The following is a 120,246-nucleotide window of genomic DNA, read 5'->3' as shown; positions in this document are numbered from 1 at the left end:
TCTGTCTTCCTGTGTTTTCTGTCTGCTCTGCCTGCCTCCTCCCTCAATCTCTGATTTTGCCTGTTTCTCCATCTCTTGTGTGCGTGTCTCTTGGTGGCTGTGGGGTCTCTGTCTCCATCTTCCTGGGTTTCTTTCCATCTTCCTCTCTCTGTCCAACTTTCTCGTTCCTCTTATGTCTCCCACCTTCCTTCATCTATCTCTGCATCTCTCCTGCCTCTCATTCCCTCCCTATATCTGTCACTCCGCCTTATCTCTCTCTGCCTCTGTTACTCTGAGCCTCTCTATCCCTGTCTGTTTCTCCTTCCATCTCCCTCCTTCTCCCCATCACTCTCTCTCCCTGACCATCTCTCTGTGACTGTTTTCATCTCTTCCTATCTTCCTGGGTCTCTCTCTGCTCCTGTTCTGATCCCATCTCTGTGGGTCTGTTTCCCATCTGTCCTGTCTCATTGTCCTCCCCCTTCCTACCTTGTCTATCTCTTCTCCCTACCACTGTATCTTCTCTGTCCCCATTACCCACCTCAACTCTCCCTGTCTGTCTCTCCCTTTGCCTCTGTATCTCTCCCTCGGTCTCTGTCTCTCCTTTGCTTCTGTATCTCTCCCTTTGCCTCTGTATCTCTCTATCACCCCAACCTTTCTCACGTCTATCTCTGAGTCCCTCTCTCCTTGTATCTCCCCTTCTCCTTGTATCTCTTCCTATACCTTGTCTCCCTGTCTCTGTCTTTCCATCTCTGTGTCTCTCATTCGTGTCTCTCTCTGCTCCCCGTGTCTCCCCGTCTCTGCGTCCCACCCTCCTCCGTGTCCCTCCCCGCGTGCTTGCGCGCTTAGAGGCCGCCCGGCAGGGCCCGCAGGCGATGCGCGGCGCCGGTGGCCCCCGCGGCCCTCGGGGCCCCGCTAAGATGCTGCTGCTGCTGGCGCTGGCCTGCGCCAGCCCGTTCCCGGAGGAGGTGCCGGGGCCGGGCGGGGCCGGCGGGCCTGGCGGGGGCCCCGGCGGGGCGCGACCTCTCAACGTGGCGCTCGTGTTCTCGGGGCCCGCGTACGCGACCGAGGCAGCGCGACTGGGCCCGGCCGTGGCGGCGGCCGTGCGCAGCCCGGGCCTGGACGTGCGGCCGGTGGCGCTGGTGCTCAACGGCTCGGACCCACGCAGCCTCGTGCTGCAGCTCTGCGACCTGCTGTCGGGGCTGAGGGTGCACGGCGTCGTCTTCGAGGACGACTCGCGCGCGCCCGCCGTCGCGCCCATCCTTGACTTCCTGTCGGCGCAGACCTCGCTGCCCATCGTGGCCGTGCACGGCGGCGCCGCGCTCGTGCTCACGCCCAAGGTGCGCGCAACCCGCGGGCGGGGCGGGGGCCAGAGGCTGAGGGGCGGAGCCGGGGCCCGTCGTGGGTGGGCGGGGTTGTAAGGGGGCGGGGCCAGCCCTGAGGGCCAGCATCGGGGATGCGGTGGGGACACTTGTAAGGGTCAGGTCTAAGTAAGAGGCGGAGCTGACTTGGAGGGGCGTGGTCTATAGGAGGAACGGAGTGTGCCGGGGAATCATCTAGAAGCAGGGTCTGGGGTGATCAGGCTATGGAAAGAGTTGAGAGGCTGCGAGAGAGGTGAATCAGGGGAGGGGGTGGGATCTGGGGAAGAGGCGGGGCTGGCCAGTGAGGGGCGGGGACTGGGAACGAGAAGGGACACGCCTGAGATGGCAAGGTCGGAGTGAGGGGTGGGCTCTGGGATCAGCGAGGGGGAGTCAGTTAAAAAGGAATGGAGTTCAGAAAGGGGTGAGGGCTGGAGAGGAGGCGGGAGCCAGGAAGGCAGGAACAGGGACCAGGAAAGAGGGGTATCAGGTACTGAGGGAAAGGGAGGTCCCCGGCCAGCTGAGCATTGGGTCTAAAGGTCAACGAAGGAGGACAGAACCATCTGGTGAAAAGACGAGTATGAGAAAGAGAGGTGTCCTAAGTGAGAGGGCGAGGGAGGGGTAGAACCATGCAGCTAGGAAGTGGGGAGAGGCCAGTCAAGGAAGGGGTGAGTCAGGGAAGGGGCGGGGCTAGGCAGTGACGGGGGAGGCCAGGGAGGACAGGACCCCTGCTCTGTACTAAAGGGGCGGAGTCTAGAGAGGAAGACGGTCTGGGAGTGGGCGTACCCAACTGTAAGGCTTGGAAAGCAAGAATCCAGGGGGTGGTCCTGGAAAGATGAAGGCCCCCCAAAGAGGTAGGCTCAGCCAATGAGAGGTCAAAGCCAGGAGCCTACAGGGAAGGCGGGGGCAGAGGCTGGAGCTGGCTGTGGCCTGGAGAGAGGCCTGCTTCCCGAGGGCACAGGAGGGGCCAGCTGGAGTGGACTTCTGGTAGGGAAGGGCAGAATTTGAACAAGCCTTGTGTGCGGACTAAGAAGTGGTCAGCTAAGAGGAGGTGCCTGAGAAGGGGCGGGGCCTATTCAGAGGTGGAGCCAGTGTAACTGAGAAGTGGGACTCGCCTGAGGATGGGGCCACCTGAGTGGGTGGAGCCTAAGTTTCCACCAATTCCCTGCTGTGGGGGCCGGCGGCTTTGTGACTAGATCACTATTGGAGGCTGGGACTCGTAGTTCTCTCGTGTCCAGAGCAGTCTGGGAAAGATCTCTGTCCAACTTTCTTCTCTTTGGCATGGGGTTGTCCAAAGATTTGAAGGCAGATCATCTGCGAGATGAACTTATTACTTCCTGGCTGCCACCTCCTTGGCATACGGAGAGACGTGGTCCCTCGTACCTCCATTGCTGCTTAGAAATGTATGCCCCTCTGTTTCACTGCCTGCTGGGTGCACACCCGTTGCCTTCTGGGAAATGTAGTCCCTTTAGTGTTTCTGAATGGAAGAAAGAGTAGTCCTCACAGCTGCATCTGTGCCCCCATTGAATACTGGGAATGTGGTCTCCTGAGCACACCTCCACCTGCCAAGGGTGAGGGCCTCTCAGTGCTCTCACGGCATTCTGGGAGGCCTCATCCCCTCAGGACAACAGCCCTAACCGGTGCACATTTAACCGCAGGCACATGCCTAGGGAGAAAGTACACTTGCTTGTCTCATCGCATTACTGGAAGATTTATTGGCTGATTCTGTGCCAGGGCTGTTTTAGGTTCTGGGGAATACAGCTATGAAAGGTTAAAAAAAAAAAAAAAAAGACAAGGTCCCTGCTTTTACAGAGCTTGCATTTCTAATGGGGAGACAGAAGAAACAAATAACAGAGAGTAAAATCTGTCCTGAAGGAGAGGTAATGACCGAGGACATGGCTTCAATAGATGGTGGTCAGGGGAGGCCTCCCCAAGGAGGTAAAACTGAGCTGGACCTGAGGACTGAGGAGGGGAGGAGCTGGGGGGAAAAGTGTCCCCGAGAAAGGTGACAGTGAAGGGCAAAGCCCCTGAGGCCAGAAGGAACTTGAGGTGTCTGAGGAAGAGCAAAGAGGTTGGGGTGACGGGAGATGAGGTCAGAGAGGCGACGGGGACCAGGTCATGCAGGGCCTTGTGGGCCACAGCGAGGACTTCGGCTTTGATTCTGATGTAGAATTATTGGAAGGTTTTCAACCAAGAAGGGAGGCAATCCAATTACTATTTTGAAAAGATCACTCTGGCTGCTGTCTGGAGAATGGAAGGTGCGAGAAAGGAAGTCGAGATGGGTTAGGAAGATGTTGTCGTCGAGGCAAGAGAGTGGTAACAATGAGGGCCATGACAGGGCCCATAGTGAGGATTGAACAGCTGAGGTCATGTTTTGAACAGAGAGCCGAGAAGACTTGGAGATGGTCTGGATATGGGCCCGAGGGCTGTCCAATAGAATTCTCTGCAATGATGAAGGTGGTCTTCATCTGCTCTGTCACATATGATAGCCACAGCCATGTGTAGCTGTTGAGCACTTGACGTGTGGTTAGTGCAACCAGGGAACTAAGTTTTATTTAACTTTAATTGATTTTAATGTGAATAGTCATGGGTGGCTAGTAGCTACCATATTGGAGAGCACAGGAAACAGTGTTTAAACCCATGGATTTGGATGAGATCACCAGGGAGAGAGGACAGAAGAAAAGAGGAAACAAGGGCACTCCTATGTTTAGAATTCTGACTGAGGAAGAGAGTCCAGAAAAGGAAACAGAAAAGGAGGGGACAGGAAGGTAGGAAGAAAAGCAGAGAAGGGCAAATCTACTCAGCAAAGCTTCTTCCAGTTGGGAGAGACTACCTTCAGCACCCTCATGGCCTGCTGGGAGATGTAGTCCCTCTCAGTGGATGCTGGGAACTGTAGTTCCCTCCCAGGATGCTGAATGTGTTCACTACAGTAATGTTAGCTGCTGTAACAGATAAACCCCCACTTCTCAATGGCTTAACCCAATAGGAGGTTGTTTCTCACTCATCTAAAATCCAAACAGGTGTTCTTGATTGGAGTTGGCTCGCCTCCAAGCCGTGACTCAGGGACTCAGGTTCCTCCGTGTTTTGGCTCTGTAATCCCCTAGGTCTCTTCTCTGGGGCCTCTGCATCTGCCCTCAGACAGGGGAGAGTAAGGTGCATGGGGGGAGAGGTTTTTATGGATGAGCCTAGAACTCAGTCCTGCGGCTAAACATAACCCAGGTCTAGCTCTGTGCCCCAGCAAGGAAAGGAGCTGGGTTTGCCGAACAGCTAGTCAGCCTGCCACGTTGAGAGCTGTGAGCTGCCTTTGGCCGTTGGGAGCTGTGATGCCCTTATCAGTTGCTGGGAGATGAGGTCCCCTTTGGACCCCTGGGAGCTGTGAACCCTTCACTGGCCGCTGAAGGTCCCTTATTGACTGCTGGGCGCTGAGGTCTCCATGTGGGGTGGCCTGACACCCCCCTCCTCCTCCCCCGCAGGAGAAGGGTTCCACCTTCCTGCAGCTGGGCTCGTCCACAGAGCAGCAGCTTCAGGTCATCTTCGAGGTGCTGGAGGAATACGACTGGACGTCTTTTGTAGCTGTGACCACACGTGCCCCCGGCCACCGGGCCTTCCTGTCCTATATTGAGGTGCTGACTGATGGCAGCCTGGTGGGCTGGGAGCACCGCGGGGCATTGACGCTGGACCCCGGGGCTGGCGAGGCCGTGCTGGGCGCCCAGCTCCGTAGTGTCAGTGCGCAGATCCGCCTGCTCTTCTGTGCCCGTGAGGAGGCCGAGCCTGTGTTCCGGGCAGCCGAGGAGGCTGGCCTCACTGGGCCCGGCTACGTCTGGTTCATGGTGGGGCCCCAGCTGGCTGGAGGCGGGGGCTCGGGCACCCCTGGGGAGCCCCTTCTTCTGCCAGGAGGCGCCCCACTGCCTGCCGGGCTGTTTGCAGTGCGCTCGGCAGGCTGGAGGGATGATCTGGCCCGGCGTGTGGCAGCTGGCGTGGCCGTAGTGGCCAGAGGTGCCCAGGCCCTGCTGCGTGACTATGGCTTCCTGCCTGAACTTGGCCATGACTGTCGCGCCCAAAACCGCACCCACCGAGGGGAGAGTCTACACAGGTGAGTGGGGCTGGGCTGGGAGGGCTGTGGGAAGATTCCTGAGCCTGAGTACCTGGGGTACTTGTGCCTGAGTGGCCTCAAATGGGTCACATCCCCTCTCAGAACTTCAGTCTCCTTTTCTGTAAAACGAGTGTAATTGGGTCTCCTTTCTGGGGTTAAATCAGGTGATTTGGAAAAAAGCACCTGAGATACAGTGAGTGTATTACTATATTTCATGATTCTAGGATGTGCGTTTTTGCATAGTTTAATGTCTTTGAAACCAAGACATGTCTTAACAATTGATAGCCTACCAAGGTTTCACGGGCAGTGCATTTTTTTCCTTTGTGGTAGGTGAAAATCGTGACACATTTTCTAGTTGATAGCATCTTAGATTTGGTGAAATACCCTAGTTAGAGTAGGAGTTGAACTTCAGTGACAAAAAGACCCAACAATCCAATGTCCCAAACAAGGTAGAAGTTTGTTCCTCTCTCACTTAACAGTCCAGAGATGCACGATTCAGGTTATCAGGAGACTCCATCGCTCCATGTGATCATTCAGGGACTCAGGACCCTCCCACCTTGTTGCTCTGCCATCTCCTTTCCGCACAGTCGAAGCTGGGTTGTAGGGCATGTCTGAATTCTAGCGCATGAAAAGGGGGAAAGCGAGGAGGTGAACAAGCCATTTCCTTTATGGCCAGTGAGGTGGAAGGGACGAGTCTTACATCACATCGGTGAGAACGTAGTCACTGGGCCAGGACTGACTTATTGGTTGTGTACTGCCGCATCCATGCAGATTGGCTAGACATCGATTCTGATTGGGTAGTGCCTGTGCTGCACTGATTGTTAGAGTTTGAATATCACCTGCCCGTGCCCTGGGCTAGCTGCAAGGAATTTCGGGGAATGTCAATTCTAGCTGGGCAGGTGTGTGCCCAGCTGACACATGATTATTTTATAAGAGGAGACCAGGATTTGGTGGGAAACAGCCTCTCCACCCCAGGAAGCTTTGGGAGTGAGAACTTGATGAGTTTGGTGACAGACAGTGGAAGGAGAGAACTTTAATGCTGAAATGAGGATGAGCTGAGCTTGGGAAGGGGCAATAGGTGGGGAAGAAAGCCTAAGGGAGGAGAATTGAGAAGTAGGGAGCTGGGAATCAGGATCCAAGGGCAAGAGGATGAGAAAAGCATCCCTCGTTCATAAATACTTACTGAGCGCCCGCTAGGAACTAGGGCTCATGCTGGGCACTGGGAACGCAGAGATGAATAAGACCATGGACTTCTCTTGAAAGAACACAGGGTCCTGTAGGGGTAGCAGACAGGGATGGGATAATGACAACACAGCATGTTATTTGCAATAATGGAGGTTGCACGGACTTTGTGGGAGCACTGGGGAGAGTACTGCAAAGCCAGGACATTTTTGGTTGCAGGAAGCAGAGTGTCATTCAAGTTTCCTCGGGGAAAAAGGGGTTTATTGGAAAGATAAACATGCACAGAAAGCCAGACATCAGGAATTGAGGCCAATTCCTCAATTCCAGCTACTCTTTCCATTCATTCTGATTCTCTCTTTCTGATCCTCTCTGCTTCTCTCTCTCTCTCTATGTGTGTGTGTGTGTGTGTGTGTGTGTCTGTCTGTCTATCTTTCTCCCTTCCCCTCTCCATCACCATCACCATCTCCATCTTCATCACCATCTTCATCTCCGTCTCTATCTCTATCTCTGTCTCAGGCTTGCCACTCCCAGGGGCTGTCCAGTTCTTCTGCTTACCCAGAATTTCTGTTCCTTCATCGTACTCACCATTTCAGCCCATCCTTTCCATCACCCATGCCTCCAAATCTCACAGCTAACTTCCTCCCAGGAGAGGAATTGTGTTGGCCCCAGTCAACCTTCCAAACTAGGCTATACAAGTCATGGGTCAGCCTACGGAGTCAGGGAGGTTTCCAAGAGGAGGTGGTATCTAAGCTGAGACCTGAAGAATAAACTGCTCATTCATTCATCCATTTCATTCATTGAAAAGCCCTTTGTCAAGAGTCTGTGGTGTGCCAAGCCCTGCTTTATGAACAGGGTATAATGTTGAACACGGCCTCTGCTCTCAGAGCTTACAGTCTCATAGGTGAGACAATCAGTGCACAGACAAGAAAAGAAAGGAAAAAAACATCAGCAGGTAATAACTTCTGAGATGAAAATAAAGCAGGTAGAATGTATAACAAATGTCTATGGTGCTAGGTTAGGTGAGGTCGTCAGGAAAGGCCTTTCCAAGTAGGTGAAATTTGGAGGTTAAAAAAAAAAAAAAAAAAGGATAAAGAGAAAGATCCAAGGGAATTCCCTGGCGGTCCAGGGGTTAGGACTCGATGCTCTCACTGCCGAGGACCCAGGTTCCAATCCCTGGTTGGGGAACTAAAATCCCACAAGCCGCGCAGCACAGCCAGAAAAAAAGAGAGAGAGAGAGAGAGAGAAAGAGCCAACTATCTTAAGATCTGAGTGAAGAGAGGGAGGGGGAACAGCAGGTACAAAGGCCCTGGGGCTGGAATTGCCTGAAATAAAGCCAGTGTGCCTGGAGCACAGTGGGCAAGTGGGCAGCGTATGGTGGAGTAACATGGGGCCCAGCTCAGGTAGGGCATTTAGGCCAGGTTAGGGGTTTAGATTTGATTGCAAGGGCAGTTGGGAGTCCCCCAGAAATAGAAAATCCAGGCAGGGGGAAGAGCATTGTGCAAAGGACCAGAGGGGAGAAAAACCTGGGCAGGTTGATGAGACCACAATAGCTCAGGGTGGAGAATTAGGGGTTGGGAACGATGAGGCTGGTTAGGTGGAGGGGCCCAGGCCACAAGGGCCTTGAATGCCAGGTTGAGAGGCTTGGACTTTGTTCTGGGGCACTGGGGAGCCATGGGTGGGCTATGAGCAGGGGAGAGGTGGAGTCAGTTTGGGGTATAGAAAGACCTCTCCGGGGTGGGGTGGGGACAGACTGGAGGAGAAAGACTGGAGGCTGGAGGCCAAGTAGGAGGCTGGGGTAGGGGTCCAGGAGGGCTGTGGGGACAGAGAGGAGGGGATGGGGCAGAGATATCCCAGGGGCAGGAAGGACGGGGCTTGGGGACTGATGGCCTGGCTGGAGGGGAGCGAGGAGGCAAGGATGGCAGCTGAGGGTCTGGTCCAGTGACCTCGGTGATGTGACAGGCATTCAGAGCACAGGGTGCCATTGTATAATAGAGATAGCTGGAAGTCCAGAGACCCTCCCAGGGCTTCTGTCCAGAAGAAGGGACATGTGAGCTGAGTCTTGAACACCTAAGAACTGGTCAGGATGAGGAGGGAGAGAATAAGGGTTTTTTTCTTTTTTCTCTTTTTTGGGCCACGCTGCGCGGCATGTGGAACTTCCCTGACCAGGGATCGAACCCGTGCCCACTGCAGTGCAAGTGCAGAGTCTTAACCACTGGACCGCCAGGGAAGTCCAAGGGTTTTTTTCTAGGCAGAGAGAAAAGCACCTACAAAGGCCTAGAGATAGAAAACCACTTGATATGTTTGGGGGACACCCTGCATTCAGTATTCGTGGGGCAGAAAAAGGATTTGGGCGGAGAGAGTTTGACGGTGGGCAGTGATCAGAGATCGGGCTGCAGAGGCAGGTGGGTCCCCTAGAGCCTCAAACCCAGGCTGAGGGTCTGGGATCTGGTCCTGGAGGCACCGAGCTGCCAAGGGAGAGTGCCTACCAGAGAAAAGGCGTATTTGCGTTTTCAGGAACTTAGAGGAGAGATTCAAACTGGGCGCTGGGGTTGGTCAGTAGAAGGGGGACTTTCTCGGCCTTCAGCTGCCAAGGTCCAGTTCAGGTCCCCACGTGTCCCCTCCCTTCCTGCTGGGCAGGTACTTCATGAACATTACCTGGGATAACCGGGATTACTCCTTCAATGAGGATGGCTTCCTGGTGAACCCCTCCCTGGTGGTCATCTCCCTCACCCGAGACAGGACGTGGGAGGTGGTGAGTCCCGGCGCTGACCTCAGGCGTGGGAGAGGGTCTGGATTCCTGGGTCCTGGGGAAGAAGCAATGAGGACCTAGACTCCTGGCAGAGGTGGGGGCTGAGGCCCTGGATTCTGGCCTCTGACGGAGGAAGGGGCTGGGAGCCTGGACTTCTAGGTCCTAAGGGGAAGGACTGGGAATCCAGACCCCTGGGTTCGGGTAGAAGAAAGCCCAGACTCGTGGGTCTGAAGGAGGAAAGGGTTTCTGGGTCCAAGGGAGAGGCGGGGGAGGAGGCCCAGACTCCTGGATCTGAGGGAGAAGGAGCTGGGAGCTCGCGGCTACGAGGAAGGCAGGCCATGAAGGCCAGAACATTCTAGAAAGTCCCCCTCAGGAAGCCTGAATCCCCTGCTCTTGGCCAAGGTGGGCAGCTGGGAGCAGCAGACTCTCCGCCTCAAGTACCCGCTGTGGTCCCGCTACGGCCGCTTCCTGCAGCCAGTGGATGACACGCAGCACCTCACCGTGGCCACGCTGGAAGAGAGGCCTTTCGTCATTGTGGAGCCCGCCGACCCCATCAGTGGCACTTGCATCCGAGACTCCGTCCCCTGCCGGAGCCAGCTCAACCGCACCCACAGGTGACAGCCCGGGATCCAGAAGCTCCAGCTTCAGAATCCTCTCTCGAAGCCTAGTAGTCCTAGCCCCAGCCCCCTCCTCCCTTGGGACCCAGAAAGCCATCCAGCTTGGTGACCTTGGACAAGTCACGTAATTCCTTTGAGCCTCAGTTCCCCAGAAAGCGATGCCCACCATAGTTTTAGCTGCTGCTCGTCCCTCCCTCCATAAGGCGGTGGGGGGGGGGGCGCGGTGGGGAGGGATCCCCAACATCCCCAAGCCTGCTCGCTCCCCGCAGCCCTCCGCCGGACGCCCCCCGCCCAGAAAAGCGGTGCTGCAAGGGCTTCTGCATCGACATTCTGAAGCGGCTGGCGCAGACCATCGGCTTCAGCTATGACCTCTACCTGGTCACCAACGGCAAGCACGGCAAAAAGATTGATGGTGTCTGGAACGGCATGATCGGGGAGGTGAGGTGGGCGGGGACAGGGTGGGGGCGGGGACAAGACAGGTAGGGGGCGGAATCGGGACCAGGTCAGGGCCGAGAAGCGGCTGGGTCAGGGGGCGGAGCCAAGAGGCAGGAATCATGGCTCTGAGGGGGCGGGACTATGAGGGGAGAACTCTGGGGCTGAAGGGGCGTGGCCAAAGGTGAGAACGCCTGGATTTGAAGGGGCGGGGCCACGAGAAGGACCCACCTTGGCTGAGGGGCGGGGCCAGGAAGAAGGACACTTGGGGCGGAGGAGGCGGGGCTCGGAGGGTGGAACTATTAGGGAAAGGGGGCGGGGCCTGGAGGATGGAGCTCAAAACTTTCAGAGGCTTGTTGGGGGAGGAGGATGCGGCTAGAGGCCACTTCTTCCCACTCTTATTCTCGACTCTCACCTCCACCTGTCCTGCCCCACTCTGCCTGCGTCCCCCTCATCCACCCCGCCACCCTCCTAGCCCTTTCTATCATCCTGTCACTGGTCTCCTCCTGGGACCTGTCTTTGTCCTGAGCCAGCCGGGTTCCCTCACTCCCTCCCTGTCCTCACTCCCAGGTGTTCTACCAGCGCGCGGACATGGCCATTGGCTCCCTCACCATCAACGAGGAGCGGTCCGAGATAGTGGATTTCTCCGTCCCCTTCGTGGAGACAGGCATCAGCGTTATGGTGGCGCGTAGCAATGGCACTGTGTCCCCCTCGGCCTTTCTCGGTGAGCCCAGGCCCTGGAATGGCAAGGGGTGGGGTTTGGGGGCAGCTGTGTGTCCATTTCCCATCCTGCTGTTGCTTGTACCAGCAGGGTGACTCCGGTGAACTGAGGGCCTCAGTTCCCTAACCTGTAAAATGGGAGAATTTCCCCCACCAGAAGCAATTTTACCATGAAGCTGAGAAAGTCTGAGCTTCAGGAGCCTTCTCCTGCACAGCCCCTTCAAGGCCTTGTACCTGGTCTTCATAATGTATTCATAATTTTATCTTCTTGTTTCTTAAAGAGAACCCTCCAAATTGTATAAGCGGCAGGCCCCACAAAAACCATCTTCTCCTGTATATAAGTATGAGATGAGGGAAAGAGATGAGCATGGGCCCCATCAAACAATGTTTATTGAGCACCTACTATGTGCCAGGCTCTGGGCTGCACAGGAAACCTTGCCCTTTAAGAGCTCTCCCAGGGCCTCATGGGGGAGACAGAAAACAATCTCTTAAAGGGATACATGGGCAAGATCATTTCATATGGTGGTGAATACTACGAGAAATTAAGCCGGGGGAAGAGACAGAGAAGAATAGGATCGGTGTTGCTGTGGGTGGACAGGCAGGTCCCTCTGAGCAGGTGACCCGGTCCTGCATAGATCTGGCTGGAAAAGTGTCCCAAGCAGATGGAACATTAAGGGCAAAGGCCCCAAGGTGGGAATGTTCGTGGGGTATTTGTGAACTATCGGGAGGCCTGTGTGACCTGGGGAGGGGGCAGTGAGTGATCGTGGGAGAGGTGGGAGGTGAGGGCTGAGAGGGAATCAGGTGGTGGATCGAGCAGGGCCTTGGTTGCTATGGTAGGAAGGTTGGGTTTTACTTTTATTGCAATGGCAAGGCTTTTAACTGCAGGCGGTGGTGTGGGGATATACGATCAGATTTAGGCTTTTAAGATATCCCACTAGTGGGTCTGCGGATGCAGGAGGCCCATGAGGAGGCTACTGCAGAGGTCCGTGCAGAGTGACGTTGGAGTGCAGGATAGGAAGATGGCCAAGAGGGTGAGACAAGTAAACAGGCTTAGGATGCGGTTAGAAAGCTGGCACACAATGGGTTGCTGGCTTTGAGGTAGATTGGGTAGAGATCTCATTTACTGAGCTTGGAGAAGACAAAAGGGAAAGCGTACATCAGGCCAAGGGCAGCAGTTCACGTCCGTTCCCTCCTGCTCTCTGAAGTCTGAGCAAAGCTCCTGGGAGGCGGAAGGGCTGAGAGGAGAAGGGACAACCCTTCTTTGGTGTTTTGTTTTCTGTCTGTTTCCCCAACGGTGTCTCTTGTGGCCTCCTCTTTGCACCAAGGTCTCTGCAGGGCACCCTGACAGGCACCACGTGGGGCCCCTGCTTTCAGCAAGGGAGTGACAAGGTCATGTTTATGCCCCATCACGTGGCCCAGTGGAGGCGACAGGCGTGTCCCCAGATACTGCAGTGACAGTCCAGGCTGGTGACCCTACTGTGACAGGGGCAGTCCTGGCCGCTTACACTTGGCCCAGGGAGGTCAAATCCCGAGTACTGATCTCAAGAAAGAGTGATTTGGGATTGTTGTCAGTGAACTCCCGGAAGCAGTGTGAGAAGGGGACGCAGGAACTCAGGTTTGGCTGATGGACAGGTCAGGGTGGTGCCTCTGGTAGGGGAGCTGTTGAGAAAGAGGCAGAGAGGATGTAGCTCGTTTGGGGAACTGTGAGTTCTGGGTGGTTAAAGCAATGGGTTCTTGAAAAAATGATCAGTCCAGAGATGAGAGTGGAAACAAGGCTGAGAGGCAGGGACTTTGTCCTGGGGGCACTGGGGAACCACAGAGGGCTGTGAGCTGGGGAGAGGCCAGGTCATCTCTGGGTGTAGAAAGAGCTTCTAGGGCCGTGGTGGGGGGAAGGGCTGGAGAGGAGAGGATGGGGAGATGGTCCAGGGGACAGGATGTGGCCTGAGCCTTGTTGGCAGAGAGAATGGAGAGGAAAGGCCGAGGTGGGGGGGTGGGGGGAGGACAGGAGCATAGGGCTGGGGACTGACAGGATGCTGGTGAGGGGGAGGGAAGGAGGGAGTGAGGGTGGCAAATGCGGGAGGGAGGGTCTGGGCGGTGACTGGATGGACGGTGAACTCCCAGGATGGGGAGGCTGGGAGTCGGTGCTGGGCTCCGTGTGGGACATGAATGGCCTGGAGGGATTGCCAGGGGGAGGTGAAGAATCAGGTCTGGGGCTCAGGAAACATATTTAGGAGATAGTTTCTATATGGTGGTTGAAATCACAGAAATGATTGAGATGATTTTCTTTGGAAGAGACTGCCCCGCCACCCCTGCCAGGGGTCTGGGCGGGCAATGAGTCTGTCCCCAAGAAGAGGGCAGAGTAGGACGGGGTCAGATCTGGGCTGTACCTTGTTCACATGTCTGTGGGCACCCAAGCCTTGGCTTGGCTGAGTCATGGCCACACACCCTCTTGCCCTCAGAGCCATACAGCCCTGCCGTGTGGGTGATGATGTTCGTCATGTGCCTCACTGTGGTCGCCGTCACTGTTTTCATCTTTGAGTACCTCAGTCCCGTCGGCTACAACCGCAGCCTGGCCACGGGCAAACGTGAGTCCCCTTCCTCCATCACCCTACCTCAGAGTGCCTGGACCACAGATAGAACTACGTTTCCCCACAGCCCCTGGGATAGAGCTATGGTCTCCTGAGGCAACAGGGGCCTCAGGGGCCACTGGGAATTGTAGTTCTTTCTGCTCCCTCATTAAGCATAAGGGATTTGGGGTCCATGTCCCCCTCCTGGCCCCCTGCAGGCCCTGGCGGCTCAACTTTCACCATTGGGAAATCCATCTGGCTGCTCTGGGCCCTGGTGTTCAATAACTCGGTGCCCGTGGAGAACCCCCGGGGGACCACCAGCAAAATCATGGTGCTGGTGTGGGCTTTCTTCGCCGTCATCTTCCTCGCCAGCTACACAGCCAACCTGGCCGCCTTCATGATCCAGGAGGAGTATGTGGATACCGTGTCTGGGCTCAGTGACCGAAAGGTATGAGTGTTTGGGGAGGGAGGGAATTGGCTGAGGTTGGAGGTGGCAGATGCGGGGAGGGGGGGATTCGTGGTGGGGGGTCTCTTCCCCGAAAGAGTCCCAGAATGGTAGAATGGAATATTCTGGAGGAAAATGGTTATGTTTCACAATGGACTATTTAAATATTCCAAGGAGAAGAGAGTATCCCCAAATATTCTAGGGGCAGTAGTGCCAAATGGAATATTCTAGACCAGTGCTTCTCTCAAACTGTGATGAAGGGCTAATTTTTGACATTTCTAATCCAGTGGAGACCAATGCTTTTATAAAATATAATAGAAAGGCATTACTGGAAAAGTAAAATAAAATTTAAAACCAAGACGTGCAAAATTCCAACCCACACCTTTATTTATTAGGTTCAACAGACATAAAATTATTCTGTCAAATAGCTTGAAATGCTCACTCTCTCGGTTTCTGTACTTACCTCATCACGGATCACAGTTCGTTCAGGGACTGGTGGTCTGCACGGCACACTTTGAGACTAACGTGGTTAACTGGGTGTCATGACCTATTAGAAGGTTGAGGAACCAATTCAATGGATTACAACAGACATTTTTTTTTTAATGGAATGGATTAGAATAGAATACAAAATATGTTTGACTGCATTCTAGGTAATTAGGCCAGCACACACCTATCTGGCTGGGTCTGTTGTTAAAATAGTGAACTATTTCTGAACAGATTGGGAACTGTTAGCAACTGCTCCCCAGCCGGTGCCATGCCAGCCCCTGCCCCTGGGACCTCTCATGATCCAGCAAGTTAAGGGTTAATGCCTGGCCCATCAAGGGCCTCTGGGACCGGTCTGGAGCTTTGTTGCCCGTGTCTCTTCTGATTGGACCATGATCAGCCCATACTGGGGATTAAATATTTCAATATGACTCCTGACTGTGTGTGCGCATGTGTATGTATACATATCTGCATACATACATACAGATAACTGCGGATGTATGTGATGGGTGAAGAGTAGTGTTTCCATGGGTCATGGCGAGCAAGTGTGAGAAACACTTCTGGACTGGGGTGTCTGCCAGTGTCCCCCAGAATGGAGCAGCTGGTTGAGGACATCCTTGACCCAGATGCCCCCTGGGGGGTGCCCTAATGACTCCCCATTCTGCCCCAGTTCCAGCGGCCCCAGGAGCAGTACCCGCCCCTGAAGTTTGGGACGGTGCCCAACGGGTCCACAGAGAAGAACATCCGCAGCAACTACCCCGACATGCACAGTTACATGGTGCGCTACAACCAGCCCCGCGTAGAGGAAGCGCTCACTCAGCTCAAGGCAGGGTCAGCGCAGACTGGGGGCCGGGAGGTGGGGGGTGGGGAGTGGGGCTGCTGGGGCCCCTGAGGAGGCTCGGAGATGGCAAGGAGTCAGGGGTCATTCATCAGCCTCAGAGGCCAGCCCAGGGTGGGTCAGCTTGGAGGGCAGAGATCATTGAGGGTGGGAATGAACTCCCCCTTCTGGGAGTAGGAGCCTTAGGATATTTTCAGAGAGCCAGTGTTATGAATTCTGGAGCCAGACTGCCAGGGTTCAGATCCTGGCTTCGTCCCTTCTTGGCTGTGTGACCTTGGGCAAGTTACTCAACCTCTCTGAGCCTCAGTTTCCTCCTTTGTAAAATGGGGATGACAAGAGAACCCACCTCATAAGTTTTTTATAAGAATTGTTATAGTTATTATTATTAGTTAATATATTATTATAGTCATTATTATTAAATAATATAATATATTATTATAGTTATTATTATTAGTTAATCCATGCAAAACACTTAGAACAGTGCCTGGCACACTGTAGGTATTTGCTGTTATTATTACTATTACTACCATCATCATCATCATTAGATCTGAACTCACTGGAATCAATACTTGGAGATATATATATATATATATCTTTGTTTTTGTTTTTTTTCTGGCTCCAAAGTGCACTCCAAGGTTACAACAAAGCTAAGCACAATGACTCTCTCTCCCTGTCCCTCATTGGTTTAGTCATTCAGCATGCATTTATTTTCTTAGCCTCGACTCCATGCCAGGCAGTGAACAAACAGATCACAATTCCTGCCCACAGCAAGCTTACCACCTAGAGGTAGGAAATTAACAAGAAATATGCAAACAAAAATCAGCATGATCATTTCAGAAAGTGATTGTGAGCTAGAGTGTGACTGAGCTGGGGTGTACTCACCAGGGTGTGGAGAGCAGGCCTCTGGGGGCGGTAACTGGAACAGAGCCCAGAAGGAGGTGAGGGACTCCTCCTTAGCTAGGTGGACTTGCCTAGCCTTGCAGGCAAAGGGTCTGAGCCCCGAGCGGTCTTGGCTTCTTAGAGGAACAGCAAGAAGCCATCATGGCTGAAGGGTGGCGAGCTCAGTTAGAGCTCAGTTTAGAGGGTAGATGAGAGTAGAACACAGGGTGTGACCCCTGAGGCTGAGGTCAGGGCTGGGTTTTATTTGAAGGGCAGTGAGAAGCCATGGGAAAGGGGGACTTTAAGTAGGGAAGCAATGTGATCAGATTTCTGTTTGTAAATGCCCCCTCTGGCCTCCATGTGGAGAATGAATGGAGGGGGACATCAGAGGGACCAGTTAGTCAGAAGCTGTATTGCCCTCCTGACACCTTTCCCCCAGGCCCACTCTCTGCTGACCCCTGCAGGTGCCAGTTGTAACTGGATCTTTTTTACCCCTCAGTCTTGATTAGAATTGTTGGGACATGTCACGTGGTTCCCTGCTCCACGCAGGTTCTCAAAGATGCCCGGGAACCTGTGGGGAACAAAGCCTCAAGCTTGTTTCCAGAACACCCTTCCTCCTGTCTTTCCTTTAGCTGCGAAGCCCGATGGACCCCCTCAGCCCCCTTCCCAGGGCTCCCCTGCCTGGAGGACACCCCCTTTCTCTGTGCCTGGCACCCTTTGCCTTCACATTCCCAATCTTCATGAACGAGGTTTCCCCTTCCCAAATCTCTTTCCCCCTTTTCTTCAAAGGTTTTATTTGCCTAACACCTACACTTGTTAAAAATAATAAGGTAAAAAGTGAAGATCTCTCCTCTCCGCCTCCTTATTCATATTTCCAGGCGTTTCCTCCGCCTTTTTTCTAGAGCAGAGCTGGGGAGCCACATATGTAATATTTTTCTTTTTTTTTATGGTGGATGAGTGATTTTATTTTTTTCATTCATGAAACATTTTAAAATTTTATTTATTTTTAAAATCAGGCACATATAGGGAATGGGTTTTTGTTGTTATTTTGGCCACAACAGGTGGCATGCGGGATCCTAGTTCCCCAACCGGGGACCGAACCAGTGCGCCCTCAGAGTGGAAGCACGGAGTCCCAATCACTGGACCACCAGGGAAATCCCATGAAACATTTTTTTTTAATTGAAGTATAGTTGATTTACAATGTTTCAGACGTACAGCAAAGCCATTCAGTTGTATACACATAACTGAAATATATATATATACTTTTTCAGATTCTTTTCAATTATAGGTTACGATATTGAATATAGTTCCCTGGGCTATACAGTAGGTCCACATATGTAATGTAAATGTATCCAGGAGCCATACTAAAAGAAACAGGTGATATTAATTCGAATGGTACATTGTATTTAACCCAATAGCTCCAATATATTATCATTTCAATATGTAATATCAAAATTAATGATGGGGAATTCCCTGGCAGTCCAGTGGTTAGGACTCGGCACTTTCACTGCTGAGGGCCCAGGTTCAATGCCTGGTCGGGAACTAAAATCCCACAAGTCGTGTGCCACGGCCAAAAACAACAAAAAAAAATTAATGAGATGTTTCACTGTTTTGGCAGGGGGCAGGGTGGGTACTTCGAATGTTATAATCACAGCTCATGTCAATTCAGACTTGGTCGCGTCTGGCTAGTGGCTGTCACATGGAGTTCTAGAACTCTGTCTTTTTACCTCTTTCGTTGTTGTTTCCTTCCTTTCCTCTCTTTTTCTTTTTTCTTCTTTTCCTCCTCCTCTTCTTTCCTTGTCCTTCTTCCACTTCTTAATCCCTTCCTGTACTTGCCCCGACCCCCAGTTGTCATCTGGAGTTTCCCACCCCTTAGCATCTAGATACCTTTAGCCCCGTAACCCCTTTCCCAAAAACTGTGCAAATTCCTGGGCTTCTCAGGGTCACCCTGGCTTCAAGCTCCCCTTTGCCAGATTGAATTCACTTTCTGGACCATCTCACAGGCCCATGTCTTCCAGCTCTGGAGCATATTACCCAAAAAATTGGAGCCCATCTCTCCCTTAATCCCCACAGAAGCCCAGACCTCAAGCCTATGTGTGCTGGATTGAAGATTGGAAACGTGAAGGGCGTCAGTTTGCCTGCACTGTCCAGCAGAAAGGAAATGGAAGCTACTGTGTAATTCTAAATTGTTAGTAGCCACTTTAAAAGACCCAAAAAGAAACAGGTGAAATTCGTTTTAATGATGTATTTTACTTAGCCTAGTATATTCAAAATATTATTGCAACACATAATCAGTATAAAAATGGTTGCGACCTTTCACATAATTCCCGCCCTCCACCGTCCCACCCCCACCCCCCCGCCAACACACACACCTTTTGAAATCCAGTGTGCATTTTACACTCACCACACATCTCAGTTCAAACTTGCCACCTTTCAAGCGCTTAAACCAGCCACAGGGACGTGTGTAGATACCAAATTGGGCGGCCCGGGTCTACATCATCTAAATGCCAAAAGTTTCATAGTGAAGGTTATGAATGTGAAACATAAAAGGGCTCTGGCCACCTCCCCACCCCCCTGGGAATTTTCACTTCCTTACTCACCCCCAGAGTATCCTCCCCAGCCAGCCAGCTGACTCATCCCCGCCCCCCCTTACTTCACAAGTACCAAACGCCTTCCTCGGGAGGCAGGGGAATTGCCTTCCTCTTTTTTTTTTTTTTACTTCTACAGGGAACCCTCACATTCCCAGTCTATCTCATCCTTACGTTTGGAGAGCAAGAATTCCAAGACTTGGGTAAGGGTAGGACCCTCATGTCCCACATCTACTTGGTTCCTGAGTTTTGGAGAGCAGTGAGAGTGTGACCAGCACGGGAGGCCAGCCCCGTCTCAAAAAAATGAATCCAAATCTATCCCACCCCTGGGTTCAAAGAAGGAGGGATACCTGTAGTTTTCTTTTCATCCAAATGTCAGCCACAGTCCCAGCCCTTAATAAGAAGAGCTTGAGGCTTCATCCCGTGTCTTTTTATATTGCATCTTTTTTTTAAAATTGAGCTGTAACATACACAGATCTTTTTCTTTTTTTATTGGAGTATGATCGATTTATTTAAAAAAAATTTTTTTTTGTCAGTGAATAAAATTTTATTGGAACACAGCAGAGGCCGTTTCAAGGGGTCCCCAACACACATTCTGAGCACAGAGGAGCCATAGATACAGGAATTGTAAAAAAAAAAAAAAAAAAAGTCTCTCTGCTAAGCCACCTATTTCCTTGTAACATGGGGGTGGGTCTCACGTTAAAGTGGCCACCATTTCCTCCAAGGGAACTTTGATGTGGTCTCTCTATCTATGTATTCCATATGTATATAAATATGTATATATACTAGTATAGTTGATTTATAATGTGTTAGTTTCAGGGGTACGGCAAAGAGATTCATATATATATATATATATATATATATATATATATGATTTTTTCAGATTCTTTTCCATTATAGGTTATTACAAGATATGAAGATATGAATATAATTCCTGTGCTATACAGTAGGCCCTTGTCAGTCTCTTTTATATATAGTAGTGTGTATCTGCTAATCCCAAACTCCTAATTTATCCCTCACCTGCTTTCCCCTTTGGTAACCATAAGTTTATTTTCTATGTCTGTGAGTCTATTTCTATTTTGTAAATAAGTTCATTTGTATTTTTTTTTAAGTTTTTTTGATGTGGACCATTTTTAAAGTCTTTATTGAATTTGTTACAGTATTGCTTCTGTTTTATGTTTTGGTTTTTTGGCCTCAAGGCATGTGGGATCTTAGCTTCCCAACCAGGGATTGAACCCGCACCCCCTGCATTGGAAGGCGAAGTCTTAACTACTGGACCGTCAGGGAAGTCCCCTGTATTTTTTTAGTTTCCACATATAAGTGATATCATAGGATATTTACCTTTCTCTGTCTGACTTACTTCACTTATTATGATAATCTCTAGGTCCATCCAAGTTGCTGCAAATGGCATCATTTCATTCTTTTTTATAGCCGAATAATATTCCATTATGTGTGTGTGTGTATACACACATACATACCACATCTTCTTTATCCATTCATCTGTCGATGAGCATTTAGGTTGCTTCCATGTCTTGGCTATTGTTTATAGTGCTGTTGTGAACACTGGAATGCATGTGTCTTTTCAAATTCGAATTTTTGTCTTTTCCGGATATGTGCCCAGGAGTGGGATTGCTGGATCATATGGTAGCTCTATTTTTAGCTTTTCAAGGAAACTCCATACTGTTCTCTATAGTGGCTGCACCAGTTTACATCCCACCATATACAGATCTTAAGTGTGCGGTTCATTGATCAGCTATACGTTCATGTGACCATACCCAGGTTAAGGTATGGAAAACTTCTAGTTCCCCTCTGCCCTTCTAGTCACCATAGATTATCACTGTAAATTAGTTTTGCCTGGTTCATTGAATATTACATAAACAGAATCAAACTGTATATATAACAGTGTATATAATAGTTTTTGTGTCCAGCTTGCTTCATCCAACGCTACTACCAAGTTTGCTCACTGCAGTATTCCATTGAGTATACCAATAGAGTAATATATCAGAATTCTTCCACTCTCCTGATTGGTGAACATTTGGGTTGTTTCCAGTGTTTGGCCATTGTGAATATTCTACTATGAAGATTCTTGTACAAGTGTTTGGAGGACATATACATTCATTTTTCTTGGGTAAATTCCCACGGGTGGACCTGCTAGGTCACAGGGAGGTGTCTGCTTAGCTTCAAAAGATACTGCCAGACTTTTTCCAAAGTGGTTGTACCAGTTTACACTCTCATAGGCAGTGCAGGAAAGTTCCATTTGTTCCACATGCTTGCCAAGGCTTGGTATCATTCCCATACCTTTTTAATTTACTATAGTGTTTATTATACATCAAGTTCTGTTCTCATTTAAGTTCATTATCGGTTTGCTAGGGCTACCATAACAAAAATTTATTGTCTCACAGCTCTGGAGGCTAGAAGTCCTCCTTGGTTCCCTCTGAGGGCTGTGAAGGAAGGATCTGTCCCAGGACTCTCTCCTTGGCTTTATAGATGGCCATCTTCTTCCTGTGTCTTTTCACATCATCTTCCCTTTGTGCATGTCTCTGTATCTAAATTCCCCCTTTTTATAAGAACACCATTCATACTGGATCAGGGTCCACTTTGATGACCTCATTTTAACTTGATCACCACTGTAAAGATCCTTTCTCTGACTAAGAGCACATTCAGAGGCACTGGGATAGGACTTCAATGTATAAATGCTGGGGAACACAATTCAACCCACAACTCTTTATAGGTGAATATTATTATTCCTATTTTATAGATGAGAAGACAAACTCAGAGCAAGACCCTACAGCTGGTGAGGGGCAGAGCTGGGATTTGAACCCTGGCAGCCTGATTCTCAGTCCAACCTCTCAACCGCTGTACTACATAACCTCACTCGCCCAGCGAGAAACCCAGAATCACCTTCCTTGTGCCCCTCACCCAGAAGCTTTGTAGGTTCACAAAGGATACCCCTGTTTCTCACTGTCACCTCTTGCTCTGATTTCCTGCTTCTGCTGAATTCTTTTTCTCCCTGGTATTCCTTTTTACATTTTTTTCTAATTTTTCATCCAATTTTTATCAGAGTTATACATCCACATAGTTTGAAGAATCAAATACAAGATTTTTTTAGAAAATGAAAACGACCAATGGTCCCCATCTCTTTACCCTCCATTTCTCCCACCTCAGAGGAATCTGCTTTCACCTCATTTATTGAATCATTTTGCTCTTTACCTCCCTGTCTCAAAATACCATGTCTCTATGACTACCTCTTGATTTTTCAATTTTAGGCATTTTCCATTCACTTCTCACTATGGAAGACACATACTCATACTGTTATTTAAATTATTCCAAGCTCCCACATTGTGATTCTGGCTAGATGAATATTCAGTGTTTACTTGTTGACTGTGTAAATGCTCCCATAGATGCCACACATAGTAAACCATGATTCCTTGATTCCTTTCCTCTCCTACACAATTGTTTGTTTTTCCTGGCCGTCAATATTGTCTTTTTTTTTTTCAATTGCCTAGTGTCTGAGTTTTCCTTGTGCTTAACTAATTCAAATCCAAATTCTCCACTAACTATATGAACCTCTTCTTTATGTGTTCAGAGGCATCAGGTACTCCATTAATTTCATCTTATTAAAGAAGTTTCTCACATAGCCTCTGACCTGCTCCAGTCTGGAACATAGCCGCCATCTTGATCCCATCACCTCCTTCCTGGTTCGGATCCTGTTGTATCCCATTTCTTACTCTTCCTGTGTTTTGCTCCCTTGTTCTTTTGAGCTTCCTGACAAAAGGCACATGGGAGATACATTTTGGAGACATTGCATACATGAAAACATCTTTACTTTTGATGGGCCATCTGGCTGGGTATAAAATTCTGGGTTGGAGATCATTTTCCTCCAGAAGTTTGAAGGCATCACTCCACTGTCTTCTAATTTCCAGTGTTATTGTTGAAAAATCCAGTCATTTGGATTCCTAAGCCCTGTGTGTGACCCGTTTTTCTTTTCCCTGTCCTCAGTGTGCTGACAATTCTCAGCAATGTGTCTTCATCTGTTTTCTCAGTGTGCTGACAGTTCTCAGCAATGTGTCTTCATCTATTTTCATGTGTCTTCTTTTTCTATTTTCTATGACTGGACCTTTCAGTCGTATCCTGAGGTCATTCATTCTGGGAAATTTTCTTGAATTCTTTCAATGACAGTTCGCCTCTTCCTTCCATTTCTGTTTTTTCTTTCTAGAACTCTTATTAACTTGATATTGGGCTTCCTGGACTATCCATTTCTTTTATTCTCTCTCTTATTTTTCTAACTCTTTCTCTTTCTGCCCTACTCCCTGGGAGATTTTCTTAATATTATCTCCCACTCTTGTATTAAGCTTTATCACTTCTGCTAGTATATTTTTGATTTCTAAGAACTCTTTTTTGATCTCTGAATTTTTATGGTATTTTGTAAATTTTATAGTATTATTCTGTAGTATCCTACTTTATAATATCCTATTCATGGTTCAAAGCTGCAGTATCTTGTCTTGTTTCTCTGATGATATTAATGATAGTTGTTGGGTTTTTCTTTTTTTTTTTTTTTTTACATCTTCTACTCTCTGCATGTCTGCATGTTTCCTCCAAGTTCCCCCCCCCCACTTCCTATTTGTTTTGTTTCTATCTTTCTTTCTTTCTTTCTTTCTTTCTTTTTTTGCCGTGCCACACGGCTTGCAGGATCTTAGTTCCCCAACCAGGGATTGAACCTGGGCCATTCCTTGTTTCTATCTTTCTTGTTAGAGGCTTTATCTGATGTCTAGTAATCCTTAATAGTCAGTTAATATTTGGGAGTGGGCATCCAAAATTCTGGAAGTGGCGGGTCTGTGAGCACATAAGCAGAGTTGTTGACTGTGAACTTCACTGTAGGGTGAGCTGTCTGGACCATTTTTGTTGGGGAATCCCCAATATCAGTATTCTTTGGTCTCTTTTCCTGGGTTAGTCATATATATATATATATATATATATATATATATATATATATATATATATATATATATATATACACACATATATATGTATATATTTGTATATGTAGACATACTATATATATGTTTTTAAAATAGAGAGGACCAAAGAAGAAAACAAATAATGAATCATGATCTCCCTGGCAAGATACCCCTAACCTAACCATATGCAAGTTAAAAGGCACTCATTCATTCATTCATTCATGCATCCAATAAATATTTATTAAGGTCTTCTTGCACCAGACACTGGGCTAGGCACTGAGGGTATAGCAGTGAACAAATCAAAGTCTCTGTTCTCCTAGCGCTTCCATTCTAGTCTGGAAGACAGACACATGTGTGTCTAGAGCAGCGCTCTCCTACAGCCCCTTCTGCAATGATGGAAATGTTCAAGATGTCAGCAGTCCAATATGGTAGCCAACAGCTCTCAAACACTGGAGATGAGGTTGGTGTAACTACAGAACTGAATTTTAAATTTTAATTAAAATTGGAATTCAAATAGCCACCTGTGGCTAGTGGCTACCACCTTGGACAACACTAGAAAATTCCATCCTTACAGAGAGGTACAAGGGATTGGCAGCCTCATGGCTTTGGCTAGCTCACATTCCAAATGTGGGCTTACCCTACCACTGAGGGCAAGCAACCTCACAGGAAGAGAAAGGAAATGCATCTCTTAAAAAGAAAGAAAGAAACACAGCTTCTCCCAGCCAGTTCTGGAAGCCCATTCCATGAGAGAGGTTCAATTTCTCACTCACTTATGAGGGCCGAAAAGGAAACATCAAGTCCCCTTTCCCTAAAGGAAGCATTATTTTTCATTTTTTTCAGATCAATTCAACCATGTATACACACACATCTTTATACATTCCTCACTGAAAGTACACACTGTTCTCTTGCATTTTCCGTGGAGGAAAGCCTCTTGGCATCTTTTCCCTATTAATGAAATCTTACCTCTCAGCTCCAGTGATTGGCACACAGAATGCTGGTCTCAAACCAGCCTGAATTCATTCATTCAACCCCTCTTTATTGAGCATGTGTTGTATGCCAGGTGCTGTTTTAGACCCTGTGGATACAGCAGTGAGCCCGGCAAGCAACGTCTGCTCCTTCACGGAACTTAAATTCCAGTGTGTGTGGGGGGTGGGGCCGCGGGGAGATGAATGATAAAGCTAATAACTAAAAACATTTTATAGTTACAAGGAGGTAAGTGCTATGGACAAAAATAGGGCAGGGTGAGAGAGTTTGGGAGACCCAGGAAGGAGGCTACAGGTTGCAGTATTAAACAGTGTACCAGGGAAGATGCCTTTGGAGCAAACACTTGAAGGAGGTGAGGGGGCCAGCCAGGCGGCTATCTGGGAGAAGGATATTATTGCAGCAGAGAGAATGGCCAGTGCAAAGGCCCTGAGGCAGGAGCAGACTGGAGCAATCCAGGAACTGCACAAAGCCCAGCGTGGCTGGAGCAGACATAGTGAGGGAGGCGTGCATGGGAGACAAGGCAGAGGGGTAACAAGGCAGAGGGGTAAGCCAGCGAAGTGCAGTGAGCTGAGGGCGGACGGGAGCCGAGGAGTGACGGGAGCTGACTCAAATGTCAAGATCCCTCTAGCAACAGGGTGGGAATTTTTATTTTTCCCAAAAAAAGGCTGGCGGACATGGCTGAGTTTTACTAGAGGTTTAGGATCAATGTAGGGGGTGGGTAGGGAGTAAGGAGGTGGGGAAAGAGGCAGGCATTATATCCCAGAATAACTGAGCAAACAATTAAATTCAAAGCAGATTCTCAGCTTCTCTCTTCCTGAAAGCCCTGCTCACCTTCCCACCACTGGAAGTCTTGATTGTTGGCTCTAAAATACTTCTCCGTTCTTTCCTCCCACACCTCTCCCTTGTACACGCCCCCCTCCCAGGACCCCTGAAGACCCTCCTTCCATCTAGTCCCCAGCGCCTCCATCCCTACTCTTTGGCCTGACTCAGGAAACTCCGAGTTCTTCCCACTTAAACAATTCACCTTTCGCCCCCAAGGGCATTTTCCTAAACAAAGAGACACCTCGAGAGAAATTACAGTTTGCCTACAAGGCAGCAGTGCCCGCAAGTAGTGCGGTATTTTTCTCGCCTATGTACTGTGTATGTTTCCAGATGTCAGCTGGGCTCTCCCTGCCTGTTAGGATCTGTATAAGATGAACTCAAACCCCATTCTCCAACTACGGGGTGGCGAATGCCCTCCCCACGTTCCAGAGCTTTGAATTCTTTGCCCCACCCCAAGTTGTTGCTTCAGCTGGATCCATTCTATCTGGGGAATCCTCTCTCTGTCTCCCCTTTTGGGGTGCAAGGACTAAGTCTGTCCTTTTCCTTAATTTCTATGCAACCAACCATGGACACAAGGCATTTATATGCGCTTATGTGAGTGTGTGGACAGGGCTTCACTGAAAGTTTGGGGACACAGAGGTTTTCACATCAACAGACAGGCAAACAACTCAAGACTCCAGGTGATGTATTCATGTCAGGAAGACCCTTTGCCTTCTCCTCACCAAGCATCCAGCCACATGCCTTGATGTCTCTCGTCTTCCCCAGACCTGAGCTGTCCAAGACTATTTAAATTTAAATTAGGGACTTCCCTGGAGGTCCAGTGGTTGAGACTCCGTGCTTCCAATGCAGGGGGCAGGGGTTCAATCTCTGGTCGGAGAACTAAGATCCCACATGCCTTGGCGTGGCAAAAAAAAAAAATTAATTAAAATTAAATACAATTTAAAGTTACATCCCTTTGTCGTACTGATCACATTTCAAGTGCTCCAGAGCCATGGTGGCTGCCACGTTGGGCTGCACAGATGGGACATTTCCATCATCCCAGAATGTTCCTTTGGACAATGTTGGACTAGAAAAGACAGATACCTCCCTCTAAGAACTAGTCTGGTGTCTACAATTAAGATGACCAAAATTTCACTCCACAAAATAACTATGGAGCTATATTCTATCTAGGATTCCGGGACTAGTGGTTTTTTTTCCCTCATTTATACACCCTGGACATCTTCACAGGTCAGATCATGAGTACTTACCTTATGTCATAGGCTAGTTACACAGTGTGTAATCCACAGAAGTGTGGATTCCTTTATCCATTCATTCATTTACTCCGCAAATATTTACGACCACCTTGTATGTGTCAGGAACTGCTGGGTCACAGCCAAGAACGTGATGGTCTTGGATCCTGCCCTAGAGGGGCTTGCATTGTGGTAGGAGAGGCTGAGATTAATCAAATCATCACAGAGATAAATGTAAAATGGCAGCAGTTGGGAAGGAAGTGACATGTGGCGAGTGCCACAATGTATTCATCAGTGAGAACTACTAATTCTGTATCCGTGCTTATCTTCCCACCAAACTGTAGATATTAGGGCCTAGAGGGAGAACCCAAGCAAATTAAGATACATGTCTGGGCCTGCGTTTCCCCGGTCTGAATAATGGAGATAATAGTTTCTACCTCATAGGAGTGTTGAGAGAATGGAGTTACTACAGTAGATAGAACAGTGTCTGGAACAACAGAAGTCATCATTAACACTATTATTATTTGTATGATTCTCCTTTCTTTTTTTTTTTTTTTTTTTAAAGTATTTATTTATTTATTTATGGCTGTGTTGGGTCTTCGTTTCTGTGCGAGGGCTTTCTCCAGTTGCGGCAAGCGGGGGCCACTCTTCATCGCGGTGCGCGGGCCTCTCACTATCGCGGCCTCTCTTGTTGCGGAGCACAGGCTCCAGACGCGCAGGCTCAGTAATTGTGGCTCACGGGCCCAGCCGCTCCGCGGCACGTGGGATCCTCCCAGACCAGGGCTCGAACCCGTGTCCCCTGCATTGGCAGGCAGATTCTCAACCACTGCGCCACCAGGGAAGCCCTGATTCTCCTTTCTGAGCTTCAGTCCTCCTCTTTAAAATGGAGGAGTATACGGGACCTTCTCTGCAAGGTTCCAGTAAGGATTGAACCAGTAGTTATTTCATTAACAGTCACAGCTAACACTTCTCTGGCACTTCCTTTGCTCCGAGGGCTATCCGTGCAACAACCTTGGAAGGGAGGTATTGCCGCTGTCCCCATTTGACAGATGTTTAAACAGAGGCACAAAAAGGTGCAGTGACTTACTGAGAAGTTCACCACTAGTTAGAATCTGGAGCAGTTGGAGGTTAGGAGGTAGAGGGATTCTGGGTTGCCCATTCGGGCATCTGGGTGGAACTGACCCTGCCCTTCATGCCCCTGCCGGCAGGAAGCTGGACGCCTTCATCTACGACGCGGCTGTGCTCAACTACATGGCCCGCAAAGATGAGGGCTGCAAGCTCGTCACCATCGGCTCGGGCAAGGTCTTTGCCACCACAGGCTACGGCATCGCTCTGCACAAGGGTTCCCGCTGGAAGCGGCCCATCGACCTGGCACTTCTGCAGTTCCTGGGGGATGGTGCGGCTGCACGCAGAGATGCCTACAGGGGGTGGGGAAGGGAGGGGAGGCAAAGACCCCTGGGTACTGGGGAAGGAGGGGGTGAGGACCAGGACACCAGGGTCTGAGGACCTAGACTCCTATATCAGAGAGGAGGGTCCTCAGAGGGTGCCCACGGAAGGTGACCTCCCACCTTCCTGTCCCCAGATGAGATCGAGATGCTGGAGCGGCTGTGGCTCTCGGGGATCTGCCACAATGACAAAATCGAGGTGATGAGCAGCAAGCTGGACATCGACAACATGGCGGGCGTCTTCTACATGCTCCTGGTGGCCATGGGCCTCTCCCTGCTGGTCTTCGCCTGGGAGCACCTGGTGTACTGGCGCCTGCGGCACTGCCTGGGGCCCACCCATCGCATGGATTTCCTGCTGGCCTTCTCCAGGGTATGGGGGAGAGAGGGAGGTGGAGGGGGAGAGATGGGAGGAAACAGGCAGGGACGCCTAGAAATGGAAGGGAGCTGGCTCGAGGTGCTGGAGAGGAGGGAGGGACGGAGGGAAGGCAGGTGGTCCGCAGCACCCCGCGCTGACCGGGCTTCTGCCGCGACCCCCGCAGGGCATGTACAGCTGCTGCAGCGCGGAGGCTGCCCCGCCGCCCGCCAAGCCCCCGCCGCCGCCGCAGCCGCTGCCCAGCCCGGTATACCCGGCGGCGAGGCCCGCTCCCGGCCCCGCGCCCTTCATGCCCCGCGACCGCGCCACTGTGGACCGCTGGCGCCGCGCCAAAGGTGCAGGGCCGCCGGGCGGCGCGAGCTTGGCCGACGGCTTCCACCGCTACTACGGCCCCATCGAGCCGCAGGGCCTGGGCGTGGGCGAGGCGCGCGTCGCGCCCCGGGGCGCAACTGGGCGCCCGCTATCGCCGCCGGCTACGCAGCCCCCGCAGAAGCCGCCGCCCTCCTACTTTGCCATCGTGCGCGACAAAGAGCCGGCCGAGCCCCCCGCCGGCGCCTTCCCTGGCTTCCCGTCGCCGCCCGCGCCCCCGGCCGCCGCGGCCACAGCCGTCGGGCCGCCGCTCTGCCGCCTGGCCTTCGAGGACGAGAGCCCGCCGGCGCCCACGCGCTGGCCGCGCTCGGACCCCGAGAGCCAGCCCCTGTTGGGCCCCGGCGCGGGGGGCGCGGGCGGTGCGGGGGGCGCGGGCGGCGGAGTCCAGGCCGCGCCACCCCCGTGCCGCGCCGCGCCGCCCCCCTGTCCTTACCTTGACCTAGAGCCGTCGCCGTCGGACTCGGAGGACTCGGAGAGCCTGGGCGGCGCGTCGCTGGGCGGCCTGGAGCCCTGGTGGTTCGCCGACTTCCCCTACCCGTACGCCGAGCGTCTCGGGCCGCCGCCTGGCCGCTACTGGTCGGTCGACAAGCTCGGGGGCTGGCGCGCCGGCAGCTGGGACTACCTGCCCCCGCGCAGCGGCCCCGCCGCCTGGCACTGTCGCCACTGCGCCAGCCTGGAGCTGCTGCCGCCTCCGCGCCATCTCAGCTGCTCACACGACGGCCTGGACGGCGGCTGGTGGGCGCCGCCGCCCCCGCCCTGGGCCGCGGGGCCCCCGCCCCGGCGCCGGGCCCGCTGCGGATGCCCGCGGTCACATCCTCACCGCCCACGGGCCTCGCACCGCGCGCCCGCAGCTGCCGCGCCGCACCACCACCGGCACCGGCGCGCCGCGGGGGGCTGGGACCTCCCGCCGCCCGCGCCCACCTCGCGATCGCTCGAGGACCTCAGCTCGTGTCCCCGCGCCGCCCCCGCGCGCAGGCTCACCGGGCCCTCCCGCCACGCGCGCCGGTGCCCGCACGCCGCGCACTGGGGGCCGCCGCTGCCCGCTGCGCCCCACCGGAGACACCGGGGCGGGGACCTGGGTACCCGCCGGGGCTCGGCGCACTTTTCCAGCCTCGAGTCCGAGGTATGACGCGGCCTGGGGGGCCCCGCCGCCCCCTCGGTCAGCGCAGGCCACAGCCCGAGGGGGCACGCGCAGTGGACAGGACCCGCACGGGTTGGGAAGGAAGGAAAGGGAACTGGCCGGACCCCGCCTGGAGCAGCGTCCTGCGCCCCTCGCTATGGGGGCACCTCGAGCCGGGGGGGATTTGGTCCCTCAAATCTCACCCAGCCTGGGAGCAAGGAGATGGGGTCTCGGAGCCCACTGGACTTTTTTTTAAACCCGACAAGGGCTTTTTAACGTCACCAGATGGGGCAGGAGGTGGTGGGGTCACGCCACGCCCGCGTCCCTCCCCCACGCCTGGGGCCGTGGCCCCCACATCACTGTGCAGCTCCCCGGCCCCAGCCACGCCTCCGGGGAAGCCCGTTTTTAACCTTCCATCCATCGGGACTCAAAACTGTGAGACGCGTTCGCCAAACTGTGACCCCAGACCTTGGCCCCCGCCACACAGAAACCCCTGACCCCAGACTGTGACTTCCGACCCCTAAAAATGGTCATCCGACCCCAGACTGTGACCCCTGACCCCAAACTGTGACCCGAGCCCCAGACCGTGCCCCGACCAGACTCTGCCCCTCGACCTCAAACCGTGACACCCCCTTCTCCTTTTCCACCCGCGGTAGCTTTCCCCTCTTTCGACCTAGCACACGCCCCCAACGGAAGCCCCGCCTCCACTGCCCCAGCGTTGATCCCAACCTCCATCAGGCCAAAACTTCCCACCCTGTCGCACCTCACTCCCAGCCCCAGGTGCCACTAATCACATGCTCTCCAAATCCAACCCTTATTTGTGACCTTTCAGTGAAGACCCAGCAGACCCTCAAAAGCCTCCTCTTCCCAGATCTCCAGCCGGGTCTGGAGCTGGGTTGTGGAAGAGAGGGGTCTGGGAGTCCACACTCATCACCAAGCTCCCTTCCCACTCTCCTGTCCCATATTGCAGTGTTTGGAATAAACCATGTTTTTATGCCTCCTCAAGCCCAGTGTGAGCTCCGTGTCTGTCTCTTAGTCCCCCTCAAGCTTCTCTGGAGGAAATAAAAACAGAAAAGTCCCAAAGAGGAAGAGGGGGCAGAAAGAGAATTCCGGCAAGAACAGAGACCCTGGAGGGATGTGGGAGGTAAAGACTCAAAGAGGCGGTGAGAAAAGACCCTAAGAAGAGAAGGGCTGAGAAGGGGTTGGGGTGGAAGGAGAAGGGGGACAGAGAACTCAAGAAAGATCTGGGATCAAAACTTTTCTAGGATCAAGTCTAGTGTCTCATTCCTATGGCAACAGGTAATGAGGCTTGCTAGGTTCTGAATATCCTGTTCATGCAAGCGAGGAGAGTGTCTGTTATACCCCAGTCAATCCACGTATCTTGAATTCCGTTAATCTCACCAATGAGAACCTATTTCTAACATTTCATTATGCCAATTAGCCAAACCTCTGGTGCTGATGGGCAATAAAAAGAGCGGAAGCACTTGTAATAGCTGCCTCCAGAGGGTGGACTTTCTGATTAAGTGCTTGCTGACCAGAGCTGCAAGGTGAACGCCTGGTTAGGCAACTGACTGCCCCTAGAGGGTAGATTCAACCAGCTAATTTACACATATCATCCTGTCTACACTTAACCATTTTGAAGTAAATTAAAGCCTTCATAACAAGGAGGGGAGAAGAAACCGGCTTTATGGGTCCTCAGGGAGCAGAAACCTAGTCTCCTTGCCAGGAAGGGCTCTTATTTGCATACACGAATAATTAATTAAGTGCAAAGAAGGGACTGGGAGTCAAAGGTGGAAGGGAGAGTCGGGGCTTGGAGCTCCTCTAGTTGATGGGGAAAACAGGCCTCCTGCAGAACTACAACTCCCAGGAGGACTTGCCGCTGCTCTGCGGCAGAGCGCCCCAAAGTCATGGGGAGGGTATGGTTTCCCCGGATCTGCAGGCCTCGCTAGCCAGGCCAGGACGCAGTTACCTTAGCTCTCCTTCACCCCTCTCCCCATTGCCCTCTCTAATTGGTGAACGAGGAGGTTTCCAAGGTAACCGCGCAGTAGGGAGGATCCTCACAAGAAGGGAAGCGAGACCCGGAAGTGACGCTCTTACCTCGCGCCGGCGGCGGGAGGCTCCAAAGATGGCTGCGCGCAAGGGTCGGCGGCGCACGTGTGAAACCGGGGAGCCTATGGACGCCGAGTCCCACGACGCAGGGTCCAAGGGCCCGGCCCAGGTCTACCTACCCGGCCGGGGACCCCCGCTGCGCGAAGGAGAGGAGCTGGTCATGGACGAGGAGGCCTACGTGCTGTACCACCGAGCACAGACTGGTAGGCCTGGGCACCCGGACTCCTGCGTCCTGAGGAAGGAGGGGACTGGAATCCTGGGTCCTGAGGGGGGAGTTGGTCCTGAGCTTTTAACTTAAGAGGCACTCTGAAGGAGAAGATTGGGGTGTAAGAGGGTTGACATCACGCTCAAGAGGACTGAGATCCCTCTGCCCCATCCTAATTTTCCAACTCCTCCGTCCATCCCCAGGCGCCCCCTGTCTCAGCTTCGACATAGTCCGGGATCAGCTGGGAGACAACCGGACCGAGCTTCCTCTTACACTTTATCTGTGTGCTGGGACCCAGGCCGAGAGCGCCCAAAGCAACAGGTGAGTAAGAACTGACGTTTTCCCAGGACCAGGGACCTGAGCCACCAGCTCCCTCTTCCTCGGGACCTAGAAGTCGGGGTTTCCAGCCTCCTCCCACCCTCCTTACTAAGGATCCTGGCACCCGGTGCCTCATTCATGCCACACCTCCCCCAGATTGATGATACTTCGGATGCACAATCTGCATGGGACAAAGCCCCCGCCATCTGAGAGCAGTGACGAGGAGGAGGAGGAGGAGGATGAAGAGGATGAAGAAGAGCGGAAGCCTCAGCTGGAGCTGGCGATGGTGCCCCATTATGGCGGCATCAACAGAGTTCGGGTAAATACAGCACCAGCAGCCTGCCCTACGTTCTCTGGAGCACACCCCCCCGCACCCATGCCCTTCAGCTTCTAGAAAAGCACCTGGCACGTAGTTTTATATATTATGGTAATTGTCAGTATGTGCTAGATGCTATAGGGTTGGGTTTTTTTTTCAGCAAGCATCATTTGTACCAAATTGATTATTTATTTATTTACTTATTTATTTGGCTGTGTTGGGTCTTAGTTGTGGCACACGGGATCCTTCATTGTGGTGCGAGGGCCTCTCTAGTTGTGGCGCGGGCTGTAGAGCACACGGGCTCAGTAGTTGCGGCAGGCGGGCTCTCTAGTTGAGGTGCGTGGGCTCTATAGAGCAAGCGCGGGGGCTTAGTTGCCCCACGGCACGGGGATCTTAGTTCCCCGACCAGGGATCGAACCTGCGTCCCCTGCATTGGAAGGCGGATTCTTAATAGAGGGATATTTTTTAATGTTCTTTCCTCTCCTGTAAAACGGTGAGAGTCACAAAGCTTACCTGATGGGGCCGGTGTGAGGATAAACTGAAATGACATAAAGCGTTATTTCAATAACTGGAAGTTTTTCAGGTGTCTAGAAACAGCGCTTGGCTGTAACTTGAGATATGTGTTTTCTCTTACTGCTCAGGGACTCTTGTGGGCTGGGGGGTTACTTTTGTGCTTCAGAGTTACAACCCCTTCTAATCAGGTTAATGTGAGAATTAAATGAGTTGCTGTGTGTATAGTACTTGGAGCAGTGCTTGCCTCATAGTTCTTGAGAAGTATTTCCATTAAAGTATTACCATGTCTCGGGTACTGTTTTAGACTGTGGGGAGTTAACGGGGTGTGAAAGGTCTCTGGCTCCTTGAAACTTACATACCAGTGGGAAAGGGAACAAGAGGAAACTAAGCATATGTGTATATGTCCAAAGATGCTAAGTGTTGTGGAGAAAAATGAAACAAGGTGAGGGAGTTAGGGTCTTTTGGAGTGGGGTTGCCTCTTTAAATATTGTGGTCAAGGAAGCATTCACTGATAAGGTGCCATTTGAACAGAGACCCGCAGGAAATGAGGGAGTGAGGCAAGGGTATCTGTGGGAAGAGGTTTGCGGGCAAGGAAATAACAAGTGCAAAGGCCCTGGGGCAAACTGAGGAGTTCTGAGGGAAGCTGGGGAGAACAGTGCTGAATGGATGAGGGGGAGAGTGACACAGTGTGGCAGATGGGCACGGAGGAGACATTGTTTAGGGCCTTGTAGGCCAGTGTAAGGACTTGGCTTTTACTTGGGGAGAAATTGGGAGCTGTTGGTGGGTTTAGAACGAAAGATGGCTGGGATCTGACTTGTGTTTTAAAGGGATCCCTCTTACTGCTGTATTGAGAATAGACTGCAGGGAGGCAAGGGCAGAAGGACAGTCCTGTGAGGAGGCCAGTACAGGAATGCAGAGAAGGGTGACTTCGGTAGTAACACGAGTGACGGCAGCAGAGGTACTGAGAGAGGATTGGAAGTGTGGCATTTTGGGTGGAGCCAGCATAGGTGGTGGGTGTGAGGAAGGAGAGACAAGTGGGGAATGAGTCCTGCGGTTTGGGGCCCAAGGCGGGACCTCCAGGGAAGAGTAGGTGGCAGTGGGCAATTAGGAACTTGGCTTTGGCCTTGTGATGTCTAAACAGTCAGTTCGATGTGAGCCTGGAGTTGAGGAGAGAGGTCAGGGCTAGGGGCTACTGGAAACCTTGAGGCTGAACAGGATCTCCTAGTGAGCAAAGGTACACAGGCAGAGAGATCCGGAGACAGGCCTGTGAGCAGCCTACATTTAGACAGTTACAGGGAACAGGAGCCTGAACACACTTCTGGGGGCTGGTGGAATAAAAGCGTCGATTCCTGGGAGTCCGGAAGGAGTTTTGTCCTCCCCCTACCATCATCTCTACCACAGGATGGGGAGTTGTCCGGGGTACCAAGCTGCTCTTGCAGGCCGTGATTCCATTCCCGCAAAGGTTTCTGGGAGTTGTAGTCCCAGCCATGGGTCGGGGGCGGGTCTGAGGAGCTGCAGTTCTGGTTCTGGGGGATGCTGGGGGCTGTGGTCGCCACCTGGAGCCTCCTGTCCCTCTCACCTCCGCTCCCCTTCTCCCTCCCCTGCAGGTGTCCTGGCTGGGTGAGGAGCCAGTGGCTGGGGTGTGGTCAGAGAAGGGCCAGGTGGAGGTGTTTGCGCTGCGGCGGCTTCTGCAGGTGGTGGATGACCCCCAGGCCCTAGCGACCTTCCTCCGGGATGAGCAGGCCCGCGTGAAGCCCATCTTCGCCTTCTCTGGCCACATGGGCGAGGGCTTTGCACTCGACTGGTCCCCTCGTGTGCCCGGTGAGTCCCTGGGGTGTGCAGTTAGCCCTGAGGGCTGGGCAGGAGCAGGGTCTACAGCAGGGGTGGGTGCTAAGGTGGGAGTGAGCCGCGGCCGGGTGGGACAGGGTTGTGTCCTGACTCCCCTTCGCAGGGCGCCTGCTGACCGGTGACTGTCAGAAGAACATCCACCTCTGGACGCCTACGGACGGCGGTTCCTGGCACGTGGACCAGCGGCCATTCGTGGGCCACACACGCTCCGTGGAGGACCTGCAGTGGTCTCCAACCGAGGACACGGTGAGGGAGGACTGGGGGTCTGGACTCCTGGGGTGGGGAGGGGGGCAGGTCCTAATGAGGGGGTCACTAAAAGAGAGGGTAGCCCACCACTGGACCCCGGTCTCCAGAGTGGGGCGGGGGTACACCAGGGTGCCTCAGACTCTGCCTTGTCCAGGTATTTGCCTCTTGCTCAGCTGATGCCTCCATCCGCATCTGGGACATCCGGGCAGCCCCCAGCAAGGCCTGCATGCTCACCACCGCCACCGCCCACGATGGGGATGTCAACGTCATCAGCTGGAGCCGCCGGGAGCCCTTCCTGCTCAGCGGCGGGGATGACGGAGCCCTCAAGGTCTGGGACCTGCGGCAGTTCAAGGTACTGTCCCAGCTGGACGCCTGGGGCGGGAGAAGCTCCTGCTACCGGAGGCCACTAGGATTTGTGGGTTTCCCCTCCCGAGATGGTTTATACACCAGCACTGGGAAGGCCCTGTGAATTGGGGTCCAGATGAGGAAACAGGCTCCGCGAGAGGAAGGCTTGGGGCTGCTGTGGGGTCGCTCCCTCTGCCATCTGGAGATCTGACACGAGGGAAGGGGCTGGGTGGCGGAGACTACGGCTCTCATCTGCCCGCGGGGAGCCATGCGCCGGCCGTGCTGCCCAGGGGCTCAAGGGCTTCAGAAGACGGTCGTTTTTCTTTCCGTGGATTTTGTAGAATCAGCTGAGAACAGAGCCCAGCTCACTCATTTTGGGAGGGGGAACTGAGGGCCAGAAGGGACAGGAGCAGATAGGATGTGACCACCTAGCTAAGCGTTGACTCTGCAGAGCTGAGAGGGTCTCCAGGCAGGAGAAGTTGCAGCTCTTGGCCTCCCTCTGGACAAAGCCGTGACTTCATACACCTCTGGGCCTTCCCGGGATCATCTTTTTATTCCCCCCAATGTAATGAGTTCTACAGAATCAGCCCTGGGGAAGCTTCTAGAAATGGATTCCAGCCCCCCAGTTAGGTGCATGGCCAGGTCACAGGGCCAAAGTGGATTGGCCACTGGAACGTTGGAACCACTTCTCCAAATGAGAGAGACCCCAACCCCCACCAGCACCTTTGCTTTAGTAAAAGTGTCGTTCTTTGCCTCGGCCTCTCTGGAGCCTGGGAGTCATGCCACTGCCCCCTTTAAGGCCTTCTAGAATCAGCGGGCAGAGCACTTGCGGAACCACGCCTTCCTTTTATAGGGAAGGAAACTGAGGCAGGCCCAGGGAGGAGCAAGTGTTGTGGTTTTGTGGCCTGGAGCTGGGAGGGGCTTCTTTGCAGGTGAAACCACAACTCCCAGCAGCCCCTGGGACATCACACCTTTATTACCAGCTGTACTTTGCGCTCTGTCCCTTTCAGAGAACCTGGGTTTGTGGGGGGGCACAAGGGGTGGAGCCCTGGTTGAACCCTAAGGCTGGAGAGGGGTGGGGGGTCTCTGCCTGGGTCACCCCAGGCGTCAGGCTGAGGGCCTCAGAGGCCCTGACTCCCATCTTCCCGTAGTCTGGCTCCCCGGTGGCCACCTTCAAGCAGCACGTGGCCCCCGTGACCTCCGTCGAGTGGCACCCCCAGGACAGTGGGGTCTTCGCGGCCTCGGGTGCAGACAACCAGATCACACAGTGGGACCTGGCGGTGGAGCGGGACCCCGAGGCCGGCGACGCGGAGACTGACCCTGCGCTGGCAGACCTCCCCCAGCAGCTGTTGTTCGTGCACCAGGGCGAGACAGCCCTGAAGGAGCTGCACTGGCACCCGCAGTGCCCCGGGCTCCTGGTCAGCACCGCCCAGTCAGGCTTCACCGTCTTCCGCACCATCAGCGTCTGAGGCCGGCTGGGCCGCATCTATCTGGCCCTCCACTTGGGGACTGAAGTTGAAGTTCATTCCCCTGGAAGGGACTCGTTCAGATCTGTTGGCCAGCGCTTCTCCAGAAGGACTTAGTTTGGCCCATTGGCTGCCGTGACGGATTCTGTTTGACTTATTGTTCTTTGAAAGGACTCGGTTTGGTCCGATGCCCCCCTTGCCAAAGGATATGGTTTGATCCGTGGCTCTAAAACTAGGGCTTGGTTTGCTCCCACGACTCCTCCAACCAAAGGACTGGGTTTGACCCATGGCCCTGTAAGACCAGTGGGTTTGACTCTGGTGACCCCTGTTGCCCAAAACCTTGGTTTAGCCCAGTGACCCCCCTCCCACCCCCACCTGTCAGAAGACTCCATTGGCTTTTTCCCAGATGGGCCTGGCGTGGCCTGTGTTGCTGTGGACACTTTGTCAGCTGCAGCACTTGGCGTGACCCTTTGACCTCTCTGCCCCTGGCCTCCCCCAGGGAACCCAAGTGCTTTACAGTGGCTGGACCAAATTCGAGGAGTGGGTTCCTGCAGCAGAATTTGGCCCTTGTCTTCCTGCCAACTGTGTTTGGCCACGACTTCCCAGGGAGAGGCCGCGTGGGGCCTTCTCCCCTCCTCCCAAAGGCAGGCACCGTGCAGGGGGGGAGAGTCGGGGGCTCCTGAGGGGCAATAAAGGACCAGAATGAGGCCTGGAGTGTGTGAGACTCGTCCTTCTGGCCTGCCTCATGAGGAGGAGGGAGGACCTGGCACCCGGCTGTCCCTAGGCCACTGGGTCCGACCCCCAGCCAGTTGGGTGCTATCCGGTCCTGCCTTCCCGATGTCTTGTTCCGTCTGGAACTCACTCTAGGTCTCTGGGGGGGATCTCAGGTGTGCCTCCCAACCTTTTAAGGCTTCACCTCAGGCTTAACCGGGGAGCCCCCCGTGTCTCTTGTCTTTCCACCACTGCCCGCATGATCGCTTTCTCACCATCGCTTTGCTCCCTCATCTGTGTCCGCATCTCCCGGCCCCCAAGCTCTGTCTCCGTGCCCCCTCCCGCTGTGTCTTTCCTGTGCCACCGCCTCCTCTCCAGCCTGCTTGGGCCGAGGCCCAGCCGCCCTGCCTGGCCGTCCTCCCTGGCCCCCCCTCTGCGGCTCGGAGCTGGCCCCACCCCCTGCCCCCCCTCGGGCCAGGCCTCTGATCCTCCTGTGGACACAGAGGTCGGGCGCCCGGCACAAGGCCCCTGGGGCCGAGGACAGGCCGCAGCACCTCAGCACCCGCAGAGGCCTCGCATCAGCCCGAACAGAGGAGCCCCCGGCAGAGGGCATGGGGGTGGGCTGCCCCACCAGGTACGTGTCTCCGCGCGGAGCCCCAGGGCGGGGGTCCTGGCTCGGAGAGCCTTCCCCCCTCCTCCCCCCAACCTTCCTTGCTCGGGGGTCTGCCCCGGCACCTGCACCCCCTCCTCGCCATTCCCCGCTCAGTGACACATTCCAGCCCCAGAGCGATCTCCCCCGCCCAGCTTCACTCCCCCCAGCTCAGAGCCCACCTCCGTTTTCTGCCTGTTGTCTTGTCCCATCTCTGTCCCCCATCTGGCTCTGTCACCACAGCTCCCGTCTTTCCGTTGACTAAGATGTGATCTCCACTTCTCTTTGCTTGGTTGCTGCTAGTCTGCTTCTTTTCTGTCCCCCTCTCTCTCCGGGCCTCTGTCCCCTCTGGATTCTTGTGACCCCTGGGGGGGGTCTCTGTCCTTCCCTCCATCTCAGGCCTGCCACTCCACACTCCCCCTCCCTGCCCGTCTCTGAGCTTCTGTACCCTCGTCTTTCTTCAGTCTCCACACCACATCCCCTCCTGTCGATCTCTGCCCTCCAACCTGCTGCCCAGACCCCCCTAGTGAGCGGGGGGGGCTTGTGAGGGGACAGCCCAGGGTCTCAGGGAGCGTGTGAAAGCGCTTCTGGGCGGAGGGGGCGCGGCACCTGGGGCGGGGCTTCTCAGCCCTAGATTAGACAGTGACTTTGACGTGAAGTTGATGCACCTTAAGCCCCGTGTCGCCTTTATATGGAAACATTAAGCTGCTCTCCCAGGTCAGGGGGAGGTGGGGGGGAGGGCTTCAGGCTCTGGATCCTCTCTGCTGGGGTCCTGCCGTTGCTGGTGGGAGGTGTGTGTGCCCTGAGGCCGAGTCCCATGTGCTGCCTCTGAACTGGACTGTGTTGGATGCAGACGGGACCCCTGGAGGTGAAGGCCCCTCCTGTCTGCTTTATGAAATGGACAAGATCACATCTGCCTCACGGGGCTGAGGGTGGCACAGGAGGATTTAGTAAAGCAGAGTCCTGGGCTGGAAAGGCTCAGGACCCAAACCAGCAGCCCACCCCTGGCACTCCGTGGGTCTGGCCAGGTCTCAGCCCACTCCCCAACCTGTGAACCGGAGTGATGACCTTGACCTCCCAGCATCCTGAGCAGCCAAGGTGAGCGGCGGGGTCTGGTGGAGAGCAGTGGGCGGGCTGTAGACATCTGGTGAGCTTGGCAAGGCCCGGGACATCGGTGCTCAGGAAATAGGAGCGTGCGATTAGGTTGTCTGTGGTCCAGTCTGTCACTCAGGCTTTGGCACCAAGAAGGCTGGATGGGAGTTCAGGGTTTGCTGTTCCTTGGCTGAGGGACCTGGGACAAGGGATGGACCTCAGCGCCTCAGTTTGCTTTACTGTGAGAAGTAAAGTCCCCACATCCAAGGGTTGTGGTCAAAGATGGGTGACTGGGTGTGAGGAGGCCCCGCCGGTCCCCCGCGGCCCCTCCCCCATCATGTCATCAGGTGGCCCCTGAGAGGAGACTAGTGCATAGTGGGGACTTCCAGGCAGGAGAGAGCTGCAAATGTTGAGGTCAGAGCCTGGATCCTGACCTCAGACCTGCCCCCTTCAGCGACGAGTCTCGGTTTCCCCTTTTTGGAAGAACAATCTCTAATGCCCAGAATAGTTGAGGCTGAAAAAAAGAGAGTTGGGGCACATCGTGGGCGCTGAACACAGCCAGGCGCGGTCCACTCTGACGTGAGCCTCAGCTTTGCCTCTGCAGAATGGGCTTAAGAAAATCCCACGTGGCGGAGCTGTCTGGGTGGTCACGGACAGCAGGTGCAGAGTTCTGGGGGCGGGGGGCGGGGCAGGGGAGTGGGTACCTGTTGATGTTGAACTTGACATCAACTAACAACTCACTCTCCTTGGAGTGAGTGCCCCCAGCCCTGCTAAGAAGCCCATGAGGATCCCCAGAGCCTGGCACAGGGGGCTCATAGTACCTAGGTGCTTGGTAGGTATTGATGGAACTGATGTGCAAAAACATTTAACCCCTAGCCCAGACAGGTCCCGGAAGTCCCTCCACCACAGGGCCAGATGTTAACCCTGCAGCTGCTGGAGGGCAATGAGGTCTGCAGGTCCATGCCTGGCCCCTCCGCTCTTCCTCTCCCTCCCCATAGTTCAGCTGCTAAGATTCCCTCCATTTCTCAGATGAGGGAACTGAGGCTCAGAAAGGGATGTGACTTGCCACCAGCCATATAGCTAGTAAGTGCCCGAGCTGGGATTCAACGTACAACTGCCTGATTCAAAAGCCCGAGTTCTTTCTTCTGGATTCCTCTTCCTTTCAAGGTGTGTGTTGTTGTTTTTTTAAATCCCCATTCCACAGATGAGCAAACTGAGGCTCCAGAAAATGAAGCCAGTGGTCCCAAGGCACACAGTGGGTCAGCAACTGAGCCAAGATTGGGCCCTGGGTCTATATGACTGAAAGACCCTTCCTGACCTTGATGAAATCTAATTTCCCCATTTTACAGCTGAGGAAACTGAGGTTTAGAAAGGTTTCCCCATGATCTGAGAGTCAGGGCCAAGCCTGGGTTTTATGGTATGTTTTTGTTTTTTGTAACAGCTTCATTGAAATATAACCCACATCCCATACAATTCACACATTAAAGTGTACACTTCAGTGTTTTTTTGGTATATTCAGAGTTGTGCAACCATCACCACAATCAATTTTAGAACATTTTCATCACCCCACTAAGAAACCCCATTCCTCTGGCTATCGCTCCCCCATCTCCCCATCTCCCCAGTCCTGGGCACCACTAGTCTTATTTCTCAGTTTACAGATTTGTCCATTTTGGATATTTCATATAAATGGAATTACACAATATATGGTCTTTAGTGATTGGCTTCTTTCACTTCGCATGTGTTTTCAAGTTTCATCCATGTTGTAGCATGTATCATGTCATTTTTTAAAAAATTACTGGGTAGTATTCCACTGTGTGGATAGACCACATTTTATTTATTCATTCATCAGTTGATGGATGTTTGGGTGTTTCCATCTTTTGGCTATTGTGAATAATAATACTGCTATGAGTATCTGTGAACAGTTTGTGTGGACACTTTGTTGTTTTGTTTTTTATTCTTAATTTTTGGCTGCACTGCACGACATGCGGGATCCTAGTTCCCCGACCAGGGATCGAACTTGAGCCCCCTGCAGTGGAAGCACAGATTCCCAACCACTGGACCTCCAGGGAAGTCCCCTGGACACTTAGTTTTAATTCTCTTGGGTAGATACTTAGGCGTGGAATTGGTAACTCTATGTTTAACCATTTAAGGAACTGCCAGACTGTTTTCCACACCAGCTGTGTAATTTTACATTCCACCAGTAGCATAGGAAGGTGCCAATTTCTCCACATCTTTGTTAATGCTTTTCTGGTTTTGTTTTTTCTAATTTTTATAGCCATCCTAAGTGGGTATGAAGTGGTATCTCACTGTGGTTTTGATTTGCATTTCCCTGATGACATAATGTTGTCAGTTATCTTTTCCTATACTTATTGACTATTTGTACAGTTGACCCTTGAAAAACATGGAGGTTAGGGGTGCCAACCCTTTGCACAGTAGAAAATATGAGTATAACTTTAGAGTTGGTCCTCTGTATACATGGTTCTGAATCCAAGGATTCAACAAACTGCAGACCATGTAGTACTACTGTAGTACTTATTGAGAAAAATCTGCGTATAAGTGGACCCTTGCAGTTCAAACCCATGTTGTTCAAGGGTCAACTGTGTATCTTTTTGGAGAAATGCCTATTCAGATCCTTTGCCCATTTTAAAATTGGGCTGTCTTTTTCTTATTGAGTTATAAGGGCTCTTTATATGTTTTAGATGCAAATTTCTTAGATACGATTTGCAACTATTTTTTCCCATTAGTGGGTTGTCTTTTCACTTTCATCTTAGTGTCCTTGGAAGCACAAGAGTTTTTAATTTTGATGAAGTTCAAGTTATCTTTTTTTTTTTCCCTTCTGTTGCTTGTGCCTTCTGAGCTTTTGAACTATAGGTGACCTCAGAGCCCAGGCTCATCTCTCCCAGCTGGAGTCACAGCAGCAGTTACCACTTAGTCTTTTTTTTTTTTTTTTAATTTTTAAAATTTTTATTGCAGTATAGTTGATTTACAATATTGTGTTAGTTTCAGGTGTACAGCTGTGATTCAGTTATATATGTATACTTTTTCAGGTTCTTTTCCATTGTAGGTTATTACAAGATATTGAATATAGTTCCCTGTGCTATATAGTAGGTCCTTGTTGTTTATCTCTTTTATATTTAGTAGTGTGTATCTGTTAATCCCAAACTCCTATCTTATCCACTACCCCCCCACCCGCCCCTTTCCCCTTTGGTAGCCATAAGTTTGTTTTCTTTGTGACCGCTTAGTCTTTATTTTATGAGCATGGACTCCGGAGCTGGACTGCTAGCACTCAAATCCCAGCTTAGTTCTGTACCTCTGTTTCCTCATCTGTAAAATGGGGGTGATAACGTCTACATTGTTGAGGTTCGAAAATCTAAATTTATGTAAAGTGCTCACAACAGTGTCTGGCGCTGTATAAATGTCCGCTCTAGTTACTGTAGTGCTTGCTGTAACACAGTACTGATGCTATGGCTATAGTTGTGTTCCTGTTGTTGCTACACAACCATCTCCTATAGTATTACCATCAGTGTTTTTGTCTGTTTTTTTGGCCGTGCCGTGCGGCCTGTGGGATCTTAGTTCCTCGACCAGGGATGGAACCTGCGCCCTTGGCAGTGAAGGCGCATGGTCCTAACCACTGGACCGCCAGGGAATTCCCCCACCAGTGTTGTTGATGCTGTACTGTTCTGATTTTCCACCCATTTGCCAGATGAGGCCACTAAGGCCCAGGGAGCATGCTGGCCAATGAGCCCCCCCATTTCCGGCAGCCCTGACGTGGCTGCCCGTTTCTTGTCCCCGCAGGTTTGGGGCGCCCGCCCCCCGCTAGGCCAAGTGGAGGGGGTGTCCCCGCCCAATGGGCCTGGCCAGGGCCCTGCGCCGCCTGAGCGGCGCCCTGGAGTCGGCAAACAATCGGGCGGGAGATGAGGAGCAGGCCGGGCCAGAGCTGTGCCGCAACGGGTGGGCGCCAGCGCAGTCGCCAGTGGGGAGGCGCCGCGGGCGCTTCGTCAAGAAGGACGGGCACTGCAACGTGCGCTTCGTGAACCTGGGCGGCCACGGCGCGCGCTACCTGAGCGACCTGTTCACCACGTGCGTGGACGTGCGCTGGCGCTGGATGTGCCTGCTCTTCTCCTGCTCCTTCCTCGCCTCCTGGCTGCTCTTTGGCCTGGCCTTCTGGCTCATCGCCTCCCTGCACGGTGACCTGGCTGCCCCGCCGCCAACCGCCCCCTGCTTCTCGCAGGTGGCTAGCTTCCTGGCCGCCTTCCTCTTCGCGCTGGAGACGCAGACGTCCATTGGCTACGGCGTGCGCAGCGTCACCGAGGAGTGTCCGGCCGCCGTGGCCGCTGTGGTGCTGCAGTGCATCGCCGGCTGCGTGCTGGACGCCTTTGTCGTGGGCGCCGTCATGGCCAAGATGGCCAAGCCCAAGAAGCGCAACGAGACGCTGATCTTCAGCGAGAACGCCGTCGTGGCGCTGCGTGACCGCCGCCTCTGCCTCATGTGGCGCGTCGGCAACCTGCGCCGCAGCCACCTCGTCGAGGCCCACGTGCGGGCCCAGCTGCTGCAGGTGCGAGACTGTCCCGGCGGACGACCACGCCCCCTGGTGGGCGGGCCCTTTCACGAGTTCGGGGAGTAGGTGTCCTGGGGGATGGTGGGAGTTGTAGGTCTAAGGGACAGGTGTGCGTGGAGCCTGGAGCCTGGATGGGATCTGGACTACAATTCCCAGCAGTCTCCCCGGGCAGGGCCCCTTCCGCCCCACTTTGTGCGCTGAGGATGGCTCCCCGAGCTGCTGTAGATGTAAACCCAAGAGAAAGGTCTCTGATCATGTCTTCCTGGAGGCCTAGACTTCAGACAGATTTTGAGACTTATAGAGCTCCCTGTGGCTTGAGGATGGACCCTCTATCGAATTGTGGGAAATCCAGACCTGCGAGGTCCATGCCTGGCCGGTAAAGTCTCTGAACTACATTTCCCAGAAGCCTCTGGGGGCAGGGAAATTGCCCACCTGGGGTGATCTGAGGAGGTGTTGTAGTTTTGCGGGTGGTGTAAACCACGGCTCAGGTTTACGATTCTCAGCAGATATTGTGGTACAGAGAGAGACCTGTGACTGAGGCCAGACCCCTATGGGCTTGTGGGAGATGTAGGCCCCGAGGATGGGGTGCAACTCAACTCACACCTGCAGAGTCAGGGAACACAATTCTCCATGGCCTCTGGGCAGCATTTGTGAGAGACTTCATTCTCCACCTCAGGGGCCCAGACTCTCCCACCAGCCTCCTGCTCAGAGAAGTACAGGGCAGTGGTTGGGAAACTCTTGAATTTTAGCGTCTCACCAAATAAACAAATAAACAAACAAAAAACCAAAACAAACAAAAACCAACTACAATTCCCATTGGCCCCTGGGGCAGCGGCTCCTTCCAGCGCCCTGACGAAGGCGCCTTAGAATTGTGTTTCTAGAATTGTGGTCAAACTGCCCAAGCAATTTCTGGGGCAGCAGCTGCCCTTGCCTTGCAAGTAAAGACACTTAAGAACTCTGGTCTGGGGCTGGACTGGGGTGAGAGGGAGGACAGGGTCGTGGTGGGAACTACAACTCCCAGCAGCCTCTGGGGGCTCTGGGGAGACAGTGGCAAGAGAATGGGTCCCCACCCCACCCCCACCTCTGTCTCCTGCTTGACTGAAACACCAGTATTCACGACCAGGAGGGACACTGTCTCTCGCAGAAGTCTTTGGGGTGCTGACATGGCCTGGGAGGTGGGTATGGAACCAATGGGTAGATGGGGTGAAACTGCCAATACCTGGCCTGGGGTTAGGCCCCCACCCCACACAGATACAGAGACACACAAGGGGATGGAGGTAGTTGGTTTGGGGGTGTGGGTAGATAGCCCAGAGGCCAGCCTGAGGCAGTGGTGAAACATAGGCTGTTGGACCTAGATTGCCATCCTGGTTTATCTTTCTCTGGCCATATATTGAAAGCCATTTTTCTATCCCTCTCCTCCTTCTCCAGTTGCTGGTTGGATGTCATTCTTATCTTCTGTTGTCTCTTTAACTCCATTTCTGTATTGCTGATTTCTGTGGCTCTATGTGAATGTCACTCTGTCCCTCTCTTTTTCTCTCCCCTGTCTTTCTCGGATTTCTTTCCTCAGTCTTCCTCTGAGTCTCTGGGCCTCCGTCCTCTCCTCCCTGGACCTCCATCTCCCTCTCTCTGGGTCTCTGTCCTTCTCTCTTTCTGGCTTACCATCCCCCTCTCTCTGGGTCCCTGTTCTCCCCACACCCCAACACCTACTGGTCTCTGCCCTCCTCTTTCTCTGCATCTCTCTCCCCTCCTCTCGCTGTCTCTGTCTCCATTTATCTCTCTGCTCCCTAATGTCTGTCTTTGGCCACTCGCCTTTTGCTACAGCCTCGCGTGACCCCAGAGGGTGAGTACATACCGCTGGACCACCAGGATGTGGACGTGGGCTTTGATGGTGGCACCGATCGCATCTTCCTTGTGTCTCCCATCACCATCGTGCATGAGATCGACTCCGCCAGTCCTCTGTATGAACTAGGACGCGCCGAGCTGGCCCGGGCTGACTTTGAGCTGGTGGTCATTCTCGAGGGCATGGTCGAGGCCACAGCTATGACCACACAGTGTCGCTCTTCCTACCTCCCTGGTGAGCTGCTCTGGGGACATCGTTTTGAGCCGGTCCTCTTCCAGCGTGGCTCCCAGTACGAGGTTGACTATCGCCACTTCCATCGCACTTATGAGGTCCCAGGGACACCCGTCTGCAGCGCCAAGGAGCTGGACGAACAGGCAGAGCGTGCTTCCCACAGCCCCAAGTCTGGCTTCCCCGGCTCTCTGACAGCATTTTGCTATGAGAATGAACTTGCTCTCAGTTGCTGCCAGGAGGAAGAGGAGGAAGAGGAGGAAGAGGAGGGGGATGCGGCAGAGGCAGAAGACAGGGCTGCCAGCCCCCGAGTACTCACACCAACCCTGGCGCTGACCTTGCCCCCATGATACAAGCTGGTACCCCCCTATTTGTACCCCTTTCCCAGAGGTAGCAAGATGGAGAGATTGGGCCCTCTCCTGGGATGAGGGCAGGTGTTTCCTAAGACCAACAGGCTTGCTGGGTAAATTATTAGCTGGTGATGTTCTGCCACGTCTAGCGGACCTACCAATGAACATACTGGACCTTAATTCCTCTGAATTCTGTGCTCCGTCCTGAGACCCCTTTGTCAGCCCAATTCCTGAGTCTCCCCAGAGATAAGGGATCCAGAATTCTGGACCACCCAAGAGGCAAGGACTGGTATTTCTAGATTCCTCTAGGTGGCTGGTTTGGTTTGTTAAGCAGGATCATGAAATGATGGTATAGCCAACCTCCAGGGGAAGAAGTCATCTGTTCTCAAGCAGCAGCAGAGATGAAGAATTTGTTGGTCTGAACTGACCTAAGATTCAAGGGACTGTTTCTTCTTGACTCAGCCAACCACATAGCAAATCATTTTTTCTAGACGACCTAAGGAGGGAAAGTTATGGAATGCCCCAAGAATTCAAGACTATATTGATTGACCAATGACAAGGAATGTTGACTGCAAATCAGGAAAAGACTTTGCGGTTCCAGAAAACCCCAGTGTTGAGATTCTGTGAATCCAGATTGACCACAGAGGCAAGCACTGGGGATTCTGGAACAGCTTTGACCAGAGAATTGGACTACTCCAGAAACTAAAGAGTTATGTTTCTAGAATGCACAAAACAAATGGAGAGTCTGTGGGTCTAGAAGGACTAAAGTGACAGATTGGGAGTTCTTGATGGGCGATAACTCCAGACCACTGGCTCTAGAACATCGAACCAAGGGGGAGAATCAACGCTCTACATGATCCACAGGCTTTGTGTCTTTTTTAAGTGCCATTCTAGAATGTCCAAAGGAATCAAGATTCTGTGGCTCTAGATCGATCACAGAGTCAGGGAAGGATCGGCAATTCTGATGTCTGAGGTGTGCTGGTTGCAGTTTGCCCAGTGGAGTGGAGACTGTCAATGAGGATAGATGACTTCTTTATGGTTCTGTAATGCCAAAAGGAATCAAGGCTCCAGGGATCCAGAGTTGTCCGTTATCAAAACCCGGAAGTTCTAATCAGCTCCTAGAACTTGGCAGTTTGAGGAGGTGGACTCGGGACTTGACGGGCAGCATTGCTGGGCTGACCTAGAAGGTGAGGCCTCGGGTGAGACCCTGTGGGTAACAGGGCTAGTTATTGGGCAAGGGAAGGGAGAGGCCCAAGGCTGGTGAGTCTACAGTGCTCTGGAATCTCTCACCTAGAGATGTGTGTCTATTTCTTAAAGATGTTATACATATGTATATTATATATATATATAATATAAATAAAGATATCTATCTATTTTTTCCTGTGTTCCTACAGTGGGGTTAGAAATTGAGCTTGAGTTAGTGGAATGGAGTGCTTTACAAGGATCCAGGAAGCTTTACTCTAGACCCCAACTCTGCCTCAACTGACTGTGTGACTTTGAGCAAATCACGCCCTTCTCCTCATCTCAGTTTCCCCATCTGTAAAAACGGGGTATTGGAACTTGAAGTTCTCCAAGGGCCTTTCCACAAGGATGATTCCTCACTTCACTGAGGGTTGGATGGGGGTGAGGGTCCTGGAGATACCCCAGCTCTCCCTGGTTCTGGAATGCCTGGCCTTCTGGGGGCAACAGGGATGGGAGATGCTCTCAGAGGCCAGGTCTGAACCTGGATGTCTGAATGACAGGGCAGGCAAGGGGGAGTGAGGGTTGTGGCTCAGGGCCAGAATCACCTCCTCTCTGGTGCAGCTTGGGGGCAGGGGAAGGAGGAGGTACCTCTGAATGTCAGGGGAATGTATGTGTTTAGGGGGAGACTTGTCCCCCAGATTAGATCATTGGGAGCCCTGTGATGGAATGGTGTGTCTGGGAGTGTGCTTCTGGGGTACATAGAGGTCCTTGGATCTGGCCCCTGCCCATGCTGCTATCTACCTAAGTGCCCAGCAGGCTAGAAGCCAGCCGCAGAAGGAGCCAGTGCCAGAGAGGACACGTTCCCACCGCTGTGTCCCAGGATTGAGGGCAGGCACTCTCATTGCCCATCAGCCTGCCCCAGTGCTGCATCAACCCAGGTCCCCCCTTCTGGTTTCCCCACCTCCCTTTATCCTGCAGAATCCCCACATAATAACGGGATGGAATTAATTAGCTGGCTGCTACCCCAGCTCAGGGTGGCTGGGGTAGGTATCCGGGGCAAAGGAAACCCAGGCATGAAGAAGGGTGTTAAGTTGGGGGTGAAGGGACAGGAAAAGGGTTCTGTTTGGAAGGAGAGAGAGTGGGGTCAGGGCTGGTGCAACCTGGGTTTCTGCTAGGGAGGGCAGAGCTTGAGCCACTCATAAAGGTCACTGAGGGGATTAGGAGGCTCCGTGGCTAATCTGTCAGCTTAACCAGGTCCTGGCCTGGAATCTGTCCCCACCTGCCTAGCTGAGGGAAGGCGAGTGAGGACCAGGCCCAGACACCACCTCAGACCCGATAAGGGACCTGCCCGTTTCGGGGGTGCCCAGTATCTCCATCCGAGCCAGGCCCCTGCACCCGCTTTGCCTGCAAGGAATGGGAATGAAAGGTGCGGGAGGGGAAATGTCCTCAGATGCGAGAGGACTTGGAGAGGAGGGAGGATTTTAAGAAGAGCAAGAGTATGAGAGGAGGGGGAAGTGAAATGAGGCGAGTCACAGAGGACAGAAAGGACTCTGAGAAGGGGGAAGGAATCAGAGGTGGGAGGATGCTGAGGAAAGGGGAATTGTCTTAGAGCAGAAGAATGCTAAAATAAGGGGAGGAGTTTTGGGGAGAGAGGGAGGAGACTGAGAGGCAGCCTGAGGCAGGAAGGCGGAGCCTGTGCTTTCACTGTATTTGGCCTTCCTCTATTGTCCCATTCTCCACGACAGAGACTAAAAACCGCAGCATTTGGAAGAAAAAAATAAGTCTTTTGTTTCACCACTCCTTGACTCGGAAGAGGCTGAGGTGTATGGGGAGGTCAAGGGAGAGGGTAAGGAATGGGTCTGGAGATCGGAGGGGCCAGTACCCGGAGGAAGGAAGCCAAAAGAAAGCTGAGCCAAAGCTACTCCCGGTTGCCTGGCAACCGCTGCAGTCAAAAGCCAGCTGGGCCGGCTAGGAGGTGTGGCTCACGGAAATAACCGAGTTGTGGCCCCGCCCCCTGGCAACAAGCCCAACAAAGTACCGCCCCCTAGCAACGTATTGCTAGAGGCGGGGCTCGGTTAACCTCGTATCTTAGCGCCCAGAGCCCTTGCGCAGGCTTTTGCTTAGTCCCACCTCCATGCAACTCCTTTCCGAGGCTTCTCATTGGTGAGCAAGCCAGCCAAGGGCCTTCTTTAGTTTCGGAGGCGGGGCCCGGCCCCTGCTCGCACTTCGATTGGCCTCACAGACCGTCTACCTCCGGCCGGACATTGCTACGTCTACTCCTTGCGCGTCTATTCGCCCTGGTGGGCGAGTCTTCGGTATCGGAGGCGGAGCAGACGAGAGGGCCCGCCGTGGATTTGGCGGTGTCAAAACGAGGGGCGGTCCCTACTGGCGGGGCGGTTGGGAGGCGTAGGGAGAGTCTTTTCAGCGCTGAGGACTGGCGCTGAGGAGGCGGCGGTGGCTCCCGGGGCGTTTGAGCGGGCTCACCCGAGCCCGCGGGCCAACGCGGATCCAGGCCCGACCGGCGGGACCGCCCCGGACTCCCCGCGGGCCTTCCTAGCCGCCATGGAGGACGGTGTCTATGGTAAGTCGGGGAGGGGCGGGGCCGTCTGGGAGCGGATGGAGCGTTTCGGCCCCAGCATTCCGCCGCGAGCGTTCTTCCCGGCGTGCGCCCTGCGAAGCTGTTCGGTTCCGCCGTCGCTTCGCTTTTGTGGGGCACGGGACAGGCTTCCGGCGGGGCAGGAGAGTGGGGCGTTCCAGGCCATTGTTTGGGCTGAGCCTGTTTCCGGTGGCAGCGGGAAGGGGTGGGAGCGGCGGAGGCGAGGCCGGGGAGGAACCATTCCCTCTGGAGGTGCCGGGCGAGCCCAGTGCCTGCTGGGAGAGGGGAGGGGGCTTTTGGGGACGGTGGGGTGAGGAGAGATCTTAGGGGCTACAGATTCCGCTAAGGCGGGGACGGGGGCCTTCGATGCCCCGCCCCCTTCCTCAACTCTTGCAAGCTGTCATCAGCTTCGCCTGCCATAGTTACTTTCCATGGACCCAGGAGTCCGGACATCCAGACCCACAGCTACCTCGCCAAGAATGGAGGCAGAAAACCAAGGCCTCAGCTTCCTTTCAAGTAATGGACCGAAGTTCAAGCTTCCAGCCCTTTTTTCCCCACAGACCTAAGAGTTCAGGCTCCCAGTCCCCTTCTCCCCCAGGACTAAAGAGTCTAGATTCCTAGCCCTTCCTCCCTTGGACTGAGGAATCTAGGCCCTAGCCCCTTTTTCCAGTAGACAGGAGGCTGGACTCGCCTCCTCCTCCTCCTCCTCCCCCCGAACCTAGGAGCCCTGTCTTCCCCCAGATTTCAGAAATCCACGCTCCCAGTCCCCAGAACTGACCTCCCACCCCTGATCCCCTTTCCCAGAACCCCCGGACCTGACTCCAGAGGAGCGGATGGAGCTGGAGAACATCCGGCGGCGGAAGCAGGAGCTGCTGGTGGAGATCCAGCGCTTGCGCGAGGAGCTCAGCGAAGCCATGAGCGAAGTCGAGGGTCTGGAGGCCAATGAGGGCAGGTGAGGGCTGGGGCAGGGAACCTGGGGGTCATGGGGCCAGGCCAGGGCCGGGGATGCCCAGGCATTGACCCTCCACCCTCCGTTCTCTGTCCCTGTAGCAAGACCTTGCAACGGAATCGGAAGATGGCAATGGGCAGGAAGAAGTTCAATATGGACCCCAAAAAGGTGCTTGGGGCCACAGGGCTGGGATCAGCCAGGCAGACATCCAGACGGGGGATTCTGGCATCTCTCTGTTCCAGAAGTGTGGTGGTTAAAGGTCTACCTTAGGTGGACAGACTTGTTCCTGATCCCTGGATTCAGATATTGGCTGCATTTGTTCCTGGGCTGGAACTTCTGCCTGGGAGGTCTTCTTCCCCTTTTTGCTCATATTTTAGGGCCCAATTCTGTTGTCATCTAGAGTCCCCAGGAGGAGCTCGATTGAGTCTGGTAGGGAATATGGATAGTGACATGTACAGAAGAGGGTTGACAAGTGCCATGACAGAGAGAGAGAGAGAGGTACCAGGGCTGTGGACACTCAGAGGAGCAAGCCTGGTGGCATCAAGGAGGGCTTCCCTGAGGAGGGTATATTCGGGTCAGGTTTGAAGGATGAGTTAGTGTTCACCAGGTGGAAGAAAGATGTTTGTTCGTTCATTCAGTCATTCATTTTACACCCATCTCCTGAGGCCTCCCTCGGGCCTGCCCCTCTGCTAGGCAAAGCTGAGGACCCAGAGAAGAGTTTGACCCTGCCTTGCCCTCAGGAAGCCCCTAGGCATGGATACCATGATCCAGAGTGAGATATAGCCACCGTGGTGGTCCTCGTGGCATCAGGAGAGCCTGAGAAAGCCTTAGTCCAGCCTGAGGCTTGGCCCTCACAGCCCTTGATGGACTGCTGTCTACTAACAGTTTCCCACTTTATTCTTCTTGTCCAAAGCAATGGTAGTTTGTTCAGTCATTCAGCAAACATTCACGGACCTCCTGTTCTTGCCAGACCCTGCTTCCAGGGGGCTGGAATTAACCAGACAAAGGCAGAGGGAACAGTAGATGCAAAGGCTAGGACGTGGGACGGATGGTATTTGAGGACCTGGGAAAAGCCTGAAAGTAAAACTCAGCCCTACTCCGTTGAGGGTGGGGGTGGGTTTGGAGGCTCTGATTTCTGAGGATGTGGGGGGAGGGGCGTGGCTTTCTGAGTACCCAGCCCTGAGACCCAGCTCCCGCCCCCCAGGGGATCCAGTTCCTGGTGGAGAATGAACTTCTGCAGAACACACCCGAGGAGATCGCCCGCTTCCTGTACAAGGGCGAAGGCCTGAACAAGACGGCCATCGGGGACTACCTGGGGGAGAGGTGAGACCCGCCCCCTGCCCCCCGCCACCTCCTGCTTGGCCTCTCACCTCGGCCCCTTGCACCCAAATCCTCCCGAGAAGAGACTGATAGATCAACCTTATGACTGGATTTTGACAAAATGGGCTGACAGGAGTCTGGGGGAGCCTGGGACCTTCTGGGGAACCTGGGGACCATCTCTGAGCATCTGGGGGGTGTGGGACCTTTGTGGACATCTGGGCAATGTGGGGACCATCCATTTATGGCTGGGGACAGTGGAGAACATCTGTGGGTGGCATGGGAGCGTGAGAATGGTGTGAGACAACTGATGTGCATGGGAATGATGTGGACCGCTAGGAAGTGGGGGGGTCATCAATGGATATCTGGGGAGCACAGGGGGCCCATGGACATCTGAGAGCATGAGGGCCATCTGTGGACGTCCAGGGTGTGTGGGGACCACCTAGAAGTGTAGGGTGCCTGAGATTGGATGTTGGGAGTGTATGGGGACCAACTGTGGATATCCGGGGGTACCTAGGGATTTATGGACATCTGGGGTACATGGAGATCATCTGTGGATGTTGGGAATGTGCGGGGACCGTCTATAGACATCCAGGGTGCATGGGGACCTCCTGTGAAGTCTGGGAAACTTGGGGGCCATCTGTGAGCGTCTGGGGTGCGAACGTCTGAGGTGCACAGGACCATCTGTGGACGTTTGGGATGCTTAGGGATTGTGTGGACATCTAGGGTGTGTGGAACTTTCTGGATATCTGCGGTACAGAGACCGTCTGTGGGCATCTGGGGTGCGTAGGGACTGTCTTGGGAGTCTGGGGGTGTGGTGGGTCATCTGTAGATGTCTGGGGATTGTCTGGACATCTGGAGTGCATGGAGATGGTCCGGATATCTGGCATTGTGGGGATCGTTTTGTGGACATCTGGGGTGCAGTGGGATTGTCCATGGACCTATGGGGGGTGGGGGACCATCTCCACAGGGCACTGGGGGCTGGGAGACCATCTCCACAGGGCATCTGTGGAACCTGGGGCTCATCAGAGAGAGGTGATGGCCAGCAGAGCACGTGTTTGCTGCATTTCTCCCCACTGAATAGAGGTCCAGCCACACCAGGGTTCTCGAGGCAGACAGTCCTCCCAAGAGCCTTCTGAGTACCCCTGCCCTGGTGCCAGGCCTGTGATGGGGGCTTGGCCAAAACTTTCACCGGCTATAGGGGTAGCCTCTGTGCAGAAGAGGGGGCACAGCCTCCCCACTGCTTCGTCTCCTGTCCACTCCTGCGCCCACCTCCCCGAGCCCCGTTCTGCGCGTGACTTTGTCCCTGTCCTCCTAGGGAAGAGCTGAACCTGGCAGTGCTCCACGCCTTCGTGGATCTGCATGAGTTCACCGACCTCAATCTGGTGCAGGCCCTCAGGTGAGAGGGAGAGGTTGGAAGGGCAGGAGGGTACCTGTCAGGGCTTTCTTTACAAGTGATGATCCCTACTCAAAACAAAAACAGCAACAAAAATTAGGGAATGGATCGCCTTCGCATGACACCGAAGTCCACGGTGGGGCTTCCTCCCGGCGTACCTGTATCCAGGTGCTCAAACGGTGTCAGAAGGACAACTTTCTCTTCCTCTTGATTGTGCTCACCATGGTGTGGGCATTGCTCGCTGCAGACCCTCCTCCCACATGGTAGCAGAAGCCCCTAGCAACCATCAGACCCGCTTAGCAACCTTAGTAGAAAGAAGGAGGGTGTTTCCATATAAATCCACCAAAAGTCTCATGGCCGATGCTCAGTGGTCAGATTGGCCACAAGCGTGGAGCTCTCATTGGCCAGTTCCTATCACGGGGGCTGAGAGTGGGGAGGGGGTCCTGCCAGTTCTGGCATCGACACCCGGCCCCTCTCTGACGCAGGCAGTTCCTCTGGAGCTTCCGCCTCCCTGGAGAAGCCCAGAAGATTGACCGGATGATGGAAGCCTTTGCCCAGCGCTACTGCCTATGCAACCCCGGGGTTTTCCAGTCCACAGGTGGGGGCCCAGGCTCCTGGGTCCTGGGGAAGGAGGGAGCTGGGGGCTTGACCTCTCGGGTCCTGGGGGCCCATATGCCCCAGTCATCACCCCGACTGTCCAATGCAGACACGTGCTACGTGCTGTCCTTCGCGGTGATCATGCTGAACACCAGCCTTCACAACCCCAACGTCCGGGACAAGCCGGGCCTGGAGCGCTTCGTGGCCATGAACCGGGGCATCAATGAGGGCGGGGACCTGCCTGAGGAGCTGCTCAGGGTCAGGCCCCCCCCCTCCCCCAGCCCCCTCAGCCCTGTCCCTCTTCCTGCCACAGACCCTCCTCCTTGGGGGTCTCCCAGTGCCTGAGCTCCCCACCGGGATCATCGCCTCGCCCGTGGACGGCGTGGTCACGCCAGCATGTCCCTTTCTTTCCTCTTTCTCTCTCTCTGGCTGCCTGTCTTGTCTCTCTCTTTCTCTTTTCTGTCTCTCTCTGGCTCTGTGACTCTTTCAGGGTCTTGGTCTGTCCCATTTTCCACCTGCCTGTCGGTCTCTCTCAGAACCTAGCAGCTCTTCCTATGTCTGTGTTTCCACATAGTTTTTCTATCTTTCCTCCTCTCTCTCCTCCCTGGGGCTCCCTCCACTCTTCTGCCTTCTTCCCTTTTCTCCCGGCCTCCTCCCTCCCTCCCTCCCTGCACCATCCCATCTGCCGTCCCACCCATGGTCTCATTGGCTCCCTGGTTGGTGGAGCCCCCTCCCCACTGCCGAGTAGCCCTGGGAGGGTCCCAGGAGCCTGGAATTGCTGACCACGCCTTCGCCCCTCAGAACCTCTACGACAGCATCCGAAATGAGCCCTTCAAGATTCCTGAGGATGACGGGAATGATCTGACCCACACCTTCTTCAACCCGGACCGGGAGGGCTGGCTTCTTAAGCTGGGTACGTCCCTTGCTGACTCTGCTGGCTGCCTCTGCAGGGGGGAGGTTAGTGGGCCCCAGGCTCTGGACTCAGCTTTCTCACGTACCCGCTATGTGACCTTAGGCCAGCGATTCCACCTCTCTGAACCTCAGTTTCCACATCTGAAAAATGGGCCGAAAACTAGTTCAGCACTGTGTGCCGGGCCCAAGCCCAGGGCCGGGCTTGTATTCAGTGCTCCCTAACCCCTTCTGTTCACCCATACATATTTACGGAACCCCTTCTTTGTGCCAGGCCCTGGTTTAGGCACTGAGGACACAGCCAAGAACCAGCTCGCCCAGTCGCCATCTGGGGGGAGAGTGTTCACTCAGGATGCTCTCAGCTGTAGTGAACAGAAAATAGCCCAAGGGATTGGGATGCCTGGGAGCCTGTTACCTCACTTGGAGGGAACTCTTGGGGGTCCGAGGCAGACCGACTATGAGACTCTTGGATTTATCCCCATGGTGTGTTACCTCCTCATCAGCCCAGTAGTGTGGTGGCTGTTCTAGGGGCGTCGTACCTCCCCAGAACATCTCCCTTAGGCAGAAAAGAGCCTGCAGAAATGAGGAAACGGGTCCCAGAATACCCCGGTGGACTTCTCAGCTGGGTGGATTGGTTCCTGGTGGGGAGGGGAAGCACCCTGGCTGGCTTAGGTGAATCGGGAGCCCCTGGCCACGATGGGATGGATGGGGCAGGGGCCAGTGACCCTTGGAACACATGGCACCAGCAAATTCAGGGTTAGTTAGCAGAGGTCCGACAGGTACAGCTGGCTGAGGATTGGAGTGGTTCTCAACCCTGGCTGCCCAGAGATTCACCCAAAAACCGCAATGGCCAGTCCACAGACTTGTGAAGTCGGGTCGCTGGGGGCGGGATAGGCCATCAGTCATGTTGAAAGCTCTCCAGGTGGTCCCAGTGCATGGTCCAGGTTGAGAGCCGTTGGCTCGGAGCTGGGCCTGGTAGTAGGTGCCCTGGGAGGGTCAGCGGTGGCTTTTTTTTTTTTTTTTTTTTTTTTGGCTGCGCCGGGGCTTAGTTGCGGCAGGCGAGCTCCTTAGCTGCGGCATGCACGTGGGATCTAGTTCCCTGACCAGCGATGGAACCCGGGCCCCCTGCATTGGGAGCGCGGAGTCTTATCCACTGCACCACCAGGGAAGCCCCAGCGGTGGCTTTTTAATGGAGGAGCAGTGAGTGGCTGCCCCAGGGAGACAGAGAATCTGGTGAGGAATTATAGTCCGGCTTGGACAGTGAAGGCAGCCCGGACAGTGGGAGGGCGCAGAGGAAGCTTCCAGCCTGGCACAGGGTCAAGGCGGGACTTAGCTCCGTTCACATCTCATCATCCACACTGCCCCCCCCACATGGAATTCTGCTCCTAAATGGAGGAATCGCTTCTCCAGCCACAGTAGCAGGTCCCTGGTGCATAAAAAATGCGAATCACTCTTTCCAGATAACTTGCTGGGGTGGATGGATTCCTGCATCAGCTCCGGGGGAGGCCGACAGGTCTTCGGGGTCTGGGAGGAATTTAGATGATTCAAGGAGGGCCAAATGGTGCCCCTGGCAGTGAGTGGGTGGGAAAGAAAAGCAGGAGGGGCAGCTTCCTGAGGAACTGGTTCTCTTCCAAACCGCGCCCAGCAGTAGGAACCCTTCCCATTTCTCGGATGAGGAGATTGAGGCTCGGTCACTGTTCAGCCGCCACTGGGCAGAGGTGGCCTTGGACCCAGATCTCTGACCAGAGCACATCACAAGGTCATTAGAAAAAGCCACCTCTTAAACACTGAAATACAGGAAAGGGAATCTGTGGTGGTGGTTATATTCACAGAGATGGTTAATAAAAGTCATTATTACTGCAATTTACTCCTTGCGGGACCACCAGGAGCCCAGAAGCAGGTCACTTTGAAGCAGGAAGGTGTGGGCTGGAGTGGGTCTCCAGACTGGCGTCCACAGAGGGCAAGTGGTTGTCCTGAGGTCACAGCCAGTGTGTACTGGTACTGACATGAGTCCCGTGCCACCTTGGCCCAACGCCGGGGGGTTTTGTCTTCTGCCTTGTGGGGATGACTCCCGTATAGAGACATCTTCACCGTGGCAGTGGAAGGCCCCCCTGGCCTGGGATACGTCCTAGGGGTTGGGCCGGAGCCGGGCAGTGGCGCGGGGAGGGGCTCTTGGCCGCCTCAGTGCGGCTCAGGGTCCTCAGCCCCGGGTGGGAGAGGGTCAGGCCATTCCTCCCTCATGTGGATGTAACTGGTTTTCTTCCCTCTCTCTCCCTCCCTCCCTCCTTCTCTGCGTGTCTCTCTCTGCTGTTTCTGTCAATCTCTGTGCCACCTCCTGCGCATCCCTCCCCTCCCCAACCCTGCGGCTCTCGGGGGCACTCCATTCTTCCGCCTTCCCTTCTCGCCTGGTCCTGCCTGCTTTCTCGCTGTCTGCCCCAGGAGGTAGGTACAAGGCCGGCCCCGTCCTTGCTCCCCGACATGACACAAGGGGAGGGGGCTGCCCTGGCCTCGGGCCCATAGCAGGGGGGCTGAGGGCCCTGACCCGACTCGACAGACAGGCTTAGAGAGTGTAGAGCCGCACGCTGGGGGTGGACCGGTCCCCGGGGCCCAGACACCACGCCTGGTCCTGCTCGTCCGTCTTCCCACGCATCGCTCTTTCCGAGGCTCTGACAGCCCCACCTTCCCTGCGCTCGCTCTGTCTCTCACCCACCCCACCCCCCCGTCCCCGCCCTCCCAGAGGCCCCGTCCCCCTGTTGAGCCCAGGCCCCCTGCCCCCCTTCCCTTCCAGGGGGCCGGGTGAAGACGTGGAAGCGGCGCTGGTTTATCCTCACGGACAACTGCCTCTACTATTTTGAGTACACGACGGTGAGGGCGGGGCCGAGGGGCAGGGGGCAGGACTCCTGAGTCTGTGGGAGGCAGGGGCTGGGGGCGGTGGGGCGGAGACTGGAAGTCTGAATCCGGTCAAACTCGTTCTCTCAGGACAAGGAGCCCCGAGGAATCATCCCCCTGGAGAATCTGAGCATCCGCGAGGTGGACGACCCCCGGAAACCAGTAAGACCCTCCCTGTACCCCGTCCTGCCGTGTCGGGGGGTCTCCCCTGGCCCCAGGGCTGGCTCTTCCCAGCTGTCCGTCGTCTCGTGTCTACCCAGAACTGCTTCGAGCTCTACATCCGCAACAACAAGGGGCAGCTCATCAAAGCCTGCAAGACAGAGGCAGATGGCCGGGTGGTTGAGGGGAACCACATGGTGTACCGGATCTCGGCCCCCACGCAGGAGGAGAAGGACGAGTGGATCAAGTCCATCCAGTGAGCCTGCGCCCCAGAGTCCTTGGGGAGGGGGTGGCCGGGGGCCCAGGCCCTTCGGCCCTCACCCTGGGATCCTGCCCCTTCTGCAGGGCCGCTGTGAGCGTGGACCCGTTCTATGAGATGTTGGCTGCGAGGAAGAAGCGGATTTCTGTCAAGAAGAAGCAGGAGCAGCCCTGACCCCCTGCCCCCAACTCCATTATTTATTACGGAGCTGCCCTGCCCGGGTGGCCGGACCCCCGGGCCCTGGGGCTGCGGATCCTGGTTCCCCGTTTGGAAAACTCATCTCCTCTAGCTCCTCCCTCATTATTTGTAATTAATACGCTGTTGGTAATCTTATGAATTATTTAACCATTCGCGGCCTGCAGACCCCCTCATCTCTTGGGGCTGGTGGAGCTGAGGTGCTTGGTGGAGCTGGCCTGGTAACGCGTGAAGAAAGGGTGTTGTCCGTGCAGCTGAATGAACAGGGCATATCCTGGATGGCTCAGTTCTGGTTTCACCCGTAGCTCGCGGGGGTGGAGTAAAGGAAGGAGTTTAACTGGGTTGGAGTTGGCGTTGCATTAGAACTGAAGGGTGCTGAGAACGCAGGTGCGCAGAGCTTCCGGGACGAGGTCTGCCGTTCATTCTAGACATTACTTGACAGCCAGGCGCCAGGCAGACACTCATCCCACCTTTGCTCTCCTGGGCTTGTGGTCTTTGAGGGGCAACAGACAATATCTGATCGGCTGGGCTAGAGGTCAGTGGTGTCGGGAATAGGTTGGGACCAGTGTAGGTGGGGCGGGGCTTTGGGGCCAAGAGGGTGGGACTCTGGGCCAATTGAACCGGGTTTCCCAGCCACTAGAGGATCATCCTTTGGAAGACATTTTACACCAGGCAGGGGTAGTGCTGAGAACTGGCATTTTTATAACATCTCCTTTCCCGGGAATCTGACAGCTTACAGAAATGTAAGGACTGCGTTCTTTGAGGGTGAAACTTTGGGGGGTGGGGTACCCCTGAGCCCCAGGTCCAGGCTTGTCCCCCTTTGCCTTCCAGCTTGGGGTGTGCGTGGTGTCCCCAAGGAACAAAAGCACATGGATCCCGAGAGGGGTGTCGGGAGACCCCGTCTCTCTCCTACGTCCAGATCTGCAGCTGAGGAGGATTTAGTACGAGAAACCACAACTCCAGACAGGCCCAGGACCAAGCCCCTGCTGGAGGGGAAGCCTGTCGTCCAGGGCGTGCCTGAACTGCAGTTAGCCTCCGTGACCCCGAGGGATCTAACTCCTAATTGTTGAGTGCTGCCAGTGGGGTGTGGAAGATCCCGGGTCTCTGGGCCTTGACCCGGCCCCGCCCTTGGCCACAGACATCCGCGGGTGTGAAGGCTCCTAATCTGTAACAAATCCAAGGTGGTGCACCCATCCCTCCTGGGAGACTGCCGGACTACAATTCCCAGCAAGCTATGCGGCACTGGCCGCCCCACTGTCGGGAGAGCCATTCTGGAGGTCTCCTGGGAAATGTAGTTTCTTAAGACCCTGCTGTTGGGTTTCCCTTAGGCTGATCCTCTGTCCCCCACTTCCTCAGGTTGGGAAACAAGGCCCTGCCTGACTGCTTCCACCCCAGGGGCTGATGGGGAATGGAATTCCCAACTCCTCTCAAAAATCCCACGGAGATGGAGTTATTGACCCAAGAAAGTCATGGGAAATGAGGTCCCTGGGTCGGTGGAGGGTCCCACCACTGTCTTCCCCCTGTGTTGCTCTCCTCCATGGAATGAACCCGTAGGTACCGAGTGCCTATTGTGGGTAAGTAGCTGGCTCAGTGGAGATGCCCCAGAAGAGCATTCCAGGGAAAGGGAACAGCATGTGCCAAGGCAGGAAAAGGCACATTGTGTTGGAGTAACTGACAGCATGTTGGTGTGCCTGTACGGTGGTGATGGAGTGAGGATGGGGTGATGGGAAATGGAGGAAATGCCTGGGCCCAATCATTTGGGGCCCGGACAGCCGTGTTAGGACTTTGTACTCTTAGCTGATGGGAAGCCCTCCAAGGTCATGACAAAAGAGAGTGATGTATTTGGGTTGACGTTGCAGGAGGGGGCCTTTGGCTGCTGCAGGAGAGTAATTTGGAGGTGAGCAGGGGCAGGAGCAGGGAGGTACGTTAGGAGGCTGTGCTGTCATTCTGGTGTAAGAGGGTGTGGCCGTAGACTTGGAGAGACCCGGACCCCTGTGAGTCCTTTAGGAAGAGGAGCCAGCAAGACTTGCTGAGGGCTGGGTCAACTCTGGGATTCTAGCTTGAGCAGCTGGTGAATGGCAATGTCATTTACTGAGATGGCTAAAGAGGGGATTTATGGGGGTAGAAATCAGTGGTTCTGTTTTAGCCAAATTAAGCTGGAGATGCCTGTGGAACATTAAAATTAGACTCCAGTCACCTCAGAATTGTCCTTCAGTTTTGCCCCCAATCCGTCTTCTCCCCAAGGATGGAGAATTCTGACTTTCAGCTCCCTCCTCTCCCAGGACCCCATACTCCCAAACCCCTTGTTACGGGTTGAACCGTGTCCCCCACAAATCCATATATTGAAGTCCTAACTCCCAATACCTCAAAATGTGATCTTATTCCAAAATAGGATCATTGCAGATACAATTAGTTAAGATGAGGTCATTAGTGTGGGCCCTAATCCAATTTGACTGGTGTCCTTATACAAAGGGACATTTTGGACACAGAGACACACATGCAAGGAGAGAAGGCCATGTGATGATGAAGGCAGAGATCGGGGTGATGCTTCTGCAAGCCAAGGAACACCAAAGATTGCCAGACAACCACTGGAAGCTAGGAGACAGGCCTGGAATAGATTCTCCCTTAGAAGGAACCAACTCTGCCGACACCTTGATGTTGGACATCTAGCCTCCAGAACTGAGACAAATGTCTGGTTTAAGCCACTCAATTTGTGGAACTTTGTTACAGCAGCCCTAGCGAGCTAATACACCCCTTCACCCTCAGACCCAGGAGTCCAGGCCCCCAGCCCCCTCTTCCCTCAGACCCAGGAGCCTAGGCTCTCACTGCCTAACCTGGCTGGGTTCCATGCAGCACCCACCCTGGGCAGACATGTTACAAGATCAGTTCAAGAACCACCAGATCTATCAGAAGTGGCAGTAGGGGAAAGAGGCAAAACCTAATCCTCTCATTCACTCTTTCTCCATCGCCCACAACTTACATGTGACCCTAATGTTCTCATAATCTTAATTCCTAAGCCGGGAGTCCACACAGCGTCCCGGCTGGGTCCCCACTCCTGACCCCTTCCCTCCTCCCTCATCCAAACTGCTTCCCTCATATACACAAATGAATCTGGTACCAAGGTGACGGCGGGTGGGGGTGGGGGGGAAGAAGGTTGAAGCCAGGAGATCAGAGATGCCAAGACAGACCCAGTCAGAAGAAAAAAAGACAAAGATGGAGACAGAATCAGTCAAGAGACCAGGACAAATTGAGAAAAAGAAATCGAGACAAAAACCCGTGGCAGAAAGACATAATAGAGACAGGAGGGTGACGGGGACACACAGACAAGGAGAAAGAAGTAGAGATGGGGTGAAACTCAGACGAAGAAATAGATGAGAAGAAAGAGGCTGAAGACACGGGATGGGAAAACAAAGACAGAACTGGGACCGGGTGAAATAAGGAGCTAAAGGGACAAAAGACAAATAGAGAAATTTGAATGGGGAGGTTCGATTAGGGGGAAGGCAAGAGAATGTCAGAGAGGTGGGTGGTCACATGGAGAAACAGGTAAACTGAGGCACAGTTACCATGGGCAGGGAGATAGATTCTGACCCTCGAGGCACAGGCGGTGCCATTCTGAGGTGTGTGGGATGTGGCCATGATCCAGTGTGGGTGCTGGCAGGTCATTTCTGAGCATTTTCCTCACCAGCCCTGGCCCCGGGACAGCTTCTGGCCACCTTGCAGAAACCCAGCTCTGACGATAACCTGCCACCTTCCCAAACCCTCGCCGGCTCCTCGTCACCTCCTGAACTGTAAGTTGAGGCTGCAGCAGAAGTCGGTGATGCCGACACCAGACTGAGATCCAGAGAAGTGGAGAAGCCGGGGGTCTCGCTGCCACACAGGCATTTCTGCCTTTCTGAGCCTCGATGTTCCTATCTGTCAGATGGGGCTGTGAGGATGGCCATATCTCCTGGACAGCACCCGCTCCCTGCAGCCTCCCCTCTTCATCTCCCGAAACACTCACACGCCCCACGTTCCTCCAAAAAGTTGTTTTTTGTCTTTTTTAAATAATGTGAAAATGCCACGCGAAGGTTTGAACCAGAGGCCCCTCCAGGGGCCAGGCTGGGGTGGGAAAGGGGAGACGCGAGATGGGGGGGTCCAGGTCCCTGAAGCCTTCGGCCCCTGTCTGGGGCTGGGAGTGGGTGAGGAGGGGCCTCCGCTGTGCAGAGGGGCTCCAGGCCCTAAAGAGTTCAGTTCAGTTCCGAGAAAGGCGGCTCTCCAGGGAGGGGTGAGGGGCTTCCTGCCTCATTTGGCACCGAGGGGGTCAGGTGGCTCAGGGGAGCCGTCTGGGGGGCTGGGGGGCGGAGGGCCAGGGCCTCCCGTTTGGCACATGGTGGGGGAGGGGGAGGGCCCGGTCTCGGGGGCCTCCCCGGAGGCGGCGTCTGTGGTGGTGGCAGTGGCTCCATCGTCCACAGAGGATTCTACTCTCAACCCCTCTTCTGGGGGTGCAGGGGGGTCAGGTCTTCGGGGAGTCAGTTCTCCACGGGGCCTGAGGATGGAGGGAGAGGAGAGAGAAATGGAATTACTGGGCAGAAAGGCTCATGGCTTCTGGCTTGCCGATCGGAGTGAAAACCAAGCCCTCACCATGGGGAGGGCCCCACCTGATCTGCTCTGTCCTTTTTCTGTCCTCATGTACTCCCGTCTCCGACTCACTCTGCTCCAGCCACAGTGGTCTGCTTCCCTGCTGTTCCTCCAAGCACAGTCCTACCCCAGGGCCTTTGCACTGGCTGCTCCAACTGCCTGGCATGCCCTTAGCCCTTCCCATAGAACTCAGGTCTCCGTCGCCATGCCCCCTCTTCAGGGGTCTTCTCCAGGCCATTCTCAGTCAAGCAGTCATTCCCCTAACCCCCCAAGGTCATTCTATCTCACTGCACTATAGTGGGGGTTTTTTTTTGGTTTGTTTTTTTGTTTTTCGTTGTTTTTGGTGGCGCCGCATGGCTTGTGGGATCTTAGTTCCCCGACCAGGGATTTCACCTCGGCCGTGAAAGCACTGAGTCCTAACCACTGGACCGCCAGGGAATTCCCTTCCACTATAGTTATTTTTTTTTTTTTTTTTTAATTAATTTATTTATTTATTTTTGGCTGTGTTGGGTCTTCGTTTCTGTGCGAGGGCTTTCTCCAGCTGTGGCAAGCGGGGGCCACTCTTCATCGCGGTGCGCGGGCCTCTCGCTATCGCGGCCTCTCTTGTTGCGGAGCACAGGCTCCAGACGCGCAGGCTCAGTAGTCGTGGCTCACGGGCTTAGTTGCTCCGCGGCATATGGGATCTTCCCAGACCAGGGCTCGAACCCGTGTCCCCTGCATTGGCAGGCAGATTCTTAACCACGCGCCACCAGGGAAGCCCTATAGTTATTTTCTTTCACATTTCTCCTCTGGGATAATCTCAGTCATTGTCAAAGAGCTAGCTTCCTGTCTGCTTGCCCCTCTAGACTGGAAGATCAGAGAGGATGGGACTGCATTTGGTCACTGCTGCATCCCCAGCATCCAGTAGAGGCCCTGCACAAAGTGCCGTCCCACCAGACGTTCCCACCATGATCCCTTCTCTCCCAGCGGAAGGAGAGCGTCCCACCCATACAACAGATCTAGAAAACCAAGGTCTGTGGGGTGGAGACTCTCAACCAGGGCTACCCAGCGGGCACCCTCCCGCTCACATTTCTCACCTGAGTGGCCTGGGTCAAGTCATTGCCCTCACTTCCAGTCCCTGAGCCTCGGTTTCCCTCTCTTTAAATGCGGAGCATGACCCTCGTGTCCTTTTCAAAGGAGTAGGGAAACTCTGAGATTCCTGGCATCACTCAGCACCCAGGGAACGTGTGTGAAGTGGGCAGAGCCACGCCGAGCACAGGGGTCTGAGGAAGAAGGGGGCTCCGCCTGCCCCACACCCCCACCCCCCAGCCACGGTCTCGAAACTGGCTCAGCAGCTTCCCAGCCCAGCTGCGGAATATCTAAGGACTGAGTAAAGGGATTTGGGGTTTTGTGTGATCGGGCCCTCCCTCTCCTCTCCAGGTGAATAAAGGTGAAGTCATCCTGGATTGCTGGCCCTATGGGCCTCAGCCCTGACTCAACACTTGGCTGGTGTCCCCACGCCCTGGAACCCACCTCACCCTGTCCTCTTGGGGGCCTCTGAGAAGACCTCTGGGAGGAAGTGCCATTTGGGGGTGGAAATCTGAGGATGTTGCCAAGTGAAGGGTCAACCCTCAGCCCATCCCTCCTGCCCTTGACTCTGTATGTCCTCTCCTCCCCCCGCTGGAGCCTTGCCTGGCCTCCTCCCCAGCCTCCCTGCCTCCACTGGCCCCCACAAGGCCCGGGAGAAGTCTCCCTACACCCGGGGCTGATGCTGCCCCTCCCCTGCTCACAGTCCTCCCGTGGCTCCCTAGTGCCCCCAGGACAAGTCCCCGCCCCTCAGCTTACCCTCAAGCCCTGCGGGGTCTGTCCTGCTCTCTCTCACTTCCCACACCCACCCCCATCCAACCAACTCTGCAGGTAACCTCCAGACACACCCGCTTCCCTTCTGTTCCATGAATCAGCCAAGCTCTCTCCTGCCTCAGGCCCTCTGCAAGCTGTCCCGTCTGCTAGCACGCTGTCCCCTTCCCCTTCACCTAGTTAACGACAACCAACCCTTCTCAAGTCCCTGGTTAAAGGACCCTTCCATCACCGAGGACACAAAGCCCTCTCCTCTTGTCATCTGCTTTCTCAGCAACCCTGAGTTGGCACTTATTCACTTACTGTGGGACTGTGGGGCAGTGCTGCGGGTAGGGCGGAGGGGGGCCACTGATCTTGCCCAGCACGGAATCCCCCGAGCCCAGTACAGCCGATGCTCAATAAGCATCTACTTCATTAAACGCAGTAACAGCTACCAGTTAAAGACCCCTGCTGCGTGCAAGGGGAGGATTAAGCCATTTAATCCCCTTAACAAACTTAGGAGTTAGATCCTGTTATCCTCCTCATTCTACAGAAACTGAGGAACAGAGAGGGAAAGCAACTTGCCCTAGGTCACCCAGCCAAGAAGTGGCAGGGCCAACACCTGAACTCAGGCACAGTGTAGGGGAGCAGGTATGGAGTCCCCCATGAAAAGAGCCAGTTGCACCTTCTCCCTACTTAGTTCTGTCCTCTGGGAACACCTCCACCTGCCTGGCCCAGTGCAAGCCCTGTGTGCAGGGATGTTCTCTCAAGGTGGTGGTGAGGATTAGCATTATGGCGTAAGTAAAATGCAAGAAAGGTACCTGACAAATGCTGACTACTGTAGTGGACACAGACTCAGAGGCCCGGCAGCCAGGGTTTGTGCCCCGGCTCCTCACGCCTCTCTGTGCCTCAGTTTTCTCTTCTGTAAAATGGGGATGAGACTAGAATACACCCCATGGGATCATAGGGAGGATTAAATGGGGTAAGATGTTGCAAGCACATTCTAGAGTCTATGGGAGTGCCTGCTGTTATTGCTATGGGGCTCCCTGGCCGTGTCCTCTCTGCTCTGGTTCATACTAACCAGCTTTGAGCCCCCTGGTTTCCTCTGGCTTCTTGTCTGCCTCTGATCAACCTATGCCCCCCGAAGGAGATGGGATCAAGATCCACCAAGTATCAGACAGGAATCTTAGCACAAAGATGGGGCAAAGATGGGAAAGAAAAAGAAAAATAAAAAGAAAGAAAGAAAGAAGGAGAGGGAGGGAGGGAGAGAGAGGGAAAGAAAGAAAGAAAGAGAGAGAGAGAGGGAGGGAGGGAGAGAGAGAGAGAGGAAAGAAAGAAAGAAAGACAGAAAGAAAGAAGTGATTTGGGGCTTCCCTGGCGGTCCAGTGGTTGAGGGGGCACGGGTTCCATCCCTGGTCGGCGAACTAAGATCCCACATGCCAAGGGGCGCGGCCAAAAAAAAAAAAAAAAGATGGGCAAGACTCAGAGGGGATCCTTACAGAAGGGAAACTGAGGCTCGGGGAAGGGCGTGATTGCCCAAGCCCATCTGATGGACACCTCTTGGTCTGATCGGGTTCCAGAGGTGGGTGGGGTTTCACTGGTGAGCAGCCAGACAGAGAGGGGAAGGAAGAAACTGGGAGAGAGGCAAAGAAATTCAGAGAGATGGGGACAAGAAAGTGGGAGACAGATGGGGACAGAGATTGGCAGACGTGGGGCAGGGCCAAGGGTCTGAAGCACGGTACCTGCGGGCCGGGCGTCGGGGGCCCGGGCGGGGGGCCCCGGGGTCTCCAGCGCAGGCGAGACGGAGAAGCGGGAGAAGCACAGGGGGGGGCCTGGAGGGGGGAGGAGGGGGAAATCCTCCGCCCACTCGAAACTGCCTCCTAGCGTTGGGGGCGGTGGGGGGGGTGAGGAGGGAGAGGAGAGGAGGCGGTCAGACCCTCAGTCACTTCTTCAGCCCTCCAACCCCGCCCCTCAGCAGGCCCCGCCCCGCCGCTGCCCTTCCCATAGACCCCGCCCCCAACTCTGCCCCGCCCCGCCCCTCACCAAAGCCGCTGTCGTTGCTGGGAAACCCATCTCCGGGGGTGGCGGGGTGGGGAAGCGTCGGGGGCGCTGGGGGCGTTGACGGGTCCGTGTCCCCCTCGGGGGGGCCCTGGACACTCAGCTCGTTGGTTGGCGTCTCCTGTGAAGGCATATTAGGGGAGGCAAGAGGGGGCGAACCGTCACATCCCACTCACTACATCCCGACAAGCAACAAACCCCGCTAACATTTCTGGGGCTTCAGGCATCCCAATTTACAATCGCTCTCTCTGGAGATACCCTAATCTGCCTTCGAAGCCTCAGGCCAGCTTTAACCTCCCCCGGCCTGAAGCTCCTCCCCCGACCACGGAGTCCCTCCCACAGCTAAGCAGTCCACTGCAGGAATTCTCTCCCGGCTCCTTAACGCGCTGCCTCCACGGAAGCCCCTAACCCAGGACCCAGCCCTTAAGTCCCGTCCCGTCTCCATGACCCTTACTCACGTCCTAGATCTCGGCCGCAGGCGTCCAAGTGCGAGCCCCACAACTACCTGTTCCTATGGTCCTCTAAACCCCTAACCCATTTTGAGCATCTCCGGACCCTCCCGCGAGCCCCTAAGCCCCGCCCCCTGAAGAGGCCCCGCTCCAGTTTGTTTCAGTGCCCTAGGCCTCAGCTCTTGACCCTGTTCTCACTCATCTCAGGACCTTAGTATGCCCCGCCCCAGGTTCATCTAGACACGGCCCCAGTCCACAAGCACCACACCGCCCTGTTCTTTAAGCCCTACCTGCAGCTTCTCCATGGCCCACCCCTAGTGGATAAGATCCCCTCCATCCTGAGCCGGCCCCTCGGCCTCCACAACATTAGAGCGCTGGTGCAGAAACCCCATCCCGAACTTCACTAGGCTCCGCCCCCACCTTACAGACCACGCCCTAATCCTCTCACTTTCTCCTTAGCCTCTGACTACCAGGTACCGCGGTTTCCTTCCGGATCCTTTCTCATCTCCAGGCCTCTCCCTAGCCCTCCAGCATCCTCCCCCACCCCAGGCCCCACCTCTGCTCTAGACTCGGCCTTTCCCCTGGCCCCGCCCCATCCCCAGGCCCCGCCCTCACACTCAAGGACTCATCCTGCCCTATTTCCCTAGCCAGTCTCTCCCCAGACTCCGCCCTCACCCTGCAGGCCCCGCCCCCACTTGAGGCGTGGCCTTCCTCCAGGCCCAGCCCCATTCCCAGGCCCCGCCCTCACACTCAAGGCCTCATCTGGTCCTTCAAGTCCCGCCCCATTCCCTGGCCCGCTCTCCCACGCCCCGCCCGCACCCTGCAGACCCCGCCCCCAATCTAGGCGCGGTCTTCATCCAGGCCCCGCCCCTCCCTAGACAACAGCCCCGGGGTCCTGCGCGGGGGCAGCCCACCTGGTCGAAGAGGTAGACGGTCACGTCCCCGTGGAAGGAGACCATCTTGCGCTTCCTCTCCAGCTCGCTGTCCTCGGGTTCGTCGGCCCCGCGTGGAGACTTGAGCAGCCCCCGCAACGGGCGGGCCGCGTCCGCGTCGGCGCTGCTCACCACGACGGGCACCGGGGCTGCCCGCGCTCTCCCGGGGCCCCGCGGCCCCGCCACCGCGCCCGCCGCCGCCGCCTCCTCGTCCTCCTCCTCGTCCTCGTCCTCGTCCTCCCCGTCCTCCTCCGACGGCCCCGACGCTCCCGCCCCGCCGGCCTCCCCGCCAGCCGCCCCGGCGTCCACGCCCTCCCACGGGGGTCGCCGCGGGCCCGGCCCCGGGAACGGCGTGAGCGTGAGCGGCGGCAGCGCCAGCGAGAGCCGCGAGAGCTTGGCTGCGAGGGGAGACACCCGGTGAGCTCCTGTTCCTGGGGAAACTGAGGCATGCCCTCCCGCCTAACTCTGTGTCCTCAGGTAATCTCAACCACAGTCTGGGCCTGTTTCTACCCTTGTGAACCAAAAGGCTGCACTGGGGGTCTCCAGGCAGAAGGGTAGCGGTCTTCCCCCTACTCCAGTGCTTAACCCTCCCCGTGGCTCCCCAGTGCCCACAGCACAAAGCCCCAGTTTCTCCCGGGGCCAGGCCCGAGTGCCCTGGCTGTGCTGACCTTTCCTGGTTCTGTCCCCACCTCATTCTGGCTTGACCTCCATCCAACCACATGGGCCACATCCCCATTCCTCCCACCTCTGAGCCTTTGCATAGGCTGTTCCCTCTGCCTGGAACTTCCTTATCTAACTCAAGTCCTATTCATCGTCCAGCTCTGTCTGGACTTTCAAAGCCTTTGGAGATCTCCCAAGAGGTCAGGCCAGGCAACCCGCTCTGCACCCCATAGTACCAAGCACCTCGCCTTCCGAGCGGTTGATCTCAGTATAGAACTGTAATTCTGTGGCAGTGTGATTAACGCTTGCCTTGCCACAGAACAGAGGCTGAGTCGGGCTCATTCTGGCTGTGTCCCCAAACCCCAAGCACATAGAAGTACTCAGTCAATATTTGTGGGATTAGTGAATAAATGTTCCCTGCTACACAACATTGACCAAGGTACTTTCTTTCCCTTTTTGGCCCTCAATTGCCAGAAAATTGGGGTGTCTAGGCATCTCCAGGTCCTTTCCCTGCCCTAAGACTCCTTGATCTCAGCCTGCTGGGAGGGAAGGACTTCAGGTCCCTGGAGGAGGAAACCTCACTTCAAATACCAAGCCTACCCTGCTCTCTTGCTGTGTGTCCCTGGGCAAGCAGATCCACCTCTCTGAGCCTCTGTTTCCTCACTGGTAAATGGAGGGGGGGCCACTCATTCCTCCATTACTGCATAAGTGAGCTGTGTGCCAGGCCCTGTGGGGGGCGATGGTGGGGATGAGAAGAGGGTCAGGGCAGGGCAAGGAGAAAGATGGATGTGGACCGAGTCACTCTCCACCCCTCATTCACTCAACTCCAGCTTCACCAGCCTTTTGCTATTCCCTGAACATGCCAAGTTAATGCCCATCTCAGTGTCCTCTACCTGAAACATCCTTCTCCCAGATGTCCACCTGGCTCACTTCCTTCATGTCTGCTCAGAAGTCACCTCCTCATTGAGGCCTTCCCTGATCACCCATCTCAAGGTGATGGGGTGGAGTGGGGCTTTATAGAGGAAGCTATCAAGGGCTGTGGATACCCAGAGGAAGGACAGGGTGACAGTCTTTCGAAATCAGGAAGGCTTCCCAGGGAAGGGGAAATTTGAGTGGGGTCATGAAGGATGAGTAGGAGTTCACTGGATTTAAAAAAAAAAAAAAAGAAAAGCATGCTATTCCCAGTCTCTTCGCACCCAACAACACCGACCCCCCCCCCACCCTCGCCTCAGATCCTCTGAGACATCTTAGTTGCTCATCCCCTGTCATTTTCATGCTGCCCAGGGTCTTTCCTGACACAGCTGGTTGCAAACTCCCCACAACAACCTTGAGGAAGTGGTAGTGTTCTAATGCCGTGGGTTTGAGGAAGGAAGGTTCTGTGCTCAGTCCCCTTCCTGACCTTTCCCTCTTGAGCCTCAGGCTCCTCTGGCAAACAGAGATAATAACTCTTCCCTCAAGTGTGGCTGTGAGGTTGCCAGTATAATACAGGCCCAGTCATTTATAACTTTCATACCAGGATTTAAGGAAATCAGGCCTCTGGATGATTCCAGTGGAACCACAGTCCCTATGCCCACATCTAAACAGGGGCTGTTTATTTTACTCTCCATTTATCTTCTCTTAAATTGTCCCCTCTCTATGACAAACTATTTCCTGTGTTCCTATCAAAACTCAGTTTCCAGAAAAGGCCTTTCTACTAGGCTTTCAAGCCACCAGTACTGCGGTGGGCAGGGCAGGGTCTGAGGCTCTCTGGGTCTCAGCCCTGGACAGCTCAGGGCCTGGTGCACAGGAGGCCTGGCACAATGAATAGATGCCTCAGCTTGTTGGAAAGTTTAAACCAGAGATCACGCACTGGCAGCCCAGCCCACAGAAAGCCTTCTTTTGAATTGGTTTCAACCATTAAAACACCCAGAACTCTGGCTTAAAGGGGGAAAGCAGCAGATTTGGCAACACCAGGTGGGCATTCCTGAATGGAGCTGAGAAGTGGCTGCATTTCCTCCCCAACTCCTACCCCATGTCTTCCAGCTCTCATTCATTCATTCATTCCCACCTGTCATTCATTCCCTTATATTGTCTGACCCCCTATGGGCATCTGAGTTTGCAACCCCTAGTTGACGTGAATTGTGATATAACAGCAGGTGCTTAGAAGTGCCAGGCATTGGGCCAAAGGCTTTGGAAGTCCTAACTCATTTAACCCTCACAATCCTATTAGGTAGGCGCTATCCTTTTTTGGCAGATGGGGAAACTGAGGCACAGAGAAGGTCATCTGTCCAAGATCACAGAGCTAGGAAGGGGCAAAGCCAGGATTTGAGCCCAGGGAGTGTGGCTCTAGGGTCTGCACTTGTCACCACCAGGCTGACCTGTCTAGTACCCGGGAGCCTGAGCTTCTCAACTGCACCCTACATCTTGGAAGGAGCTGGGCCTCGGCCCCCAACCGCGCTCCCGTGCCCCCAGCAGCCTGCTCACCTTTGATCTGCTCGCTGTTCCCCTGAGGGGGTCCCAAGTCCAAGAACAGTCGTGGCATCTCGGGGCCCTTCCTCTCGGGCTTGGGGGGGTCCCCGTCTTCGTTGGGTGCTGTGTCTCCGCCGGCTCTGCTGTCTGGGACCCCGGGCTCTCCCTCTGAGGCTGCCTCCGGCCTGGCTCTCTGGGGCACTGGCTCCGGCCTCGTCGGCTGTGCTTCCAGCGGCGGTGGAGGCGGCTGTGGCCTCGTGCTGTCGACCCATCCGGCCTTTGCGTCCACGCCGCTTCCGAGGCCGCCGCCGGGGACCATCCCCATGCCCACTGGGGCTCGGACCCCACTCCCGAGGTCCAGCCTCCCAGCCCCGGGGGCTCTCGGTGCCCCCCCAGTCTCGGGGGCTCTCCTCTCGGTCCCGGGTTCCGGCACCCCGCTCCTGGGGGCTGGGCCAATGGGGCCAGGGGCTGTCTCCCCGCCGTTCAGGGCCAAGGCCACTGCGCCAGGTGCCAGGGCTCTCTCCAGCGAGGTCTCTGGGGCTGGCTCCCCGTTCATGGGGGCTGGAGCCCCACTCTCGGGCATCTTCTCCCAGGGCCCTGGGGCTCTCCAAGGCCCAGTCTCTGGCAGCCTCTCCGGGTTCCTGTGGAGTCTCAGGCCCCCATTCTCTGACACCTCCTCGATCTTTGGGGGTGTCAGTCCCCCATTCACCAGCACTTGCTCTTCTCTCTCCGGGGACCCCAGGCCCCCATTCTCCAGCACTTTCTCCTCCCTCCTTGGGGGTGGCAGCTCCCCATTCGCCAGCACTTGCTCTTCTCTCTCTGGGGACCCCGGGCTCCCGTTCTCCGCCGCCTTCTCCTCGACGCCCAGGGCTCTCTGTTCCCCGTTCTCCAGCACTGTCACCCCGTTCACGCGGAGGCTCAGGCCCCCGTTCGGGCTTGGGGCTTGCTTCCCGCTGTCCAGGACTGTGGGGCCCCTGCTTGGGCCCGGGGCTCTCTCCCGGTTCCCGGGGCCTCTCCCCGCCCTCCTGGGCCCTGTGTCGCGGGCGGCTGCCCCCTTCTCCCCCAGGAGCTTCCTTGTCACGTCCTCCCGCAGGGACATCAGCAACTGCTCGGTGCTCACTTGAACTACGAAGGTCGGCTTCTCCCGGGCCCCCGGGAACGGGAGGGGACCCGGGTCTGGGGGTGGCCGGGGCGCTCCCGGGTCGGGGGGCTCGGGGGGAGCCCGTGGTCGAGGGACCCCTTCCTCCTCTGCTGCCCCCCCACCGGGGAAGGCTCCCTCGGGGGAAAAAGGGGTCTCGGTCTCGTAGCCGCTGTCGCCCGGTTTGGGGCCCGGAGACGACAGGCCTGAGCCGGGACTGGCCACGGCCGAGGGGGGGTCGGGGGACACGGCCGGGTCCGCGGGGGCCCGAGGAGGTGGCGGCGGGGGGGGAGCGGGAGGTGGCCCCCGCCCGGGGTACTGGGGCGCCGCCGCCCCCATGAGGGGGTCCAGAAACTCGGGGGGGGCCGAGGCGGGGGGGTTCAGGGGCAGGTCGGCCAGGGAGCCCCGCTCCGCCCGCAGGGACGAGTCGTCCTCGGGGGGATGGGGGCAGCCAAGAGCAGGGTGGCCGCCCCAGCCGGCGACGGCGTCCCCCCGCTCCAGGGGCAGGCAGGAGCAGGCCCCCTCGCGGCTGCACAGGGGACAGGGTAGGGGGCCCCGGCGGCTGGGGCCCCCCCCAAGGCTGCTGCTGTCTTCCCCCGGGGAGCTGCCCTCCTCCTCCTCCTCTTCCTCTTCGGCCCACGGGGTGGTGCCCCGCTCCCCCAGCACCTCGGCGGGGTCTCCTGCCAGGGTCTCCCCGGCGCCCCGGCCCTCGGGGTCCCAGCCGCTCAGAAGGAAGCTGCCGGAGGCCGAGGACTGGGCCGGGAAGGGCCGGGCCGCCGGGAAGAGGGGGGAGGCCCAGGTCTCGGACACCAGCTGGGGGACCTCGGGGGGGGCCTGGGGGGCCTGGGGGGCAGGCACTCCTGGGTCCAGGGGGTCCCAGTCATTGGGGAACAGGGGCTCTGGCGGGGAGCCATGCTCCTCGAGGCGGATGTAGTATTCGCTGCTCACGGAGGGGCTGCGGGCGCTGATGACCGGCAGCACGCTGGGCGTGGACAGCGCCTCGTAGAAGGGGTTGGAGGGGTTGGCGTGGGGGGCCGGGGGCGCGGACGCCGGCTGCCAGGTGGGTGCCCCCCCGCCCCGACCGGCCCCCCGCCGCGCCTTCTCCCACAGGCACTCAAGGTTGAGGCCACGGCTACTCTCGGTGACCGTGAGCACGTCGTCCGGGTCAGCCCCAGGGAAGCCATCCAGAAGGGGGAACGGAGAGGACAGGGTCCCCGGGCGGGGCACGCTGTGCTGCGGGGGCCAGGGCCAGGGGAAGGGACCATCTCGGGGGGGCGGCGGCGGTGGCGGGGGCCTTGGGGGCCGCTCAGAGAGCAGGTAGGTGAGCTGCAGTTGCAGATCAGAGGCCGAGGGGCGCTGGGCAGGCGGCCGCCAGCAGGACTGCAGGATGTCGTACCTGGGGAGGGGGAGGAGGCAAGAGTGAGTAGGGCAGAGTCCTGGGGGGCGGGGGGCGTCACTGGGGGTGGGCAGAGACCAGGAGAAAGTGGGGGGCAGAGACCCAGGGAGAAGAGGACCAAGACCCAGGGAGAGGGGGGAACAGAAACCAGAGAGAGGGAGACAGAGACCTAGAAGAAGAGAGGGCAGCAAGGCGCATGTGCGGAAATGACGGTTAAGGCGGCCTTCCCGTTTGGGTTACAAGTTTTGGAATCACAGACAAGCAAGCAGCAGGGGTCTTCTAGGGCTGGAGAAACTACGTTCAAACACCAGCTGTCACTCCATGCCTCAGTTTCCCCGCTCCAAGTAGCAGATGCTGGCGGAAGGGGAGGGGGACGTCCCCACTCCATTCTAGGGCTGGCAGCAAGTGGTGCAATTGTGGAGGGGGGAGAGTGTGAAATGAGGCGGGGGATTCTGGGATCATCCTGGGATGGGAGGTGGAAGGTCAGGGGTCCGGGGTCAGGCCCCGCCCTCACCAGTAGTCCCCGTAGGGCAGCTTGAGCCTCGGCCTGGCCAGCTTGACGTGCTGCTGACGGACGACGAAGGCGAGGACCTCCTCGTCTGATAGGTGGCGGTAGGGCTGTGCCCCAAACTCAAACAGCTCCCACAGGGTCACCCCTAGGGACCTGCGGGGAGCAGAGGGCAGAGGAAGGTCAGAGCCCTGCCCTGACCGGCCAGGGGGCCGCCCCTCCAGGCCTCAGTTTCCCCAGCCGTAGAACCTGTGACCCTTCCGCCTTCCTTGCCCTCCTCGGTCGCCCCCCCCCGCCCGGGCCCCTCACCAGATGTTGCTCTCGCGGCTCTGGTCCACCACCATGAAGGTCCCGTGCAGCTCCCCGAGGAGCTCGGGCGCTGCCCAGCGCAGCGGGATCCACAGGCGCTCGGGGGTCAGGTAGTAGTCCTCCTGGGTGTGGGCGGCACGGGCGCGGTCAGGCAGGCCGGGGCGCCCCCCGCCCCCTCCCGCTCTGATGGAGGCCAGCCCTCACCTTGTAGTTGCTGTGCGCCAGCCCGTAGTCTCCAATGCGCACGGTGAGGTCGGAGGTCAGCAGGCAGTTGCGCAGGGCCAGGTCGCTGGGGGCGGGCGAGGGGGGCGAGGTAAGAAGGGGGTAGCTTGGGGAAGCCCGCCCCTCCTTCCTAGGCCCCGCCCCCTCCTAGGCCCCGCCCACTTTCCCACGCTGCTCCCCTTCCCTCTTCCTCCCTCCTCCTCTCCTACCTTAACTCCTCCCCCTCTCCTGACTCCTCCCTCTCTTCTGTGACCCCTCCTCCCTTCCTGACTCCTCCCCTCCTCTCCTGACTCCGCCTCTTCCCCCTGACCCTCCTGGGCTTTCCCCCCCTTTTGTGTCTCCCACTCAGGCCTCCTTCCCTCCTTAAACCCCTCCCCTGTGGCCTCACCTCCCACCCCCGTAGCCTGGCCTCTTTCCCCTAAGTTGTCCCCTCCCCCCCCAATTCCTCCCGGTGGCCCCCGGGCTGCCACCTGTGCACATAGTTGTGGGAGTGGAGATGTGCCAGCCCACGGGCGATCTCCAGACCCATCCTCTGCAGTGTCCGCAGGTCTCGAGGGGGCAGCTCAGGGGACAGGCCCTCGGGGGGCCGCTGGGCCCGGAGGTAACGCTTCAGGTCCCCCTGGGAGAGAGGGCAGGGAGGGGTCAGCACCACCACCCCCTCCCAGGCACCCACGCCAGGCAATCCGAGGCGAGGATGGGGCGACCTCCGCCCTCAGTGGGCAGCCCCCTCTGGACCTCAGTTTCCCCTGCTGCTTAGAAGCGCGCAGGAACAGCACCCACCAGCCTCACGCGCTAGTTCAGGGCACACCACCTGGAGAGTGAGTGCTCATCTACAGAGATGGCAGTGCTTGTCACAGGTGTTGGTGTGATGATGATGATGATGATGTCATTGCTGAAGATCCCTAGGAACTGCCCTGAGCCCTCACCCCGCCCAGCTCCCGCCTCTGCCTCCCCCACCCCAGACCCTCACCAGTTGACAGAACTCCATAATCAGCAGAAAGGGCAGTGTCTCCACGCAGACGCCCAGGCACTGGAGGACGTTGGGGTGCTGCAGGCTCCTGTGAGGGCAAGGGGGTTGCCTGGGTCAGAAAACAGCCCCTTCCATCCCATCCCAGCCCTCTGTCCCACCCCAGCCTCCCAGCAAAACCAAACTGTTGCTTCAGCCTCTTTGGTCTCAGTTTCCTTACTCCTTCCCCACATCCCCACCTCAGGACCACCCCACTGTCTCCCAGTCCCTAAGCCAGACCCCCAGGCACCTCCTTGCCCCTCCTTCTGGCTCACCACCCCCTCAGCCTTTCTTCCTGCCCCCTGACTCTTCCCCCTCCCCTGCCCTCCCCACAGCCCCAGCTCAAGCCTCCTCCTCACCTCCTGGACTCTCTTCTCAGCCTCTTGCCGGCCTCCCTGCCTCCAGTCTCTCCCTTCCAGTCTGTCCCTTACCTGATGCCCACCTGCTCACGACCCTCCATGGCTCCCCGGTACCCTGGGACAGAGCCTGGCTCACTCCTCGGTCTTTCCTGCCCCTCTGCCTTTCCCAGCATCATTCTTCACGCCCGTGTACCTCTCTCCAAACTCCCAGGTGCCTGCTTAGGCTCCAAGCCTTTTGCATGTACTTCTCTCTGTGGAGAGTACTCTCCTCTGGTCAAAGTCCTCCTCATCCCTTAGTTTCAGCATCATTTCCTCAAGAAATGTCACTGTCCCCTCCAACACTGGGGGATGCCCCTCTTTTATCCTCACATTGCGGGTAAGAGTCAGGCTTGCGGGTCTGAATCCTGTCTCCACCTTTCCCAAGTGTGTAACCTCACAGAAGTCATTTCACCTCTAGATCTGCTCTAACACGGGAGCCACCGGCCATATGTGACAACTGAGCTCTCGAAATGTGGCAGAGGTAGCTGAGGAAAGACATTTTGAACTTGATTGCATTTTATTTAAGATGAATTTAAATAGCCATATGTGGCTAGTGCTTGCCAGCACGGGCCTAGAGAGAGACAGGCAAGGAAGCAAGTAAATGGATGAAATAATGACAAACTAGGATACGTATTATGCAGAAAATACACAAGTTGATGTGATGGAGCATCCCAGGGTCCTCCTTAGGTGGCGGGGGGGGGGGGGGGGAGGGAGAGAGAGAGAGAGAGTGTGTGTGTGTGTGTGTGAGTGTGTATGTGTAAGGGAAGGCCTTTCTGATCTGAGACCCAGGAAGGGCAAGGGTTCCCACCATCTGAAACTGCGGCTGGGTGAGGCAGGAGTGATATTCTAGACAGAGGGAACAGCAAGGACGGCGGTCCTGCGGCAGGAAAGAAGCTGGCATGTGGGAGGGTCAGTGGGGAGACCAGGTGGCAGGGGGCGAGAGGGCTGGTGGCAGGAAGGGAACAGGGCTTGTGGGCTGTAGGGACCAGTGGGGCTTTGTCCTGCGGGCCACAGAAAACCATGGGAGGTTTCAGAGGAAGGGGCTAATAAAATCTCTGGGCAAAGCTCACGTTTATAACCCTCTGATAAGAGGTCCCCGTGTATGCACCCTTTTCATGACAGGGCACTGACTACCCCACAGGGCATTCATGTAACAAATGTTTATTTAATTCTTGTCTAGAAGGCCTTAGAGTGGAGGGGAGACCAGGCAGGGGAGGGACAGGGTCCTGCCTTCCCAGACCTCCCAGTCCAATGGGGGCAGGGGTGGGAGGACCCTGGTCTGTGATTCTGATTCTGTCCTTCCTCACGCACAAGCAGGGGCCCGAGGAAGGGAACCACCATGGGGTACCAGTGCCTAACACAGGGTCATCTCGCATCCTCTCAACTGCCCTCTACATGAGGCTGCTCAGACTTCCCGGACTCCCTTTCCAGATGAAAATACTGAGGTTCAGAGTGGAGAGGGGCAGGTCTCCAGCTCAGCTTCTGCGCTGTCCCCTCGCCTTCATCACACTGCCTTCCTTTCCCTGGCTCTGTCCCAAGGAAGGACCTGAGGCTCAGGGAGGGGGATTCTCTGGATTGAGTGGCACAGCCAGGAAAAGGTAGATGGAGGATTCGAATCCAGATCTGACCCCATACTGCACTCCTCCCACTTCCAAATGTTACCCCCCTGAGGCACAAACTCAGATATTTGGGCCTTCAGAGCCCCGCATCCACCGAGAAGTCCCCATACCTGTACGGCTGTGCTTCTGAGATGAACTTGCGCTGCTCCAGGGGCCCTGCGCTGGCTCGGAGCTCCTTTACCACCACCTGGGCTGGGGTGTAGTCCGAGAAAATCTCTCCCAGGATCACCTGATCAAGGGGGACCCAAGAATCAGCACCTGTGGTTTCCCCAGCCCCATCCCAGGGACCACCTCCACCCCACCGTATGGCTCCCATCTTCCCCCTCTTTCCAGCCTCTTCCTTCAAATCCCACCACCCTCGTACTCCCACCAGACGCGGGGTTAGAGACTCACAGGCCCAGAGTCCGATGGACGCAGGGACGGGTGGAAGGATGGACAGACGGACGCGTGGAGAGCCGGATGGCGAGGCGGAGTGGTCAATGGAGTGAGGAGGGAGGCGCTGACCGACAGGTGGCGGGGGGATGGAGTGGATGGGAGTGGGTGAGAGGTGAACAGAGGGGAGGGCAATGGGTGGGCTGAGGGGGGCAGGGGGACGAGGCAGGGGGCAGATGAGAAGTGGTGGGAGCAGGGGGGATGGACACAGAACAGGAGCATCGCCCTGGGTTGTATGCGCCCTCCACCGCCCACCCCCAGCCCCACTTACTTACCTTCCCAAACCAGCCACTCCCAATCTCCTGCAGGTAGCTGAGGTGCTGGCGGCTAAGGCCCAGGGGGGTGGTCATGTCTGGTGGGGGGCAAAAGGGAGAGGCACCTGAGCCTCTCTCCCCTCCCAAGTGCCATCAACACCCCTCAATCCAGTGGGGGCTGGGGTCAAAGCAGACACAGCACATCTGTTTTCACTGGCTGCCCCAACATTCCACGATGGGATCTCCGCCTCCTCATTGGCTGCCCACAAGGTTCCAAAGTCCAATGTGTCCTTCCCTTTGGTGTCCCAAGATCCTATGACACGACTTCAGCCTGCCATCGGCTACCTCTGACCTTAAGATCTAGGCTGACCTTACCATTGATTGCCCCACAAGAATCCCCAAATCTGGTTGTGGATGAAGCAATGGCTTCTACCAAGATGTTCTCTGACTTCCTTCAGGCTGCTTCCAAGATTCCGGGGCTCCCACCTCTGCCTTTCCCCTTGGCTGCCTTGGGCCTCTGCTCCCTGTTCCCCGAGGGAAAACTCTCAGGGCCTTCCACCCTGTCCCGTGGGGCCACGGGGCCCTAGTCAGGGTGCGGGGCAGTACCTGAGTGGGATGGCTGCGGAGCAGGCATCGGCAGGGAGACCTCGGCCAGAGGGAGAATGTAGACATCGGGCAGTGACTGTGAGGAGGAGGTCTCTTCGGCGGGGGGAGTGTACTCCCCGGAGCAATCCTCCCCTTCCGGGTTCTCAAACTCCTGGGGCCGGGAGGGGTGAGGGGTGGGAGAACACAGGGCTGAGACACGCCATGGTCCTTCTCATCAATAGTATCCCCATCTTTCTCATAACTGTCTCCCAGTCCCAGTCCCATTCCCATCCCAAGGCTCTGGACCTTGCCGTAACTTCAGGCCTGAAGGGCTCTCAGACTCACTACGCCGCTCCCCCTCCTACCACCTGGATTGAGGGGAAAAGGACTTGCTGGCGTCTTCCTCCCGACCTTGAATCCCCTCATGCACCTCACCTTGAAGCCGACATCGCCCCGTTTGCAGCACAGACAGGTGAGGAGGAGGAAGATGAAGGCCAGCAGCCCAGAGCAGGAAATGAGGACCACGGCATAGGGAGGAGCCAGCGGGGCCCGGCCCAGGGCGAATCCATCTGTGGGCACAGGACTGGGCTGGGGTCCCGGCTTGCAAGGCCCTGGCTCCCGGATTCCTTGCCCCTCCCCGTCCAGCTAGTCTTCACTACAACTCCCATGATGCTCTGCAACCAGGGCCCCTTGGCAGAGGAGCCGGATGGCCCAGGGCATTGTGGGAGTTGTAGTTTGGGGACTTCTCAAGTGTTTGGGGTGGGGGTGGGGTCCCTCCTCTCGCCCCAAGCTGGGACCCCCCCCCCCCAATCACCTCACCCCCAGGCTTGGATGAATTTCAGTGAGGACTGAGGGAAAGAGGAGTAATAGTGGAGCCTGGAGCTCTCAGAATTTAAAATACGCTTCCCACGACAGCCTTCTTACCCCCTGTTTGGGGAAGAGGATGAGCCCCCAACTGCAGGCTGGGAGAAGATTCTTGCCCCATGCTGGAACCTCCTAGTTACGGGGGTTGAGGCCTGTTTCTTTTAGGGACGCTTGGAGCACACACATGTCCTCTGTTCCCAGCCCAAGCCCCTGTGAAGGGAGCTCCGCAAGCCTTGGGTCTCCCCCAAAGCCAGAGACAGCCTCCAATGCTGTGTCCCCCTTAGAAACAGTATTCCTCCCCTGTGTCCCCAATTCTCCCAGAGGCCCTGTCCTTCTCCGGCTCCCTGCACACACCTGCACACACACATGCGTGTGCACACACACATGTTGCCCGAACGGACCCCCTCCCCACCCAGCCCCCAGTCTTCCTCCCACAGGCCCTGCTAACAGAGGCACCGTCCCCGCGGCTCCCCAGGCCCTGGCTCGCTGCGGGAAGACGCCACACAGGTGATGGAGCCGGAGCCCCGCAGACAGACCTCCAGGGCAGGCCAGGGTGGGGGTGGGGGCCGCTGGACAGCCGGATGGCCGGACAGACTTACCTGGGTGGGCCGGGGACGCCAGGCAGCCGGAGGTGGAGACGGCCGCGAGGAGGATGAGGGCGCCGGGAGCAGGCATCTTGTCGAGGATGGAAGGGAGGTGGAGGTGGTGGCGGCTGGGGAGGAGGGGGGGGCGGGCCCTCAGCCCCCAGCCATGGGGACCCGCGCGACCCTGGCCTCCCCCCAGCCCAGGAGAGGGGCAGGAGACTCAGGACAGGGGGAGGGAGGGGCTGCTTACTGGCTCAGGTACCCCCCTCCCCCTCTTTGAAGGGGCAGACAGATGAAGGGATGGAGAGGCGGACAGAGGAGAGGAGCTGGGGAGCCGGGGTTGCTGGGGGGGAGAGGGTAGGATGGGGGGGGAGAATGAGGGCCCCGCCCCCGAAGGCAGCCGGGATTGGGGGAGCAGAGAGCCTGTCAGAGGAAGGGTGGGAGGAGGGAGGATGGAGGGAGGATGGAGCGTCGTCATGGCAACTGGCTCCCCAGTAGCATTGGCTGCCAGGAGGGAGGGGAGGGGGAGGGACAGACAGGGACCAGCAGATCCTTGTGTGGGGGGGACACAGGGCCCACAGTGCCTGGCCCGGACACTGCTGTGACATGCCACCAGCAGGGACACGTGTGCTCCGCGCCACGATGCAGATGTCAGGCAGGCACACGCAGCCCACGCATGGCTGACACACGTCGCAGAGACCCTCATAGACAAGCACATCACATACAAAGGTGGAAAGCTATCGGCAGACGGGGACACGTACACGTCACACACAAAGACGCAGGGATGATAGGCTGCACTAAGAACGCACAGGCAGGCCGGCCCCCTGCACAGATGCACCCGGCCACGCAGGAACGCCAAGTGCATCACAAAGACCCACACATGCCACAGACAAAGTACAGCCCCAAATCCACAGACACACACGCCACAGACAAAGATCCACGCAGACACCACGGTGACGTGTCAGGCACAAAGTCACGAACACAGACATTCCACAGACAAATGGGCAACAAAGAAGACCCATAGACACACGCATCACATACACAGATAAACACAGAGATGCACATCATACGAATATGCAGACATCACTTGCACGGAGACATACACATGACACACACTAACACAGACACAAGTATACCATGCACGAATATACACAGACACACAGCAGATACATGGAGAGACCCACACATCACATATGCAACTACACACACACCACACACACACATATACAGATACAGATACATCAAAGATACACACATGTCTCACACAGACCCATTTCACTCACTTGAATACACAGAGACACATGTCACACAACCAGATACACATGTACAAGCACAACTCACACATGGATATAGAGCACGACACATTCAAAGACTATACAAAGCTACAAAAGTCACCTACAAAAATACACATAAATATATTACACTGATACATACATATTACATACACATATACACAGTCACGCACATTTTACATACAAGAAACACGCAGACACACACAACACAAGTACACACATTGAACACACAGATACACACATTGCATACCTAAACATACCTGGGCACACACGTCACAGATGTACACACATTTCACACAAGGTTACAAAGACACAGTACCCCACCGTAGTCACATATCACATACACAAATACACACAGGCATACAGAACACATACAAAGATACACACAGGCACACGCATCACAAATACCCACATTTCCTATGAGGTTACATAGCCATTACACAACATAGGCACTTGCCTCATACAAAAGATACATGATCATAGTTTATTTATTTATTTTATGAGCATTTACTGCGCGCCAGGCATTGTTCTCAGCGCTTTACACATATTACTTTGAAATCCTGACGTCTGCCTCCGAGACAGGTTCTTTTATCATTCCCATCGTACAGATGAGGAAACAGGCACAGCGAGGAGCAGACATCTGCCCCAAGGCACACAGCCGGGAAGTGGCAGACTGGGGACTGGAACTCGGTCCATCAGGGACACAGACAAAACAGACAAGGACGCACACATCACGTGCCAGGCCGCCGCCGTCTCGGGGTCACCCTCCCCCAACCCCGCCCCCGCACAGCACCCCGAGCTGCAGACACACCGGAAGCACGGACGCCCACCCTGCGCGCGGACGTCTCTGTAGTCCGTGAGCCCCTGCGATGCGTCCCTCCCGGCTGAGGCTGGGCGGGAGCTGCGCATCTCAGGCGCAGTCTCACTACCCTCCCCAGCAGGCCCACCCCCGCCCCCCGCCCCCCAGTAGGGGTCGAGGACCCATCGGGTCCAAAACGCGCAGCCGGCGCACTCAGAACAGGCGACCCGAGGGGAGAGGGAGGGAGAGAGGTTCAGTGAGGCTCATTGGAGAAACTGAGGCAGGTTCATCAAGCCAGGAGGGGTGGTAGGGACGGGGTGCCGGGACCAGGGCTGCAGGGTGGACTGACCATATGCAGGTAGAGAGTACGGAATTGGGGGCTGGGGGATGAGGAAAGATGCAATTATCTGCCAGGGTGGCTGAAGGGCACAGACCCTGGAGAAAGCAGAGGCTCATGGGAAATGTAGTCCCAGCCCTGAGACTTGTGGGAAATGGAGTTCTGGTTCATCCAGAAGGGAGGCTCGGGTTAATCGTCGCCTTCCCCCGCCCGTACCCACCCCACCCCGAGGAAGCGGCGGGTGGGTGAAGGTAGCAGGAGGCGGGGCACAGCTGCCCGAGTCTTTGGAGATGACGTGGGCAGAACTCTGGAGTCCTAGGGAGCGGCACAGGCGGGGTTGCAGTCCTAACTCTGTCCCTGGTTTGCTGTTAGTTCATTTATTCACTCAACAGACGTTCATTAAACCCACTGTGCTCAGCCAGACCCTACGCCAGAATTTGGGGGTGCAGCACGGAACAGGTGAACCCCTTCCCTGCGTTGACTTTGGGCGTGGGTAGGTGCATGTCACAGAGACTTGTAGAAAGTCCTCTAGAGTTTTTCAAACTGAGAACAGTGAGCCATTACCGAGGGCTGACATCAAGCTTTCGGGCTGTGACCAGAGTTTTTTGAAAAATAGAATAATCTAGAACATTCGGAGGAAATATATATATATTCCTCCCACCCCCCCTCCCCCCGCCCCTCCATGGGTCACAGTAAAAGCAACAAGAGAGTACACGGTAATAGCTGAAATTCAGTCTGAGACAAAGTGACATGAAACTGAGGCCCTGTGGGAATGAGCCAGCGAAAAGGAGAGGGAACAGTGTGTATGGGCAGAGGGAACTGCACGTGCAAAGAGGAAGGTAGGAGGTGGCTGTTGGGGAGGGGGAGGAATGAGCACAAATATTTAGTTTGTTCTCATCGCAGGCCAGGCACTGATGCACTGACCCTCACCGGCCCCTTCCTAAGATGGAGGCAGCCATTGGGCAAACTGGCACACAGACATGCAACTTCTAACAGTGTTGAATGCAATAAGAAAGAGGATGGGAGGGGTGTAATTTAGGTTGGGGGAGGAGTCAGGGGAGGCTTTCCTTGAAAGGTGACAGTAAAGCCCAGATCTGTGAGGGGAAGGAAAGAGGTAGGAGGAGAGCAAGGCAAAGAGTACTAGGGCAGAGGGAATAGCACTGGGGGTGGCTCTGAGGCTGGACAGCCCTTGGGGCTTCAAGAAGTGAATAGGAGGCTGGTGTGATTGGGTCTGAATGGGCAGGAAGTGGGGGCATGAGTAATGTCACTGGAGAGAGAGATGGGCCAAGCCTGATGAGGAATTTGAATTTATTCTCAGCCAGGGAGGAGCTATCCAAGAGTTCTAAGCTGGGGAGGGATGGGATCTGCCCTTGGTGCTAACAGGCTCTCTTTGCCTGTGGTGTGGGCAGAGACTGAGGGCGGAGGCTGGGAGTCCAGGGAGGAGGTGACTTCCATGGTCCAGGTAAGAGATGGAGGTGGAGGCAGAGAGGAGCAAATCGCTTCAGGACAATAACAAGTGTTGACAAGGATGTGGAGAACTCGGAACCGTTATACACTGCTGGTGGGGAAAGTGCGGGCACCTTAGAAAACAGTCTGACGCTTCCTTAAACAGGTAAACACAGAATTACCATGTGGCTCAGGAATTCTGCTCCTAGGTATCTCCTCAAAGAAATGAAAACACACGCTCACACAAACATTTGTACGTGAATGTGCATAACAGCCTTGTTCATAATAACCAGAACGTGGGAGCAACCCAAATGTCCGTCAACTGATGAATGGATAAACAAAACAGGCTACATTCATACGGTGGAATATTATTCAGCCACCAAAAGGAATGAATTAGTGATAGATGCCACAACATGGATGAACTCAGCTTGTGGGATCTTAGTTCCCCGAACCTTAACCCTAACCCTAACCCTTACCCTAACCTGACCAGGGATTGAACCCTGGCCCTTGGCAGTGACAGTGCAGAGTCCTAACCACTGGACCACCAGGGAATTCCCTGAACTGTACAATTTATTTACTTATTTTTTTAATTTTTAAAATTTTTATAAATTTATTTATTTATTTTTGGCTGCATTGGGTCTTTGTTGCTGTGCGCGGGCTTTCTCTAGTTGCGGCGAGCGGGGGCTACTCTTCGTTGTGGTGCACGGGCTTCTCATTGTGGTGGCTTCTCTTGTTGCGGAGCACAGGCTCTAGGCACGCAGGCTTCAGTAGTTGTGGCATGCAGGCTTAGTTGCTCCGTGGCATGTGGGATCTTCCCGGACCAAGGCTCGAACCCGTGTCCCCTACATGCAGGCGGATTCTTAATCACTGTGCCACCAGGGAAGTCCATGAACCATACAATTTAAATGGGTGAATTGCATGGTATGTGAATTTTGTCTCAATAAAGCTGTTGAAAATTGCTTCAGAAAAAGAAAAAAAAAATAAACTGCTTCAGGATATGTTTTAGTGTGAGACTGTACCAATCTTGGTATTGGTCTGGGCTGAGAGAAAGGGAAGGGTCTAGAATGCCCATGAGGGTGGCTTAGACATCTGGACTATGGGCCTTCTGTCAACATCAATTACACAAACTTTTCACGTTTCCTGGTCAGTAGGAAGTGGTGAACCAACGTCAATTATTATTGTTATTATTATGGTGATCCTGTTGAAAGTTGAATCAGATCCATTCACTCTGCTGCTCAGAACCTTTCCGTGGCTCCCATTTCACTTGGAGTAAAAGTGAAGTCCTCTCCATGGCCCCCAAGGTCCTGCCAGAATGTCCCCTCCCCCTCCATTCTCTCTCTGGATCTCAGCTTCAACCCTCTCTACCCTCTATTCGTCAGCTCTGGCCATATTGGCCTCCAAGTTCCTACCATATTCTAAGCACAGTCCTACCTCAGGGCCTTTGCACTTGCTGTTTGCTCTTCCTCAATAGCCACATGGCTCCTCCCTCACCTCCTTTAGGTCGATGCTCAAATGTCACCTCCTCAGTGAATCCGTGAAACTTCCCTGATCACCTTATGAATAACTGCACCCTCCACCCCATCTCACAAATGGAATCCCACTTTTTTCTCCATCACCATCACCATGTGACACGCTAGATCTTTCACTGCTTTGCTTGGGTTATTGTCATCTCTTGTTGCAGAGACCCATGAGGGCAGAGATCTTCCTCTCCTGTTCCCTGCTTGCTTTTCAGCGCCTATTGGAGTCCCTGGCACAAGATGCTGAATGAAGGAAAGAATTCAAGATCATTTCCTTTTGATGCATTTGCTGCAGGGTTAAAGCCATGGCCCCTCCCCAGTCACTCAAGTGTCGCCTATTTGGTGTGCAAGTTGCTGGCAAATAAACTCTGATCATCCGTTTGGGAAAAGAAGAGTAGGTTGCCGTGGGTTGCAGGAGAGCACACCGTGCTGAGCCAAGGTCACTTCGAGAGACGCTTCCAGAGAGGGTGACATTTGGGCTTAGCTGTGATGACAGCGGGGGCAAGGCTGAGGCTGGGGGTGGGAAGTGGAGAAGGGACAGTGTTCCAGGCTCCGAGGATAGAGTGCACAAAGACCTGGAGGTGTGAAATGGGTTGGGACATTCAGGAAACTTCCACCTGCCTCCCCAGCTCAGTGGCTCAGGCCCAAAACCTCACAGTCATCACTGACTCCTGTCTTTTTCTAACACCCCCATGTCCGATCCATCAGCTGGCTCTGCTTTCAAAATCTTCCCAGGGCCTTGCCACCTCTCGCCACCTCTGCAACTACCATCACAGTTTGCTTGGACTATTGCAGTAGTCTCCTCAATGAGCTTCTCACTTTGGTCCTCCCCCCTCCTCCACAGGTTCTTCTTGCCTAGGAAACCTGTTAACGCCTAACCCAGCTCACATCCCTCCTCTGCTCCCAGCCCTCCCATGGCTCCCATCTCACTTGCAGTAAAAGCCAAAATCCTTCCCTTGGCCCACAAGGCCCTGAATGGTCTGCCCCTCAATATTTCTCTGTTCTCACCTCTGGCCCTCTTTCCCTCCCCCTCCAGCCACACTGGCCTCATTCCTGTTCCTTGAACACACTGTGTAAGTAGAAACCTGCTCCAGGAGTTTTGCACCGGCTGTTTTTCTCTAGGGAACGCCCTTTCCCCAGTTCTCCACGTGGTTGGTGTCCTTGCTTCAACCCAGCCTCTGCCCACACGTGGCTTCCCAGAGCACCCTCCCTGGCCACCAAAGCTGCAGCCCCAACTCTCGCTTCCTCCAGGTCCTTAGCCTGATTCCTTTTTCTTCAGTGCAGTTAGCTCCACCTGACATCAGGCTACATGTTTGTTTATGGAGCTCCCAAGGGCAGAACCTTTGCCTATCTGGTTGCCAGCTCTCTCCCCAGTACCTGCACACAGAAGGCGCTGGAGGATTCTGTGTCAAGTGGTTACAGGAGAGAGGCTGGGGTGATGGGGGAGCGGTGCACAGGCGTGAGGTTGCCAGAAGGCTCTGTCTGTTGAGCCAAGATGCTGAGTGTCTGCTGCGGGGGAGGGGCCTTGGACCAGCGTGATCAGAGTGGGGGGCACACAGCTTCCTCCTCCTTTATGAAACTGAAGGGCTTGGGGAGGGATATTCCATGAGCCCAGGATGCTGCCTCAGACCTCATTCCCTCCCCTCCCCCCCTCATTCATTCATTTGGCAAATACACAGGTCTCTGTTCCAGTTGACCCGTTGGTGTGGGCATAGAAAAGGAGGCAGCAAGGACAGCGATGTTAATAACAAAACTTCACTTCACTTTTTAAAATACATGTATTTATGTATCTATTTTTGTCTGCGTTGGGTCTTCGTTGCTGCACGCGGGCTTTCTCTAGTTGCGGTGAGCTGGGGCTACTCTTCGTTTCGGTGCGCGGACTTCATCATTGTGGTGGCTTCTCTTGTTGGGGAGCACAGGCTCCAGGCGCGCGGGCTTCAGTAGTTGTGGCTTGTGGGCTCTGGAGTGCGGGCTCAGTAGTTGTGGCGCACGGGCTTAGTCGTTCCGCGGCATCTTCCCGGACCAGGGATCGAAACCATGTCCCCACCACTGGCGGGTGGATTCTTAACCACTGTGCCACCAGGGAAGCACCTTTTCTTCACTTTTAATTGTGATATATATATATATATTTGGCCACTCTGCATGCAGGATCTTAGCTCCCCAACCAGGGATCTAACCCACGCCTGTTGCAGTGGTAGCACGGAGTCTGTTTTTTTTTTTTTTAATTTATTACTTATTTGGTTATGCCACGTATTAGTTGCGGCATGTGGGCTCCTTAGTTGTGTCATGTGAACTCTTAGTTGCGGCATGCGTGTGGGATCTAGTTCCCTGACCAGGGATCGAACCCCGGGCCCCTTGCATAGGGAGTGTGGAGTCTTAACCACTGGACCGTCAGGGAAGTCCAATCGTGGTATAATTTACATACAGTCACATGCACAGATCTTATGAGTACAATTTGATGGGCTTTGACAAATGAATACACCCGTGCAAGCTTAATATCCTAGTTAAGATATAGAACATTTTCTTTCTCCAGAAAATTCCCTTGCACCCCTTCTTGGTCAACCCCCCACCCCCAGGCAACCATCAATATGTTTTCCTTCACTATTTATTAATGTAGCCTGTTCTAGAACATTGTATGAATGGAATCATACAGTTTGTATCTTTAGAGTTTGTCATTTGCACAGAATAATGATTTTGAGGTGCAGCCATATTATTGAACATATCAATAGTTTGTTGCTTTTTATTGTTCATCCACCTCCTGATGGGTCTTCTTCAATTTGGGGCGATTATGAATAAAGCTGCTGTGAATACCTGTTTTCAGGTCTTGGTGTGGATCTAAGCGTTCCTGACTCTTGTGTAAATACCTAGAGTGGGATTGTTGGATCAGAGGTTGGGGGTATGTTTAACTTGATAAGAAAAGCAGCAGCATTTTTTTGAGTGTTTATAACACTCTGAACACTCACCAGGCATCATATGTTGTCAACCAACACTCAGAGACAGATATTATTATCAGCCCATTTTGTAGAAGAGAAAACATGGGCTCAGAGAGGAAACAGTCTTTGGCCAAGGCCCCAAACACAGGAAGTGACAGGGCTGAGACCTGACCTCAGGCCTGAAGATAGTGCACCCGAGGGCTGTGCCACAAAACCCAGTTCTGTCCACTAGATTTTATCTAGCAAGAGAGAGAGAGATTTGTGCAGATCTGCTTACAGAATCTGAAGCCACATCTCCACCACTGAGGTACTCTCTGTCTGCTGTTTATTTATTTGTCTTTGATCATTATTTATGTAAAAGCCACAGAATTGGAAGCTAACTTAATGATCACCAGTAGGCAGTAGGTTAATAAATGGGGGTGCATCTATCTTATGAAATATTATACAACTGTTTAAAAAAATGAGACAGAGCCATGGACTGACAGAGGAAGAGCTCTAAGATGTATAGTTGACTGAAAAAAGTAAGTTACAGAACAATAAGTACAGTGTGATACTATTTATAAAAAAAAAAAGAAAAGAAAGCAATAACAATCCAAAGCTGCTTTTTGAGGCACATACATATACATGCTCAGAAAAAAAGTATGCAAGGATATAAAGCAAACTAATGACAGCAAAACTGGGGGTAGGCATAAAATATGAAGTCTGTGTCATTTGAATTAAAAAATATTCTGGTTATAAGAAACTCAGTTAATTTTCCCCCAGCTTTATTGAGGTATAATTGGTATACAAAAAACCGCACATGATGTATACAATTTGGTGAGTTTATTTATTTAGTTAGTTAGTTACATTGGGTCTTAGTTGCAGCAGGCAGCTCCTTAGTTGGAGCAGGTGGGCTCCTTAGTTGCAGCATGCATGTGGGATCTAGTTCCCAGAGCAGGGATCAAACCCGGGCCCCCTGCATTGGAAGCACAGAGTCTTAACCACTGCGCCGTCTGGGAAGTCCCACAATTTGGTGAGTTTGGACATGTGTATACACTTCTGTTAGTCCCTTTGCGTGTGTGTGGTTTTGTTTTGTTTTGTGTGTGGGTTTGTGTGTGTGTGTGTGCGTGTGGTTTTGTTTGTTTGTTTGTTTTTGGTGGTAAGAACACTTAGCATGAGATCTACATTCTTAGATCTCTTAGATCTTAGTTCTCTACACTCTTAGATTAAAACACTTAAAGTACACAATAGCACTTGTTAACTATAGGCACTGTATTGTATAGCAGATATCTGGAACTTTTTAAAGAAGAAAGTATTCACACGTACTGTGTCTCGCTATATTTTTAATTGTTGATTTAAAAACGTAGGTAATACTAAGGATGCAAACAAAGGTTCGAACCAATGTTGTTGTGTACAGAGGTGGAAACAAATGTTTCTACTGGGGCAGGGGATGTGCATCGTTCAGAGAAGCAAAGGAGTTGATATTTGACCTGGGCTTTGAGGAGCCAAGAGTTTGCCAGGTAGATGGGAGGGCAGATGGGGAGAGCTTTCCAGGAGGAGGGCTCAACAGGTGCAAAGGTAAGGAGGTGTGAGAGGGCAGGGAGCAGTTTGGAGCACCTTGGAGTACAAGATGCAAGTGTGAGTGTGCGCATTGTGGAGAGTGAGGGAGAAAATGAAACAGTAAGAGAGGTGCATCAGTTAGGAATTGTGTAGCTACTGGTAGCCCAGAAATAACAGTGGCTTAAATAAGATAGATATTTATTTCTTACTCACATTAAAAAAGTCTGGAAGGTAGCGGTCTAGGGATGATCTGGGGAGTCCACAATGCCATCAGGACCAGCTTCTTCTAACTTTCTTCTTTACCATCTTATGCATGTGACTGCCATCCTCAAGATTGCCTCATGGTCCAAGGTGGCTGCTGCAGCTCCAACCTTCATGCTTATATTCCAGGCGAGAAGAAGGAGGTGGTGGTGTTGGCAGAGGGCAGGGAAAAGGGAACATGCCAGATGTCTGTGCCCTTTCTAAGGAGCTTTCCTAGAAGTCCCACCCTACAACTTCCACTTATATCTCATTGACCACCAGTTGCAAGGGAGGTTGGGTAATGAAGTCTTTTAAGTGGGCATATTTCTGCCTCAAATAAAATTGGGGTTCTATGACTAAGGAAGGAGAGAATTGATGTTGGGCAACAAGTCTCTGCATTTTAACTTAAGCCCAGTCAGGAAAGATGTTGAATGCTGGGCTCAGTTCATTGGCCTCTATCCTTTGGGCAGTAGGGAACCATGGGAGAGTTTGGAGCAAGGCAGGATATGTAGAATCCCTCCCCCCAGCAGTCACTTTTTAGAAATGCCTGGGGTCCGGGGACCCTCAAAATATTTGTAGATAGAATTCATGGGATCTGTAAACTTGGGTAAGAAAAAGAAATTGCATCTTTATTTTCACTAACTTCCAACTAAAATCTAGCATTTTGTTCCATTTTTGTGACAGGCTGAATTCAAAGATGACCTCAACATTATCTCCCATTCCACATGCTCTTCCAGATCTTGCCACTTCCCCATTAAAAGATGAAGTCTGTGTCTCTACCCCTTGAACCTGGTTGACTACCTTGCCCAATAAGCTTCAATAGAAGTGATGCTGTGTGAGTTCTGAGGTCATAAAAATGCCATGCACTTCTGCCTTGTTCTCTTGGGACAAACTCGTAGAACTCAGCCTCCATGCTGTGAGGAAGCCCAAGAGTCCATGAGGAGGCTCACATGGAGAGGACTTGAGGTCCCCAAATCCTCAGCCCCAGCTGAGCTACTGGCCAACAGCCAGCACGAACTTGCCAGCCAGGTGAGTGAGCCATCTTGAAAGTGGGTTCCCCAACTCCCAGAGGAGCTGTCTCAGTTGTTGCCTCATGGATCAAAGATGAGATACCTCCACTCAGCGCCACCCCAATTGCAGATTCAAGAGCAAAATAAAAGATTGCTATTGTTTTAAGCCACTAAGTTTTGCAGAGGTTTGCTCCACATCAGTGGATACCTCATACAGTTACGAATGTAGATAACAAACCACAGTAGTATTGGCAATACCTGTGACTTTGTTTATTCTGGAATCTCTTATTCTGGTGATAGAGATCACAGCTATTTCCAAACCACATCACAGCTGTTGCAGATATTTAAAACACTGTTTCATTTCCACTTTGAAATTACAGCAGTTACTAAACCAGCTGCTAGTTCTTGTCATTTAATATATTAATAAAGAAGCATGTATATTATATCAAAAATGAATCTTTTAAACATTTTGATAACTGTGTTTTAGTTGGTTCCTCTTGTAATCCTTTGGATTTCCTTTATGCATTTAATCATTATTTAGAAGGTATTGTCAAAGGATAATTTTCAAAAAACAGTTAAAAACACGATCCCTACAAATGTATTGTAAGCACATGTCAAAAATTTATGTAACCCATTAATGAGAAAACCAGAAGAATGACAGATTGTTTAAGAGAGGCTGTGAGAGACTGATGGGTAGATAGTCAATGAAAGAGAGAATTCCAGGGAGTTCCCTGGAGGTCCATTGTTTAGGACTCCACACTTTCACTGCTGAGAGCTACACAGGGAGGCCAAAAAAAAAAAAAAAAAAAACAAGAGAGAGAGAGAGAGAGAGAGAGAGAAAATCCAGAATGAGATAATGGAGTTAGAGACAAAAATAGTTAATGACCTAAAGGGCAATAACTTTGGGGATTGTCTTTCTACTTGAAAAACCATCATTTCAATCTATTGATTTCAAACCAGTTAACATCTAACTTTACAGATGGGGACCCAAAATCAGTAATAAATAGTAAGTCAAGGGATTAACAGATACACACCACTATATATAAAATAAACAACAAGGACCTACTGTATAGCACAGGGAACTATATTCAATACCTTGTAATAACCTATAATGAGGAAGAATCTGAAAAATAATATATATATAATATATGTAAACTGAAACTTTGCTGTACACCTGAAACTAACACAACATTGTAAATCAACTATACTTCAATAAAAAATAAAAAATAGGGACTTCCCTGGTGGCACAGTGGTTAAGAATCTGCCTGCCAATGCAGGGGACACGGGTTCGATACCTGGTCTGGGAAGATCCCTCATGCCGTGGAGCAACTAAGCCCGTGAGCCACAACTGCTGAGCCCGTGTGCCACAGCTATTGAAGCCCATGTGCCTAGAGCCCATGCTCCACAACAAGAGAAGCCACCGCAATGAGAAGCCCTCACACTGCAAGGAAGAGTAGCCCCTGCTCACAGCAACTAGAGAAAGCCCGCACGCGGCAACGGAGACTCAACACAGCCAAAAATAAATAAATAAATAAGTAAATAAATTTAAAAAAATAAAAATAAAAAATAAAATTAGAAGCCCCAAAAAATAATACAAATAATAAAATATAACTATAGAAATTTTAAATCTTAAGAATCATAGAGTAATTATAAAAAACCCATCAATAATACTCACCAAAAGAAAAAAAAGTCAAAGATACATTCCCCTAGAAGAGAGGTTGGCAAATAGCAACCCACTGGCCAAATCCGGCCCACTGACCTATTTTTATCTTTTATTATTTTTTATGTATTTATTTATTATTTAAAAAATCTATTTGGCTGCATGGGATCTTAGTTGCGACACGCAGGACCTTTGCTGAGGCATGGGGGATCTTTCATTGTGGCGGGCATGCGGGTTCTTCCTTGCAGCGGGTAGGCTTCTCTCTAGTTGTGGTGCACGGGCTCTAGAGCATGGGCTCAGTAGTTGTGGCATGCGAGCTTAGTTGCCCCCCACAGCCCAACCCCAGCATGTGGGATCCTAGTTTCCTGACCAGGGATGGAACCAGCGTCTGCTGTATTGGAAGGCAGATTCTTAACCACTGGACCACCAGGGAAGTCCTTTTTTATAAATAAAGTTTTATTGAAACACAGCCACGTCCATTCCTTTATGTATCGACTATGGCTCTTTTTTTTCTTTCTTTTTTAATAAAAGTATAGTTAATTTGCAATGTTGTGTAACTATATGCATATATATATATTTTTTGTACGTATGTACGTATATATATTCTTTTTCAGATTCTTTTCCATTACAGGTTACAAGATATTGAGTATAGTTCCCTGTGCTATACAGTAGTTCCTTGTTATTTATCTATTTTACATACAGTAGTGTGTATATGTTAATCCCAAACTCCTAATTTATCTCCCCCCCTCACCCCCCGCCGCATGGCTCTTCTTGCACTGCAAGAGCAGAGTTGAGTGATAGTAATACAGACCATATAAGGCCTAAAATATTTATCTGACCTTTTACAGAAAAAAATTTGCCTCCCTACCCCTAGAATGTCAGGAGACCCTTAGGTGGGCTTCTTAGTGCCCTAGGGCTGCGCTGTCCACTATGGTTGCCTCCAGTCACTTAGTCATTTAAATGAAATGTAGTTGTGTAGGAACACTAGGGACGGGGATTCTTGGGGGCCGCCTTGGAGGCTGCCTGCTGCAATCTGGGACCAATATCACATGGGGTGCAAATGACTGAATATTATCCAGCCCTGTTTGTCTGTGACGCTCAGCTTTCAGACCTATAGCTGAAATGTTCCCAGTGGCCAGTGACACTCCTGACAACCCCCAGGGGACCTGCTCTTTTCCCCGTGACCTTGATGCCCTTTCTACATCCATCTGGCTGTCCCCATGTCACCTGGCTTTGAGCTTGTGTGTTTTCACGTCTGCTATTAATTTAAATGAGGCGGAGTCTACCCTCTGAATGCAGAGAATGAAAAGTTGTGGGGTTTATCGTACCTTTAGTATAAAGGGAAAAGAGTGCCTGCCTACAATGCTCTATTGGTTTGACAAAGGCATCTCATCAAGTATGCCTTTCAGGAATTCAGAGCTGGCAGTTAAAACATGATTAGCAGCAGATAGGAGAATTTATGGGCATGATTACATTACTGGCTGGGGCTGCAGGGCACAAGGGCCCCGGTTTTTTTTATTCTGTTTAAATCTGGTGCTGGATAATTGGTGTGTGTACTTAGAATTAATTCATGAAACTGTTCACTTCTGAAATGTGTCCTCTTACATATGTACTTGGTAGTCCAAACTTTATAAAAAAATTTTATTGCCAGGGAAGCAAATTATCAAATAAGATAACTCATTAGTGTCTCAAGCTTTTTAGAAACAGAAGTGCCTGGTGGTTATGTGAAGCAATTATACTCCAATAAAGATGTTTGAAAAAAAAAAAGAAGAAGTGCCTGGTGGTTAAGAGCCTGGGCTGTCTGCCCTTGAATCCCTGCTGTGCCACCAAGGCTGTGTGGCTTTGGGCAAGTTACTTAACCTCTCTGACCCTTAATTTTTACATCTATAAAATGAAGATAATGCCTTTCAGGCAAAATTGCCTGAGATAAAGAGAGGAAAGCATTTAGTAGCATAGCTGTCACAGAGCAGATGTTGAATACACGATACCACTGTTGTGTTGGTCATAGTTGTGATAAACGGGTAAAGAGATGGAAAATGCAGAACCGCTATGCCAGTAAAAAATGGTCAAAGGACATGAACGGAAAAGTCACAAGGCAGAAATACAGTGGATTACAAGCCTGTGGAAAAGCATTTACACTCAGTATTAATTGTCTTAATGGTACGTATTGCTTTCTGAAATGCCCTATCCACTTAGTTATTTACTTATTTACTGTTCATTCATCTCCCCTCCCTTCATCCACTAGAACGAGTCTGTTTTGTTCATTGCTGCCTCTCCAATGCCCAGAACTGTGCCAGCCTTGTAGCAAGTGGTCAATAAATATTTACTGACTCAATGAATGAATATAGAAATGAAAGCAAGATTTAACTTTCTCTGACCAATAGTCAAGCTCTAATAAAATTATAACATTCAATAGGGAGGATGTGGTGACACAAACTCTGCCTTACTGTGCTTATTGTAAACAAGTGGAAATTATTTTAATCTTTCTAGAAACTGAGTTGGCACTCGTACCCAGTAATTCCATTTCTGGGACTCTGTGGGAAGGAAATAATGTAAGATCTGCACAAGAGTTTGTGCACAAAGATTTTCTCTGTTGCATTATTTGTATCAGTAAAAAAAATTAGATACAAAAGATATTTATAATAAGTTTATATATTTATAATAATAAGCTTTAGAGGAAAGGCTTTGTAAATCATGGAATAGCAATGTTATGGAATATTATGCAATCATTTTAAATGAAAGGGAAACATTTTTGTGATATATTAAGTAAAAATAAGCAGAAAGTGGAAGTGCTGTGTAATGTATTCTCAACAAGAAATGGAAGAAAACGTTTCAATTTTAAATTATTGGAAGTCTCCATAGTCAGTAATGGGGTCAGAATCACCAGTGGTTTTGCTTTTCCATCTTTTGCTTATCTGTAGTTTCCACATTTTCTACACAAACATGGATGCGATTTTTTTTGGTAACCACAAAGAAAGAAAATCATTTTCAGAGAGAAGTCTTTACTTCCTCTGACCAGTCAGGGATTCAGTTCTGGTGATGGTGGAAGGAATCCAAAATGCAGAAACAGCGCTGGGTACAAACATAATTATCCCAGAGAAAACTTGGCAAGGAACCAAATGTCCAACAAGAGGGAATTGAGGAAGTAAATCATAATCCACCCAGAGAAACCTAGGTAGGCATTAAAAGTTATGTTTATGAAGAGCCTGAAGCACCATGGCAAATATTTGTGTTGAAAATTGTGTGTAAAATGGCAAGATATAAAATGACACGTGCAAAAAAGAAAAAAGAAAAAAATGACATATGTAATATCATCCCCTCTGTGTATGTTTGTATGTACACTTATGTGTGTATATATATACATACCCATACCCACACACATGTATACATACATAGAGAGTATTTTTTATATATATACACACATACATAACATAGAGGCACAGAGGGGGTTTTATATACACACATACAGAGGGGAATGAACATATATATATAATGTATATATATATAATGTAAACATAAATGTATATACATTTATATTATAAATTTATATTTTATATTTATATTTTATATTATATAATTAAATATATATATTTAATTTATATTTTATATTTATAATATATTATATTATTATCATAAAAATTTATATTATAAATTTATATTAAATGTTTGTAAATTTATATTAAAAATTATATTATAACTTTTATATTTATATAAAACATTCATATGTATATATGAAATTAGGAGACAAAAACATGATGTTAACAATATAATTTTACAAAGATAAAAGCTTTAAAAATAAATATGTCAGAAAATGACTCCTGGTTATTTCTTGGTGGAGGACCCCTGGGGGTTAATCTTGCCTCTTCAACTTTATAGAGAAAGTCCCTTGGCCACTCCACGTCTTTCCTGTCTGTCCTAGGGGACCAACTCTTTTTTAAAAAAAATAAATTTATTTATTTATTTTTGGCTGCGTTGGGTCTTTGTTGTTGCCCCCGGGCTTTCTTTAGTTGCGGCGAGCGGGGGCTACTCTCCGTTTCGGTGCGCGGGCTTCTCATTGTTGTGGCTTCTCTTGTTGCAGAGCATGGGTTCTAGGCACACAAGCTTCAGTAGTTGTGGCTCATGAGCTCAGGAGTTGTGGCTCACGGGTTCTAGAGTACAGGCTCAGTAGTTGTGGCACACGGGCTTAGTTGCTCCACGGCATGTGGGATCTTCCCGGACCAGGGCTTGAACCCATGACCCCTGCATTGGTAGACGGATTCTTAACCCCTGCGCCACCAGGGAAGTCTCTCCAGGGGGACCAATTCTTGTCTGTAGGATCAACTGTCTCCTCAGGGTTTTTTTTCCCCTAGGTATTTCCCACATATTTAAATCTTCATAAATACACATTTTTGTAGGTTTTTTTTCACCTAAACATTGTACAGCGTCCTGGATGAATTGTCCTGCAACTTGCTTTTATCACTTAATAGTCCTCAGAGAACTTAATCTATCACCAGCACCATCTTGTGATTTTAACCTGCTGCATCGCATTTCATAGAAGGGCGAGTCTCAGTTTATTTGATTATCCCCTTATTGGCAGCACCTACGTGGTTTCAAATGCTTTTGCTGTCACCAACAACAGCGCGGTGAACATACTTGCACATCCTGCCGTGGGTTAATGTTCAAGTACGTCTCTAGGGAGGTTCCAAGAAATGAAAATGCAGGTTGGAGAGGACACATGAAAAGGTTCAGAGGCCATACCAGCGGCCCTCCAGGAAGACTGCCCTTTCCTCTTCCTCCTTTTTTGTAATTGTCCGATTTTCCATTTCGAGCCTGTGTTTTCATGAAAACAAAAATAAGGTGTGATTTGGAAGAATGCAATTTGCACTCCATTTTCTGGGAACCAGTCTAGGACACCCCTAGATTGATACACAAAGTTCCTCTATCCCCCTCTGGTGAGTCCCCAGTGTGTTGAGTGTGATCTGGTCCTGTCTCAGGTCTGAGGAGGGGGATCCAGGTCCCAGACACGCTGCCCCTACTCTACCCACAGAGAGGCTCAGAGAAGAGTCTCAGGAAACTTAGATGAGGCTGGGGCTGTGTCTCTCCTTAGGTTCTAGGACTGGAGTCCCTCAACCACATTGCAGAGGGGCAGTAGGTGAGGGGGCAGGACCCTTGATTCCAGAGTCTGGGAACATCATAATTAAGCTTGGTCTCCCCAACCCATCGCTGGTTCCGTTTCTCACTCAATCCTGAAAAAGACCAGCTGTATTAGTTTCCTATTCCTGCTGTAACAAATCATCACACACTAAGTGACTTAAAACAACACACATCTATTCTCTTAAGAGTTCTGGAGGCCAGAACCTGAGGAGAGGGTCATGGGAACCCCTGATTTATAGCTGGTTCGTTGGAAGTACAGGTGACAACCTGGGACTTGTGATTGGTGTCTGAAGTCAGGCCAGTCTTGTAGGACTGAGCCCTTAACCTGTGGGGTCTGTGCTGACTCTGGGTAGTTGGTGTCAGAATTTAATTGAATTGTTGAACACCCAGTTGGTGTCCGTAGAATTGGTTGGTGTGGGGGTGGGGGGAGGAATATATATTTGGTGTCGGAAGTGTGAGTAGAGAACGTTTTCCTTTACCCCTTTTTTACTCACATTAAGATAAAATGTTTCAAACTCAGAGAAATCAAAAGGATTATACACTGAATATTCCATACCCACCCTTTATATTCATTGTAGAATTTTCACTCCATTTGCTTTATGGCTTATCTTTCCACCCACCTTTTTTTTTTAAATTTATTTTTGGCTGCATTGGGTTCTTCATTGCTGTGCGCGGGCTTTCTCTAGTTGCAGCAAGCGGGGGCTACTCTTTGTTGCAGTGCATGGGCTTCTCATTGCGGTGGCTTCTCTTGTTGTGGAGCATGGGCTCTAGGCATGTGGGCTTTAGTAGTTGTGGCACACGGGCTCAGTAGTTGTGGCTCTTAGGCTCTAGAGCTCAGGCTCAGTAGTTGTGGAGCATGGGCTTTGTTGCTCCATAGCATGTGGGACCTTCCCAGACCAGGGATCGAACCTGTGTCCCCTGCATTGGCAGGCAGATTCTCAACCACTGCGCCACCAGGAAAGTCCCTCCATCCACTTTTTAAAAAATTAATTTGTTTATTTATTTATTTATTTTTGGCTGCGTTGGGTCTTCATTGCTGCACGCGGGCTTTCTCTAGTTGCGGCGAGCAGGCGCTACTCTTGGTTGCGGTGCACGGGCTTCTCATTGTCGTGGCTTCTCTTGTTGCGGAACACGGGCTCTAGGCATGCAGGCCTCAGTAGTTGTGGCACATGGGCTCACTAGTTGTGGCTTGCGGGCTCTAGAGCTCAGGCTCAGTAGCTGTGGTGCACAAGCTTAGTTGCTCCGTGGCATGTGGGATCTTCCCAGACCAGGGCCCAAACCTGTGTCCCCTGCATTGGCAAGCGGATTCTTAACCACTGCGCCACCAGGGAAGCCCCCTCCATCCACTTTTTAAACTGAGATATAATTGACATATAACATTGTGTAAGTTAAGGTGTACAATATGATTATTTGGTACATTTATATGTTGCAATATGATTACCACTGTAGCACTAGCTAACATCTCTATCATGTCACTTGATTATCATTTCTTTTTTGTGGTGGGAACAATTAAAATCCAGTCTCTTAGCAGCTTTGAAGTTGATAATCCAGTATCGTTGTCTGTAATCACTATGCTCTACATTAGAGCTCCAGGACTTATTTATCTACTAGTTGCAATCATTTGTTTCAAGTCAGATTTATTGAGGTATAATTTATGTAATAATCATACAATTCCATACAATAAAACACACCTTCTTAAATTACATGGTTAAACTTTTAAAGTATATAGTTGAATGAGTTTGTTTCCATTTATTTACTTACAGCTTAATTGATGTATAATTAACATACAATAAACTGCACATATTTGAAAGTGCACAATTTGGTAAGTTTTGACATATGTGTACCCCTGTGAAGCCATCACCACAAGCGAGATAGTGAACACATCATCACCCCAAAAGTTTCCTGTGCCCCTTTGTAATTCCTCCTTCCTACCCCACCCCCCCATCCCCAGGCACCCATTGACCCGCTTCCTATCACTGTAGATTAGTCTGCATTTTCTAGACTTCTATATAAATGGAATCATACAGAATGTTCTATTTTTTGTCTGGCTCTTTTCACTCAGCAGACTTATTTTGAGGTTTGTCCACATTTTTGTGTGCTTCAGAAGTTCATTCCTTTTTATTGTTGAGCAGTGTTCCATGGTCTGGCTGTGCTATACTTTGCTTGTTCATTTGCCTGTTGATGAACATTTGGATTGCTTCTCGTATTTGCTTATAATAAATAAAGCTGCTATGGCCATTCACGTCTGGGTCTTCCTATGGACATGTGCTTTTATTTCTCTTGGGTAAAGACCTAGGAGTGTAATTGCTGGGTCATATGATAAATGTAAATTTAACTTAATAAGAGTAGGGAGGAAAAAAATTTCCTCTATCCTAGGTTCTTTTGGCTGGTCCAATAATTAAATTCAATTAAGACAAATCAACAGGAGAAAAACAAATTTAATTCTGTGTGTACGGGAGCCTCACATAGACATGACAGGCTCAAAGGCAGTCAGACAATTGAGGCTTATATGCCATCCTGAGCTAAGGAGAAGGGGGTAGGGGCCTGAGGCTTCAAAGGGCAGGAAGACAATTCACAGGAAGATAGGAGATGTTTGGTTAACATGTTTGGAAAGACAATGGGCTACAGAGAGGAATTTGAACAAACAGGCCCTGGCCAGCTCCCCCCAGCTTCCACACTTACTCTTTTTGTAGTTATCTCTGGTGATAGTTCTCTTCCTGGACCAGGGTCCCTATCTGAATTCTTTTAGACAGTTAAGGAAGAGGTAAAAAACATTTCTTGGGTCTGTTGGGCCTTGATTTTCTTCAACTTAAAATAATCTACATACCAAAGTGGCACATTCTGGGGCAGCCTGCCCTGAAACCCATCAGTCCCCTCCTCTGAAACTTCCTTGAAAATTTCACATACAAAAAGCTGAACTGGTAGATCATTCCATTATTTCATTGAATTAATCTTTTAGTCTTGAAAATAGGTCAGTTCAGTTAAACAGTTGTATCTCGTTTTTAGGAGGTGGTGGTACAGCTGGGCTCCCAAAGTTAGGCCTCTACTGCGTGAGAAATTGGGTATTTAATAAGGCGTTTCTATGGAAACAAAAGAAAAACCATGGTTAATGATTGGAGAAGATTATAATCCCTGTTTCTGAGTTCTGAAGTCAGACAGTTGAGAAGATTTCTACATGTTGGGCTCAAAGCATCTTCAGATGGAGTGGGGACAGGCCATGGCAATCTGACAGGTTTTCCTGGTTTGTAGTTTGAATGTCTCTGGTGATCTTTCTGTGTGGTCACATTGCAACAGGCCTGAAGAGTGTCCATACATGAGTTGTTGTGGTTTTTATATCAAGTTGCCCAACTTTAGTTTGCATGGCTTTGGGAAAAGGACAGTTTTAGTCTTCAGTGATTCCAAGTCAGAAGGGTGGGAAGAAAATTGGAAATGTTAGTGTGGAGAGTAGTCAAATATTGGAGGAAACTAGATGAGCTCAGGCTCTAGTTCAGTGTACAGGTAGAAAACAAAATATCAAAGACAATTAACAGAGCTAGAATCTAATATCCACACTTGTGTATTATAGTGTCTACTGAAATATAATTTTTCTCTCTACGATCACTCTCATTTCTATCAAAGATAACCATAGTGAGGGCTTCCCTGGTGGTCCAATGGCTGAGACCCCATGCTCCCAATGCAGGGGACCCAGGTTCAATCCCTGGTCAGGGAATTAGATCCCACATGCCACAACTAAGAGTTTGCATGCCACAACTAAATGATCTCTCATGCAGCAACTAAAGATCCTGCATGCTGCAACAAAGATCCCACGTGCCACAACTAAGACCCAGTGCAGCCAAATAAATAAATAAACAAATAAATAAATAAATATTTACAAAAGAAGATAACCATAGTGAGACAAATTAAGTCTAGTTTAAAAAAGCTTGGATTATTTACGTAACTGCAGCAAGAACAGCGATTGGCCATATAGAATCTTTTAATCTGCTTTGCTTGAACTTTTTAAAAGGAATCTCATATTGGACTTTTAAAAGCCTCTCAAGGCTAGGAAGTCAAGCCAAAGACTTAACCATCAGACTTTGCCTGCCAAACTTATAGATTTGGGTCAATTCCTCTCTTCTCAGGGTCCCCAGAATATCCTGAGGTTCCTGCCCTTGCCAGGAAGTGGCCTTCCTTACTCAAGGCAATACCAACTAGAGGTAGAAAATACCACACTTCTACAACACATATATATAGACACACATGACCATGCAGACAGATGCAGAGACCTCATAGTTTCTATTTTAAAGTTTTAATCATGAGATGGGTATTTGTGGAGAAGATATTTAAGGTTTTGTTACCAAACCAGGTTTGTTTGCCTGACGCAGAGCAAGACAAGATGCTGAGATGCTGAGATTTCCATCAGAGAAAGAATTTATTCACGAGGCAGCCAAGCGAGGAGACAGGAGAACAAGTCTCAGACCCACCTCCGCGAAGGTGAGGGGCTTGAGATATTTATGGAATAAAGGAGCAGGGTGGTCTTGGGAGTGGGGAAGTTTACTGGAGATGGAGAAAAGGTGAGATAACTGGTGTTCTGTGCAGGCATATCTGAGTCACATGCTTCTTCATGGGATGTATGTTAAAAAATGGAAGTGCTTAGCATGATCTGAGGGTGAAGTTTTTGGCTCTCTGATGTCAAAAAGTCATTCATCAGACACCTGCACAGGCCCAGTTTTAGGGTCAATGGTCCCAACCAGCTGGCTCCAGGTCGAACTAGACACAGCTGACTCCAAGTTCCTGGAAAACAACTCCAACAAACATCTTACTGTTTAAGCTATGTGAAGCTTAGAGGGTATGTAATTTGTAACAAAAGAATTAAGGCAAGCTTGCTCAGTGAAGGTGGGCTACGAGCAAAGGGGTTTTTAGCAAGCTGTAAGAAAATCTCAAGAATGTCTGCTAACACCTAACTGTGTTAGCACACATGTTCAGGATGGATTATTTAACTCTATGGGGCATGGGTTTAGTTTGGTTTCTTGTTTGCTAGTTTTTGTTTTGTTGCCTATGTTCCAAATAACCTTTCCCCCTTTTGTTTTTCTTCTGATTAAAATTACCTCCCTGAAGTTGGTATTTTAAAGAAATGACCTAGATAACAATTCCTGGAGAAGACTAGGTAAAACATTTACATCTCATAGGCACAGAGGAAGAATGCAAGCACTTCCTAGAAGGGCTCTTGTTCCCTTAAGGCCAGAATTTTTACAATATTTATAAGCCTATTGAGATAAATGGGGAGACTTGGGAAGTGATAAAATGGGTAAGTGGTCTTTGAGTTGTGTCTGGAGCCTTACCTCTGATACCGTAAAGACTAGATTTGTAAAACATGGACAGTTTTTTAAAATCCCTTGAAGAATTCTGTTGCTGCCAAAATGACATCAAAGAACTGATAAACCCATTCACCTATGTTGGAATGTTTTTCTTTCTCTCTGGAAACATTTAGCTTAGGGGAAATGGCCTAAAAAAATTCCATCAGGTTCTGAAGGTCAGCTTCCAATTTGGCCAAATTTTTGATCATAGAGTTATTAAATCCTTGTCAGGTTTCATCTGGGACAAACAGTAAATATTTGTGGCAGTATTTTAAAAATTTATTTATTTAATTTATTTATTTTTGTCTGCACTGGGTGTTTGTTGCTGTGTGCGTGGGCTTTCTCTGGTTGCGGTGAGGGGGGGCTACTCTTCGCTGCGGTGCGCGGGCTTCTCATTGCAGTGGCTTCTCTTGTTGCAGAGCATGGGCTCTAGAGCGCAGGCTCAGGAGTTGTGGCTCACGGGCTTAGTTGCTCCGCGGCATGTGGGATCTTCCCGGACCAGGGCTCGAACCCGTGTCCCCTGCATTGGCAGGCGGATTCTTAACCACTGTGCCACCAAGGAAGCCCCTTTGTGGCAGTATTGAAACTGTGCAACTCAGGTGGGACTTGAACCCACGGGCCAGGACTTGAACCCAGCCAAAACCCAGATTGGGACTTGAGCCCATGGTTTTCTTAATTGAAATCACACACCTGGTCTCAAAACTTAAAATGAAGCTCAGGTTCTTGATGTCTCCTTGCAGAAAGAATTCAGTGAGAGACAAAGTGATAGGTAAGAAGTGGATTTATTTAGAGAGATACACATTTCATAGACAGAATGTGGTCCATCTCAAAAGGCGAGAATGGCATTGGGCGAAACACTCCACAGACAGAATGTGAGCCATCTCAGAAGACGAGAGGCCCCGAAATATGGGGTGGTTAGTTTTTATGCGCTGGGTAATTTCATAGGCTAATGAGTGGGAGGATTATTTCAGCTATTTCAGGGAAGGGGTGGGTCACCACCCAGTTTTTGGCCTTTTATGATTAACCTCTGAACTGTCATGGTGCTGGTGGGTGTGTCATTTAGCATATGCTAATGTATTACAATGAGCACATAATGAGGCTCAAGGTCTACTGGAAGTTGAATCTTCCTCCATCTTGGACCTAGTTGGTTCTAACCAGTTTACGTCATGTCCTATGGCTATGTCATTCATTTAAAGGTTGTGCCCTGCCCCCTTCCCTCCTGTTTCAGTCTTAAACAACCCATGGACTCAAGAGGCATCCTCAAAGAGTATGTAAAAGACAATACCTTCACGAGTTCTAGAGTCAATCCCGAAGATAGCCAAAAGGAAGAACTGACAATGTGTATGTTCCAGGCAGGCAGAAAGCCAAGCTAATTTCCTAGGACACAAAACAAGACAAACAAGAAGGCAGTAAATATCCCTGGGAGAGAAAAGAACGATAACCAATGGGTCTGGATTTGGAAAGAAAGTGGCAATGTGAAATTTTATTTTCCTCTCTTGACTGGGCACTACAAGCAGAGATTCAGGACGATCTTGGGTGGTCTCCCCCTGCAGCGCTTGGAAGCAGGATTTCGGTTCCCTGGCCAGAGACTGAAGTCAGGCCCTGGCAGTGAGAGTGCTGAATCCTAGCCACTAGACCACAAGGGCCAATAGCCAGTGACAAGGCTCTGGCCCATCAGCTTTGTAGAAACGAATTTCCGCAAAGAGAGGGAAATTAGTGAAACAAGTAAAGTGTTTATGAGGAGGAAAAAGAGTACAGTACATGTGAATAGGCACACACCAGCGGGCTCAGAGAGAGAGTCGAGCCCTCGTGGTAGTTTGAATCACTTATATGGGGCATTTCTTCTGGGTTTCCTTTGGTCAATCATCTTGTTTTGTCTGGCTCTGAGTCTGCACTTGGTGTACCTCAGGGTCCTCCCATGTGTGCGTGTACATCTCAGCCAAGATGGATTCTATCAAAGAGGCCTATGGGTAGGTTGACATCACTTACTATGGGGTGGCGCCCCCTCCCTTTTTGGCCCTCAAGGAGCCTTTCTGTGCATGTGTAGTTGGGAAGGTCTCCTCAACCTCGAGAATGAGAAATATGTGGTCTCTTTATCTCTTATCTGGGCAGGGCTCAGCTCCTCCTCCTCCTGTTATTATCTTCATCTTGGATTATCTGTCCACAGGGGACAGACTCTGAGCTGCTCAGCCTGGGGCCCATCTAGCTCCTGCCTCAAGGAGAACTAACTCTGGGAATTCCCTGGTGGTCCAGTGGTTAAGACTCAGGCTTTCACTGCCGTGGACCCGGTTTCTATCCCTGGTCGGGAAACTAAGATCCCACAAGCCATGTGGTGCAGCCAAAAATAATAATAATAATAAAATAAAATAAAAAAATAAAAAACAAGTAAGGAGAGCTAACTCTGGTAAGAATTCTAAACCTTAGTTGTCTTCTGCTAGTTTTCCCAGAATCCCAGCTGCAGGCCCCAGTAAGCTACCAGAAATTGGCAAGGTTTTGTTAGGGGAACGACTGACAGAAACTGCCTGCCCTGGCCAGCCATGATAATAATCACTTGCATGCGTTATCTTAAAACAGGAGGTCCTGGTAAGGAACGCGGAACTAACAAGCTACCACCAACTGGAAGAATTCAGGAAAGGTCAGAATCAGAGAAGAGACGCCAGTCCATATGTCCTACCAGCCTCCCAGAATCCTTTTCGCTGGACTGCATCTTGGCTGAGCGCGATGCACGCGGCACCAGGAAGGACCCTGAGTCGGAATGATTGGCCAGAGACAACCGGGAAACTAACCCCATTGCTGAAGCTGTGCACCTCAGATGGAGACTTGAACCCATGTGTCTGGGACTCGAACCCGGCCAAAACTCAGATTGGGACTCGAAGCCACGTGGCCAGGACCTGGCCCAAACCCACGGTCTTCCAACTGAGATCACACACCTGGTTTCAGGACTTAATGAAGCTCAGGTTCTCAACCTCTCATGGCAGAAAGAATTCAGTGAGAGACAAAGTGATAGGCAAGAAGTGGATTTATTTAGAGAGAAACACTCTACGGACAGAGCGTGGGCCATCTCGGAAGGGGAGAGCAGCCTTGGGAGAAACACTCCACAGACAGAGTGTGGGCCATCTCAGAAGGTGAGAAAGGCACCAGGGTATGGGGGTTGTCAGTTTTTATAGGCTAATGAGTGGGCGGAGTATTCCAGCTATTTCAGGAAGGGGTGGGGATTTCCAGTAATTGGGCCACCACCCACTCTTTGATGCTTATGGTTGGTCTTGGAACTGTCATGGCACCTGAGGGTGTGTCATTTAGCTTGCTGATGTGTTACAGTGAGCGTACACTGAGGCTCAAGGTCTAGTGGGTACACTGAGGCTCAAGGTCTAGTGGAAGTCGACTCGTCCGCCAGGTTGGACCCATTTGGTTCTAATCAGTTTATGTCATGTCCTCGGGCTATGTCATTCTTTCAAATGTTGTGCCCTGCCCCCTTCCCTCCCGTTTCATTACCATAAAACCTGAGACTGCGAGCCACGTGGCAGAGCAGTTCTCCTGGGTTCCCTTACCCTGCTGCTCTCTGCCCAGGCACCCCTTTCCAATAAAGTCTCTTGCTTTGTCAGCACGTGTGTGTCCTTGGACAATTCATTACTGAGTGTTAGACAAGAGCCCACTCTCGGGCCCTGGAAGGGGGTCCCCCTTCCTGCAACAGTTTTCCATTAATTTTAATGTTAGTCTCCCCTTGGCCGTTTAAGGGAATAGCAGAGTAGTTTACCAGAAAATCCCTCAGGGTCCCATCAACTCTGGGAGGCGCCCATAGGCGGACCCTCTTTAGAGGGTAGATATGGGAGCATCTGTAAGGCAACGAGCTTGACAGACTTTTGTTTAGGGTCTTGTAGTCTCTTTAGAGTGGACAGACAATTCAGACAGAGAATTAGTAGAACTGAAACCGAGCAGAGTTCTGAGGGGCCCTCCTGGGTACAAAAGCCCCTCTGTGTCCCCCAGTTCTTGTTTGTAAAAAAAAAAAAAAAAAAAAAGGCTTTAGACTCCTAGACCTTCCCTTTGTTCCAATGAGCAGACCAGCAGTTACTAATTAGGGAAGTGACGGAATGCAGAAACAAAGGAAAAGCAGTCAGGAAACAATAGTTCCGTGATAAAACAGAGCCCCAGTTCCTCCTCAAGGGATATACATAACAATCTGATACATATCTTTGGGTCCTGCAGGGACTAAGGTCCCCACCCAGGTAGAGGATGGTAAGTATTGAGACCCCAGACTGGTTGGAACCAGAAGGTTGACGATGTTAATGAAATGAGACTTCTCCCGCACTGACCGAGCAACGAAGGTCGAGATGACAAAAACCCCTTATGCACTGGAACCCCTTATGATAAATCCCCCTAAGAGCTGGCATAACCAAACAAAGAGTGTGCTGCTTGTGACTTTGCGTCTCAGAACCCCAGTATATTTGACTGGCCCCCAAGATGTATGCCATACATGCACTTTCCGGGTGGCGGACACCAGAGAGAATATTCTCACTGGTCACAAAGCTAAGTACTCAAAGCATAGAACGAGACAAAAAGAAAACCTTATCTGATTTTCTTTTTTTTTTTTAATTTTCTTTTTTTAAAAATATTTATTTATTTATTTGATTGCGCTGGGTCTTCAATGAGGCAGGTGGGCTCCTTAGTTGCAGCACATGGGCTCCTTATTTGCGGTACGCGGGCTCCTTAGTTGTGGCATGCGAACTCTTAGTTGCAGCATGCGTGTGGGATCTAGTTCCCTGACCAGGGATCGAACCTGGGCCCCCTGCACTGGGAGCGTGGAGTCTTAACCACTGCGCCACCAGGGAATTACCTGATTTTCTTATATGTACATGAAGAGGTTTAGCTAAACCTTGGGTGTCTAACCAAACTAATACCTGAGAGGGATGTGCCACTGGGCTGGGGATTGTGTGGCGTTTTACAGTGTAGCTCACTGCATGGAAATTTTCTTCAGGTTGATGGGTGACCTAGTGTTCATCTAACCCATTCTGTGACCAACTTACCCTAACACAGGAGTCTTTGAGTTAGGTGGTGAGTATTCTAGTAGCTTTTTTTTTTTTTTGGCTGTGTTGGGTCTTTGTTGTTGCACGTGGGCTTTCTCTAGTTGCAGCAAGTGGGAGCTACTCTTCCTTGCAGTGCGCGGGCTTCTCATTGCGGTGGCTTCTCTTGTTGGGGAGCATGGGCTCTAGGCACACAGGCTTCAGTAGTTGTGCCTCACGGGCTCAGTAGTTGTGGCTCGCAGGCTCTAGAGCGCAGGCTCAGTAGTTGTGGCGCACGGGCTTAGTTGCTCCATGGCATGTGGGATATTCCCAGACCAGGGCTCGAACCCGTGTCCCCTGCATTGGCAGGCGGATTCTTAACCACTGCGCCACCAGGGAAGCCCTCTAGTAGCTTTTAAGTGCTCGACCCATACCCACCAATTTCACGGCTTTGGCTTCCAAGATGTCCCTTAGCAACAGCCTTTATCTCATGTGTGCCTTAACCCAGAACTAAGTTTGCCTAAAGAGACACTGATCTGGTGAGAACTGTGACCTCACCGGTCTGTGAGGCTGGCTCAAACGGTGGGCTTATAGGGCTGATGCCCAGGTTCTGCCTTAGGGTTTTCTTCCTTATGACAAATGACACAACAGACAGAGACAAAGAAAAACAGTGACTGTGGTGCTCCAAGGACATGGTGCTTCAAGGACAGCCCTGCCTGAAAAAGTTTCAGCGTTACACCCCCTACCGGACTCTTAATTGCCCTCCCCATCATGTTGTGATGGTTACGAAATTCCTGAGCCCACTTGGGCAATGCCCACCTGGGCAACGGGACCTATCCCAAATAAGGAAAGGCATCTGGCCTGTCCCACTCTCAACCTATAGAAGGAAGGTATATGTGCCTCGAGCAATCAGTAAGCAAAATTTTCACCTCGGACCACTCTTTTGTTTTCTGGCTATAAAAACTGATCAATAGCATATGTTTGTGCTCAACTCTTTCAGATTACTAGCAAGTAGGCCCGCTGTTCTGGCAGCGACCCTTCCCTCTAATAAATTCTATCTTCTTTACATTCTGCCTGGTGTCTGGAAATTCTTTTCCAATCCGCATTCGGACCATGACAGTGACCATTTCTGGGAGGAAAAGGATCAATAAAAACCAAGAGTAAGTGTAACAAATCTTCACCAGTGTCTCTATACCCAAGAAACTAGTTCCACAAATATTTTCTCCTGCTAATCTAAATTTAGAAATTAAAAAAAAAAAAAAAAAGATCCTCACTGGACCTTCAGGCAGAGATCTGGGAGACTGACATGGTAAGAATTCTTACCTTCTGCCGGATTTCTTTCGTTCTTTCTTAATTCTTTCTTTCTTTTCTTCCTTTCCTTTCTTTCTTTCTTTCTTTCTTTCTTTCTTTCTTTCTTTCCTTCTTTCCTTCTTTCTTTCTTTTTTAATATTTATTTATTTAGGCTGCTCTGGGTCTCTGGATTTTAGTTGTGGCATGCGGAATCTTTTAGCTGTGCCATGCGGGCTTCTTAGTTGCGGCATGCACGCGGGATCTAGTTACCCGACCAGGGATTGTGAGTGTGGAGTCTTACCCACTGGACCACCAGGGAAGTCCCTTTTTTATTTTATATATATATATTCACTACTTTGTTGTGTTTTTTAGATTTCACATATAAGAGATATCATAAAGTATTTGTCTTTCTCTGTCTGACTTACTTCACTTAGCATAATGCCCTCCAAGTCCACCCATGTTGCTGCAAATGGCAAAATTTCATCGTTCTTATGGCTGAGTAGTATTCCATAAACCACATCTTCTTTATCCATTCACCTGTTGATGGACACTTCGGTTGCTTCCATATCTTGGCTATCGTAAATAATACCCTTCTGCCAGCTTTCTGTGCAAGGTCCCAGGATCTCTCAGCTGTAGGAGACCCAGAACAAACAGGATCCAGTCAGTGAGGTTTGGTCCTTCATGATCACCGATTATAGGGAAGGAAAAAAATTTCTTCTACCCTTCTGGGTTCTTTTGGCTGATCCAATAATTAAATTGAATTAAGATAGATCAACAGGAGAAAAACAAATTTAATTTTGTGTGTACGGGAGCCTCACATAGACAAGAGAGGCTCAAAGACAGGCAATTGAGGCTTATATGCCATCCTGAGCTAAGGAGAAGGCGGTAGCGGCCTGCGGCTTCAAAGGGAAGGAAGATAATTCACAGAAAGATGGGAGATGTTTGGTTAACAAAAGTTTGCCATGCCATGGAAAGACAGCGGGACACAGAGGAATTTGAACACACAGGCCCAAGCTAGTTCCCCCCCAGATTCCATACCTACCCATACTCTGGTGATAGTTTTCTTCCTGGACCAAGCTCCCTATCTGAATTCTTTTAGGCAGTTAAGGGGGAGATGAAAAGGTCTTGTTGGGCCTTGATTATCTTCAGCCTAAAACAATCCATGTGCCAAAAAAGCGGCATATTGTGGGTTGGCCTACCCTGAACCCCATCCCTGACAAACTGTTTTCCGAACTGGCTGGAATATTTTGTACTCCCTCTAGCAGTATAGGAGAGCTTCAATTACCCCACATCCTTGCCAGCTCTTGATCTTTTAAATCTTAGCCATTCTAGTGGGTATGTAATATTCTATCACCATTCTAGTGGGTATGTAATATTCTACCACCAGTTCCAATTCCAATGTGTGGGTTTTTCCCCCCCACCAAGCAATTCTCAGACACGAACTGGGTGTTCTACAATTCAACTCAGTTCTGGCACTATCTACCTGGTGATAGTGTCAGATCCCACAAGTTAAGGATTCAGTGCTATAAGATCACCCCCCATGCCCACTTCAGACACCAATTGAAAGCCTAGATTGCCACCTGTGCTTCTAACTAGCTGATCAGAGGTTCCAATGACGCTTCCTTGGGTTCGATTAATTTGCTAGAGCAGCTCACAGAACTCAGAGAAACATTTTACTGACTAGATCACTAGTTTATTATAAAAGAATGTAACTCAGGAAGAGCCACAAGGAAGAGATGCATAAGGCAAGGTATGGGAAAAGGGCATGATGTTTCTAAACTCTCTGTGAGTACATCACTCTTCACAAACCTCCATGTGTTCACCAACCCAGAAGTTCTCCAAAGCCCACCCTTTTGGGTTTTTATGGAGGCTTCTTTACATAGGTGTGATTGATTCAACCATTGGCCACTGGTCATTGAACTCAACCTCCAGCCGCTGTCTCCTCCCACAAGGTCAGGCCTTGGATGAAAGTTCCAACCTTTCAATCACATGATTGGTTGTCCTGGCAACCAGCCTCCATCCTTAGGTGCTTTCCAAAAGTCACCTTATTAACATAAACTCTGGTGTGGTAGAAAGAGGTTTATTATGAGTATCAAGACAACTTTATCATTCTTATCACTTAGGAAATTCCAAGGGTTTTAGGAGCTCTGTGCTGGAAACAGGGACAAAGTGCATATTTCTTATTATAAATCACAATCTCAAGGTATATGATAATTTTCTGATGCATTTCAGAGTTGCAGAAAAGAGTACAGGCACATCTAACCCTTCAACAAACATATCATTAACTAGGGCTCAGCGTTCACAGTTGTATTTTTCAGAACAGGGTGAAATTTGCATAATGTGAAATGCACAAAATTTAACTCAGTTTCATGAAAAATCTAACTTGTGTGACTCTTCCCTTTTGCCGTTGTCGATCTGAGGCACTGAAGACACTGGCATATTGTCCTGTTTGGGACGTCCCACCTCCTGGATTTCTCTCTCTCCTTGTAGATTTCTTTAGCTTGGACCCTCCCACTACCGCCACCAGATTTTGGGGGAAACTGGAAGTTGTGTCTGGAGCAGGGCTTCTCACCTTGGCACTGCTGACATTTGGAGCTGGATGATTCCTTGTCGCAGGGCCACATGTGCCCTGTTGGACGTTCAGCAGCATCCTTGGCCTTGACCCGTTAATCCCAGTAGCATCTCCTTCCCCAGTTGTGACAACCAAAAATATCTCCAGACGTTGCCAAATGTCCTCTGGAGGGGACAAAATTGTCTCTGGTTGAGCACCGCCGGGCTCAATATTTGCGTTGTGAATTCTTCCTAGTTTGTTCCGAGAAGAGCTGTGGGTTCCTGGTGGTGAGGGCAGTGGACAGAATCCCTCCTCCAGGGACCACCAACCAACCAACAGGAGAGACAGACAGTTACACTAGGATTCTGGATCTTCTGACTTAGCCTGGGGAGTGGCTTTTAAAAAGTGTCCAGAGGATGTTGATGGGCAGCCAGGATGAGAACTGGTGACCCCGAGCTACTATTGATTAAGCGTTGATGGTGGGCCAGGAAATGTGCAAAAATGTTTTTCTCCTCCAGCCCCGTTCATGCCTTAAGGTAACAGCACGGGCTGCCAGATTCGAATCCAAGCTGGACAAGTGACGTTAGCCCTCTGTGTCTCGGTTTCCTCATCTGTAAAATGGGCTTAATGATAGTGCCAGCTGGGGGACTTCCCTAGTGGTCCAGTGGGTAAGACTCTGCACTCCCAATGCAGGGGACCCAGGTTCGATCCCTGGTCAGGTAACTAGATCCCACATGCATGCCACAACTATGAGTCCACATGCTGCAATGAAGATCCTGCATGCCGCAACTAAGACCCCGCACAGCCTAAATAAATAAGTAAATAAAGAAATATTGGCTTGGCCAAAACGTTTGTTCGGGTTTTTCTGTAACATCTTACGGAAAAACCCAAACAAACGTTTTGGCCAACCCAATAAATAAAAGTGCCGGCCACCTAAAGTCATCACGAGGATTAAATGAGGAGTTGTGTAGATCTCTTGGCTCTGCCCCAGGCACTAAGTGCCACATAAGGGTTTGACAGATACATTAAAACTATGACTGTGTATCTTGGTATCACAAGGGTGTCCTTGTGCCTTGGCAAGGCGTGTCGGTTTCCCTGAGCTGGGAGAGAACCTGCCACATCACAGGGGACCCAGCTCCCTCCATCTCTCCATTCTGCTTGTTGAGAGGCACTGTCCCACCTCCGAAGCTTTGCCCTTGCTGTCTTCTTCATTGTTTCCCTTTCCTCTTCTAAGTGCTTGCTCAGATGTCACCATTTGGGTTTAAAATTGCAATTCAACTCAATGCCCACCCCCGGTCTCCTAGTCCCCCCCCCCCCCCACCGCTTTCGTTTCTTCCATAGCACTCTATTGACATGTTTATTGGACAGCTCTCCTTGCAGGGCAACCAAATACCATTCTTAAGACTGTTCAGTAATATATTAATATTTTTAAAAATTCATTTGAGAAAGGGAGATGTGTCTTTTTCTAATTGACACAAATAGAAATTAGATGCAGGGGACACAGGTTCGAGCCCTGGTCCGGGCAGATCCCACATGCCACAGAGCAACTAAGCCCGTGTGCCACAACTACTGAGCCCGTGCGCCACAACTACTGAAGCCGGCACGCCTAGAGCCCGTGCTCCACAACAAGAGAAGGCATCGCAATAAGAAGCCCGCGCACCACAACGAAGAGTAGCCCCCGCTCGCCACAACTAGAGAAAGCTCACACACAGCAACGAAGACCCAACACAGCCAAAAATAAATAAATAAATGTATTAAAAACAATGGGTCTTCCTAAGCTAAAATCAAGGTTGTTTTTTTCTGGAGGCCCTAGAGGAGAATACGTTCCTTTGCCTTTTCCAAATTCCAGAGGCCACCTGCATTGCTTGGCTTGCGGCCCCTTCCTCCATCTCCAAAGCCAGAAGCATAGTGACTTCAGCCTTTCTCTAACTCTGACCCTCCTGCTTCCCTCTGTCACTTGTAAAGACCCTTGTGATTACACTGGGCCCACCCAAATTACCCAGGGCCGTCTCCCCATCTCAAGACCCTTAACTTGATCATATCTGCAAAGTGCCTTTTGCTGTCTGAGGTCACATATTTTGGGTTTTGTTTTGTTTTTGTTTTGTTTTGTTTTGGCCATGCTGGGTGGCTTGGGCTTGTGGGATCTTAGTTCCCTGACCAGGGATCGAACCCAGGCCCCCGGCAGTGAAAGCGCCAAGTCCTAACCACGGGACCACCAGGGAATTCCCGACATATTCTGCGATTAGGAGGTAGGGTCACTGTTCAGTTTTTGTTCCCACTGTAGCCCCAGTGCCTGGAACAGCACCTGGCACAGGATAGGCCCTCGGTAGGAATTGCTGAATGAATAAATGGGACAGAAACAGCGGGCAGAGCAGGATGGATGTTTGGTGGAGCAGGGTTTGTGGGGACTGAGGGTCAAGGAGGAAGTGCCAGCCTCAGAAGGGAGTAGGGGCAGTGCCTGCTGCCCAGGGCAGGATGATGGAAGGAGCAGGCATAAGCTGGGCAAGCAGGGCAGGCAGGGCGGGAAGGAGGCGGAGAAATGAAACAGCCGTTGGGGCGTCCTGTTCTCCGGCACTTGAGCCTGCCTTCCATCCACCTACTCACCATCCTCTCCCTGGAGCTGGGCCCGGGCCTCCCTGGGGCCATCTTAGGGAAGGGAGAGAATGTGGGGAGTGGGTCACGGGGATGCCCAACTGGCACAGCTGGTTTGGCCGGTCCTGGCATCTCAGCAGAAGAGAGCCCTGGGGACAGGTGAGGAGCGTCCACCAAAAGTCGCGGGGGAGGGGCCGCTCCTTTGTTCTTGGATCCATCGCTGTGGACCCCAGACTCCCATACCCAACGCCCCCCAACCCCGGGAGGCTCACTTGGCACTGTCTGTCCCAGCCTCAGGGACCAGGAACCTAACCTCTCCATCCCTAACCTCCTCCTCCCTCAGACCCAGGAGTCCAGACCCCCAGCCCGAGCATCCCTCCCCCGTCTCGGTCCGCCTCCAGCCGTCCACTCCCCGGGAGGCGAGGTGTGGCTCCGCCCCCGCCAGTCCGGGCTCCAGGAGCAGGGTGGGCGGGGCGCCTGCGTGTGTGAGCGCGTGGGGTGGAGCTGGGTCTACGGTATCTGCCCTGGGGCGGGCTCCTCCATGGGGATGGAGAAATCGGGGTGGGGAGCGGAGAAGGAGCTTTCTGCAACGCTGCACACCCCGAGATGGACCCACTGATTAGAGGGCTGGGGGGAGGGAGCCGTGCCGGCTTTGTGTCAGCTGCCCTCTTCCCACCCCACCCAGCATGATTCTTCGTTTCCTTCTCAGAGGGAACCTTGGTAGCCCTGGGGACAAGGGCACCCCCCGCCATCCATGACCCACCCCTTCCCCAGGTCCAGATGTCTAGGTGTCCCAGTTTCATCTCTGTCTGGGTCGCAGGAATCCCAGCCCCCATCCCTTCCTCCTCCAGGACCCAGGAGTCCAGGCCCCCAGCCCCTGTACTGTCCTCCTTCCTCATCCCATTCAAAGTCCTTGTTCCCACCTCCAGGATTTGGGAGCCCTACCTCCAGCCTCTGCCCTCTGGGGAACCCAGCCTATAAGCGCCCTCGCTGGCCTGTCCTCAGCTTTCCCAGAATTCCCGGCAATTACTAGCTTTTAAAGGAAAGGTCGGGCTCTGGAGGTGACAATGGCCCTGACTCTGTGGAAACATGACCTCGTGACCCAGTGGCCTCCCTTTGCCCATGTCTGAGCTCCAGGCGCAAAACGACACATCTTGGGGCTTCCTGGAACCCAAGTGTGGAGCCTGGGGGAGAGGCCAGGGAATTGGCATGGGGGACCCAGGACTGGGGTGGTGGTGGTGGCACACTTGAGAGCTCCCCATCTCTGCCCTCGGCCCTCAGCCCCAGCGGGGGGAGACCAGTTTCTGCTACCCTTTCACATTCAGTCCCTGAGGTCTGCGGCAGAAGGGGGCCTACGTGTTCAGTGACACATGTGGATGACGTGTTCTTCTTCCTGGGGGCTCCCAGGAGCGGAGGGCATGTCCTGACCAGCCCAGCCCAGCCCTACCTGGCGTTGCTCCCTGCGCCCTTAAGCCCCCAGGGATGGGTGTGAGTTCCCACCCATGGACCCAGGAATGCGCCCTATCCCCCGATGTCCCCTCTTTGGATTGGAAGGAATACCTCCCATCTGCCTCCCCAGCCTCTATGCCTTTGCCCCACCAGGCCCTCCATCTGGATGCTTTCTTCACTCAGATCACTCACCTGGTGTGTTCCCCTACTGGGGCAGCCTTGCCCCTGGGAAACCATCCTCTTCCTCCCCAAGAGACCCGTATCTACAGGCAGGATACCAAGCAGACAATGTCCCCCAGGCCAGCAGAATCAATTCAACTATTATGCTAGCCACGTGTGTCATCTTAAACTTTCTAGTAACCTCATTTAAAAAAAAAAAGTAAGATTAATTTTAGAAATATGTTTCATTCGATCCAATATATCCAAAATATCATCATTTCAACGTCATCAATACAGAAATTACCTGTGAGATATTTTACATGCTTCGTCTCAATTCCGATGCTCCGTTTCCAAGGGTTAAGTGAAATACAGTCTTCCCAAAGCATTCATGTTGTATTTAAGAGGAATTACATTGCTTCTGTTTTTAAAGTTAAATTTAAGTTGATTAAAGTGAAATGAAATTGGAAATGTTCATTTCCTCGGTTACAGGTGTCACATTTCTAGTGCTCAATGGCCACATGTGGCCAGTGGCTTCCGTGTTGGACAGCACAGCTCTAAGCTGTTTCTACATACCTGTCTCATTTGTGGACGCAGTGCCAAGTCCTGACCTAGAGGAGGCTTCCCCAGATATTAGTCAGAGGGATGGATGGATGGATGTTTGGAGGACAGATAGACAAATGGATGCTGAACAGAGGGAGAGACGGATGGAAGGAAGGACAGCTGGATGAATGGATAGATGGATGGATGATGAATGGATAGAGGGTGGATGGTCGGATGGATGGATGGATGAATGGACAGTTGGATGGATGGATGGGTGGAGGAATGGACTGATAGATGGACAGTTGGGTGGACAGTTGGATAGACGGATGGATAGATAGACAGAGGAATGGATGATTGTACAATCCCTGCTCCTCCCAGAACCTACCCACCTCCGTGGCAGCTGGCACTGGGTTTCCCACTCTCTCCTTCCCAACCCTTCCAAGTCTCTTCCCTGTCCCCAGATGCCTAGGCTCCCCCCACCAGATCCATTTCTGTGGGGTCAGTGGTCTCCATTACTGTCCCTCCCCTCCTGTCTCTGGGCAAGATGCTACTCTGGTGCCTTCTGGTTCCTCTTGCCACCTCCTCAGGAGTCTGGGCCCCTCTCCATCTATAATCAGGCTTTGCATCTCCCCATCCCCATCCCCATGTTCTGAAGAGACTCAACCAACTCCTCCATCACCACCGCGACCCGTCACTCATTCCCCATCACCTGTGACGATTCACGCATTCCATCAGCAGTGTTTATGGAACAACTACCACGTTCCAGGAGCTCCGCCAGGCACTTCCCTTGGGATACAATGGGAGACAAACAGATAACAAGCCCCGTCTTCATGGGGTTGACAGTCTGATGAGGAGACAGTCAACAAGACCAAAGATTAAAACATTGAGAATGTCAGATGGTGATGAGCGCTACTGGAAAAAACAAAACAGGAAAGGTGGGAGGAGAGGTTGGTGGGCAAGCTCGGAGGAGGTGAGACAGGGCAGACTTGGATAAAGGGAGACAGTGAAGCTCACAGGTGTCTGGGGAAGAGCATGTCAGACAGGGGAACAGCAAGTGCAAAGGCCCTGGGGTGGGAGCATTGTGTATCTGGGCCCCCTTGTTTTCTGGTCCCTTGCCCAATCTGGCACAGCCTCCAGGCCTGCCTTCTCCCCTTAAACATCTTCCTTGAAATTCTCATTGGGTCTCCCTGGATCTCCTTGTTCCCCAGGGCTGCGCCCCCAAGTTCCGCCCCCCCCCCCCCCCGTCTCCCTCAAGGATCTAGGCATTCTGTTCCCCCTAGACTCTCCCTCTCCTCTGGAACTTGAGGCTTCTGGCTGGCACATGTGCTCTTCCCCTCTGGTTCTGTGGGGCCCCTGGGGACGGGTTCAGGAGAGGTTCCCACAGGAGGGACAGGGCAAGGTTGTCACCTCCTCAGAGCTAGGAACAAAGGGTCACTGAAGGCAGAACAAAGGCCAGGCAGTCCAGGCCAGAAGGCCAGGAGGGATGTCTCGCTCAACCTCCCACAACCCCAACATGGGAAATCCACTCAGCCCCAGACTGAGAGAGGTGGCCCTCTTGATTTTCCCCCTCCCTGTGAGGGAGCCCTTTTCACAGATGGGAACATCAAGGCTAATACTGAAAGTGGCTGAGGCATGGGAACTCCCTGGCGGTCCAGCGGTCAGGACT

The 120,246-nt window shown here is 52.5% G+C and overlaps 5 protein-coding genes, 1 long non-coding RNA gene and 1 other non-coding gene across 8 annotated transcripts; 4 read left to right on the top strand and 3 right to left on the bottom strand.

Moving 5' to 3' along the window:
- The first annotated feature begins 851 nt into the window (after window positions 1-851).
- Window positions 852-30,236, top strand: GRIN2D (glutamate ionotropic receptor NMDA type subunit 2D). Its single transcript, XM_059906173.1, has 12 exons — window positions 852-1,316; window positions 4,808-5,427; window positions 9,247-9,361; window positions 9,761-9,972; window positions 10,245-10,413; window positions 10,978-11,131; window positions 13,587-13,712; window positions 13,913-14,142; window positions 15,293-15,453; window positions 28,129-28,316; window positions 28,503-28,735; window positions 28,905-30,236. The coding sequence occupies exons 1-12, from the start codon at window positions 852-854 to the stop codon at window positions 30,234-30,236; spliced, it is 4,005 nt and encodes a 1,334-aa protein (XP_059762156.1).
- Window positions 5,979-9,408, bottom strand: LOC132354321 (uncharacterized). The gene is made up of 3 exons (XR_009499235.1): window positions 9,265-9,408; window positions 6,611-6,701; window positions 5,979-6,045 (listed from the first exon to the last, which is right to left on the bottom strand). It is a non-coding gene; the product is annotated as an uncharacterized LOC132354321 (long non-coding RNA).
- TRNAA-UGC (transfer RNA alanine (anticodon UGC)) lies at window positions 8,764-8,836 on the bottom strand. Its single transcript has one exon. It is a non-coding gene; the product is annotated as a tRNA-Ala (tRNA).
- Window positions 30,237-32,312: 2,076 nt separating the features above from the next.
- On the top strand, window positions 32,313-38,300 carry GRWD1 (glutamate rich WD repeat containing 1). Its single transcript, XM_059904782.1, has 7 exons — window positions 32,313-32,539; window positions 32,745-32,862; window positions 33,016-33,178; window positions 35,296-35,509; window positions 35,640-35,782; window positions 35,937-36,134; window positions 37,279-38,300. Exons 1-7 carry the CDS (start codon window positions 32,353-32,355, stop codon window positions 37,594-37,596), a joined length of 1,341 nt encoding a protein of 446 aa, XP_059760765.1. The 5' UTR covers window positions 32,313-32,352; the 3' UTR covers window positions 37,597-38,300.
- Window positions 38,301-38,399: 99 nt separating this feature from the next.
- On the top strand, window positions 38,400-48,398 carry KCNJ14 (potassium inwardly rectifying channel subfamily J member 14). Its single transcript, XM_059904783.1, has 4 exons — window positions 38,400-38,938; window positions 39,807-40,051; window positions 43,841-44,600; window positions 46,425-48,398. The coding sequence occupies exons 3-4, from the start codon at window positions 43,893-43,895 to the stop codon at window positions 47,019-47,021; spliced, it is 1,305 nt and encodes a 434-aa protein (XP_059760766.1). The 5' UTR covers window positions 38,400-38,938; window positions 39,807-40,051; window positions 43,841-43,892; the 3' UTR covers window positions 47,022-48,398.
- A 2,128-nt stretch (window positions 48,399-50,526) lies between these two features.
- Window positions 50,527-59,607, top strand: CYTH2 (cytohesin 2). Of its 2 annotated transcripts, none has more exons than XM_059906174.1 (12): window positions 50,527-50,784; window positions 51,604-51,751; window positions 51,850-51,916; window positions 52,953-53,071; window positions 54,384-54,464; window positions 54,947-55,059; window positions 55,168-55,316; window positions 55,860-55,971; window positions 58,756-58,832; window positions 58,947-59,018; window positions 59,117-59,271; window positions 59,361-59,607. In XM_059906174.1, the coding sequence occupies exons 1-12, from the start codon at window positions 50,766-50,768 to the stop codon at window positions 59,446-59,448; spliced, it is 1,200 nt and encodes a 399-aa protein (XP_059762157.1). In that variant the 5' UTR covers window positions 50,527-50,765; the 3' UTR covers window positions 59,449-59,607. The 2 variants fall into 2 exon arrangements, with proteins under 2 accessions (XP_059762157.1, XP_059762158.1); XM_059906175.1 differs by lacking the exon at window positions 50,527-50,784 and adding an exon at window positions 51,157-51,315.
- A 3,872-nt stretch (window positions 59,608-63,479) lies between these two features.
- Window positions 63,480-81,854, bottom strand: LMTK3 (lemur tyrosine kinase 3). The gene is made up of 15 exons (XM_059905455.1): window positions 81,779-81,854; window positions 80,751-80,941; window positions 80,337-80,487; window positions 79,752-79,828; window positions 79,155-79,273; window positions 76,992-77,079; window positions 76,492-76,640; window positions 76,004-76,088; window positions 75,800-75,921; window positions 75,497-75,646; window positions 72,464-74,982; window positions 69,323-69,738; window positions 67,945-68,080; window positions 67,644-67,781; window positions 63,480-63,994 (listed from the first exon to the last, which is right to left on the bottom strand). Exons 1-15 carry the CDS (start codon window positions 81,852-81,854, stop codon window positions 63,978-63,980), a joined length of 4,434 nt encoding a protein of 1,477 aa, XP_059761438.1. The 3' UTR covers window positions 63,480-63,977.
- Between the last annotated feature and the right edge of the window lie 38,392 nt (window positions 81,855-120,246).

This window comes from Balaenoptera ricei, chromosome 19, assembly GCF_028023285.1.
Source record: "Balaenoptera ricei isolate mBalRic1 chromosome 19, mBalRic1.hap2, whole genome shotgun sequence".
Lineage (NCBI taxonomy): Eukaryota > Metazoa > Chordata > Mammalia > Artiodactyla > Balaenopteridae > Balaenoptera > Balaenoptera ricei.
This window is presented reverse-complemented; position numbering and strand designations above follow the sequence as displayed.

Bases quoted from the DNA above. Each gene is read 5' to 3' on its own strand.
- GRIN2D (XM_059906173.1), top strand. From the start codon at position 852: ATGCGCGGCGCCGGTGGCCCCCGCGGCCCTCGGGGCCCCGCTAAGATG. The intron at 9,362-9,760 runs GTGAGTCCCGGC...CTCTTGGCCAAG, and splicing joins GAGACAGGACGTGGGAGGTG to GTGGGCAGCTGGGAGCAGCA. The intron at 28,317-28,502 runs GTGCGGCTGCAC...TCCTGTCCCCAG, and splicing joins TCTGCAGTTCCTGGGGGATG to ATGAGATCGAGATGCTGGAG.
- CYTH2 (XM_059906175.1), top strand. From the start codon at position 51,231: ATGGACCCAGGAGTCCGGACATCCAGACCCACAGCTACCTCGCCAAGA. The intron at 51,316-51,603 runs GTAATGGACCGA...CCCCTTTCCCAG, and splicing joins AGGCCTCAGCTTCCTTTCAA to AACCCCCGGACCTGACTCCA. The intron at 59,019-59,116 runs GTAAGACCCTCC...GTGTCTACCCAG, and splicing joins TGGACGACCCCCGGAAACCA to AACTGCTTCGAGCTCTACAT.
- LMTK3 (XM_059905455.1), bottom strand. From the start codon at position 81,854: ATGCCTGCTCCCGGCGCCCTCATCCTCCTCGCGGCCGTCTCCACCTCC. The intron at 80,488-80,750 runs GTGAGGTGCATG...TCCCGGCCCCAG, and splicing joins GGGGCGATGTCGGCTTCAAG to GAGTTTGAGAACCCGGAAGG. The intron at 69,739-72,463 runs GTGAGCAGGCTG...CTCCCCTCGCAG, and splicing joins GAACAGCGAGCAGATCAAAG to CCAAGCTCTCGCGGCTCTCG.
- KCNJ14 (XM_059904783.1), top strand. From the start codon at position 43,893: ATGGGCCTGGCCAGGGCCCTGCGCCGCCTGAGCGGCGCCCTGGAGTCG. The intron at 44,601-46,424 runs GTGCGAGACTGT...CTTTTGCTACAG, and splicing joins TGCGGGCCCAGCTGCTGCAG to CCTCGCGTGACCCCAGAGGG.
- GRWD1 (XM_059904782.1), top strand. From the start codon at position 32,353: ATGGCTGCGCGCAAGGGTCGGCGGCGCACGTGTGAAACCGGGGAGCCT. The intron at 32,540-32,744 runs GTAGGCCTGGGC...GTCCATCCCCAG, and splicing joins GTACCACCGAGCACAGACTG to GCGCCCCCTGTCTCAGCTTC. The intron at 33,179-35,295 runs GTAAATACAGCA...CCTCCCCTGCAG, and splicing joins GCGGCATCAACAGAGTTCGG to GTGTCCTGGCTGGGTGAGGA.